Here is a 144,179-nt window from a genome sequence, read left to right as displayed (position 1 = left end):
TACAATACTCCTCACAAGTATCCAGCACTATCTCCACCTGTTACACACAAAACTAGCTCAGATCCGAACAAGTCACAGGTTCAAATCTCCTCCACTGCTTTGCCTGCCTCTATTGCACAATACCATGTGAAAATAACCCACCCTGAAAATCACGTGAGCACAAGCTATTTCACTGGGCATATACTGCGCAATCCTCATGGGCATACTCAATCCATTGATTGTGCAAGATCTCATGCACAACTATAGTCACAACTGATAACAATCTCAACCTCTAACACCTGTCTCCACTGAACTGTGCATGCACTGACATGCAACTAAGTTAACTAATGTATTCTTTAGTTGCTTTATGAATTAATAATTAATTCACACAACTCATCACTAGTCTATTTTCAGTTAGACTAATTACAACTAGTTCAACCAAGTCAAATTGAACACAACTCCATCAACTCCACATCCAACTCCACCAAACTCAACTGCTTGAGTTCTAACTGAAGTCTTGCATGCAATAGCTCAACTGACCCACAAGAAAAGTGTATTTCCTTCTTACAGCTGCATGTGCCACATCTGTAGCTCAAACTGAAGTGCTCCAAGAGGATAAGATATTGTTTATAGTCTAAATATTATTATGAGACAATAACATTTGACTTTTCTATTTTTAGCCTGGCAGTCTAAAAATAGACTCTGATCACTCTGCTATGAACCAAAAATAGAAGTCCATCTATTTTTCCCAACATGACCAATCATCCATAAACAACATCCTGCAACTCATAGACCATGATCCATATGTCTAAAAATAGACTTTGCACCAAAAATACCCTGCGGGCCCACTTAGTGAAGGCGACTCCTTTCCACTAAGCTCCATCATCTTGTTGCATTCTCAACAGCACTCGCTAGCAACTCCACATGAAGGCTCGAGGTAATGAATCATTCTCACTTTGATAGTTAGTTGTTGAATATGGACATGCATATATCTTTGTCACAGTTGCAGATAATCTTACAGTCTACCAAGGGTACCGGGAAGACCCTTGAGGGTTCCTTCATCTTCCATACACCATGAATTAATCCCTATAGTAGAATTGGAAACTCCATTGGGGACTACACTTAGTTCCCGACTTTTCCCAGAAAATTCCTAGATCTCTCTTTCTTCCAGGCCTTCCTGTACTTCGTCATTCCCTTTCCGACCACTCAGGACTAATACAACACCCTTCTTTCATTTCTCAACCCTGGATTTGATCCCCATAGCCCTTTTTTGAAGTGTTGTTCCTCACTAACACAGGTTACCAGTGTAAACAGAACTTTATAAAACACTGTGGCTTCACAACTAGAGCATTAGTGCCACCAGTAACTCTCTGTGGCCTCTAGCACAGAGCATTAGTCACCCATTTTTTGATTAAAAAACTGTCTCTGTGACCTCAAAGGGTTGGGAAACTTGCTTCTAGACTGATAAGGGATCTGTAGCTGTGTTTTTTTGACTGATCTATGCCCTGAACAAATTTTTTTATAAGAAAATAGATTTCCTTATTAAAGTTTTTATTTTCATAAAAGAAAAAATAAATTTTTTTAAATTGTTTTCTACTTAGTTTGTTAGATCTGCATTATTTGGTTTCAGTAGTTGTTAGTGAGCATTGAAAAGTTCTGTCGGTTATGCTAGTGTTTTACTGAGCAGGATGCATGGTATAAATATTGATGTATGAATGACTCTCCCTTTGTCGAAGAAGCTTATTCATCAAAATTGAAAATTTACAAGGATTTTTTTTGCATGATTTGAGTCAAAGTCCCATAAAATCTCATTTGTCAACACCCCTACTGAAGACTCTAATGGAGTACACTTAGAATCTACCTTATAAAATCAATTAGCAACACTTTCTAGAGTAAACACACATTTGTTTAGGCTAGGATCTTGGGTTAGGCAGTGTCAGTAAACTGCCCAATATCATACACCAAAACTAGTGTCATTAAAGAGAGAAATCCTTCTGCACTCATACTACTGGGACCACTCCAGCAAAACCGGAGCTCAATACAAGACAACATCAGACTGTAAGTGAATGTATCCCACCTTTTCTTACATCTCCTTTTGGTATTCTGTGTATCGGGATCCCTTCGGGGATATCGCAGCTGAGTCGGGGACTTAGGTATCCTGCCACACAGTGCAATTTCTGCGACTATGTCCCCCTCGGTATTGTCTGTGATCTGAGGTATCCTTAGTGGCCATACTTTTAGGTACTAACACAAGTTGATTGGGGTGAGCTACCCTGGTATCTAACACAGATAGACCTACTCTGTCTTTAGTTTTTGGGAGGATACTCGTCTTGACAAGAGTACTTGGCCCCTCAATATGAGGTTCAAGCGCAGCTCTAGAGTAACCGTAACTATACATTTGGCCAACTTTCTCTGTTATTCATTGTGATACTGGGTTTCATCTCCAGTGATCGGTGCTTATCAGACAGGGTCATTTCCCTCTGCTTGTTGATTGATTTACTTAGTGTATTTTTTATTTTTTTAGGTACCACAGTGTTATCATTGGCACTTTAATAAACATCACTGTAAAATTTACTCATAAAAATTATCGGCCACCGTGGCTACATCCAACCCTCGTCGTCAATCTAGATGGTTGTTAGGTCTTCCCGCACTCATTGTGGAGGATCTGACGAGCTCCAGTGAATTGGATTCCCCGTCTTCAGGAAATCAATCTCCGAGAGCTCACACATAATCAGTTTGGACATCCAAAGATTCAAGCTTACCAGAGGATTTCTTTATTGAAGGATTTCTTCCTCCATACAATCCTCCAATCATGAATCTGTTGGGCCCACTCTTGGTTCCCGTTGCATCTGTACCTCCTTTGTCTTTAGTTGGAACACTTCCACCCATCCCATTGATGACTAACAGGTCGTGGGATTTTTTGGACACTTTTGGTCCCCCTCCACTTCACTAGTCGACAATCAATACCACACCTTTGATGACAAACCCTGTTATCCCATTTGTCCCAGGTTCAAACCCTATGGTGACACCCTCCACGAGTGGAACCCAGTCAATTCTAGGTTCCACCCTTTTAGTGTCAAACCTTGTACCTTCGACAAGTGCTACATATATCTCTCTTTATAACGCTCAATATAGTATAGTTAGCGTGGATCCCTTCAACCAACAATATGGTTGGAATACATTTTATAGTTCTAACCCCCATATTCAAGTATCTAGGGGCACTCCCAATATGCATATACTGGCTAGGAGCGTAACAGTTCCCCCTCCGTTTTCAGCCATGCATGGTCAGTCATTGATTGACATGAACACTCCTTATGCTAGTCAAGGACTTACGGTTAGTTCTATGGCGAACGGGAACCCTCAAGGAGGTCCCAATTAATCCATGGTGTCACCGTACTCACAACCTCAAATGAGTAAAGGGGGCACTACTTATCCTTAGGGCACTTCTATCCCCCAGCCTAACAATCCCTATGGAAATCCATAATACAATACCATACGCCAAGGCACCTACTATACCACGCAACCTATGTGTAATATTGGGAACAACATGATGGGAGGACCGCAAGGATCCTCAAGTCATATGTCATCGCCTTTGTCTGATTCGGGGGCATCAAACACTCTGCCTTTCTTGGCAATGCTTGATATCCCTGGCTTGTACAAACTTACAAATGACCCCATCTATCGTAACTTACTCTGGCCACCAATCCCACATAAAATACCGATAGACATCCCTACATTCGAAGGGAAACAAGGGGAGGATCTAGGTACACACATCATCACCTATCATCTATGGTGTGTTTCTAACTCCATGGTGGATGATAGTATCCAGTTACGTCTTTTTTCCAACACTCTTACTGGAAACGTAGCCAAGTGGTAAATAGAGTTACCACGTGCGTCAGTCAATACCTTTGGAACTCTAGCGATGGAATTCTTAAAGCACTTCCAACTACCCATCCGCTATGAAACTGGGATGGAACTCCTCACTTCATTATGTTAGGATACTGCCACCCACATCTATGATCATATACATGAATGGAGACATAGGCGGAGGTTAGTCAAAGCTCCCCTCCCAGACTATCTCTTAGCAAATTAGTTCTGCAAATCTATACTCCCCCAAATCGATAAGGATGTCACCTTAGGTGGTGTGGTCACATAATACCAATCCATTCATCATGCCCAACACTTGGATCTAATATATTCACAGTTTGGCACTCTATACAGCATAATTCCTAATGCCCCTCGCAAATCCAATGCTCCTGCTACTCAGCGACCTCGAGCACACGACAATGGGATTATCAGTGCAACCTCCAGGACTACTGTAAAACAACTCAACGATCACATTGCCCAAATGTCAGTGGACCCCTCTACCAAATCAACTGCTCTTCCTACCACCATGATCAACTCTGTGTAGTCTACACAAAAATTCGGTGGTAAGAACAAGAAGAATAAGAAAAAGACTGCTCCTTCTGAAGAGTAGTCAACAAAGCAGCAAAACTCAAAGCAAAAGGCTATTGCACCCCCTAATGATGGAAAGGATAAGCCCACCAGATTCCGTTGAAAAATCTGTGCCGAAGACCACATGACCTATTGCTTCCCGCATCTTCAGGAGTGCATAGATCTCATTAATAAAAAGGATACTAGCAGGACCCCTGCTATCTTGAATAATCCTTTCCCTGCTCAGCAGTAGCAACACCTTATTGCAAACCAACCCCAACCCCCATAAGGGGGCAATGGCGGTTGACAACATCCTTCAGCTGGTGAAGAACCATCTATCATTTACACCTTTGAAACGATAGATCTACAAACCAGAACCAAATCTTATGGAGCTCCTATCACTGATGCAGAGGAACCCTCCTCAAGTCAAAACCCACCGCCACCTAACAATCTTCATATCGAAAGGTTGGTTGTTGACCTTGTGATTCGCCCCCTTAAAGGGGCACTTCAACACACAACACACAATACATTTTCACGTGCTTCCCAAAACTACAGCATCATAGAAGACTTGGTGCAAGCGTGGTCGGCTATGTTGGCACTCGAAGTATTACAAACATGTCCAACACAAAGAAAAGCTTTGCTTTCGGCCATTGGTGGTATCGACCCTCAGGATCCCATGCTTACAATTTTTGACATGGAAAAGTGTAAGCCTCCCCTTTCTCACCAGCTTGCATTTCAGGTGCAAATCTTTTCGGAAGGTAAAGGTATACATAGAACTATCATTGACGAAAATGCTTCTACCTACGTAATGTCGGCTTCATGTTGGCTCTCTTTGGGTTCTCCAACCCTATCCCTACCATCAAATTCCCTTAAAGCTTTTGACGGCCACAATTTCATCCCAAAAGGTTACCTAGCTAGCTACACCATCACCTTGTATGGGAAAATAGTAGTGGTGGACATCAAAGTCGTAGATAGAAATCTCTACTATAATCTCTTGTTTGGTCGTAGTTGGACTTACGCCATGACTGCCATTGTGTCTACTGTCTTTCACATTGATCTGAAAATGGGGCACTTAGGCTTCTTGTCTAACTTACAAGAACCTCTCCCACTCCCAAAGATTTAAATATTCCCAAGTCTTATTGATTAACCAATGCGGAAATGAAAATATGCGTGAAATTATAGGTGTATGCTTATATTTATTCTTGGCTTTTTATGTGCTTTAAAATCTGTTGTGTATGCTGAAATGTAAATACATACAATAAATACTAATGCAGCAATAAACAAAACACACAGAACAACAATTTAATTTGGAGTTCACCCAAAACTCTTGCGCTGTGTCTCCTTGAGCTCTGGTCAACTCAACTAGTCTCTCTGGGATTATGTTATAAGTCCTTTTTACAAGCTCTTAGCTCAACTCCTACTATTTTACACAAAAATAGTGGGTTTAGATACCATTTTTATCCCCGGCTCTTGAAGCTCTCAACTTTTTGGCTCTCGGCTCTGGCTCTGGCTCTAGCTCTGGCTCTTGGCTCTGGCTCTTGGCTCTAGTTCTTGGCTCTGGCTCTGGCTCTTTGGCTCTAGCTTTGGCTCTAGCTCTTTGGCTCTTGCTTCTTGGCCCTCTGCAACCTTCAACTCTCTCGCTTTTCAGTTGAACTTCAAGTGACCCGAAAGACTCCCTCAGCTGCTCTGCACAGTAGCTCTTTGGCTCTCCTTTCTTTATCGGTTCTGCTACTACTTTTAGCATTCAGTTGCTCTATGTTGCCCCCTTTTCCTTAGCTTCTTGCTTTGGCTTCACTATCAACAACAAATCCCAACAAAAACCTCAACAACCAACCTCCCTGTCTCTGTCGTTCTATGGCTTTTAAGCCAAATTGGCATTGTTGGTTCATTTTCCCTTTTGGGCTCTCTGCCTTCCTGTTTTGGTCCACTCAAATCCCTTCTCTGAGCGTTAGCAATCATTACTAAACGCCCTCAGGGAGGTATGCCACCTATTCTGTAATAGATGAGTGCATCGGGCTTGTGAAATCCCTGGAACGACCTCTTTCCGTTAACACAAAGAAATGCCTTCAAGCTGTGAAATCCCACCAAAACACAGTCTTTTCGGACTTCAAAAGTCTTTAAATCCAATCTATACTCCTATCGGGCCCACCCACAATTCGTTGTTCGAAAGTCGCAAATGGCCTGTTCCTTTGTATTTTAGAAATACATTAAAATATGGAAAAATCTTGAAAAAATGGCTTTATCAAACTTGAAATAATATATAGTATCAGCTATAATGTTATCGGGTCCAATCAATTGCATCGCATATATGTATTTGTATATAGTCCACTCCATTGCATAGCTCTGATGTGATATTGTGATGCGACTTATCACAATCGCATATTGCATAAGCCCAAGGCGTTTCCATATATTATGGTCTATGCCAATGCCAATTGTGATCTGCTGATATCAGCGATCGCGGTATCACATCGGTCCGATCCCATCTCATGTTATGCCTCCGATTACCTCTACCTATCATTGCCGATGTGATATTCCGATTGGATCTAGACCGTTGATCGGTCAGATCTAATGGCTCCTGTGCAGATTTGGTTTAAGCCTCTGACAGGCCTTATTTCCACCATTTCTTCATATTTTTGGGTCTCAATAGCATTATCCGATAATTCTAAAACTTCTGCTTTTGCGATGGTTTTGACCTTTTAGGATATTTTGAAGACTTGAAGATTTAGAGGGTTATCCAGGATCCACTTTTGGATCACGCCTTCCCACTAAGAGAACTTTTGGTCTCCAAAAGACTGATATACTAATCTGAATAGTAAATGAGACTGACTCACCCTCTTCCTTCAGCCTCCCTACACTTGCCATTGCATAGTTCCTCTAAACCAAAAGTTTATGACCACTTCGCTTCTTGGGTGGGCTGGTCTTCTTGGGAAGAACTGTCTTCCTCCTTGTCTTCCTACAGAACTTCTACTGAACTAGTCATAGAAGGTGGTTTGAAATTCTTTGCCTTGATCATTGATCCAAGGTGGCTCAAACAAATGTGAAGTACATCTGCTCCACAAGACTTTCATTTGTACCTATTTGACAAGCTCTAAATACAAATTATGGACTAGACAACAAGCCCAAAAAACATGCCTTTAAACAAATGACCCTTCAAGTCAAGCATGTAGGAAAAGACCATTAGTACTCTTTTTCAAAAGATGAAAACACTTCATCATTATCTCCATTTGGAGACCAAGTTAACTTCTCCCAAGTCAACATGGCATCACATACATGTCAAAGCAATCAACCTTGCAAGTTAATTACACATACCTGTTCAAAAACAAGAAAATCATCAACATCCCTGTGTTCATGCATCTCACACTCATGCATGCATTTCATCCTTCAACTTTCACTTAAGCACACTGTACTTTCAAAGATGAAATGAAATATAATGTAGATGCATCAATAGACATGCAATCTCAATTGGATAAGAACTCTAACTGTTCGTTACCAATCCATTTCAAAGGTACTAATTTTTTATGCACATCAACATCATCATGTGAATCATTATGAGACACATCATTCATGGAATCTTCACTTCCATTTCTGCCATCTTTTCTTTCCACTTTCTTCAACTTTTGTGCAAGCATTGTTGGATTCAAAGTCCAACATTTTGTAGCAAGATGTCCTTGCTGGTGGCAGTAAGTGCAGTGCATGTGCATCCTCTTGACAAAATGATTTGCCTTGTCCAATGGACCTTTGGCTTCTTTCTTCCCTTCCTTCAAAAGTTTCTTGTCGGTGGCCATTCTCTTCCAACATCTAGAAACATGATGGTTATCTAAACCACAAAAGGAACATGCAATTCTTTTCCCATACATATGTGGAAATTTACCATGCTTTGCAAAATCAAAAGGAAAATGTTTAGAAACAGATTTATACCTGCCTCTTTCACCTTTATTACCTTCATGAGGAGGTGAAGAAAATGAAGAAGTGGCTCCCTTTGGAACACCATCAATCTCTTCAAGGTTGTTAGAGTCTCCCCAACTCTCTGGTTCAAGTATGTGCCTTTGAAAACCTGCATCCTGAAATTGATGTTTCAAGCTATTGCATTCCTCCTGAATACAATCTTCATAGTCTATAATGTAACCCCTCCTTGGAGTTGTTTCAATGGCCTTCATGGTAGCCTTGGAACTTTCTCCATAATACTGTCCATAGCTAAGACCCAAATACTTAGGCCTTTCTTCAACCATTATTGGTTCAACAATACCTTGTGCATGCTTGCCCAAGCCCTTTCCTTCATATCCCATCTTGGACATTAGCTTGGAACCTATGCCTTTCGTATGTTTTTCAAAAGAACCAATATAAGCATTCTCAAAGGAATTTGAAGACAAAATTGAATGGTTTACCTCTTCTTCAAGCTGATACTTGACCAAGGCTTCTTGGGCAACAAAGAGTTGTGTCTCCAACTCATGCATCCTTTTCAAGTTCATATTTGCAATATGAAGTTGCCTCTCCATTTCCTGCAATTTTTCAAAAAGCAACTGCTTATCTTCCTCCACGGAATTCAACTGCTCTCTAAGTCTACTACTCTTCCTTCCATCCTCATACATTTCTCTCACCATATCCATCATGGTGGACAATTCTTGCTTCATGTCTTTGATCTAGAATTTATCCAGGACAAAGAATTAAAGGTATTACAGACTCATGTGCATGGATGTGCCTATGTTACTTTATGCAACGGATTGATAAAATTGCGAAATACACAGACACTGAAGTACTTAGAGAAAACACAATGGTAAAACATGTAAATACAAAATGTTTAATAAGGAGTTCACCCAATGCTCTTGGGCTACGTCTCCTGGTCCAGCCTTCAGTGGTGGCCCCTCTATTATTTTTTCAAAGCAGAGTTTTTACAACAGTGAGCTCAATTTGAGTCTCACTCAACAGATAGAAATAAGTAGGATTGGACTTGGATCCCCCAAGTCTCTAGAGTACACAGACTCTCCTTACTGAACTCTCTGCCTCTATTGGTCATAGTAGTATGAGCCCAATTTGAGACTCATACAGGACAGGAAAGTATAAAGGAGGTCACTTGAACCTCTCAAGCCCTCTCTAGAGTACACAGACTCTCTCTAACTCTCTCTGGCTCTATCTAGCTTGATGTTGCCTTGAGGTCAGCTCAGCTTCTTCTCTTTGTTCTCTGCTCTTGGCTTTCTGCCTTGACTAGCTTACCACTTGCTTTGTTTCTGTTAGTTCGTGGCTTTAAATCCAATCCACTTTCTTTTTGTTCATTTCTGCTTCCCAACACTTTGGTACTCCTGCCTCTGTCCATTTGAATTCCTCTGTTTGACATCATCACCACTGTGTAATGCCTTACAGGAAGGTGGCCACCTGTTTCATAATGAACTGAGTGTCAGTTCTCTTGGAAATGTTTGAACGGTCATTATTTCCGTTTAACTCCCAGATTGCCTGTGAACATAATTCCTCTACCAGCTCATCATTCATACTGAACTTCAAACTTTATACAAATTTGGCCTGCTTATCCCATTGAATCTGGTCATCCATCAGATTGCATGTCCCCGTCGATTTGGAGCCTCTAGATCCTATGGTATCCGTCCATATTGGGCGGGTAAGTTGCATGATATTTACCCGTTCGATGTGAGCAGTCTTCTCTCTTTTCTGCCAGACGCGTGGCACCCAGTGTGTGGCATCAGGCAAGACTCAGTTCAAAGCGCTTACTGCTTGAAACCCTTATGATATCCTACTAGTTTTCATGTGTGACCTGCCTTTGATGGAATCTACGAATTCTGTATGGTTTTTGACATTCTGGGTCAGTTCACTTGGGGCTTTTTCTTCTCTAAGGGATTTTCTCGGTGATATGTTATTAGTGACTTGTCGCTAATTGCATTTTAGAAACCTCCACCGTTTTTCAAAAAGGCTTCCCATTTTGCTGTTTTGTGGCAGCGCGCGTTACCATGGGCTAGCGATCGACGCGCTTGACCAAGGGTCCTCGTTGCTTGGCACTGCTCACAAACTACAACTGTTCAAGGATATTTCTAATAAGCTCGACCTTCGTAAGTCTTTAAAACTTTGGCATGAATTTTACAAAGTTATGAAAAATTATAGAGTTCTTTAGGATCTGATTCGGATCACGGCCTTCCCACTGAAAAATCTTTTGGACCACCAAAAGTTGGTTTTTAAGCATCAATCAAGTGAGGGTATAGATTCTTCGCTTTCCGAATTTCTATCCATTTTTGACTAATTGGTTTTGAACCTTTGAGTCCAATTATTAGGTACTCAACATTCCCCCCTACGCATAGTTCTCACCTTCCTGTCCAGAACTATATCTTCCTGCAACTCATTGAGATATTCAGGTAATAGATCATCAATAGAAGGCAATTAACTCTACTCTTCGAGATCTTCAATCAATGAAGGTTCAAATAGTCTCAAGCTATCTGCATTAACAACTGAGTAGATGTACATTTAAGCTGGTAAATCAAGGTGAAAAGCATTCTCACCAGTTTTCTCAAGTATCTTGAAAGGTCCATACCTTATTGGCTTCAGCTTCTTACCTTCACCTTGCATTCTGTCTTTGCTGATATACAGCCAGACTTGATCACCAACTTGGAAACTATGCTTAGTTCGATGCTTATCATGGCTTGCCTTGCACTGGGCTTGGCTCTTTTCCAGCTGTTCCTATACTTCCTAGTGAATCTCTTGGATTTGTTCAATGAACTTGGTTTCCTTGTCCACATCACTATGTCCATCAACCGCTATGTCTTTACCAGATACAAAATCAAAAGGAGACCTTGGTGTGAAACCAAAACAAGTCTCAAAAGGAGATCTCCATGTAGAAGAATGTTTAGCTCGATCGTAAGAATGATGCACATAACATAAATGTTCATCCCAAAGCTTGGGATTCTTGCTGCAATAACCTCTGAGCAACTAGATCATTGTCCTGTTGACCACTTCTGTTTGGCCATCTGTTTGCAGATGAAAGGCTATGCTCTTCTTCAGTCTGGTGTCCATCGATTCCCACAAACTTGACCAAAATTTCCCAACAAATCATGTATCTCGATCAGATATAATGGAAGTGGGTAATCCAAAATGAACCCATACATGCTGAAAGAACAACTTTGTAGTTTGTTCAGCTATAATCTGTTTGTTACAAGGTATTAAAATACATATTTTTCTAAACCTATCCACAACAACATATAAATAGTCACGACCTTTTCTAGATTTAGTCAATCCCCCAACAAAGTCCATAGAAACACTTTCCCAAGGATGAGAAGGAACTGGTAGTGGAGTGTACAAGCCTAGTTTTCTATTGCTGGGCTTGCTTTTAGCACACATGGTACAACCTCTTACATATCTAGAAACTGCCTCAAGCATTTTTGGCCAATAACAAAATGCAGCTGTGCAACTGTTTTACTTCCACCAAAGTGACCTGATATTAGAGAAGTGTGTGTTTCTCGAATTATATTTACTCTTTCTATTTGAGGAATGCATAACTTTCCCAAATGATACAAGATTTGGTCCTTAACATGATAATCAAATTCTTCTACTTGTTTGCCATGACTTAAAGTTGCATATACATCTTTAAAATCTATATCTTGAGCATACTGTTCAATGTAGCTTTCATGCAATATTGAATTATGCTTAAGTATAGTGGATGCATTTATGATTGGTCTGGACAACATATCTACAACTTTATTGTGTGTGCCCTTTTTATATATGATGAGAAGATGAAACTGTTGTAGAAAACCCATCCACCTATAGTGTCTTGATTGCTGCAACTTAGTTTGTGAGTGCAAATATTGAAGTGGTTAATGACCAGTGTGTATAAATGTCTCTTTGCCCATTAAATAATGTTTCCACTTTTTCACACTATGTACTAATGCATACAATTATTTATCATATGTGGGATAATTAACTATTGCAGAATTAAATGTCTCAGAATGGTAACATATGTGTTTACCATGCTGCATCAACACTGCTCCCATGGCATAGTCACTGGCATCTGTTTCAATCTCAAATGGTCTTTGAAGATCGGGTAGTGCTAGTACTGGTGTTGTACTAATATTTTCTTTTAAGGTGTCGAAGGCTTTCTACTATTTGCCTCCCCACTGACACACCTTGTTCAATCCTGTTAAAGAATGTAAGGGAGCTGCAATCAAGGAAAAGTTGGAAATAAACTTCCTCCAATATTGTGCTTCTCCTAAAAAGCTTCTAATTACTGTAGTAGATTTGGGTTTAGGCCAGTTTACAATGATTGCAACCTTAGAGGGATCTATCTTCAATTCACCACCCCCTACAATATGACCCAAATAAATCAAAGATGTTTTGCCAAATTCACATTTTGAGAGCTTAACATAGAAATTCTCTTTTTTCAAAACATCTAGAGTCTGCTTGACATGCTTTAAATGTTCTTCCCATGTCTTACTAAATATAAGAATGTCATCCAAATATACAATGACAAAATCATCAATAAAAGGTCTGAGTACATCATTCATTATTCTCATGAAAGTAGCAGGAGCATTAGTTAAGCCAAAAGGCATAACCAACCACTCATACAATCCTTGCTTTGTTTTGAAAGCAGTCTTCCATGCATCTTGCTCTGCAACTCTGACCTAATGATAGCCAATATGCAAGTCCAACTTGGAAAAATAAACAACTTCTTTCAACTAATCTAATAGATCATCTATGCAAGGAAGGGGATAATGATTTTTGATCGTTATCTTATTCAATGCTCGGTAATCAATGCACATTCTTCATGAGCCATCTTTCTTTCTCACCAAGACAATTGGAGACCCACAAGGAGATGTGCTAAGTCTTACGAACCCTTTCTCGAGTAGCTCCTATTCCCGCTTCTTGATTTCCACATTCTCTAAAGCAGACAACCTGCACATTCTAATGTTAGGAAATGGAGCATCTTGCTGCAAATTAATATCATGTACTATTTCCTTTTTGGGTGGCAGACCTTTAGGTTCTTAAAATAGTATATCATATTTTGAAACAAATTTTTCTAAATAAAACTGTTGTTTAGCATTACAACCCTCAAATACATTGGTTTTATCAGGTTTCTTTTCCTTTACAACCATCAGTAAAAATTGTTTGCATGAATTTACAATTCTCTTCATCTGCCCTAAGTTTATGAGAGTATAATTATTCTTGAGTTTATGAGCTCTTACAATATATTCGATTCCATCTTTAACAAGTTGGTACTTGTTTTCAGCTCTATAGAGAATAGCTTTTCTATCATACAAGTAAGGACTTCCTAAAATAATTCCACATATATCCAAGGGAACAATATCTAACTAAACCTCATCTACAAATGTTGACCCAAAAGAAAACCTAAGTTTGCATTATCTAGTCACTTGTAGTTGTGCTTTATCACATAACCAACCTAATGGATATGGCTTTTTGTGAGGTGTTGTTAGTAATCCAACTTATTTACAATTGCTTCAGAAATTAAATTTTCTTGTGAGCCACTATCAAATAGAGTATCAATCTTTTGGTGCTTGGAAACAACTCGAATATGAAAAAGATCATGTCTTTTCCTCTCATTTTCTTCATTATCAGTTGATTGTGCAAAATTACTAGTAGATGCTTTAGAATTTTTACCTTTTATACTTGTGGCTGCAATTGTTGTTTCATCTTCTGAGTCTAACCCTAAATCCTTTTGAATAGTTAAAGAAGTCTTCTTCTTCTTTCTGTCGTACTTCTTGGGTTTCAGCTCTAGATGTAGAATCCAGCAGTATTCATCATCATGCCCATCATTTTTACAGTGAGTGCATGAAGATTTGGTCTTTTGTACAGTATTTGTCTTCCTTTCTTTCCATTTCTATTTTCTTTTCTCCTTATTCTTACTTGCAGTGGGTTTTGATGATCCCCCAACTTTTGGGTTGAATTTCTTGCCTCTAGCCTCTAGATGTGTAGCTTGAAAAAATACCTCATCTATGCTAGTGGGATTAAACATGAGAATGGTGTGCCTTAAGTAGATGTGTAAACCACCTATATACTTTAGCAGAGTTTCAAGTGAGTCTAAATAAATTCCTAGAATCAAAGATCCTTTCCTAAATTCTTGAGTGTAACTTTGTACACTTTTCCCTTTTAATTGTCGAAGAGTTTGCCAACTCATCATGGCTTGTTGCATATAAGCTAGTGGATAGAATTGCTTTTTAATTGCAGAAACAAATTCACTCTAGACATAAATAATTTTACCATGCTTCTTCATGTCAGCTTGTGTCCTGCCTTCCCACCATACCAAGGCAGTGCCTCCAAGGCATAGGTTGGCCAGCTAAATCTTACTACTGTCTGAATTAATGCTCTGCACTTTGCAATAAACATCAATCTGTCTAATCCAATTATCCAGCTTCTCTGCATTCAACTCTCCATCATATATTAGTAAATCAAATTTAACATCTAATTTAATCAAAGATGTCTTATTTTTGTTTTTAGGGCTACTAGGAAGTGTGGGAAGTTTTTCTTCTTTCCCCTTTCCTTTAGAGTGGTCATGGAGGAGAGATTCTTCTGCTCCTTTATCTCGTTTGGAGTTTGATTCATCTTCCTCTCTAACTTTCTTAAATTCTCTATACATTTCCTCTACCATGGCTCTCATGGTCATGAAACTATCCATGAACTGAGGGTTTGATTCCAAGGGACTTTCTTCTGACATTTTCCTCTTAGGATAGACTCTTCCAATTTCAGGGTTAGTTTCAACCAACTCTCATTCTCCTAATTTAAGCTTTGATCTAGTTAGCATTCAACAATAAAATCTAGCACAAACTTTTCTAACCTTAATAACCTAGAGCTCTGATACCACTTGATCTGGAATTTATCCAGGACAAAGAATTAAAGGTATTACAGACTCACGTGCATGGATGTGCCTGTGTTAGTTTATGCAACAAATCGATAAAATTGTGAAATACACAGACACTGAGGCAGTTCGAGAAAATACAATGGTAAAACATATAAATACAACAAGTTTAATAAGGTGTTCACCCAATGCTCCTGGGCTACGTCTCCTAGTGCAGCCTTCAGTGGTGGCCTCTCTATTATATTTTCAAAGCATAGTTTTTACAATAGTGAGCTCAATTTGAGTCTCACTCATTAGATATAAATCAGTAGGACTGGACTTGGATCCCCCAAGTCTTTGGAGTACACAGACTCTCCTTACTGAACTCTTGACCTCTATTTGTCACAGTAGTATGTGTCCAATCTGAGACTCATACATGACAAGCAAGTACATAGGAGTTCGCTTGAACCTCTCAAGCCCTCTCTGGAGTACACAAACTCTCTCTAACTCTCTCTGGCTCTATCTGGCTCGATGTTACCTTCAGGTCAGCTCGACTTCTTCTCTCTATTCTCTACTCTTGGCTTTCTGCCTTAACTAACTCACTGCTTGCTTTGTTTTTGTCAGTTCGTGGCTTTAAAGCCAATCTGCTTTCTGTCTATTCATTTCCACTTCCTGGTGCTTTGATTCTCTTGCCTCTGTCCATTTGAATTCCTCTATTCGGCATCATCACCACTGTGTAATGCCTTACAGGAAGGTGGCCACCTTTATCATAACGAACTGAGTGTCAGTTCTCTTGGAAATGTTTGAATGATCGTTATTTCCATTTAACTCCCAGATTGCCCGTGAACATAATTCCTCTACCAACTCATCATTCATGTCGGACTTCAAAATTTATACAACTTCGGCCTATTTACCCCGTTGAATCCGGTCATCCATTAGATTGCATGTCCGCTATCGATCTAGAGCCTCCAAATCCTACGGTCTCCATCCATATCGGGCAAGTAAGTTGCATGACGTTTACCTATCCAATGTGAGTGGTTTTCTCTCTCTTCTGCCGGACACATGGCACCCAATGTGTGGCATCAGGTGGGAGTTGGTTGAAACCGCTTACCACTCGAAGCCCTTCCAATATCCTGCTAGTTTTCATGAGGGACCCACCTCTGACGGAATCTGCGAATTCCATACGATTTTTAACTTTCTGGGCTCGGTCGCTCGGGGATTTTTCTTCTCTAAGGGGTTTTCCTGGTGCTATGTGTTACACTAAAAAATGTCACCATGACTATTTACAGTTAGTATGGCTCAATCAACAGTCATGCTACCCTCTTAGGCAAGTCTTATGCCTCTGCTCTCCATGTCAAACTCCAAAAAGAGAGAAAGTCTTGTATAAATGTATTTATCTCTGGGGACGCAGGTTCTCTCAAACTTACCTGCGGGGACGCTCCCAATGTTCACAAAAGCTGCGTCCGAAGACGCTTTGTATGTAAAGGGACAGGTGCGTCCCCCTGTAAAAGTTAGAATGCGCAAGTTTCATCTTTAAAAAGTTACTTGTGGTCATTTCTAGAGCATTCTAGAAGGTTGTTCGACGTGTATTGGGCGCCTCCAGATGGTTCATGCACTCCTATCAAAGAGGAACTTATCCCATCAATAAGGGAGTGATCCCATCCAAAGAGGGGACTATCCCATTGATGGTGGACCTCATTAACCTCCTCTTGAGTACTATAAATACAGGCATTGGGCCAGAAGGAGGAGAGGTTGAAGCTATACATTTTCTAAGGGTAAATGCTGCAGGAATTAGGACTCCCATTTAGAAGCTTGTGAGGAGAGATTGCCATCTTTGCTTGTTCTATTTGGAAGTGGGTGAGCTTTGTCAAAGTAGAGGAAGACTCTTGTGGACCCTGGAAGGAGCTTGCACAACACCAAGGCTCAGGTTGTAATGGTTCCTTTTGATTACCTTTAATGCAAATTGGTCCATTCTTCTCAATAACTTGTTGTTTATGGGTTATTTCATGTACTCCTTGGTCTATATGTTGGATATGCTTTGTTTTATGTTATAATCAGGTGCTATTTAATTGTTTGACTGTTGGTGATTGCAGGTTTTAGAGAAAAGGAGGAGCTCATCCAGATCAACAAAGCTTGGACTTCTACAACAGCGTTTGGACAAAGGTAAGAACGAAACACTTGATTTCTCATATCATAATGCATGTTTAGAGAAGGATAGCTCCAGTTTGTTTTGTTTGTCATTAGAATGTCTTAGACTTCTAGGAAGGTCGGTTGTGTCCGCACTTTTGACTGATTCCGTGTGACAAATTGGTGACTCCGCTGGGGATTCCATTGTTGAGAAGAGTATTTTCTTTTGTGTGAACTTTGCTTTGAGAAAATTGGTTTATTTTTCTGGTTTTGGCTCTGTCATTCTGTCTCTGGGTGGGTTAGCTTAGGATTAGTTTTATTTTGCATTTTCTTGAGTTTTTCAGTAGGACGCACCCTCTGAGTGTTGCACAGTGCGTCCCTGGACGCACTTTTGCGGTGTGCACAGAGCGGGCCCGCACCTGTGCTAACGGGTTGCCTGCGTCCCCCTGCTAAAATTTGAGAAAACTCCATTTTTTGTTTTTTTTACTCTTAGATTTTGTTGTTTCTTAGTTTTTTCTGCCCAGATTCATTAGTCCCTTGCCAAGAATCTTCACCTGAACTTGTTTTTATAGCATTAAGTGTTTTAGTGGATTTCATTGAAATTTAAGCCTAGGGTTTGATTTTTGAGTAGATCCTGTAGTGACTTTAATGGTGGAAGTTGTCAAGCCTTAGATCTCTCTGGTTTGGTCAACCTTCTTAAGAGTCGGATCTGTCGTAAGTCTACCCGTGTGAGAAACCAACCTGTTGAGTTGTCTCTTTGGTCAAATTTCAAAGTGCTTGTTGATTAAGTCTTGAATTCCATTTTACAAAAAGAACAAAAAGATTTGAGTTTTGTTTTGATCAGCTCTTGATTCTGCAATAGCTGGTCCTTGATTTGATTTTGGTCAAGTAAAACAACCTAGAAACATCCTTGTAGGTTTTGGCCTCGTTAAGTTTGCTTAGAGTAAATTTACCTTTTAGTTTGCTTGTGAGTGAATTTTCGTAGATTTTAATAGTTGTTAAGATTGATTTTTATTAAATTAGATTTATTTTCTTTATTAAAAGAAAAATACAAAAACATCTTCTTTAAAAGTCTTGTTTCAAGTAGCTTTGAAAGTTTTGAAAGAAAAAGAGTTTTTCGTCCAAGTAAAGAGTGGTCATGTTTGTGTGCTTGAAAAGAAAAAGAGAATTGTTTCTTTGATTGTCTTTTCTAAGGAAGTTGTTTTTTCTAAAAATTTGCATTCTCTCAACTCTCTTAGTTAAGAATTTCATTGAAAAAGGAAAGTAGCGTAAATCATCTTAGGTACATCTTTGTAGTGGTTGGAGTCGAGTCTACACACCATTGGTTTCACTTCCACTACCTTGTGATTTTAAAGAACAACCATAAAAGTAACGCTTAAAGTAAAATTGAAATAGTAACTTTTATTTACTAGGGCTCTAAAGCACCAATTTAGATCAGGCTAGTGTCTTGGAGTAGGTGAGTAATTAACTCTCCAAGACAACAAAACCAAACAAGTAGCTTATCTTGTGATAGAATAAATCCAATTGTCTCACTTGTACTCTGGGAAAGCTCCTCTTAAAGGAGAAGCACGAGCTCGTGTCCGAACCAGTGAGGGGATCATTCCCCCCCGTTGGGAACGACGCCAGACACGCACGTATTACAAACGGTAAACCTCGGATTAACCATTGTCGAGGAGCCAGGGGTCACTTGTCGGTAAACCTTGGATTATTGTCAAGGAGCCGGTAAGGGGATTGAGCTTGCTACTCTGCCCTTGCATGCTGTCGGAGTTTAGACTGTTCCCCCAGGTGCATTTGTTGCGGTTGGTAACCTTAGTGGCCATTATCTTTAGGATTCTACCGAGGTGACGGTGGAGGGAAGGTCCCACTGTACCTGGAGCAGACGTCGGTTATACTCACATGGATTTTCTGGGGGGTTCACTTCACTCGAGACAGTTAAAGTGGAGGAACTTGGTCCAGTCTATTCATTAAGCAGGTTGCCGGGGTAACTGTTCCACCCGCCATTTCTGTACTGAATCCAGCGAGGTTGGGCTTCATCACCAACTAGCGCTTTTGGTCCGGAAGACTACTGTTTGTGTTTGGTTTGACGCCCTAGATTCTTTAGGCGTGTGATTCAAATTTGTTTGGTTCTTTAGAGACTTTAGGTGGTTTGATTTGAAATTTTATTTTGTTTTCGTGTGTAGTAGTTAAAAGTTTTTAGCTGTGGCGGAATTACCGAGACAGTCCCGTAGACTGCGGGGCCAGTCTCCTGAAGTTGTTTCTGTGGCCGAATTGTTGAGAAGATCCCATAGACTTAGGGGTGAACCTCCTCAAGACGAGTCCAGTCATTTAGAAGGTTTAAAGGTCCTTGTAACTCCTCCTAGTGGCAGTAGAGTAGGTTCACCTGAAGAAGGAGAATCTTCCTTGGTGGTCCATCCAGATTACCAAAGTTTAGAGACAGGTTATAATCCCGAAGCTGTTACAGTTTCTGAGCTTGTTGGTCGTTTTTCGTCTGCTAGTGATACAGGCGAAGAACCAGAAATATCCGAACCTGTTACTCCGACTCCTAGTGTTCCTGATTCACCGAGAATAGAAAGAATTATCACCGAAAATCTTCCTGTTGGTTTGATTGCTATTGAAGAACTTGTTCCAAAGGAAGAAATAGGCGTCTCTGATCTTGAAGATCAAATTACCCTTGATCTAAGGGAGCGTGAATCTATCTTTTACAGTCCTCCTAGAAGTACTACTTGGTACCTTTCGTTAACAAATTATCTAGACAACTTTGGGCTAGGTTTTTCTACACCTCGTACTCCTTTTCCACCTGGAGGTATTCATACTCCTGTAAATATGTCTGGTCAGTCGTCCGTGTTTACACAAAGTCCTGAATCTTTTTTACATGGCGGTCCTTCTGTTCCTACTGGGTATCAATCTCTTTCTGGTACCTTTGCGGGAGCATCTCCTCAACCCGTTGATCATGGATTATTAGTTGGAAATAGTGGTAATGTACCATTGGGTGTAGGAGACATTTACATGATGTCAGGTTCAGTTCCCGTTTCCCAACCTCAAGGTGGCCAATTACCGCCTGGGGGGCAGCCTCCGTTAATGCCTGGGGGGCAACCTCAAGGTACTTCATTCGTGTCTGGGGGGCAACCTCAAGGTCAGTACGCTCCTATAGGGCAATACATACCTCAAGGTCAACCCTAGCCTCAATATGTACCCCAAGGTCAACCTCAGTATCAATATCAACCTCAAGGATGGCAACCTCAAGGATGGCAACCCCAAGGGTATCAACCCCAAGGATATCAACCTCAAGGGTACCAACCTCAAGGTCAAGGTCAACCCCAGTATCCGTATTTACCTCAAGGTTATCAACCTCAAGGTCAATACTCAAATCAAGGTTATCAACCACCTCAAGGTCAATCGTATGGTCAAGGTATGGGAACTACACCTTACAATTATCAATCCTATCCTCAATCCGGCTATGGATCTCAGTATCCTCAACCTGTTATGGGTCAATACCCTGGAATGTTAGTGTGGGATCCTTCACAGGGTCAACAGATGTTGCAGCCAAGTATGCAGTCGGTACCTCAAGCTGGACAACCTGTAGTTTCTGGTCCACCCCAGCAACCGCAACCTGTCCAGTCAAGTGTTCAAACCTCTGTAACCTCGGTAGTTACTCAGCCGCCAATTGCACCTAGTACTCCATCTCAAACGGCTGCTGCAACTACCACCACATCTACCATACTTACTTCTGGAGTATCGACGGCTCCGGTTTCTACTGTCTCTGTAACCACTCCTCAGACATCTGTACCGTTGTCCGGATCTACGATTCAAACCACGGTCCAAATGCCTGTAGGCCAGCCTGGTATAAGTACGGTTGTCACTACTCAACCTCAATTTGTTCAACCTCCGTACCAGGGACAGTATCAACCTGGGCAAGCTGTCCAACAACCGGTTTACCAGTATCAACCGTATCCTGGGTACACTTAGCAACAACCTCAACAACCCCAGTACGGTCCGGTTAATCCTGGTTTTCCAGGAGGATATAATATCCCAAATGCGACTCCTGTTCCTAGTTATCCTGGATATCCTCCTCCTGGGGCTGGTATTGTGACCCAGAGTTTTAGAGATCCTAACCGGCAGTTACCGTTTATCGCAACTTTGGATTTACCAGACTTGACGCGCCTAACTAACGATCCAATTCAATATCTTCTGTTCTGGCCGCCAATGCCAAATAAGTTGCCCAGCGATATACCCAAGTTCAAAGGTAAGTCTGGAGAGGATCCGTCCAATCACGTGATGACTTACCACCTCTGGTGTGCTTCAAATTCTATCTCGGATGATTCGATCCGCCTACGTCTTTTCCAGCGTACACTCATTGGTCTCGCGGCCAAGTGGTACATTGAGTTACCACGGGCCTCTTTTTACAACTTTAGCCAGTTAGCTACCTCGTTCTTAACTCACTTTCAGTTACCGGTCAGATACGATAACGGTACGGAGTTATTAACTTCACTAAAACAATCAACCTCCACGTATATTTCTGATCACATTCATGAGTGGAGACGTCGAAGAAGGCTAGTGAAAGTTTTTATCCCGGACCAAATCTTAGCTGAATGGTTTGTTAAATCATTATTACCAAGGATTACTTAAGATGTAGCTAAGGCCGGAGTAGTTACTGAGGAGCAAGTCATTGCTCAGGCGCAATACCTTGACTTAGTTTACACTCAGTCGGGTACGTTACACGAGAAGATTCCGGATCTTCCAAAGTCGAATCAAATCACTGCTGCTCCTTCGGGATCTCATGCCGCTGATGGTATGATTGGTATCGTGAATACAAAGAGCAAGAAGAAGTCTTCCAAGGCTTCAACTACTCCAATTATCACTTTGCCCGATTCTCCGACAGGAGAGTCTTCTCCTGAACTTACCGCTGATATTCACGCTGTAGAGTCATCTACGGCCAAATCAAAAAACGGTGGAAAGAAGAAAGGAAAGAAGAAGGCTAAAGCAGACAAGGCCCGAAGGAGAAAACAGAAAAGTCGGAAACCAATGACGAAAAGCGCAAACCTCGATATCCTTGTCTTATTTGCGAAGAGGATCATTTTACGAGAGATTGCCCTCATCGGGCCGAGGTAGTGAAAATAGTCAAAGGTTCTCCCACTCCTGCTGTGTTAAAAAATCCATTTCCGGAGCAGGAGAATAAGATGATAGGTTCTTCCTCGAATGCCAGTGAAGAACCCATTTTGATGATGTCTCATGTGAGGATTGCGACTCGATCACAAGATTATGGTAGTAAGAATCCTGTTGATGGTAAGGAAGAAGAATCTTCTCATTCTAATCCATCAACCTCAGCTCCTGGTTCCGATCCACTACAGATCGAGAAACCTAACCCAGACTTAGTAATTAAACCGCCCGCCAAGGGTGTACTTCGAAGGTCTGCTTTCAATCCACATGCGAGAGCGGCCCAGAATTACAACATTGTTGAGGACTTAGCTGTTTCACCCTCAGCAATGTCGGCGTTAGAAGTGCTGCAATCATGTCCAGCACAATGAAAATTGCTTTTGTCGGCTATAGGAGCTGTTGACGTTCAGGATCCGAATCTAATGATCTTCGATCTAGAAAATAGTACGCCGCGTCTCCCCCATCAAATGGCTTTCCAAATTCCAGTGATAGTCAAAAACAGGCCTATTCATAGGACTGTGATTGATGAGGGAGCTTCTACGTGTATTATGTCGATTCAATGTTGGAGATCCCTTGGTTCTCCTTCGTTGAACCAATCCCCCACCATCCTTAAGGCCTTTGATGGCCGTGGGTTCCGTCCGTTTGGTATTCTACAGGAATTGCCTATAGGGGTAGAAGGTAAAACCGTTAGTCTGGATGTGGAAGTGGTTGATGCCCCTCTAGACTACAACCTTCTTTTGGGTCGAAGTTGGTCATATGCTATGACAGCGGTCGTTTCATCGGTCTTCAGAGTAATTAAATTTCCACATAACGGTAAGATCGTGACTATTGATCAGCTGACATACTTTTCATCCGACCCAGCCTCTTCAGAAAGTATCCAGCATGTCGGTAAGACGACAATCCCTTATAGGGACGTTGGTGTAGGTTTAGTTAAGGATTCCGGTTTACTGGGAACTTTTCCTCTCCCTCCACTCAGCGTAGAACCTTCGTTTGCAACAATTCATATGATTACATCAGAAAACATTATTTATGATGATCCTTGGTTTGTCCCATCTGACTCTGAGATAGACTCATTCGGTAATGCTATGCCCTTGAGTCCATATGAAATTGCTTATGAAGCTCTCATGTCTTTTACCAACTTTCATTCAACCGAGGTCGACCAAATGAATGTGGTCAGTGAAGAGTCACTTTTCTCCTCACCCTTAGAATGGATAGTGTTTCCCGAAGTCGTGTCATCTGACGAACAACTTCGCGAATCCTAAGTGTAGACGATCTACCATGGGAGGATCTCCATCACAGATCTTCGTTTTTACCTAAGGATGATGCATTTGAAAATGATTTTTCATCTATCTTTACCGCTGAATATGTCAAAGACGCTCAGGATCCAACGAAACATTCTGATTCAGAGTTGAATTTAGGGAATATTTCTCGTACTATTCCCATTGATATTTCAGTGAAGCCCGGAATTGAGGAGAACATTCATATAGGTGCCGCATGTACAGAAGATGAAATCCAAACTTACAAGGCCCTATTCCAAGAATTCCGCGATGTGTTTGCCTGGTCTTACGAGGAAATGCCGGGAATCGATCCTACCATTGTTGTTCATGAAATAAAGACCTACCCGGATGCTAAACCCATCCGGCAACGGTTGTGTCAAATTCACCCTCGAAAAGCGGCTGCGATTAAAGCAGAAGTCGAAAAGCTGTTGAAAGTAGGTTTCATTTATCCGATCCCGTTAACGGATTGGGTATCGAATATTGTTCCCGTCAATAAGAAACAAGGAACAATAAGAATCTGTATCAACTATAGGGATATAAATCGAGCTTGTCCAAAAGACAACTATCCTACGCCTTATATCGATCAAATTATTGATGATTGTGCCGGAAGTGAAATGTTTTCCTTTATGGATGGTTTTTCGGGCTATAATCAAATCAATATTCTACCTGCCGATCAACCAAAAACGGCATTCATTTGTCCATGGGGAACATTTGCTTATTGCAAATTACCTTTTGGGCTTAAGAATGCCGGGGCCACTTTTCAACGGGCGATGTCTTATGCATTTCATGACATCAAGCACATTGTGCAACCGTATCTCGATGATTTGCCTGCTCATTCTTTACGTCGAGCTGATCACCTTGTCCACCTACGAGCAATCTTTATGAGGTGTAGGCATTATCGAATTCGGTTGAATCCCCACAAGTGTGTTTTCTGTATAGAAACAGGTCGATTGCTGGGATTTGTTGTTTCAAAAGCCGGCATTCGCGTCGATCCCTCGAAAGTCATGGCTATCATCAAATTGCCTCCTCCTTCGAGTTTGCGCCAACTCCAAAGTTTGCAAGGGAAAGCGAACTTTTTACGCCGATTCATCCCAAACTACGCCGAGGTCACTAAAGGTTTTACACGGTTGTTGAAACAGAACATTCAATTCTTTTGGGACGAGATTGCCCAACAATCTTTTGATGCACTTAAACACGCGTTGACCCATGCACCATTGTTGCATCCTCCCAACTACAACCAGGACTACTTCTTATACCTCGCAGCTTCGCATTCCACCATTGGAATGGTGTTAGTTCAAGAAGATGAATTCGGAGCGGAACATGTGATATATTATCTCAGTAGGACCTTAAATCCCACTGAGTTAAAATATTCGCATGTGGAGAAATTGGCCCTGGCAGCCGTTCAAGCTGTCCAGCGTTTCCGTCACTACATTCTTCTCCGTAAAACTACAGTTATTTCGGATTGCAACCCTATGATTTACATTTTGACAAAACAATTGCTAGGGGGCAAGTACTCTAAATGGATCGTTATCCTGCAAGAGTTCGACTTGGAATTCGAGAAGTCCAAGTCTAAGAAATCCTTAGTTTTTGCGGAATTGATGTGTGATTTCCCGAGTGCTGACACAGAGACTGTGGCAGAAGAGTCCATTGCGGACGAATCTTTGTTTCTTATCAGTACTGTAGATCCATGGTACGGGGATATAATCATCTATCTCCAAACCCAAACCTTTCGGCCTGAAGCTTCAAAGGCGGAACGTCGCAAAATTCGGTTTCAATCCCAGCCATACAAAATTATTGGAGATACACTTTATCGCCGGGGGGCAGACTTAGTTTTTCGACGTTGTTTAACTTACGAAGAGGCTGAGAGAGTTTTGAATGATTGTCACTCTGGAGCATGTGGCGGTCATATGTCTGGGTATGCCACAGCTCAGAAGGTGTTGCGCGCTGGTTACTTCTGGCCATCTATGTTTAAAGATTGTATCATTGCAGTCCGGAAGTGCCACAACTGCCAAGTGTTTGATCGAAAGATGCGCGCACCGCCTGCTCCTCTCCACCCTATAATTGCCGTTGGTCCATTCGCCAAATGGGGTATCGAATTTATTACTTGTAACCCTCACTCGGCCGGGGGGCATGCGTATATCATCCTCGCGGTTGATTATTTCACTAAATGGGCCGAGGCGATGCCTACATTCGACGCAAGCGGCAAAACAGCTGCAGTTTTCATATTCAATCATATAATAACTAGGTTTGGTGTCCCACAAGCAATCATTACTGACCATGGGAGCCATTTTCGAAACACCATGATGACTGAACTTACAAGCCAGCTTGGTTTGCGCCACGACAGCTCTACTCCTTATTATCCGCAAGCCAACGGCTTGGTTGAGTCTATCAACAAAGTTCTGGTTATCATGATCCGACGAACCATTGGTATTCATCGGTCGAATTGGCACAACATGTTATTTTCGGTGCTATGGGCATACCGAACCTCAGTGAAAACCTCAACAGGGTTCACTCCTTTCCAGCTAGTTTATGGCTTGGAAGCAGTGTTACCCATTGAATGTGAAATCCCATCACTTCAAATGGCTGTCGAATTACTTCCAGCTACTTCCGAAGAGGAGAAAAGTTTATTGTACTTAGCTAAATTAGATGAGACTCGACGTGATGCTGCATTGGCAATCGAGACTCACGCGAAGCGAATGAAAGCTCAGTATGATAGAAATGTGACCCCTCGAAGTTTTTCGGAGGGAGACCTAGTGCTTTTATATGATCAAGCTAACGATAAGCTAGGTGCTGGAAAATTCGTTCCTATGTGGCATGGACCCTATATTGTAAAGCGAAAGCTAGCAAAAGGGGCTTATGAGCTGGTAGATTTTGATGGGGACTCTTTGGGTAAACCCAGAAATGGACTTTACCTAAAGAGGTATTATGCTTAAATGGTGGGTATGGAGAATTTTTAGTTAGGTTAGGTTTTCTTTCTAGCTAGTATGATTGTTAGTTAGTCAGTGTGCTTAGCTTAGTGAGTGTGTTTTTCGTCGTTATTCTGCCTTATCTTGGTTTTAATCTTGATATTACGGATGTCGACGCCTCTCCAAACATACATTGGATTTGCTGATGGTGCTTGTCGTAGTACACAGAATATCTCTTCCGCAGCTTGGGTTATCTATTCACCCTCTGACGAGTTAGTTTCTATGCATGGGGTAAGCCTCGGTCAAACAACGAATAACATTGCAGAATACAGTGCAGTGGTTGAATTATTATCCGAATCTATTTCATTTGGAATTTGACGTTTGATAGTGAGGTTAGATTCTGAACTTGTTGTATTACAGCTTAATAGAGTTTATGCCATTAGAAATCCTGTGTTATTAAGGTTGTTTTTGAGAGTGCGTCTCTTGGAACGTGAATTTGATTACATTGAATATCAGCATATTCCAAGGTCCTTTAATACATTAGCAGATGCAATTGCTTCTCGAGTGTTGGATAGACATTTACGATAATCATGCAAGTAAATTTAAAAACATTTCATCATACATGTTAAACAAGATAAGCCGGTAATAGTGATATATATATAGATAGGAGTGTGTCAAAAAATATACATCGTCCTCGATCATAGGTTGAAAAACACCTTATGATCGGCAAAAATGATAGAGTACAAAAAGTCAAAAATGTCACATGTGTCTACAAAGTGACTAGCCAATCACTGCTGGTGCTCCCTGTACGACACCACTGCACGGGCTACCTTACGCAAAAATCTCCTAAAACGGTCCAGGGACTGCGACTACAAAGCGCTGAAGCCTGATAGGAATGTCATCCATAGTAGTCTCAGGCATATCTGCCGTCAGACGCTCTAGATCATGCTCCAACTCAGCTAGTACTTCTGCAGCCGCGTCCTGTGGGGCCGGTACCGGTGCAGCTGGATGTCTCCTCTCAAAAGGCCGGAGGTTGGCTGGACGCTGTGGACCAACATCTGCATTTTGAAACTTTCACTGTCAGTTTTGAGACGATATATATAAAAACAAAAAAAAATACATAATTTGAAAACTCGTGAAAAATAAAGTACCTTTTTCATCCCATTGTTCTCCCTGTGGAAGAACCATGTCCGGATCATGTCGAAAATCTACTCCGGCGTACGGAAAGTCCTGGATCGAGAAAACCTGGTCCTCCAACCAGTGAAAGTAACTATCAGAAAATCGAACAACTGCCGCGCCCTCGTCAGGATGCCGGGCCATCACCGCAACCCATCGTACCAGCTTTGGCTCCCGAGGACCCAAGATATCAACAGTGAGTTGCTGAGGGATCAGCATCGGAACTCTCTCTAAGGCAAAGCTCACGACTAAAGGCCCATATCCAAAAGTTTTCAGTCATCCGTTCTTTGCCTTAGTTAGTTGGCTCTTCATATTAGCCGACACAACATCACACCAGTTGAAAATGGTGCCTTGGTAACAGTCAATTGCCATCCGCATTTGGGACCCAGAAGCAATGTACAAAGCGGCCGCGCCGCAAATTCTAGTAACCGTGAAAGCAATAACTTTGAGTTCACGCAGAGAGATGTGTTTGATCTCCACGCCTTTCGAATGGTGTGCCCCTGGTGTGCACCAATCTTCCCGGAGACTAACAAGGGATTGACCACCCGGCCTAGTCCCGGCTAGATTGAGTTGCTCGCCTCTGTTTGGCAAGCCAGTGAGAAAGTATACATCCGAGGGCTCTATCTCGAGCTGGTGCCCTCCTATGTAAAAGCATTGCTCTTGAACATTCCATCTCTCAACCAGCCATTCTAAGAATCTTACCTGAGCCCTCATGCCCGGTATGGCCCAGTATTTGTATAACCCGCATGCTTTTAGGGCATCCAGGGAAGGTTGGTGTTCTATTGCAGCTTCATCAACCTCTTCGTGCTCTCTTTCTCTCCAATCCAACATGATGAGTGCCCTACACACCAAGAAGTGATGATTAGAATTAATTTGGGGAAATTTGAATGGTCATTTGTGAGGATTAGGGTTTCAATTTCCGCGTTCCACGGAGGACGCAACCCGCGTTTGGAACACAGGGCGTCGGGACGCAGCTGGCCTGAAGGTGGGCTGCGTCCCCCGACCATTTTCCTGTATAGGAAAAAGTCGGGGGACGCAGGTCACCCGAAGGGCACCTGCGTCCACCGAGGAGCGCATTTTGAAACCTAAACCCTCCCAAAAAACAAAACTAAAACCTAAAAAACAATTTTAATCGGATAGAAATGAAGAGTAAGATGTTGTAAAATACCTGGAAGAAACGGCGTTCGATTCTGACGGTCGGATTTTCCGCAGCGACCACGGGAAGTTTCTTGTCAAAAGCTCCTTTTTCAACCTCAACAGTCAAATGGTAAAAATGACATGGTAAAAAGTCTTTTTATAGGTTTTTTGGATGAATTTGTTCATTTTTCACCATGGAAAGATGTTTTTCGATGTATTTTTGCCTATCTTAAACAGGTATGAGTAATGTGTCGCTTTTGTGCAGGACAAAGGGACATAGAGGGAAAATTGTTATTTTTTCACGAACAAAATATCAGAGTCGTCTTTTAAGCCCTTTTCTGACTCCTAAAATATGAAAAGATTGCCGAGCGTTTCTTTTACACTCGTTAAAACGGAATTAAAAGACGGTCCCCTTATAGCTCTTTTCTGACCGTAAAATCAGGAAAAGATTGCCGGGTTTTTGTCGTTTCAAACTCGATACGGAAATAAAACGACGTGTCCTTGATCACTTTTTACTTTTTAGGTCAGTGGCACTAATTATGAAAGTACTCCTTGGTCGCAAGATCAAGCGGTTCCCCCAGGTATTATTTTATACTTTTTCGGGCTTGAGGGACACAAATCTACGAAAAAGTTCAACTTGGAGTCTTCTTAAGTTTTTCAGACTCTCTAAAATTGAAAAACACCGAGTTTCTCCTATACTGGGCTCGTTAAACATTTCACAGTAAAGGACCTGTTCAATTACAAACAGGAACGAACCACTCCTTCCTAGGGTTCGAATCAAAACTAGGTTGGACTCATCCGAAGGATGAGCTTATAATCAAGCACATGTTATCCTCCTCAAGCTTGTTAAAAATAAAGAGGTACTTGCCAGAAATGGTGGGGGAAAAAAGAGAAGAATGAGCCTATTTGTTATCCTTTGTCTCAGAAGAAACTTTATTACCACTCTTGAACGCGACACTTTTTCATTCACTTGGGTTGGGAAATTCTTCACCTCACAGTTGATCAAACCACCTTTGAAAGTCTTTAACCGGGTTTCAGGGATTAACTTTGAGTTATTCGTCACCAAGCCATCTGTCGTGTCGTTATGTGTTCAAGAGGTCTGCAAGCAAAACTTTCATCCGCAAAATACTTGTCATCCATTTGACCATCCCTGAGTCAGTCCTTACAGCAACATTTCTTCAACTTGAACAATGATTTCGTGTTGCGGGCTTGCCTGCAACGGGTCGCTTTCTATCGACATCAGCACATTATCTAGAGAGATGACTTAGAAATCGTCAGTACCTTGAAGTCTGCATGCATCAATGGCAGGTTTCTCGCCTTTGACGTCAGTTTACATCATTGACTTTCGATCGAAGGATTCCGTGAAATGTTCGACATCAACTCATTCATTCACATCTCATGGATTGTACTGGGTACTTTGAGAACCATTGACATTACTGGTGGTCTCTCTCACGCTTGTTAACAGTTTACATCATTGACTGGTAATCAAGTGGTTTCTACCATGTTCAACATCAACTCATTTATTCGCATGGCTAGAATCGTACCAATTCGGGAAGTAGAAATGAAGACCCTGGATCTAGTTTCCACCATCCAGGCTGCGAGGAGTTTTGTATTCATTATCTAAGTAGACTAATCATAAACAGATGGTTGCGTCCGTACTGTGTCTACAAAAGTCTATGATTGTGATGTACTGCAAAATCATTCCTGTATCAGAATAGTTAGTCTGTTAGTTAAAGTTTTGATCTGAGTATGGGAATGCCTACCTCAGTGATGATATAATCTTATACATGTATTTTGTGTTGAAAATTGCAGGTTCTGACCAGGCTCTCCACGGGATAATCCTTGAAATGATAAAGCGCTTCACCCTTCCTAGATATTACAAACCCTAATCTATTCCAGGCTTCGCACTTTAGGGGGCAATCTGTTACACTAAAAAATGTCACCATGACTATTTACAGTTAGTATGGCTCAATCAACAGTCATGCTACCCTCTTAGGCAAGTCTTATGCCTCTGCTCTCCATGTCAAACTCCAAAAAGAGAGAAAGTCTTGTATAAATGTATTTATCTCTGGGGACGCAGGTTCTCTCAAACTTACCTGCGGGGACGCTCCCAATGTTCACAAAAGCTGCGTCCGAAGACGCTCTGTATGTAAAGGGACAGGTGCGTCCCCCTATAAAAGTTAGAATGCGCAAGTTTCATCTTTAAAAATTTACTTGTGGTCATTTCTAGAGCATTCTAGAAGGTTGTTCGACGTGTATTGGGTGCCTCCAGATGGTTCATGCACTCCTATCAAAGAGGAACTTATCCCATCAATAAGGGAGTGATCCCATCCAAAGAGGGGACTATCCCATTGATGGTGGACCTCATTAACCTCCTCTTGAGTACTATAAATACAGGCATTGGGCCAGAAGGAGGAGAGGTTGAAGCTATACATTTTCTAAGGGTAAATGCTGCAGGAATTAGGACTCCCATTTAGAAGCTTGTGAGGAGAGATTGCCATCTTTGCTTGTTCTATTTGGAAGTGGGTGAGCTTTGTCAAAGTAGAGGAAGACTCTTGTGGACCCTGGAAGGAGCTTGCACAACACCAAGGCTCAAGTTGTAATGGTTCCTTTTGATTACCTTTAATGCAAATTGGTCCATTCTTCTCAATAACTTGTTGTTTATGGGTTATTTCATGTACTCCTTGGTCTATATGTTGGATATGCTTTGTTTTATGTTATAATCAGGTGCTATTTAATTGTTTGACTGTTGGTGATTGCAGGTTTTGGAGAAAAGGAGGAGCTCATCCAGATCAACAAAGCTTGGACTTCTACAACAGCGTTTGGACAAAGGTAAGAACGAAACACTTGATTTCTCATATCATAATGCATGTTTAGAGAAGGATAGCTCCAGTTTGTTTTGTTTGTCATTAGAATGTCTTAGACTTCTAGGAAGGTCAGTTGTGTCCGCACTTTTGACTGATTCCGTGTGACACTATGTGATTAGCAGCTTTTTCTTTGCTAATCACATATCATAAACCTCCCCCGTTTTGTTCTTTCATGGCAGTGCGCGTTACCATTAGCCAATGGTCGGCGCGCTTGACCGAGGGTCCTCGTTTCTTGGCACTGCTCACAAACTACAATTGTTCAAGGATATTTCTGATAAGCTCGACCTTTGTAAGTCTTTGAAACTTTGGCATGAATTTTGCAAAGTTATGAAAACTTAGAGAGTTATTTAGGATCCGATTCAGATCAGTCTTCATCAAAAAATCTTGTGAAGAAAGAAAAATTCGAGGACTCACTTGTAGAAGTTGTCATTATGCCAATGACTTCTTCTTTCTTCTTTTCCTTGTTGGACTGAGCTATCTATAGATTTCTCTTCACCTCTGCAAACTCAAACAATAGTTGGTCTACAACAAGCATACAATTAATTAGATAATCAATCCTTGACTGCCCAAACACCTTTAAGACAAGCAATCTTTTCTCTGTCAATCAAGCATGCCGATATAACCTTTTTTGAAGGTGTGGTTAATCAATCATAAGCTTTGATACCACCTGATCTGAAAATGGGGCACTTAGGCTTCTTTTCTAACTTACAAGAACCTCTCCCACTCCCAAAGCTTTAAATATTCCCAAGTCTTATTGATTAACCAATGTGGAAATGATAATATTCTTGAAATTATAGGTGTATGCTTATATTTATTGTTGGTTGTTTATGTGCTTTAAAATCTACTGTGTATGCTGATATGTAAATACATACAATAAATACTAATGTAGCAAGAAACAAAACACACAGAACAACAATTTAATTTTGATTTCACCCAAAACTCTTTGGCTATGCCTCCTTGAGCTCTAGTCAACTCGACTAGGCTCTCTAGGATTATGGTATAAGTCCTTTTTACAAGCTCTTGGCTCAACTCCTACTATTTACACAAAAACAATGGGTTCAAATACCATTTTTATCCCTGGATCTTGAAGCTCTCAGTTTTCTGGCTCTCGGCTCTCACTCTGGCTCTTCGACCCTGGCTCTGGCTCTTCGGTTCTAGCTTTGGCTCTGGCTCTTTAGCTCTAGCTTCTTGGACCTCTACAACCTTTAGCTCTCTGGATTTTCAATTGAACTTCAAGTGACCCCAAAGGCTCCCTCAGTTGCTCTGCGCAGTAGCTCTGCGGCTCTCCTTGCTTTCTCAGCTCTGCTACTGCTTTTAGCACTCATCTTTTTTTGCTTCTGCAATAACTCCTTCGCCTTAGCTTCCTACTTCGGCTTCACTATCAGTAACAAAGCCCAACAAAAACCTCAACAACCAACCTCCCTATCTCTGTCGTTTTATGGCTTTTAAGTGAAATCGGCGCTATTGGTTCATTTTCCCTTTTGGGCTCTCTGTCTTCCTATTTTTGTCTACTCAAATCCCTTCTCTGAGTGTTAGCAATCATTGATAAATGCCCTTAGGGAGGGATTCCACCTATTCTGTAACAGACGAGTGCATCGGACTTGTGGAATCCCTAAAACGGCCGCTTTCTATTAACACAAAGAAATGCCTTCAAACTGTGAAAATCCACCAAAACACTGTCTTTTTGGACTTCAAAAGTCCTTAAATATGGTCTATACTCCTATTGGGTCCACCCATAAGTCATTTTTCGCAAGTCGCAAATGGCCTATCCCTTTGTATTTTAGAAATACATTATGTTAGTGCCTAAATCTACCTCAGGCTGAGAAAGGTAGGATCTAGGGTAACATCAAACCACGCTTAACCTGGTAGCTAGCCCTACTAGGTCGGGAGAGGGCTCTCTCCTTGTCAATCTCAGAAAATATAGCTAATGAAATCTTGAGATGACTGACGTGATGACTAATCTTAGGCTAGGTATGTGTACAGTGGTGTTTGATTGAGTTTAATGATGTTTTGTTGGCTCAAATGTGAAAGGCAGATTTAGGTCTGGGGAATGAGACTCAGTTTTGCAGATATCTCTATGGGCAAGGTAGGTAAGTGATTTGGTACTTCAAATTGAGTGAGATGGAGAGATTTTAGACAGGTGAGGAGTTGGAGAGGGCATGAAAAAACTCAAGGATCCTCTTCAAACAGCTGAAAACATAGATAACTAAACAAATGCTAGGTAGAGCACTGCACTTTCAATGTATTCTACCTTTTATCCTTGTTTGATTTACTTAAGATGAAACAAAGAGATATGATGACATACATAAAACCATTTAGACTTACAATTACAGAAGAAAAAACAATATCAAAGCAAGATGCCACATGAATCCCATAAAGTGCTACAAACCACTGGTCTACTCCTTAGCCAAACTGCTGAAATGAGTATACAATAAGCTCCAAGCTTTCCCAAAAGTCCAACCTTCTACCAAATTCCAACCCCTACACTATTAAATTCATACAATATATACATTTTCTCATCCTTGTACTAAGGGAATTGAGCTCAACCATTTTCTTCAAAATAGAATCAGTTACATTAAACTTGGGCCGAATTTCTGAAAATAGGTGTTGAAGATGACCTCGTATCTCCTAAACCATAGCACCTGTTACAAAATGGAAATATTTTTTTGTAGATAAGATCATTTTGGAGAGAAACCTCTATCAAATTTGGGAAATTCATTTCCTGTTGCTCAAAATCTGTTCCACAAAATCATCTCTAAAACAGAAAATCATTAAAAATTTAAATCTATGAAAATGAGTTGTAAATATCTAGTCACATATCCCAATTCGCGAGACCTGTGAATAAAATGAAAGAAATTTTTTTTATATGGCTCGTGATTAACAAAAACCTCCTTGGGTTTTTCAAAATTTCTTTCCATCTGTTGTAAACTGGCCCCGCACTAAAATGACTAAAACAATAAAAAATATGCAAAATTTGCTTTGTTTTAATGTAGGCTCCAAATATCACTATATATCTCCCACATAGTAGAACTTGTGCATAAACTGAAGGAGGTTTTTCTTATTTGGTATGTGATGAACAAAAAACTCTTTCACTTTTGAAAAATTCCTTACCATTATTTCAGAAACTGATTTTGTACTAAACTTGTCATTGTGTGCAGCAACTGACCTCAAAACATGCATAACCAAGAATCACTCATCCATTTCTATCATATCTTATAATCCGAGAGCTAGTTACAGGAGTGTGATATACTGCTAGAAATAATTTTCCAAGATTCTTCTGATGGACACACTTGTGACATGTTTTTTTTTGTTGAACATCATGTGCAAAACATCTAACAAAACTAGACATAGTAAGAGCTCATGTTGATCCCTGGTGACAGGCTGTGAAGACTAGGACTAACATCGGCTCCATTGGGGATGGAAGCTCCTTGGAGGTGTCAAGACACCATAGACCAAGTGCCTCATCCATTGGGCATGGATTCAAACAACTGCAAACCCAAAACAACTCATACCAATCCAAAATCATATACATACTGCAACATGTACATAAACAAATACCGAAAACTGAAATGTTGCATGGGCAGCTTATTTATGTACAAATCTAACCCACTTGGCTGCAAAATTGATAGATCAAGTAATGTTGTAATGCCATATCAACAAATCAAGTAACTATGACAAGGATTCTATTTGAAAGTGCTTCAATCGGGACACAAATGCAAATGCTGATAGCCACACATGCACAGAATGAGTCTGGTTATGTAAAAGACAATTTGATCTATCATTCAAACTGAAAAAAAATTCCATGTACGTTGCAATAGGATTGAAAAAACCAGACTCTATTTGTTTCCCCAACTCCTCAATACATGCTTCCAGCTGCAAACTGTCAATGCAAACATCCACAGGCAGCTCTATTGTTTCTTGTTTTGAAGGAGGGAGAGTTTCCAAGGACTTTTTTGGATCTCGGAATTCATATGATTGGATCTGATCATTTAAATATTGAATCTCCTTCTCAAATTTTTCTACAACAAACTCAAAGAAACCAGTTTTAGCTTTAGGAGGAAACTTCAGCGATCTCAAAAATTGAAGCACGGCAATGAAAAATACTTCATCAATTTCAATATCCACTAACTGATCTCTAACTTCTTTTAAAACTTCACAAAGCACAGGGTTTGCCACATACCATACCATTTTATTTTAGTGCATGAATGGATCGGTGAGCACTGGAATCTCTAGATTGAGTTGGAGTCGCCAGGTGAATGTTTCAGCCTTCATATGTGTCTGACTGCCGTCCACCATCAGCAATCATATCTGCAACTTAAATGATCTTTCCCGGAGAAGATCTGTCACCTCTTCCCCAGTCTAATTTACTGGGGAAATTTCCAAGTCAGATGTTCAGTTCATAAACTAGACCGGAGATTGACTGAAGCAGCTTTTATCTACTTATGCACTCGCAAAGAAAGTGCAGTTTGAAGGTTACCTGGCTAACTTCAGGCTCCGTCTGTAGTCTACAAAGCAAAACAATGATAAACAAACTTTTCTTCCCCAATATGGTCGCCACTATGTTAGTGCCTAAATCTACCTCAAGTTGAGAAAGGTAGGATCTAGAGTAACATCAAACCATGTTTAACCTGGTAGCTAGCCCTACCAAGTCGGGAGAGGGCTCTCTCCTTATCAATCTTAGAAAATATGGCCAATGAAAGCTTGATATGACTAATGTGATGACTAATTTTAGGCTAGGTATGTGTACAATGGTGTTTGATTGAATTTAATGATGTTTTGTTGGCTCAGATGTGAAAGGCATATTTAGGTCCAGGGAATGAGACTCAGTTTTGTAGAGATATCTATGGGGCAAGGTAGGCAAGTGATTTGATACTTCCAATTGAGTGAGATGGAGAGATTTTAGACAGGTGAGGAGTTGGAGAGGGCATGAAAAAACTCAAGGATCCTCTTCAAACAGCTGAAAACATAAATAACTAAACAAACCCTAGGTAGAGCACTGCACTTTCATTGTATTCTACCTTTTATCCTTGTTTGATTTAGTTAAGATGAAACAAAGAGATATGATGACATACATAAAACCATGTAGACTTACAATTACAGAAGAAAACACAATACCAAAGCAAGATGCCACATGAATCCCATAAAGTGTTGTAAACCATTGGTCTATTCCTTAGCCAAACTACTGAAATGAGTATACAGTAAGCTCCAAGCTTTCCCAAAAGTCCAACCTTTTGCCAAATTCCAACCCCTACACTATGAAATTGATACAATATATACATTTTCTCATCCTTGTACTAAAGGAATTGAGCTCAACCATTTTCTTCAAAATAGAATCAGTTACATTAAACTTGGGCCGAATTTCTGAAAATAGGTGTTGAAGATGACCTCGTATCTCCTAAACCATAGCACTTGTTACAACATTAAAAGAGTTTTTTGTAGATAAGGTAATTTTGGATACAAACCTCTCTCAAATTTGGGAAATTCGCTTCCAGTTGCTCGCAATCTGTTCCCAAAAAATGGCCCCTCACTGAAATGACTAAAACAGTAAAAAATATGCAAAATTTGCTTTGATTTAATGTAGGCTCCAAATATCACTATATATCTCCCACATAGTAGCACCTATGCATAAAATGAAGGAGGTTTTTTTTATTTGGTATGTGATGAACAAAAAATTCTTTCACTTTTGAAAAATTCCTTACCATTATTTCAGAAATTGATTTTGTACTAAACAATCACTCATCCATTTCGATCATATCTTCTAATCCGGGAGCCAGTTATGGGAGTGTGATATACCATTGGAAAGATTTTTCCAAGCTTCTTCTGATGGACACACCTGTGACATGTTTTGTGTTGAACATCATGTGCAAAACATCTAACAAAACCAGACATAGTAAGAGCTCATGTTGATCCCCGGTGACAGGCTGCGAAGACTGGAACTAACACATTAAAATATGGAAAATTCCCGAAAAAATGGCTTTGTCGGACTTGAAATAATATATAGTATTGGCTAGAATGTTATCGAGTCTGATCAATCGCATCACATATATGTATCTGTATATAGCCCGCTCCGTTGCATAGCTCCAATGCCATATTGCGATGCGACTTGTCACAATCGCATATCGCATAAGCCCGAGGCCTTTCCATATAGTATGGTCTATGCCAATGCCGATTGAAATCCATCGATATTGGCAATCGCGATATTGCATCAGCCTGGTCCCATCGCATGTTATGCCTGCAATTTCCTCCACCTGTCATCGCTGATGTGATATGCCGATCGGATCTGGACCGTTGATCAACTAGATCTGACGGCTCTTGTGCAAATTTGGTTTAAGCCTCCGATAGGCCTTATTTCCACCATTTCTTCATATTATTGGGTCTTGATAGTGTTATCCGATAAGTCTAAAACTTCTCTTTTTGCAATGGTTTTGACCTTTTCAGAGATTTTGAAGACTTGAAGATTTAGAGGGTTATCCGGGATACATTTTTGCATCACACATCATCCTGTTTCCATTGGATGGAAAGGTAGTCACAGTGGACCAGTTCTCCTTTTGCACCCATGATTATTCCCCATTACCAAGAAGCTCTATACCCTTAGTGGGTGGTGTACCTGACTCTTACGTCAGTATCAATACTGATCTACTGAAGGGCTCTTCCCAGATGGGTTGTTTCCCTAATCTGCCGCCAGCGATTCCACAGATGGTCAATATGGTTTCTTCCATTCCTCACGAACTAAACAATCCTTGGATCCTACCAGCCCCTTCAAACATTGACACTTACATAGAACAAATGCTGTTGTCACCAGCTGAAGTGGCCTACGAGGCCATTCAATTTGCATCAAATTCTCTGGTCACTTTGGTCACGGCCAATGGTACCACTACCCCTCCCATAACTGCTCCTTCTTTCGATCCCCTAAATCAAGTCCCACCTACGGATGAAGCTATTAGAGAGATCATGAGTTTAGAAGAGTGACCTTGGGAGGACTCACACCATCGTGTTTTGATATATGTTTCAGACATGATGCCTCTTCAAATCCTATCATCTGACGCACCTGAAATCATTTCCTTACCTTATACGACTATCCAAACTATGGACTTGGAGGGAAACATGGGAAATATTTCAAAGACATTGCTCATCGATATTTCTATCATGACAGGCATCGTGGAAAATAACTGATTGGAGCCGACTGAAATGTTGAGGAAATTGCAAGCTTCACCTACCCTCTTAAGGTTTTCCGCAATTTTTTCCCTTGGTCTTATGAGGAAATGCATGGAATAGACCCTTCTATTATAAAGCATGAGATCAAGAAGGATCGAGCATTCTTTTTATGGTATTTTTCTTGCTCGTTAATCCAAAAAATCCTCGAGTCTCTGTCTTTGGGATCATTAAACTACCACGAAGAAGAGCAAGCATTCTTTTTCTGATATTTTTCTTGCTTGTTAATCCAAAAATCCTCGAGTCTCCTTCTTTGGGCTCGTTAAACTACTACAAAGACGATATGAGCATGTTCTTTTTTGGGACCTTTTCTTGCTCTTAAACTGAAAAATCCCCAAGTTTTTCATCATCGGGCTTGTTAAACACATACGACAATGGTCTGAGCAACTCCTTTTCCCTCTTTTTCTACCTCACTAAACTGAAAAAGATCGAGCATTCTTTTTTAGGACTTTTTTCTTGCTCATAAAATTGAGAAAACCCCGAGGTCCTTCTTCAGACTCATTAAACACTTATGAAGAAGCTTTGAGCATTATTTTTTGTAGCATTTCTCACTCGCTAAACTGAAAAAACCCCAAGTTTTCATCATTGGGCACGTTAAACATTTACAACGACAATATGAGTGCTTTCTTTTTTGGGACTATTTCTTGCTCTTAAATCGAAAAATCCCTGAGTTTTTCCCTTCTTTGGGCTCGTTAAATCTACGAAGAAGGAATGAGTAGTTCTTTTACCTCTTTTTCCTTGCTCACTAAACTAAAAAAGATACTCTGAGTTTTATTCATTTGACTCATTAAAATTTGATGAAGGTATTGAGTTTGTTGTTACGTGACTCAATAAAATTTCATGATGAAAATTGAGTTTACTCTGTCTCCTCGTACTCGTAACAAAATGAGGAAAACATCTATTGATCATAGGTTTCTTTTTATTCGGACTCAGTAGATTAACTCAGGGAAAAGGAACTGTTACACTAAAAAATGTCACCATGACTATTTACAGTTAGTATGGCTCAATCAACAGTCATGCTACCCTCTTAGGCAAGTCTTATGCCTCTGCTCTCCATGTCAAACTTCAAAAAAGAGAGAAAGTATTGTATAAATGTATTTATCTCTGGGGACGCAGGTTCTCTCAACCTTACCTGCGGGGACGCTCCCAATGTTCACAAAAACTGCGTCCAAAGACGCTCTGTATGTAAAGGGACAGGTGCGTCCCCCTGTAAAGGTTAGAATGCGCAAGTTTCATCTTTAAAAAGTTACTTGTGGTCATTTCTAGAGCATTCTAGAAGGTTGTTCGACGTGTATTGGGCGCCTCCAGATGGTTCATGCACTCCTATCAAAGAGGAACTTATCCCATCAATAAGGGAGCTATCCCACCCAAAGAGGGGATTATCCCATTGATGGTGGACCTGATTAACCTCCTCTTGAGCACTATAAATACAGGCATTGGGCCAGAAGGAGGAGAGGTTGAAAGCTATACATTTCTAAGGGTAAATGCTGCAGGAATTAGGACTCCCATTTAGAAGCTTGTGAGGAGAGATTGCCATCTTTGCTTGTTCTATTTGGAAGTGGGTGAGCTTTGTCAAAGTAGAGGAAGACTCTTGTGGACCCTGGAAGGAGCTTGCACAACACCAAGGCTCAGGTTGTAATGGTTCCTTTTGATTACCTTTAATGCAAATTGGTCCATTCTTCTCAATAACTTGTTGTTTATGGGTTATTTCATGTACTCCTTGGTCTATATGTTGAATATGCTTTGTTTTATGTTATAATCAGGTGTTATTTAATTGTTTGACTGTTGGTGATTGCAGGTTTTGGAGAAAAGGAGGAACTCATCCAGATCAACAAAGCTTGGACTTCTACAACAGCGTTTGGACAAAGGTAAGAACGAAACACTTGATTTCTCATATCACAATGCATGTTTAGAGAAGGATAGTTCTAGTTTGTCTTGTTTGTCATTAGAATGTCTTAGACTTCTAGGAAGGTCGTTTGTGTCCGCACAATCGACTCTTTCCATGTGACAAATTGGCGACTCCGCTGGGGAATCCATTGATGAGAAAAATCTTTTCCTTTGTGTGAACTTTGCTTTGAGAAAATTGGTTTATTTTTCTGGTTTTGGCTCTGTGATTCTGTCTCTGGGTGGGTTAGCTTAGGATTAGTTTTATTTTGGTTTTTCTTGAGTTTTTCAGTAGGACGCACCCTCTGAGTGCTGCACAGTGCGTCCCTGGACGCACTTTTGCTGTGTGCACAGAGCGGGCCCGCACCTGTGCTAACGGGTTGCCTGCGTCCCCTGCCAAAATTTGAGAAAATTTCATTTTTTACATTTTTCCTCTTAGATTTTGCTTTTTCTTAGTTTTTACTGCCCAGATCCATTAGTCTCCTGTCAAAGATCTTCACCTGAACTTGTTTCATTAGCATTCTTGCTCTAAGCTTTCATCAATTGGGTGTTTTGAGTCTCTTTCTTGAGAAATTCTTGATTTATTTTCCTTTGGTCATTACTTGGAGGTTTCTCTCAGTCTTTTCACAATTTTGCATCTTTTTGCTTTTGTTTTTGCAAAAAAATTTCCCCCTCATTCGCCGGGGGGGGCTAAATTGTGTATGAGGACTTGCGCTTGATTAGTTCTTAGATCACATTAGAATCATCTTGTGTTTGAGGATTCTCTTGCATAGATCACATTTGCATAATTAGAATTCTCACTTTCAGAATATGAATGAAAAATGTGCATAGATTACATTTGCATACTCTTCAATTGAATTGTGCTTCGATTACCATTGCATAGTTTACATTCTGAAAAATCAATTGTAGATTTAGATCAGCTTTCTTTGATTTGAATCTACACAAAAATAAAAATAAAAAAGAGTTTGGAATTGATTTGCATTAGTTTTTCTTGATGAAATTAGTGCATTAGAGAATTTGTTATATTTTCTCTTAGTGATCAATTTTTTGCATTATTGGAAGTGAATGGAAACTCTCTCCTTACTTTAGTTAGGATTCATCGAATTGAAAAGATTACATTATCATATTCGATTGCATTCAGTTGAGTCGGGTCATAACACCATTGGTTTCGTATCCATTTACCCATTTGAGTAATAACAGCCTTAATAACACAACGCTTAATTAAAATTCATCTAGTAATTTTTACATTTCTAGGGCTCTGAAGCACCAATATAGATCAGGCTAGTGTCTTGGAGTAGGAGAGTAATTAACTCTCCAAGACAGCAAAACCAAACAAGTAGCTTATCTTGTGGTAGGATAAATCCAATTGTTTCATTTGTACTCTGGGAAAGCTCCTCTTAAAGGAGAAGCACGAGCTCATGTCCGAACCAGTGAGGGGATCAATCCTCCCTCGTTGGGAACGACGCCAGACACGCACGTATTACAAATGGTAAACCTCGGATTAACCATTGTCGAGGAGCCAGGGGTCACTTGTCGGTAAACCTTGGATTATTGTCAAGGAACCGGCAAGGGGATTGAGCTTGATACTCTGCCCTTGCGTGTTGTCGGAGTGTAGACTGTTCCCCCAGGTGCATTTGTTTCTGTTGGTAACCTTAGTGACCATTATCTTAGGATTCTACCCGAGGTGACGGTGGAGGGAAGATCCCACTGTACCTGGAGCAGACGTCGGTTATACTCACTTGGATTTTCTGGGGGTTCACTTCACTCGAGACGGTTAAAGTGGAGGAACTTGGTCCAGTCTATTCATTAAGCAGGTTGTCGGGGTAACTGTTCCACCCACTATTTCTGTACTGGATTCTGCGAGGTTGGGCTTCATCACCAACTAGTGTTTTCGGTCCGGAGAGCTTACTGTTTGTGTGTGGTTTGACTCCTAGATTTGATAGCGCGTGTTAATTTGTTTGTTTTTACTTTTAGAGACCATAGGTGTGAATTGTGAATTTTAATTGTTAGGTGTGAATTGTGAATTGTTAATTTTAGTTTTAAAAATTGTTAATAAAATTCACTGAAGTTGAATATAATGGCAAATGTTCCGGAATTTATCAACCTAGGAACCCCTCCTAATGAGAATCCTAGTACTTTTCCTTACTTTGGAAATGTTGGTCCTCCTTATATGGCTACTTTATCATTACCTGGATTTACAATAGGTTTACCAATATGGTTATTTTCAACTTCGTTGGCCCAAAGTACTCCAATTGTTCCACCTCAACCAAATGCTTCACAGAGTTCACCATCTCAACATAACCAACCTTCTGTTGACCCTTTACCTTCTTCGCCTAATTTTTCTTCCTCCATTTCTTCCTCTTCGCCTGGTAAAAGCCTTGATGCTAGTAACCAGGAGGCTAAGAAGAAGAAGAAGAAGAAGAAGAAGAAGCAAGATAAGAAAGAAGTCAACCAACCAACCATGGCTGTAAGTGTTAGTTGTGTTGAGGAAAACTCCGACATGCATCGTAAACCCAAATACCCTTGCAGGCTTTGTAAGGGCGACCACTTCCTTGTCAATTGTCCTGGTATTCCAAAGGTCTTGGAAGTATGGTCAGAAAAATCTCATCAACTTTCCGTTGATCCATCAACCAGTGATAGTCAGGTTCCTGGGAAAAAGGGTAAAGTTAGGTTTCCTTGTAAGTTATGCAATGGGAGTCATCAAACTCACGTTTTCCCTCACATGGATGAAGCCTCAACATTGTTGGAAAACCTTACTGTTCCACAGCAAGAATTTCCACCTGGTTACCGTAAACTTTCTCCCAACCTACCGTCAACTGACGGAGTGATTGATCTAAATTCAAGTACAGTCGATCACACTCTTCCATTGGAGAGTGAAACTCATGTCACTCAGGTTGATGATCCATTAGTTGATCAAGTGGTCGATTCAATTTCACATTCGGTCGATCCCACTTTCCCTTTAGAGAGTGAACTTCATACCGCTCTGGTTCTTCTTGTTACATCAGATTCTTCTATGCCGGGGGGCATTTCACCTGTTTCTACAGAACCCCCTCCAAGTGCTGAGGTCTTTTCCTTTGATTGGAATAGACTGACAGAACCTCGTCTTCCTTCCTCCATCCCTTTCCAAATCATTGTCAAGGCTGGTGGTAGGGACATACATCGTACTCAGGTAGATGAAGGTGCTTCTGTTAGTATTTTATCCTCAAATGTTTGGAAAGCTTTGGGTTCCCCTCAGCTTGCGCCTATTACGCAGAATCTGAAAGCTTTTAACAGAACCATTAGTGAACCTTTAGGGATCCTTCCTAATTTTTCCATTACCTTGGAAGGTAAAACTGTCTGTATTGATCTTATGGTAGTTCGAGGTCCCTTGGATTTCAATTTACTCCTTGGGCGAGACTATGTTTATGCAATGAAAGCTGTCATATCGACACTCTTTCGCGTGATGTCTTTCCCTCACAATGGCAGTATTGTGACTGTAGACCAGCTTTCGTTCCCTAGTCTTGTTTCAACTACCAATAATATGACACCCCTAAATGTTCCTGATTCTAAAGTGGTATCTACCCTGCCACGGGTTAATTATGTGGCAACTGGTCCCATGTTTTCAGTTATCGATGTAAGTGAGCCTCTCACTATTGATTTAGATCCGGTAATTGACATGGAAAACTCTATGGGATTACTTGAACACGATGTTCTTATCCCTTTTGAGTCCCTTGACATGTGTTCCTTCCAAGGAACTATTCTTCCTTCTGATGCAGATCTCTTGGAAGCCATGATCAAGGTGTGTCCATTGACATGTCTTTCTTCCAATTAGAAGCCATGATCAGTGTGGCGAGGATAGTTTTTTCCTGTATCAACCTCGTTAAAAAATGAAATAGGAGGTCGCGAGGACAGTTCTTTTCCTGTGCCAACCTCGTTAAAAAATGAAACAGGTGTTTGTGAGGATAGTTTCTTCTAGTCTCAACCTCATTAAAAAATGAAACTGGAAGTCATGAGCATAGTTCCTTGTCTTGTGTCAAGCTCATTAAAAAATGAAACAAGGAGTTGCGAGGACAGTTCCTTTTCCTGTGCCAACCTCCTTAAAAAATGAAACAGGTGTCCGTGAGGATAGTTTGTTCCCGTCTCAACCTCATTAAAAAATGCAACTGGATGTAGTGAGGAAAGTTCCTTTTACTGTGTCAACCTCATTAAACAATGAATCAGTGTGTGCGAGGATAGTTTTTTCCTGTATCAACCTCATTAAAAAATGAAACAGGCTAGCATGAGGAGAGTTCTTTTACTGAGTCAACCTCATTAAAAAATGAATCAGGTAGATTTTAGGATATGTAGGTAGATTGTAGAAAGTAGGGTTTTGAGGATAGTTCCTGTTACTGAGTCAACCTTGTTAAAAAATGAATCAGGTATGAGGATAGTTCTTCTCTTGTGTCAACCTCCTTAAAAATGAAACAACTCCCTTTTCAAGTTAAATATTGAAAGTAAACCTTCATTTCATCCAGCCGGTTGAATGCAATGAAGCCTGGGGGCATGTACCTCGCTTTGCATCATTATGCTGGGGGCATGCGAACTTTTTGAGCATAGTTCCTTGTCTTGTGTCAAGCTCGTTAAAAAATGAAACAAGGGTAGGTTAAGTAGGTAGATTGTAGAGAGTAGTCATGAGCATAGTTCCTTGTCTTGTGTCAAGCTCATTAAAAAATGAATCAAGGATTTTTAGAGCATAGTTCCTTGTCTTGTGTCAAGCTCGTTAAAAAAATGAATCAAGGTTTTTAGAGTAAAGTTTTTGTTAGGTAGATTATAGAAAATAGTTATGAGCATAGTTCCTTATCTTGTGTCAAGCTCGTTTAAAAAATGAAACAAGGGTTTTGAGGACAGTTCTTTTCCTGTGTCAACCTCACTAAAAAATGAAACAGCTCCCACAAGTCTTTCCAAGATCTTGAAAGTAAAGCTTCATTCCATCCACCTCATTGAATGCAATGAAGCTTGGGGGGCACGTACCTCGTTTTGCGTCATTATGCTGGGGGCATGTGAACTTATAACAAGCATAGTTTTTCGTTTCAAGCTTGCGTAAACATGAAACCGAATCCGAGCATAGTTCTTTTCCTGTGTCAAGCTCGTTAAAAAATGAAACAAATCCTCCTCTACTTGAGTCGAGAGATTGACTAGATCTCATAGATGTTAAGTTGTATATTTAGGTTAGTTTTTTCAGTTTTTTAGGTCCAGTCTTTCAAATGATCTCGTAACTCAACCTTCATTTCATCCAGCTGGTTGAATGAAATGAAGCTGGGGGGCATGCGCTCTAGCAGTTATGCTTAGGGGGCATCAAGCACAGTTTTCTCTCTGTTTCAAGCTTGTGTAAAAATGAAACTACCTTGAAGCATAGTTTTTCTCTGTTTCAAGCTTTTGTAAAAATGAAACCTATCTCGAGTCAATTTCAGTTATTTTCAAGACTCGTTAAACTCATGAAAATCTCGAGATTATTTTGTTATCTTTCATTCTCGTAAAACAAATGAAAATGCCGAGTTCTTTCCGTCTTTTCCTGCTCGTAAATTAAATTGAAAGTCGGCCATATGAGTATATTTTTATCATTTTTTCGAACTCGTTAAAACTTACAAAAAAGTGACACCTTGGAGTTCTCTTTTAAGCCCTTTTCAGACTCTCAAAATATGAAAAGATTGCCGAGCGTTTCTTTTACACTCGTTAAAACAGAATTAAAAGACGGTCCCCTTATAGCCCTTTTCTGACCGTAAAATCAGGAAAAGAAGCCCTTTTCAGACTCTCAAAATATGAAAAGATTGCCGAGCGTTTCTTTTACACTCGTTAAAACGGAATTAAAAGACGGTCCCCTTATAGCCCTTTTCTGACCGTAAAATCAGAAAAGATTGCCGGGTTTTTGTCGTTTCAAACTCGATACGGAAATAAAATGACGTGTCTTTGATCGCTTTTTACTTTTCAGGTCAGTGGCACTAATTATGAAAGTACTCCTTGGTCGCAAGATCAAGCGGTTCCCCTAGGTATTATTTTATACTTTTTCGGGCTTGAGCGACACAAATCTACGAAAAAGTTCAACTTGGAGTCTTCTTAAGTTTTTCAGACTCTCTAAAATTGAAAAACGCCGAGTTTCTCCTATACTGGGCTCGTTAAACATTTCACAGTAAAGGACCTGTTCAATTACAAACAGGAACGAACCACTCCTTCCTAGGGTTTGAATCAAAACTAGGTTGGACTCATCCGAAGGATGAGCTTATAATCAAGCATATGTTATCCTCCTCAAGCTTGCTAAAAATAAAGAGGTACTTGCCAGAAATGGTGGGGGAAAAGAGAGAAGAATGAGCCTATTTGTTACCTTTTGTCTCAAAAGAAACTTTATTACCACTCTTGAACACGACACTTTTTATTCACCTGGGTTGGGAAATCCTTTACCTCACAGTTGATCAAACCACTTTGAAAGTCTTCAGCCGGGTTCCGGGAATTAACTTTGAGTCATTTATCACCAAGCCATCTGTCGTGTCGTTATGTGTTCAAGAGATCTGCAAGAAAAACTTTCATCTGCAAAATACTTGTTATCCGTTTGACCATCCCTGAGTCAGTCCTTACAGCAACATTTCTTCAACTTGAACAATGATTTCGTGTTGCAGGCTTGCCTGCAACGAGTCGCTTTCTATCGACATCAGCACATTATCTAGAGAGATGACTTAGAAATCGTCAGTACCTTGAAGTCTGCATGCATCAATGGCAGGTTTCTCGCCTTTGACGTCAGTTTACATCATTGACTTTTGATCAAAGGATTCCGTGAAATGTTCGACATCAACTCATTCATTCACATCTCATGGATTGTACTGGGTACTTTGAGAACCATTAACATTACTGGTGGTCTCTCTCACGCTTGTTAACGGTTCACATCATCGACTGGTAATCAAGTGGTTTCTACCATGTTCGACATCGACTCATTTATTCGCATGGCTAGAATCGTACCAATTCAAGAAGTAGGAATGAAGACCCTGGATCAAATCCTTACCATCCAGGCTGCGAGGAGTTTTGTATTCATTATCTAAGTAGACTAATCACAAATAGATGGCTGCGCCCATACTGTGTCTACAAAAGTCTATGATTATGATGTACTGCAAGATCATTCCTGTATCAGAGTAGTTAGTCTGTTAGTTAAAGTTTTAAATCTGAGTATGGGAATGCCTACCTCAGTGATGATATAATCTTATACATGTATTTTGTGTTGAAAATTGCAGGTTCTGACCAGGCTCTCCACGAGATAATCCTTGAAATGATAAAGCGCTTCACCCTTCCTAGATATTACAAACCCTAATCTATTCTAGGCTTCGCACTTTAGGGGGCAATCTGTTACACTAAAAAATGTCACCATGACTATTTACAGTTAGTATGGCTCAATCAACAGTCATGCTACCCTCTTAGGCAAGTCTTATGCCTCTGCTCTCCATGTCAAACTTCAAAAAAGAGAGAAAGTCTTGTATAAATGTATTTATCTCTGGGGACGCAGGTTCTCTCAACCTTACCTGCGGGGACGCTCCCAATGTTCACAAAAGCTGCGTCCAAAGACGCTCTGTATGTAAAGGGACAGGTGTGTCCCCCTGTAAAGGTTAGAATGCGCAAGTTTCATCTTTAAAAAGTTCCTTGTGGTCATTTCTAGAGCATTCTAGAAGGTTGTTCGACGTGTATTGGGCGCCTCCAGATGGTTCATGCACTCCTATCAAAGAGGAACTTATCCCATCAATAAGGGAGCTATCCCACCCAAAGAGGGGATTATCCCATTGATGGTGGACCTGATTAACCTCCTCTTGAGCACTATAAATACAGGCATTGGGCCAGAAGGAGGAGAGGTTGAAAGCTATACATTTCTAAGGGTAAATGCTGCAGGAATTAGGACTCCCATTTAGAAGCTTGTGAGGAGAGATTGCCATCTTTGCTTGTTCTATTTGGAAGTGGGTGAGCTTTGTCAAAGTAGAGGAAGACTCTTGTGGACCCTGGAAGGAGCTTGCACAACACCAAGGCTCACGTTGTAATGGTTCCTTTTGATTACCTTTAATGCAAATTGGTCCATTCTTCTCAATAACTTGTTGTTTATGGGTTATTTCATGTACTCCTTGGTCTATATGTTGAATATGCTTTGTTTTATGTTATAATCAGGTGCTATTTAATTGTTTGACTGTTGGTGATTGCAGGTTTTGGAAAAAAGGAGGAACTCATCCAGATCAACAAAGCTTGGACTTCTACAACAGCGTTTGGACAAAGGTAAGAACGAAACACTTGATTTCTCATATCACAATGCATGTTTAGAGAAGGATAGTTCTAGTTTGTCTTGTTTTTCATTAGAATGTCTTAGACTTCTAGGAAGGTCGTTTGTGTCCGCACTCTTGACTGATTCCGTGTGACAGGAACCATTCCAAGTATACTATTCAACTTCTGTCACACCCAATTAAAAACTATGAAAAAGGGACCACCCTGGAGTTTCTCTTTACGATCTTTTGAGACTCTCTAAATATGAAAAAACCACCGAGTTATCTCATTTGGACTCATTAAATTACACAAGTGAAGGATAGAGTCGCTTTTTTTACGATCCTTTTCAGACTCTTAAAACATGAAAAGATCGACGATTTTTCATGTCTGGATTCATTAATCTAATCAGATAGGGCATAGATTCGATCTTTTTACGGTCCTTTTAAGACTCTTAAAACATGAAAATATTGATGAGTTTACCCATCCGGACTCACTAAACTAATCAGATGGGGAAAGTGGACAATACAACTACGTTATTTTCTGTATTTTGAAAGAGTTTTTTGGCAACAGTCACTCCCTTGAACATGGCATTCCATCAGATAAACCTTCCTTGTGATAGCCTCTCAATATGAATCTTACCATCCTATGAGTTTAGCCTATATACCCAAATGTTCTTGCATCTCTATATCCTAACACTCTTTGGTGTTCATCAGTCTAGTGCTGCATGGTTAAAACAATTGTCGTGCCTTCTATTGTTCAAGGGAAAACATTTATCTTATGTTTCCTCCATCAATCCATCAAGCATATCCTACCATCATGGCCTATGTCATTTTGACCCAACTTTCAAAATATTCCTCAAAAACCAATCATTCTTGTCCCATTTCGTGTCGACTGATGTAGGAAACCTTATTGCCTACCTTTTGACAGGTCTCTTCCTATCAACCTCAACACTCTATCTAGGAAAAAGACCCAGAAACACTTCAGTGCCTTGGTACTTGCAGACATCAATGGCAGGTCACCTTGTGTTGGATCAAGGATTTTCATTATTGGCTCTTGGTTAAACGATTCTATGAGTGTTCGATGAAAAAAACATTTTTCGCACTCGCTAGATTGTACTGTGCATCTTGGAGACCATCACCATTATCAGTGGCCATCCTCGTGTCTGTTAATGGTCTCCATTATTGACTGGTAATCAGATGATTTTGTGCATGTTCGACATCAACACATATATTCACATGTATCGATCTATGTTGTTTGGTGAAGCAGAAATCAAGACCTTGGGTAGAGGCTTGCATCACTCAACCTTGTTTCCTCTCCCAAGCTACTGTTATTGTTTTTTGGAGACAACTCATCAGAATGATCCTATTATGACACCGGTTCTGCATTGTGCTTATCAACACCCAGCATCGTCATATCTCTTTTCTGAGAAAATCACTCTGACATAGCTACTAAGTGTGGGAATGCCCGACTAAGGACATGATTTTAGTTGTTTTATATATATATGTGTTGTGTCAAGCTTCCCATACCGCCCAAAGCTCTGATCCTCTCTCTCTTTTTTCCAAAGAAAAATACACTTAAATATAAATTATTTCGGCCATCGTTGTAGCCTCTGATCTCACACTTTAGGGGGCATCTGTTATACAGGAAAATGACCTCCTCATCAACTCAAAAGACAAAGACATGATGACTAAAGGACTGACCAACTTCATAGGCCCAGTAGTCAAACTAAAGCTATCTAGACACTAGAAACCTGCTTTATAAAGCTTCTCTACAAGCATATGGGTGTGTTAGTGCCTAGGGTAACTCTAGTTGCTACCTTGGGAACAACGTTAGTGAACCTACATCAAGTTCTATGGGTAAAAGGAGTGAATTGATTGAGAAAATATCCCTATATTCTCTCCTATGTCAGCTCATAAAGGTAGGGAAACATCTAAACTCGACCTTTTTGGGTGAATTACTAATTCCTGATGGAGTATACAAACAAGAAAGAGCATTAAAACAAGAAACATCACTGCTTTTTCCTAATGGAACTCATGGAGGACTTGGCAACCCTAAACCTAGATGCTATATATGCAAGGCTTGGGCCATTATGAAAGAGGTTGAAACATTTGAAAGGATTGCCTATTTGACTATCAAGTAGAATCTTAGACTAAGGAATCAGAAGAGGTTAAGAAGGGAGAGAGAGAGAGAGGAGATGGAGGGGTAAGGGAAGGTTGATGCAACTAATGGTTGTAATCACTCTTTCTACATGAATATATAACTACAGTTGTTTTTTCCACTCTGTGATGTTGGTAGTATAAACTTGTTTATATGTCGATCTAATATCTTCTAGCATGAGTGGCTTAGTTATATGAAACTAGATATCTTTTATATGTTCATGGATTTTTTTTATCAAGGTTTTATGTTATGATATTATGCATGTCTTTACTATGTGCAGGTTTTGATCTAGATCCAGATCAAGGGTCTTCCACCTAGCTACGTTGCACTCTCCAACAACACCACACTAAGACTCGAGGTAATAATTACTTCTCACTTTGATATTCATTTTTTAAACATAGATATGCATGTATCTTTGTGACAACTATAGCTAATCTGACTATCTGTCAAGGATCCTGAGAAGATCCTTGATGGTTTTCTACATCACCAAACACCCTTGCATTAATCCCTATAGCATCCACCCGTTTGTTTCTTCATCTATTGATCGGCATCATGCTCCACCTAGGCCTTGTCAGTGGCCTCCTTTTTTCTCTTCTTAGCCAGCTACATCATCTTTAGCTTGGCCTCCTCCTTCTTTCTCTACGCAGTGGACTTGCTTCCTCCTACCACCAAGTCTATTATAGAGCGCCACTCTACCAACCATCGATCAAGTACTACATCAATGGAATCATCTGTTGCTAGGTAAGGCAAGTCATACCATTTCTACGGAGGGTCCTTCCGCGCCCTGATGGACACATGGTGAAAGTCTGCTTTAAACTCTGCGTAGCCCTGCAGGTTGGCGTACACCATAGGTGACAACCATGGTTTTTGGTTGATGGCCATGTGGATGTTCATCTCCATCAAGATCTAAAAGATCTTGTTGTCCTTGATGCATTGTGCATCCTTGGTTGCCCACAGCAAAGTGTACCTCACTGCTTCTAGTAGGTCTGGTGCAACCTAAGGGAATAAGTTGTCCTCTGACAACTCCCATGCTATGAGCATAATCGACAGCAAGAGCCACGCATAGTGGAACATCTTGCTAAGCTCCTATGCTTTGCGGAATTTTTCTAGGAACTCTTTGTGAAGATAGTCCGACCAGTTGAACTGGACTCCTTCAGTGCACTGGGCTGCTAGTGTGATGACAGGCGTTGGCACCTCATCGGTGTGACACTTCCTCATCACCTTCCTTGCAAGAATCTGCATAGTTACCTTTACAGCAGGGTCATAGATGCTGGATATGACATATCCACGTGGCTTCTTCACCAGCTTAAACTTTTCTTTCATTGCCTCCACAAGGGCTTGCTCACCACCTTTTCTGCCAAATATCATGGCCGGATTCTCTCCTGTGTATGGCAACCGCGTGATCCTATGGATGAACCTATCAGTGATGGGTATTGGCTCCTCTAGCCATAGACACCCATCATGCACCAATCATAGCAGCTACTTGATGACCAATACTATAAACGAGGTGTGGTTGTAGTGCGGCACCCAAAGTAGGTTGAGTAACCCTACCTTGTCTACTCCTCTGAGCCACCTCCATGGCTCCAATGCGGTCAATCCGGTGTTTGTATCAATGGGAAACACATCAGCTACTCGATTGCCAGGTGTGGGAACTTCTCATGATCAGCCAATTCCCAGTCCTCGAGTTTTAACACCGGAACCCATGTCAAGCGTGGTCCTTCGAAAACAATCTCATTCAGCACAGAGGGGTTTGCAAGGGGGTCTTTCTCTCATCGATATCCTTTGGTACCTTGGCCTTGCCCTTGTGTGGAGGGACATATTCAAGCAAATGAGTTATAGGTTCAGCACCCTAGGCTTCAACTTCCTCCACATCTATTCCCACATCCTCATCATCTATCGAGATGTCTTCGATTTCTTCCTCCTCTAGCTCTAGATTGATGGTTTTTCCCTTCTCCTATGCGGTAGACTTCGGTGGATTTCTTCTTGGAAATGCATGCACCGATATTGTAGGTTTCTTGCCCTTTTTATCCTTCACCCTCTCCTTGGTTGGGGTGAGCTTTGGTCTCGACATTGTTGGTGATTTAGGGACTTTTGCTAATGTGATTTAGGGACTTTTTCTAATACTTCGGCAACCTCTGGAGCAACTACTTCTGCCTCCATCTCAATTTCCGGCACCGAATCCTCTACTTCAGTATCTATAGCTTCTATGGGCACTGACATGATGTTATGCAAGAACTCCTATGTCTCCTTCGGCAATGTCTCAAATATTGAACTAGCTATCAAAAATTCATAGTGCTCGCGATTCATGTGCGCCTGAGATCTCAACAACTCACTTCTCAAAATGAAAAATGTTTTTTGCTGGACAACAACTTGTAATTTATAGAGCATTTTGAATTCGAATCCAACCATTCCTCCCAAATTTGGTTCATTAATGCCGGATTGGCGACATATTTTCAAAGATCTACCCCATAAATTTCATCATAAATGCCGACTGCTTGCTCCATTTGGCCACATTTCTACTGTCAAATCATGAACAGTTTCTTTAACGATCACTTTCTGGCCAACCTACACGATTTCTCCCTCGTTAGCGCAACTCCCTTCATGCTGCCACAAACCCTGTGACACTTCCTTGCTTTGCACAATCCTCCAATCGTGCAGCTCCCCAACTCGGGCAGTGTAGTTTATAGTCTCGCACCTCCTTTCAACTTCCTAGAGTGTTAAGACTGTGCTACCTTCATCTCGTCACATAGCCGGACCATTGGTGTATGGCTTCAATTGACTACCATTCACCTTTCATGGGAAGGGATCTCCATTCAATTTGACCAGTTGCACCACTCCTCTATTGGTAATCCCCTTAATGACATAGGGCCCTAACTAGTGCATTCTGAATTTCCCTAGAAATTTATCAAACTTGCTATCATATAACAAAACCAGGTAATTTACCTTAAAGGTGCACAACTTAATGTGTCGATCATGCCATGATTTTTTGCGTTTCTTTTGGAGCTGTTGGTGAAATCTAGCTAGAAATCTTTCTTCCTCAAGCTCAACCAGTTGTGTGAGCCTCTCGTCCACGGCTCTGCAGTCTATCATACCTTGTGAGTGACACTATGCACAAACTAGGCACAATGTATTCCATGGGAATCAATGCTTGAACACCATATACAATCCTAAAGGGTGTTTGTCCAGTCAAATTCTTGCATGTCGTCCGATAGGCCCATAGTACTACGCATATACGGGTATGCGTAGGTCCCAATCACTTCGCTGAGCATTGCAAACCTTGGTCAGTGCATTATCTAGCACTTTGTTGAATGCTTCCACCATCACATTAGCTTGTGGGTGATAAGGCATGCTCTTCTGGTGATATACCTAAAATTCCTTCGTTAGTGCGACAATTGTCTCATTCAGAAAGTGCATACCATAATCACTCATCAAAATCTTTGGACACCTGAATCACATCAGTACGTACTCAAAGAGGAACTTTGCAGCAGTCACACTTGTACAACCCTTTACAGGCTATGCCTCCACCCATTGAGTCAAATACTCCGTCACGGTGATAATGTACCTTGCTCCCGTCTTTCCTTGGGGCTGGATGGGTCCCACAAAATCTATCGCCCATTTCTAAAAGGGTTGTAATTTCATCTGTGGATTCAAATGCAGCTCATCCCTCCACGATCACCTGTCAATCATTTAACACACATCACATGCTCTATAGTACGCTTTCAAATCCTGATGGAAGGTTGGCCACCACAACCCTGCGTGTAGGATCTTCTACGCAGTTGCTCTCCTTGCATAATGCCCTCCTGCGGTGCCCCCATGAGAATCCGTAAGGATACTACTCCTTTCAAACTCTGGTACATACCATCACAATATCTCATCAAACCCCATTTTATACAGATGCCTGGCAATGACAGAAAATTCTGTTGCACTCAACACTAACTCCTTCTTTTGTTGGATTGTGTATCCTTTTGGGGTAGTCCCAGTCGTTACAAAGTGTATGATATCCTCAAAATGGCTATCCACGACACAAACTGCAAATAGCTACGTGTTAGGTAATCCTTCTTCCAAATTAATGGGCTCTTCCCCTGTTTCGATGTGCAACAGATGGTCTGGTCCCACATTCAGTCATCCAGGCTTCACAATAACTTCAAAATCATACTCCTGGAACAATAACAACCATCTACAAGTTCTCCTCCCCAACATAGGCTTATTGACTAGGTATTTCAGTGTGAAATGATCTATATACATCTTAAAATATCCACCCATCAAGTAGTGCCTAAACTTCTCGAGCGCATATACCATGGCTAACCCTTAATGCTTGGTGGTGCAATAGTTCCTCTCTACCTTGGATAACCTCCTGCTTGTGAACGCTATAGGATGGTCCAAGCCTCCTCCACCAACCTGTGTCAGTACTGCTCCTAGTGCTATACAAGACGCGTTGATGTGTACATGAAACTCCTTCTTCCAATCCGGGAAGACTAAAATCAGTGCAGTGACCATCTTTTCTTTCAATACATCCAATCTCCTCTTACAGTCCTTGTTACAGTAGAATGTGACATCCTTTTTCAACAATTTCTCCATAGGCATAGTGATCTAGGCATAGCCTTTGATAAAATTTCTGTAATATCCTATATGTCCTAGGGTAGCACACAGCTATTTCACACTCCTCAATGCTTCCAAGTCTAGTATCACTGCGATCATTGCAAGATCTACCATCAGTCCCTGTCTACAAACGATATGACCCAGCAGGGTCCCAAAAGGAACACAAAACATGCACCTTTTCAGACTGAGCACTATCTAGTATCTTCAATAGGTATCTAGCATCAGACACAAACTTGCCACATGGCGTTTCACTAGCCCAAACATAGTCCTGTCATCAAAGTATACTTCCAGGAACTTATAAATAAATTCCTTGAATGCAGCAATGAATATGCGCGAGAAAATCACAGGCGCATTCTTCAATCCAAACGGCATTACAGTGTACTGAAAACACCCCCACTCAGTCATGAAGGTCATCTTGCTCCTATCCTCTAGTGCGATTTTGATTTGATGGTACCCCGAGAACCCATCAGTGAAGGAATATGCTTCCTGGCCACCTACATTATCCAACACTTCATCAGTGAATGGAGTCAGGAAAGGATCATGTACGCAAGCATCATTCAACTTTTTGAGATCCACAGATATCATTATTTCATCCTTCTACGTCTTTTCCTGTACCACCATTGGGCTTACCCAATCAGATTCTTCCACAGGCTCAATGATGCCTACCACCAACATCTTGTCTAGCTTTAAGAGGACCTTCTCCTTATACTTCAGGTTGAGACAGTAAGGTATTTTCTTAACCGGCTTTGCGTTAGGCTCAATGTGATCTTCATAACACCTAGGTCCTCGATTATCCCTTTTAGGTCTGTAAACTTGGTAGGGAACAAATCCTGGTATTAGCGGAGAAATTTAGTGACCTTATCCACCGTTGCATCATCCCAGTAATCTCCAATCTTCGTGAATTTGGGCTTTGCCTCCGTACTAATGTTTACTTGTCTCGTTTTCAGTGGCACGAATATATCAGGATTCTCAATCTATAGTCCTTCAACCTTGCGGTGACCTTCTGTTTCAGGGATGTTAACCTTTCATAGATCCTCATCTTCTTCTTCAGTTGTTACGTTGTAGCATTCCAGCATGTGACTCAGCTAAGTAGCCCAATCAGGCTGAATCACGTCCAAAGGATCCTGTGGTATCCTAAATATTGCTGCTTTCACCTCTTGTAGCACCTCGTCAATACAATCAAACTTGTCTTCAAAACTAAATGTCATTATGAATCCTTCATGTAGAATATCCCATTCACCTGTACCATGGAAAAGCTTTGTTTCTAAGTACCAGTTCATCGAGATGACATCCAGGGTGTGACAAAACAAGTGCACCCATTCAGGTTGAGGCTTCTCTCCATAAGCTTAAGCCCATTTGGCCAAGTGCGCGCACGGATCATTCTACCCATCATATTTATCTGTCAGTCATAGCTTTGGCTTCCCAAAACGTGTTCTCATCATTCTCCTACATTCATGCTAATCATCAAAGCTTCCCTTATGCGTACCCCACCATCTTGCAGGAGTAGCGCGTAGTGCCCAATGCAATGCCTGGAAGCACTACTTTTCTGGTACTTCCCTCTCAAATGCATCCAAAAGTATATCTACATCATTCAGGCCATCATAAGTGGGAATATTTCTTACCTCTAACGACACAGCACAATGACCGGGTCATCATGTTACAACTCAGTGTGGTCACTTCGTGTAACCAATTCTGCCAGTGCTTTAATTCTTCATCAGAGTCCGAGGTGCAGTAACTCTCATGATCCCATGCAATTCATCCATCCACTGTTGGATTCACCGAATCTTGGTCTCATGCTATTATCTTATATATACAATCCAGATCATCATCACTCTCATAATTACATATTGGTTCAGTATAGCACGATCCTTCAGCAGGATCTAAGGGTACTATTACGCAGAGCGATTTATTCTCAAACATCATCTTTCACTTCTTTAGGTTGATTACCCCATTCATATCAGTAGCCCAATCAATGACAAGGAACGTAGGGTAGGGGTTGCTATCATCCGTAATTTGTATTACTTCAAAGTCAGCGAGTGCACTCATGCCTTCAATATTTATAGTCACCCCTTGCAGCCGCCCCATGGGGATGATCTTATATTGATTTCCCAGCCTTAACTGAATCAGAGATCACTGTAGCACGAGTCTTCCCATTTGTTCCCAAGTCTATCTCGATAGGATGTTCACGTCGGACCCCAAATCCAAAATAACTAGATCCATCTCATACTCTCATATTTGCGTGGTTAGCCTCATCTCTCATCCTATCCTTGTTTTATGCTTACCAAGTTTTTGTACCATACGTGGTTCACCCGGAGCATTTCCAGCGCATCTATTTATAAGCTCCTGTGATCCTTTCACAACATTGCTATCGTGTAGCAACTTCATGCAGGTCTCTAGGAAGGTTGTAAGCATAGAAGGGTCCATCTCCTGATCAGGCTTATCCTTGCTTCTTGAGGTGGAGGCCTCAAAGAAGCTCTTCTTTGCTTCCATGAATGTTTAACATGCGCACTCCAAATCAAATTTAGACTCCTTCGCCAGAGCTTTGCGAACCCATAGGCTATCTTCGAGTTGTTCCCCTTATCATCCCCTGTTGTAATTCCACTTTGGAGCACTATATTTACATTCAAATCCTCTTCATGAGGCTCAAACCTCATCATCTGCAGGTTCTGAGTCGACGTAGGTGGTAGCGCCCCTTTGTTGTGTATCTTCTCTATCAATGTAGGACAATCCCTCATCTCATGATCAAACAGAGTGAAATACTTGCACAACAGACATGCTGGGTTAGTTCAATCGCAGGCATAGTGTCTTGGTCCTCCGCAATTGTAGAAAATTACCTATCCTCAACCTCTTCTAGGTCCTACTCCACCTCGGCCTCATCCGTGCCCCTAAAAGCATGTTCGTGCCATCGCTGCGCTCAAGTAAGTGGGTCGTGTTTCTGCCTGTACCCTATAGGTGGGTGTTCTATATATCATTAATTCATAGCTTTTGTAGTTGCACTCATCATGCCCTACTAACCTACAAAAGTTGCAGAATAATGCTGCAATGTTTGTACAAACTTCTGCAGCAAATGACAGTTATCTGTTGCATGTTTTCCTACTACCTAACATACATCACACCACAATGTAGGCCCCGCGCTTGGTCCTGCTTGACCTTCCAGCATCAAAGGCATTGGTCCGCCTCCTGTAATATAGTTCGCAAAGACTGGGCAATGGTATTTGTCATGCCCCTGACCCTTGCATTTCAGGCACCATACCTCTTCGCGCACCTCTAGTCAAACTGTTCTGTCCTGCTTAGAACTTTGCATCTCTAGGCAAAGATTTTTCAACTGCGCATGGATCTGCTAGACCCCTAGATTTGGATCTTGCATTGGTGTTTCATGCAGTCTCTGCAATCTCCAAGTCCTCTGCCTGAGTTGTTATCTTCTGTTGTGATAGCACAACCCTTAAGTGTGCAGGAACAAAGCCAGTAACCATTCGCGGTGCTGTCCATCTATTAGGTTCATATTATCTTCAAGGATTTTACACTTCAAACTTTGATCTAGTTCCCAAGGGGTCTCACCTGGTTGCATCGCGATTTCCTTGAACCCCACAATTGACTGTGCCTCAAATTTAGGCCTACTAAATTCTTTGTTCAGTGTGGTCTGGATGTCTGCCACTCTAGCATCTGGGTTATCATTAGAATAATTAATGTACCATGTTAGCACGTGATCCTGCAACACACTAACCAATGTTTCCTTCTTCAAGTGATCATCTGTAGCGCCTTGAGCTTCCCATACAACTTTCATGATGAACCAGAACTGGTCTAGGTCCTCATTTCCCAAGCCTTTGAACAAAGGCAACTTCAATGAATTTTCCATATTGAATTGCGGTGAAGGTGGAGGTGGTACAAGTGAAGTCGTAGGCGATGGTGGTGAAGTTGGAGGTGGTGTGGGTAGAGGTGGTAGTTTCGGGAATCCTTGTCTTATTAACTGAATAGCACTTCGCGAAGAAGCTTGCATTATTCACACTTCTTCACCTCGTGGAGGTGAAATAAATGGACTAAATTCAGGACACTTTCTTCCTTCGTTCCTGTAAATTTTTCCGCTTCGCGTAGCTCTGAACATCAAGGTAGCTTCATAACCCATTTTTTGCACAATAACATCTTAATCCATGTATTCAAAGACTTCAAGTACTTACCTGGCGGACCTTTGAAAAAGTGCCACTCCACCTCACTGTAGCTGACTGAGGTATCGACCGCGAATTTAGTCACAAATCCTCCTATGATGCGATCGAGCCAATGATCGACAATGTGGTGTTAGCCTAACTCTCTTAAAAGTCAATAATAAATCCAATTATTAAATTAAATAAATAAAATCATGAGAATTCCTCAAACTAAGGATCTAGTTTGGATGAGAGATTCTCTCCAACTAGCTCTCCTAAATTAGTGTGTAAGTTGAGAAATTGTCTCAACCAAGTGAATCTAAGATAGACGCGCTATCTTAAGACCACTTTCTCATGTATTTAAATGTATTATTAAATTATTTGAATAAGAGATAATTACATGAGCATGACAGACCACATGATGGCTCTCTGCCTTTTCCGCTAGTTTAATTTTTGTGTGTTAATTTGTTGTGCATATGGTTATATGGCTTGGTGATTCTTCTTCATGTGGTATCAGAGCCAACCTCAGAATCAAGGACGCTTGCTGTAATCATAGACAGGTGCAGTTAAAACTTGTCCTTGGGTTGCTGGTTGGAATGTAGCTGCTATACTGACAAGTTGTTGCTGGTAGCCATCTCCAACAGCCACCATAGGCTTATCTTAACCTGTAGAAACATTCGTTGTTGCAGGTTGTTGGAATCCTGTGGCAGTAAGCTGCTGCTGATAAGGCTGAGCATTAGATTGCATCTGATAGCCAGAAATGGGTGCTGCGGGATTTTGTTGATAAGTTGTTACTAACATTGTATGTGAAGGAGCATGTGGAGAGAATGGATCTAGAATTTGAGTGTCTTGTGAAAAGTATTAAATGGGACATTGTGTAAAAGCAGTCTTGCCACACCGAGTTCCAGGGTAGGTTCAACTCTGGCTTCCCAGATCCCATTGTGGCAGTGGAAGAGTTGTTTGCAGCTTGGTTGCTATTAAAACTTTCTTGACAGTAGAATCAATAGTCTTCTTCAAGTGCTGGGCAATTCCAAACATATAATTGATAGGCTATCCAAGGAAGCTCTTACTCCATGAAGACCTGATGATCACATTAGAAGGGATAGAAGGAAGGACTTGTCCTAGAGAATTCAAACCTATATCAATGGCCCATAGGGTGAGCTATGACTGACTATGACTAAGAAATTTACACTAAAAAATTTGTAGTGTGTGCACTGTTGGGTGATTTCAAGTTGCATGGACATATCTATTTTTGAAGGTGCAACATTGTGTGGATGCATCCACCTATGTGAAAGTACCTGTGCACCAGAGTGTTGTTGTTGAGGAAATTACGGGGATCTGAACCTGGAGCAGGCATTTGTTGACCAAAAACGGATTTTGCAGTAGTTGTGCCATTGGATTAAAGACATGAATTTGAAGTCCACGAATGGCATATGTGCTTGCAAATTTAGCTTGAAATGGCTCCAACAATAGAATTTGACCAATTTAGCACTTATAAGAGCAATAAAACCCACGACATTTCAGGCACTGAGGGACAAATATAGAGATACCAATATGAACGCCAGAATAGATAATGAAATTCTACATCTCATCATGTTTTGCAGTCGATAAACAATGTATATTGTCTGCTCTCCCTCCTCATCAGCCTTGTTTTCCAATAGCAAAAATTGAGTCTCCATAGGAATTTTTCTTCCCGAACTTCCCATTTTTTGGGACATCCAACAAAGCTTGAAATGGAAACAAGCCAGCAATCTAACATTCTCGAGAGTGCCAAGAGGAACAAGTTTACATTGTCTACATGACCGATGCCTAAAGCAGAAGTCAACAACACACTTTCCTAAATGCCTGAGAGAACCCGCTTGTGACAGACAAATAGTTGCCCATTGACAAGTGTAACACCTGATGTGATAGTCATCTTGAAATGCAATAGATTTCGTAAAAGCAGCCATTGTGTGTGCACACACAAAAAATGCATCCCCTGGTCCTCTGAGGGAAGCTTATCACGTTAGACGCACACACAAAGAATGCATTTTTGAATTACTTCCCTTCCTATTAAGGTGTGTTTTGAATTGTGCTTTGATCTTTCAAAAAAAGATATTAGTTCACTTTTAAAGAGACTCCATTCACTTTTTAATTCATCTTTTAAATAATTTCATTAAATTATTTTAAATGGGATTTTAAAAGAAATTATAACAAATTATTAAAGTTTTGAAGAAATAAGATGTGGAGTGTAGGAATTTACAGGGTAAGTTCCTCAGAAAGAACACCAAAAGGACACCGCTCACAACCAGATCACAGATCAATACACCAGTATTTTTGACGTGGTTAAAACCCTCAAAGAGGGAAACAGTCCACGGCCTGCGCCAACGTGGCTACTACAGGCAATTTATTAATCAAAGAATGAAAATTTACATAAGCTTCTCTCATGCACGGATTACCCGAACAATGACCCTCCATGCGCTTTAAATAGAAGTCATGGACCAATCGGGTGTCAAGCCACGGATCAAGTGTCAGTAATACCGAGGAGAGAGTGAACCGTCGGATCACTACATATTGTGACCGTCGGATTGTAAGTTACAAAATGTACAACGGTAAAGAAACACACTTTACCTAACTCTATACCTAACTCTACACTAGACCAAGTTGAACTTAACTATATCCTATGTGTCGGAATATCCTAACATCCCCCCTTAAGAACAACTTGGGATAGGATTGAAGGATTTACAAATATGACACAATAGGAGAAGGAAGGAGGCACTAGAGCCTATCCCCCCTTAGTGACAACTTCCTGAACTCCAAGCATATATCGAAGTTTAGTGAACTTCGCCTCTGTGAGAGCCTTTGTGAAGATGTCTGCAACCTGATCATCTGTTGAACAATATTGCACTTCAAGAACATGGTCATGAATGAGCTTTCTGATGAAGTGCATGTGTAGTTCAATGTGTTTGCTGCGCTGATGCTGGACTGGATCTTTGCATAGCTGAATGGCACTTTGATTATCACACCAAAGTGTGGTTGGATGCTGCTGCTCAAAGCCAAACTCTGATAGGATCTGACGAAGCCACAAGGCTTCCTTACTAGCTTCCACGGCACCACGATACTCTGCTTCTGCTGACGAAAGAGAAATGGCAGCCTGTTTCTTACAAGCCCATGTAATAGGTCCTGAACCAAGAGTGAAGACATAACCGGCAGTAGACTTCCGATCATCAGGGTCACCAGCCAAATCAGAATCAGTGAAACCAACTAATAGAGGAGCTGCTTTGGCACTGTAATGAATCCCAAACTGTATTGTACCTCGAACATAACGAAGTATTCTTTTGGCTGCTTTCCAATGACTTTCACGGGGGTTTTGCATAAAACGAGAAACAAGGCCAACAACAAAGGAAAGGTCAGGACGAGTATGGGTTAAATACAAGAGTTTTCCTACAAGTTGACGGTATAAGGTAGCATCAACTTCAGGAGAAGTACAAGAGACTGAAAGTTTGACTCCAGACTGAAAGGGAGAAGGGGCTGGCTTACAGTCTTCCATGTGAAAATGACGAAGAATATCACAAGCATACTTGGACTGGGAAAGGGAAATACCCTCCTTGGATTGCAAGACTTGAAGACCGAGAAAATAGTGTAAGTGTCCTAAGTCTGTCATTTCAAATTTCTTTTTAAGGTTGGACTTCACATGGTTTATAAGGTTGGGATCACTACCAGTAAGAATAAGATCATCAACATAAAGAACAAGGATGATAAGAGAGTTGCCCATTTTCTTGGTGTAGACAGTATTGTCAGAATAACACCTAGAAAAGCCAGATTCTAAAAGAAAGATGTCCATTTTGGCATACCAAGCCCGAGGAGCTTGCTTGAGACCATAAAGAGATTTCTTAAGTCGACATACAAGGCTGGAGTCTGTTTGGATGAAGCCAATGGGTTGTTCCATATAGATTTCTTCATGCAAGTCCCCATGCAAGAAGGCAGATTTAACATCCATCTGATGGACTTCCCATTTTAAAGAGGCAGCAAGGGAAAGAACAAGGTGGATAGAGTTCATTTTGGCAACAGGGGAGAAGGTTTCAGTGTAGTCAATGCCTTCAACCTGTGAAAAGCCCTTAGCAACAAGACGAGCTTTATGTTTATCAACTTTCCCATCTGGTCCATACTTGGTTCTGTAAACCCATTTACATCTAACAAGTTTGCGTCCCTTTGGTAGAGGAACAAGATCCCATGTATCATTCGTCAACAATGAATGATATTCTTCATTCATAGCTGCTTCCCAATGTGGATGGCCTGAAGCTTCTGCAAAAGTGTCAGGATCATGATTTACTGGAGCTTGAGCCAGTAAAGAAGAGGCTCTTTCAAACTGAGAACGTGTACATCGCTGATCTGTAGGATCACCGACAAGATCACCTGCTGCATCCCGAGTAGCACGGACCCATCTTGGAAGTTGAGGATCCTGAGAAGGTGGGGGAGGATTGTCATCCTCACTTTCATCATCTGAAGAAGAAATGTTTTCAAAAGTAGAAGAGATAGAAAGAGGTGGCACATCCACCGGACTAGGCTTGCAGGCTGATTTATTTTCATCAAATTTTACATCTCTTCGAATGATAACATTTTTGGACTTAAATGGAATAAGTCTATAACCTTTTACATCTTCAGAATATCCAACAAAAGTACATTTCTCACTCTTAGGTTCTAAAGCTTTATGCTTTTCATCTGGAATATGGGCCCATGCTTCACTTCAAAAAACACGAAAGTGACTTACATCTGGTTTAATGGAACTCCAAGCTTCTTCTGGAGTGATATTCTTTAGAACCTTAGTAGGAGTGCGATTGATTATATAATTTGCACAATTAATTGCTTCGGCCCAAAAACTAAGACTGAGTCCTTTAGATTGCAGCATACAATTAGCCATTTCCTTTAAGGTGCGATTTTTCCTTTCAGCTACACCATTTTGTTGTGGAGTGTATGGAACAGTATGTTGCATTTGAATTCCATTTTCGGTGCAAAAGTTGATGAATGTGTTTTTAACATATTCTCCACCATTATCAGTTCTTAGCTTAAGAATTTGATGTCCAGATTGTTTTTCAACAAAGGCTTTGAAGGCCAAAAATGTGTTAAATACTTCGCTCTTGAGTTTTAAGAAGTATACCCAAGTGCGTCTGGAGAAATCATCAATGAAAGTTAAGAAATACTTGCAGCCAGAGAATGAAGCAACAGGAAGTGGACCACATAAATCACTATGCACAAGCTGTAAAGGGGCTGAGGCGTGCCAAGAGGCACGTTTTTCAAAACTGTCCCGATGATGTTTTCCGAGTACACATCTGGAACAAACACCATCTCTGCAAGATACCATAGGAAGACCTGTCACCATATTTTCTTTACATAGATGCTGAAGGGAGCGATAGTTTAAGTGACCAAATCGCTCATGCCAAAGTTTACTCACTTCATCATTATGAGCAACAAATACTGAGGGAAGATTTGATGACCCAAAGTTGTGAAACTTATACAACCTTGTGGAATCATCAACAATACCAGTAGCTAGAATCTGTTTAGGATCTCTCAGATCCTTGATTACAACATCATGAGGTGAAAATTCAACAATTTTACCTTCACCTGAATGAGTTATCTGATATACAGATAGAAGGTTGCAGGATAAGGTTGGAACACATAATACATCATTAAACTGACCATTGTCTAGATGAACAGTTCCAGTCCCTACAACATTAAAAGATCTATCATCACTAACATATATATTTTTGGTGTTACAATCATTTAAAGAATAAAACATGGCTTTGTTTTTGGCCATGTGATAAGAGGCTCCAGAATCAATGAGCCACTCATGAGAATGAGAAGAAGAAGATACATTTAATGCATAACCAGACTGAGATGATTGACAACGACATGCAGAAAGTTCCATTCCTGAAGATGAAGTTGAAGTTTAAGAATGCTCCACATGGATGTTATGTTTCTTCATTGCGGCTTCCAAGGCTTCCATCTTCTTAAAGCATTTAGATTCTAAGTGGCCATCTCGATTACAAAAGTTACAATTTCTATCAGTCTTCTTCCATTTGTTTTTATTGGTCTTATCATTTTGCTGAAATGATCTTTCATTTTGAGGTTGAGTTTGCTTAGGACCCTTGTTTGGTTTAGGACCATTCTTTTTAGGATATGACTTCTTAGGATTCTTTGAATTTGGTTGTTGTTGGGCGGCTAACGCTTTCTTGGAAGAGTTTCCAAGATTAAGAAGACCAAGGTGTAAGAGTTTTTCTTGTTCTCTTATTAAAGAATCACAAAAAGAGTCAAAGGAAGGGGCCTTGTAGTCTTTTCCTTGACAAATGAAAGCTTCCCTTGTAGAATGGAAGGTGGAAACAAATACAGAGTAGGCTGGTCCCAACTTAGTAAGGATGGAATAAATAAGGTTACTATCTTCTTTCTTAACCTTAACACCTTCCAAGAGATATCTAAGGGTCTTGAATTTGGACAAGAAATCTTCAATGCAAGAAAAATTATTAGGATCCAATGTAAGCAACTCATTTTCAAGTTGATGGGCTCTAATTTCATTTTTAATCCCAAAAACTTTAGTGAGTTGTTCCAATGCTTCATGAGGAGTCTCAAGTTCTGCAATATGGAATCTAAGATCAGGAGAAATAGACATCCCTATCAAACCACGTGCTTGATCTTGTCTATTTTTCCATTTTGCAGCCTTGTCTTCATCTTTTGGTTTCTTCTCTTGGTTTGTGGCTATTCTGTAGAGACCTTTACTTCTAAGTAAATCTTCGATGTAGGATATCCATTGGAAGTAGTTAGTGCTGTCAAGAATGACTTGGCATGGACTTTCCATTTAAAAAAAAAACTGAAGCTGAAGATGCTGAAAGCAAGTGTTCCAATGGATAGATCTCGAAAAATTAGGCTGTTTTAAAAAAAACGGCTCTGAAAAAGGCTTCCGGATGAAGAAGTTATGGCTTTTTGAAAAAAAATTGTTAAAGTTGCCGGCAAAGTGCGCGAATGTGCGGGAATGAAATAATCCACCCCCACAAAATGGAGACTTGAACCCAAGACCTCTACTCTCTTAAAATAGCTTTGAACCAATTGATCTATACAAAAAATTAGAGAGAGAGAGAGAGAGAGAGAGAGAGAGAGAGAGAGAGAGCGGGGGGGGGGCTTGGTTTGCGTGCTTGCCTTGAGAAAGCTCTTTTTCCCTACAAAACACAAAACACAAAACCCAACACGAACATGCAAAGAAAACGAACCTTATGGCTCGAAGTTAGCTTTAGCCAAAAAACTAGATATTTTCAAAAATGAACCTTGCGGCTCAAAGTTAGTTTTACCCGAAAAACTAAATATTTTTCTCAATGTTTCTGATTTTCCGAGATCACACTAAGGTGCAGGGAAAAGAGCATACACGTGAGAAAAATCCTTCCTTTCTGTTTCTGATTTTCCCAGATCACACAGAGTCGCAGGGCAAAGAGCATACGCAGAAATGAAAGGTATAGATCCGGTTAAAAAAAAGCTAAATAAACCGAAACCGAAATAAGCAGAGAGAAAATAACAGTAAACTGCAAATAAAGATTGTATACCTCCAGATCTTAAAAATGACGCAGCTAGGGCTACCGGAAACCTTTTCGCGTGAAACGAAAGGGGTTCCTCACTGGAACAGATGCTCCGAACACAACAGAGCAGTCCTCTCGGCCCGAAAGCAGTCAGAAACAACAGATCTAGGAAACGGCAGTCGGATGCAGTTCTACCGGCTTCAGATTTGGATCACCAACGGACGCGGCCCTCAAATAGCTCTAATACCATGTAGGAATTTACAGGGTAAGTTCCTCAGAAATAACACCAAAAGGACACTGCTCACAACCAGATCACAGATCAATACACCAGTATTTTTGACGTGGTTAAAACCCTCAAAGAGGGAAACAGTCCACGGCCTGCGCCAACGTGGCTACTACAGGCAATTTATTAATCAAAGAATGAAAATTTACATAAGCTTCTCTCGTGCACGGATTACCCGAACAATGACCCTCCATGCGCTTTAAATAGAACTCATGGACCAATCGGGTGTCAAGCCACGGATCAAGTGTCGGTAATACTGAGGAGAGAGTGAACCGTCGGATCACTACATATTGTGACCGTCAGATTGTAAGTTACAAAATGTACAACGGTAAAGAAACACACTTTACCTAACTCTACACTAGACCAAGTTGAACTTAACTATATCCTATGTGTCGGAATATCCTAACATGGAGATATATAGTGAGGAGTGATAAATGTAATTTTTTTTTTTTTGGAGTAATAAGGTGAAATGTTTTTTTTTGTATTTGGAGTGATAAGTTTTTTTTTGGAGTGAGAGGTAAAAAGTGATTTCCTATACATTTTGGAGAGATAAGGAGTATTTGTAATTTTTTATGTCATGAAGTCATAAGTGTTTTTGTGGAGTTATAAGGTGCATATTTTGTAATTTTGGAGTGATAAGTGAAGATTCTTAAAAGGGAAGCTCATTGTTGTATTTTGAAGAAAGCTTTTTGGTAGAGTGTAATTTTATTTTTGAAGACAAGGGGCTGTGTGAGCGTGGCATTCTCATTGTTTGCAAAATTTCATTCACGATGTTGTGAAGGTGAAGATTGATGTACTCCCATACTTAAATAAAAACATATCTTTTTGGTGGTGATTGTGTCCTAGATCCACCCAAAATTGAATAAGGGGATCTTAGGTACACCATGTGTAATGTATGCATGTGCATGACTTGTGTTCAAATTATCTCTTTATTATGCTTAAACAAAACAACTACATGCACATAAGAAAGTTTACATATACAAGTCATCGATCAAGCTCCTAAAATCAAAGCTCCCATAATCAATTAAGTTCATAAGCACAAAGCATCACATCATCGACTTGATAAAAGTAATATTCTGCAACAACATTTCACAACAGCTAATTCACGCCATCAAGTTAAGGACGCTACAAATCAAGCACTTCAAACCTAACGACATCAACATCATCAACAATTTTTGTATCACTTGCAGATAAACATTTTTTGAATTGTACAGGTGCATTTTCGGTTGTAGCCGACACCCTCATTTGATTTGTTACAGTGCATACATTAAGTCAAGTCAATTGTCACTTAAGCATTTATCATTTGGGTGCATTTTCAACAATGTTCGACACCCATCATTTTTTTAGCACATTCAGTGCATCACTAAGCGCAGTAATCACACAAGAGTTCAAGATAACAAGTATTTCAAGAAAGTACAATCATCAAGCAAGCATGAAAGAAAGCAAGTGTGAGTTCAAACAATCAATTGTTAAAACAAGTTCAAGTGAGTGTGCAAAAATCAATCAAAAATCAAGCGAGCAAGTTCTACAAATCCAGAAAGTATTAAAAGAAAGCGAATGTGAGTTCCAACAAGTTCACATGGTGAAAATCATTCAGTTATTATAGATTCTTAACAATTTGATCCTCTCAACTACTAAAGACATAGTGAAAATCAGAAAATCAACTCTTGCTAACATTCAAGTGCATATTCAACATACACATGAAACGATTGAGTTCCTTCAACTGGAGTCACAACTATAGAGAAATGAGTTGCAAGAGAAGCATGTTGCTTCCAAGTCTTTGATCAATCTAGAGACAGTTGATCATTTGACTTCATTCATCCAACCAGCTTCAAGTGTTGAAGTTGTTCCAGTTCAACTTTCTTCCAAACCAATCATCAAGCCATGGGAAGAAATTCAAAGTAATCAAAATCGACGTGGATTAGGATATGAAAAAGATGAAAACAACTTGCATATCCTTGATTATTCTAAGCCCATTCAGTTCGTCAGTGCCAGATTACTTGAACAAATCACCTCAACAAGTTCTCAACAACTTGCAGACTGACGTCAATTCACACTAACTGAAGTTGCAGACAAACAGAAATGCACACAAACTCAAGTTGTGGACAAACTAACATGTTCTCATTGTCAAGGAACCAATCATCTGGAAGATCAGTGTTTTGATCTCCATCCTTGTCACCATTGTGGCAAGTAGAATCATTCATGAGAGAAATGTTGCAAACAAGACCAACCTGCCAAATTAAAGATTGATTATTCATGGATTGATCCCTGGGAATGGTCATCCACAACCAGAAGATTGTACAAGTTTTACAATCGAATTCACTCACACATATTGCAGCCAATATTCAAATGAAGATAGTACCCTCGTGCAATTGAAGGGGGAGTACACCAGTGAAACACTCCTACACCTATAAGGGGGGAGTTCAGATATAATTTGGAGAAAATTGTCTCTCCTTTCAGCTAAGAAAGGGAGGAAATGCCAACGAAATTGACAAGTGGTTGTCAGATTGAAAGTCTCGACAACATCAACGAAGCAGCCAGTGGGCATCTTCATCAGCCAGTGGGTGATCATCATCAGCAAATACACAAATGGGCCTTCATCAAATTGTGTCAGTGGGCACCAGATGCTAATTTCAAGTAAAGGACAGTTGGATCCTTTTGCAGCTTGGGACATGATGGAGTTGTTAAGAAACATACAGAGATGAATTAGACATGCAACTAATTCATGTTCTCTTCAGATTTGATTTTTTTTCCAGCATCCAGCTTTGAAAATTTTTCAGGCAAATGTTTTTTGAGGATCAACTTGAGAACTTGGAAGATGGTTCCTTGTTTGTTTCGGATTTATCATTGAGGGGGGAATGTTAGCCTCACTCTCTTAAAAATCAATAATAAATCTAATTATTAAATTAAATAAATAAAATCATGAGAATTCCTCAAACTAAGGATTCTAGTGATGAGAGATTCCCTTCAACTAGCTCTCCCAAATTACTGTGTAAGTTGAGAAATTGTCTCAACCAAGTGAGTCTAAGATAGACACACTATCTTAAGACCACTTGCTCATGTATTTAAATGTATTATTAAATTATTTGAATAAGAGATAATTACATGAGCATGACAGACCACATGATGGATCTCTGCCTTTTCCACTAGTTTAATTTTTGTTTCTTAATTTGTTGTGCATATGGTTATATGGCTTGGTGATTCTTCTTCACTTGGGGGATCTTATCCTCAGAGGCTTCCAATCTCTATACTAACTCCATGGTCCAAACAATAGGACCGTCAAGTCTCCACCTTCCTTGGCTATCTTCTAGCTTCGTGATCCATTCGTATAGCTCAACCGGAAAGGAACAGAAAAAGATCTCGTGTATTTCTATATATAGGTACCTATTCAGCCAATGTTCCTTTGTTAGTCGCAGATTTCTATTCTCTTGCACCGTGAATTCATGGATCTTCCTATCTAACCAATCTCTGATCTCTTTCTTAGCTGGATTCTAGTGATACAACATCACACATCTCTTATGCAGATTCTTGTCCCGACAACAAAACTATTTGTTGGCTTGGTGGGGCTTGACCCAGGTTCAGTGTTAGTTACCCAAATAAATCCCTACATTATTGGCCCTTTTGGCATCATCCTGTGGAGTGTGGACCGAAGTCTCACCCAAAGTAGTATGGGGGGATGTTGGAACCAAGTTTCCGCACCCTAAAATGGTTGTGATGTCGGTTTATTCCTTCTATTCTTGCTTTCGCGCAGGTCATTAAGTTCTAGGGCTCTGTCTACCTAGCCCCTTATTCCTCCCTTTGATACCTCCGTGAAAGGGTATGACTGACCTTTGCGTAGCCCTAACCTTTGGTTTAGATACTTTCGTGCTGCTAAGGCAGCGTATTACATAGATTCCCAAGTTATCTTAAGAATCTTACTTATCTTATTAGATAATCATAGTTAGCACCGCGTAAACAGATATCCTTATTTGTATTCAATTATCCAACATAATTACATACATTCGCACATCACATAAGTATTATAAATGTAATTCATACAAAATATGACATGATGCATTCACAGGAAACAAAGACACAAAATTTGTAGAATAATTCTCTTTATTGATATCTTCAGATGATTACAGACTCTATCCACCCTACGCACATAGCTGCAGGGGTCCGTGCACTCAGTTGTGGAATTCCATCCTAGGCCTCTGTGCACTTAGCTGCAAAGCCTCTACCTATGCTATGACTCGAAACTTAGACTTCTTACTTCAAAGCTATGACTACCTGACTTCCAAAACTTACTTATAGCTTACTTACTTGTCTCTTTTTTATACAATCCCATGGTCCGCAAACCATAGGTAGATCTTTTACAACCGACTTTACTCTACAAAACAAGGGCGGAAAACCCTTTATGACTCATGATAGCTTCGTGCTCCACAACCACAAAATGTGGATACTTTACAACTTTATTACAAATTCGACCCAAAACATGGGCTTTTAGCCCCAAAACTGTCCTTGGGGGATCCCGTTCCCAACAAATTTTCAAGAACGTTTCTTGAATTTTTTTTGGGAAGGAAAGGAATTTAAATTAAGGGGTATAATAGGGAAACCAAGAAAGATAATTATTTCTAATGTCATCACAAAGATTCTAAATAAAGAACAACAGGGTGTAATTTCACAATTATGCTCACTAGAGGTTCAAACATCAAAATCATCTATTTCTCCAGATCTCCAAAAAATATTGGAAAATCATTCTAAGGTATTTGAGACACCCAAAGGCCTCCCACCTATTCACAATCATGATCATGCTATTCATTTGATTCTAAGAAATGTTCCTCCAAACACCAGGCGTTACAGATATCCTTATGCCCAAAAGAGTGAAATTGAATGTATCGTTGCAGAAATGCTAGAAGTAGGTATAATTCAACCTAGTCAAAGTTCTTTCTCTGCTCCAGTAGTATTGGTGCACAAGAAGGATGGATCATGGCACATGTGTCCATATTATAGGGAGCTTGATAAGCTAACTATTTCAGATAAATTTCCCATTCATGTCATTGATGAATTGTTGGATAAATTACATGGAGCAATTTACTTCACCAAGATGGAATTTCATTAGGGATATCATTAAATTAGAATTAAGACTGGAGACATTCCAAAAACAACATTTAGAGCTCATGAGGGTCATTATCAATTTTTGGTCATGCCTTTTGGCCTTATGAATGCACCTTCCACATTTCAAGGTTTGATGAATTCCATTTTCAAACACTACCTTAGAAAATTTGTGTTAGTATTTTTTGATGATATATTAATCCACAACAAGTCTTGGCAGGATCATATTCAACATGTTGACAAGGTGCTAAAACTATTGGAGGAGAAACAATTATATGAAAAAACCTCCAAATGTTTCTTTGGAGTATAAGAGGTGGAATATCTTGGTCATATTGATCGCATGAGGGTCTTAAGGTAGACCCTAAAAAAACTAAAGGCATTAAGGAATGGAAAATCCCCACAACCATAAAGCATCTTCGAGGATTTCTTGGGTTGACAAGGTATTTTCACAAGTTTGTTAAGAATTATGGGAGAATAGCAACACCTCTAACAACATTACTAAAGAAAGATGCAATTTCATGGACTCCGGAAGCAACTAAGGCCTTTGAACATCTTAAAGAGGCAATGTGCCAAGCACCAAACTTAGCTATGCCAGACTTCACAAAAACCTTTATTGTGGAATGTGATGCCAGAAGGAATAGGCATTTCTTTTGAAAGTCGTCCTATCAAAGGAAAGTATTTACACACATACTTATGAGAAGGAAATGTTGGCAATACTACATGCGCTAAAGCAATGAATACCTTACCTAATGGGAAGACACTTCAAGGTACAAATAGACATGATAGTCTTAACAACCTTTTGGAACAAATATTATCTTTAGAAGAGCAGCAAAAATGGGTTACAAAAATGTTGGGTTATGAATTTGAAATCATCTACAAAAAAGGGAAGAAAAATTTTGTTGTAGATGCACTCTCAAGAAAGGATGAGGATGTGGAAGCATGGCTTTGTGCCATTTCTATTATCCAACCAAATTAGATAACCGAAGCAAGGGATGAATGGAATAATGATGAAGAAGTGTGGACACTCATTCAAAAGTTGCAACAAGATCCTAGTACATCTTATACATTTAGTTCGAATAATGATTCATTATGGTACAAATATCACTTATATATTTGTAAGAATTCCCAACTCAAACAAAATATTCTTTTGGAATTGCACACCTATCCCTTGGGAGGGAACTTAGGAGTTTTAAAAACTTACCACAAGGTCAAGAACGAATTTTTTTGGGATGGCCTTAAATATGATATTTAAAAGTTTGTGGCAGAATTTTTTGTCTGCCAACAAAATAAAGTTGATACAATTAAGACCTTGGGTCTATTACAACCTTTATCCATTCCAAGTCAACATTGGGAGGAGGTCTCAATGGATTTTATCATAGGTTTACCCAAGTCTGAAGGAAAGAGTGTCATCATGGTAGTAGTTCATAGACTTACCATGTATGCACACTCTTGTGCATTATCTCATCCATTTAAATCTAGTACAGTTTCTATTGCATTTATGGAAACAATTCAAAAGCTACATGGAAACCCAAAGATTATTGTAAGCGATAAAGATCCCATTTTCACTAGAAATTTTTGAATAGAGATATTTTCTTGTCTAGGTACTCAATTAGCTCATAGTTCATCTTATCATCCCCAATCTCATGGGAAAACTGTGATAGTGAACAAATGTTTGGAAGGATATATTTGTTTCTTTGTATCTGATAAACAAACACAAAGAGGCAATTGGTTACCTTTGGATGAATTGTGGTATAACACTTCCATACTGCAACAAAAATGACCCCATTTATGACACTTTATGGATATCATCCACTGGCATCACATAATATTTAAGAGAAGATTCTTAGGTTCAAGTAGTGGAGGATCACATCGAGCATCAAAAATAGGTTCTCCAACTCTTAAAGGATAACCTCACTTCGGCGCAAAATCAAATGAAACAAAAGGTCAATCAACATCGTAACAAAATAAGTTTTTATGGAGGCGAATCGGTATTTTTACGACTACTACCATGCAAAAAAATATCCCTCATGCAAGCTAAGAAGGATAATAAATTATCACCAAAGTACTATGGTCCTTACAAGGTGTTGCAAAATATTGGTACTATGGCATACAAATTGGAGCTTCCCGCATCTTCCTGAGTGTACCCAGTTTTCCATGTTTCATGCTTAAATAAGGTTATAGGTGGCAAACTCCCAGTTCAGACAATATTTCTAGAACTTGATGAGGAAGGAAAAATCATATTGGAACCTAAAGTAGTCATGGAAACAAGACCCTAACAACTACGAAATCGATCAATTTCAAAGTATCTCATCAAGTGGAATAACTTACCCATTGAATATTCCACATGGGAGGATGATAATTTTATACAAAAGCATCCAAACTACTCAAGTGTTTAGGACAACACTTTTTTGAAGGAGAGGGGCATGTTAGGTCCCTATAATACTATTGTAGCCCCTTATTTTTATTGTTACTATAGCCCTTTTATTGTTATTGTTGTGCCCATGTAGTCCCCATATTGTTATTATTGTGCCCCATAGAAGCCCACTATTGTTATTGGTGTCCCCTTACATTATTATTGTTATGTAGGCTCTGATTATATTGTGACCCCTTAGACTTATATATATAGAGAGTAGGTATTTTCATTTGTATCATCCAAGAATTATTCATTTATGTAATGTAAAGGAGGTTTCCTACTCGAAGAGGATAATTTTTAATTCATTGATATATCTATTTGTGACCTGGTTTCATAACAATTTAAAAATTTACTTAGAGATGATACAATCATTTATCTGCATACATCTAAATGTATAATTTCCAAGTTCCCATTGGATCTATTGTCATTTCTTGGAAAACTTCCCTTGCCATTCTTGCCAAGTGTGACATAACCTTGCATACTCCATCGTGCTCCACCTGCATATCCGGTAGACTTATGAACATTTTTCTCAAAATTGGAAAGGCTCTTTAGTTGAGGTGAAAAAGTATTCAGTGCCATATCTCACTAGAGCTAATACTATTATGTACAAGAGCTTGTGCTAGTTTCCCCTTTAATTTATGCAATCCTCCCTCTCAGACACCAACCACATTGAATGAAGCTATACTTGAACCCTTACGCCATAGAAGGACTTGGCCATCAACAAAATCTACTCTAAAGCCTCAATATTTTAAAGTAGACATAGAAATAATATTCTTATTTAAATATTGTACAAGAAATACATCTTTTACTCAAATGGAGTCACCTAAATCAAGCTGGTATGATGTTTCTCCGACTCCTTTTACTGCATGATTTGAATCATCTCCAAGTTCCACCTAAAGGGATGAACTCCTCTTTTTCAAATTTGTAGGAGAATTTTGGAACCCTTTCATGTGCTTGGAATCACCAATATCTACTATCCAAATATTTCTTCCTTGAGTGATGGTTCCTGTGAGAGTTGAGAAAAACACATACTCTTCATATTTTGTCTCCCTTGTCTTCTTTTAAGATGTAGACTCCTCCATGTTTGATGAAAAGTGTCCCAACTTCTGAGAATTGTAACATCTAATCTTAGATACATCTTTATTGTGATCTAGAACTAATGTTCTATTTTTCTTCGGATTGTTGTTTCTTCTTTCTTTTCCTTTCTTCACATGAGCAACAAGATCTTGATTTTCTTCATCATTAGTCTTCCATACTTTAGATATAAATCTTGATTCTTCTTAAGCACAATATGTACATAACTTATTAAATCTAGTTAATTTCCTTCTTACACAAATTCCTTGAACAAATGCATCCCAAGAAAAAGGAAAACCATTAAGAGATTAAGTCACAAGCTCTTCATCATCCATTGAATCTCTAATAGCTACTAGTTGATCCTTGAATTGAGAAATCCTCATGAGGTAGGTCTAAATTGAATCTAATTTATTCATCATTACATTTATGAGTTGATGCCTTAAATTTATCTTCCTACTTTTATTCTTCTTTCATATAATCTTGATAAGGCTAAAAAATTTCCTTTGGTGTCTTCAATTCTAATACATGAGTAATTAAGTGGTCTTTGATTGAATATGACAAGATCCTCTTGGCCTTGATCACATTCTTCTTATGATTTTCCTTGGCCTCTTCTTCTCCTAGTTCTGGGAGTTCTTTCTTGGAATAATCCAATAGTTCATTCTCTTCTAGGATGAGAAGTATCATATGCTTCCATGGTTTGAAATATAAAGTACTCTATCTAGCCTATCTTCTACTCTAAGATTGAGCACCATCATGTAAATGGAAAATCAAGTTAACTTATTTATAACTATGGAGTTGCTTGTCTTAACATGCCCTTCAATTTAAGAAAACCTTTTGTTTCGTTTTATATGGTATGAGATAACATGGTCCAATGGTTGACCAAAACCAGGGACCTATAAACTACTGACCATTAAAAAAAAATTACGAAATGATACGTAAATGTTTTTTGATCCAGTAAAATAAATTTTATAGATCGATAAAAATCTCTCTCTCTCTCTCTCTCTCTTACAAATTCAGTTTGGAAAATACCATGGGCTCTTAACCAACACTCTGATACCATGTTGAATTCTTTCTTATTTTCAGATCTTGATAACTATTGTCATATGCTCAATAATTACACACTTAAAAAATTCTCAACCTTAATTTTGTTTTTATAATTGAGTAAACATTATTAGATTGATATAAGATATATGAGATATTGATTGATGTTTGATTACAATTGAGGACCCTGATATATATGCATAGTCAATGCATATTTTCATTAATACACATGTCTTTTAAATAAGACATGTCTTTTTATTTAATTATTGAATATATATATATATATATATATGTATTGGTCTTATACGCCAATTTGGCATATGGCTTCGTCGTGACCTTAAAATTGGATAATATCTATCTATATATATATATATATAAATTATAAATTGTTGTCCATAAGGGAATACCTTCCATTACTATATAAAACATTAGTAGTTATCACCAGGAAGTCAAAGGTAATTGACCCTCTAAAAAAACAATGAAAATCATGAACCATAAACAAAGCTTTTGATTTTCCTTTTTATTCAATTTATTTAGAAAAAATAATATATTTCTTAAATTTACCATTTTCATGAATCTTATTTTTTATTAAATGACACTACATAATGGGACATGATTTTCCCTCATGTAGATGGATTTTTTTCCCTTATTTGTCATGCTTAAATATTAATTTTTAAATGTGAAATCTTGAAAAATCCTAACATGTCCACATACATGTGGCAATGATTTATGTTCATTTCTACAATTGATGCTTAAAAATCTATAGTAAATACTTGAACTCTACAATCAATGCTTGAATGCTTCACTAGCTCACGGCTTGGAAAGCCTTCTTCCTTACACTTTTCTCTTTGTTCTTGTGCTTCACTACTTCACCTCTTCTACTTTACTGCCTCACAACCTTGCAAGCCTTCTTCCTCACAATGTCCTCACACTTTGTTCCAGACGTTCACAAGCCTTATTTCTCATGTTTTGTTCTTTCTCCATCTATCATCACTTATACAATGGTTGAACTTTACACAATGTGCCACGGGTGCTTGAGAATACCCTATATGAATTAGAGGCTAAGAGGATTAATTATCTAAAGCACCACTGAGAGGATTAATTATCTAAAGCACTACAATGAAACAATGTTACACATGGAATCCATTATAAGAAAGAAAACAAACAATAGTGAAACAACAAAGAGCAAACAACAGGTAAAATTCTTACTCAAATTTTAGTGTTTTGTTATACATAAAACTAAAATACAAATAATAGAATCACCTAAAGTCCCTTTAATTTCATTAATGGATCAAATTTCCATATCTTCCCTTCATTACTTTTGGAAGTTTCCATAAAGCCAAATTTAGATTCATTTTGTATAGTGTCCTAGAAAAAAGTGTCAATACCTAGTTATTTTCTTACCAATCAAGATACCTAAAACTAAAATACATAAACTAGAAGTACCCAAACTACCTCTCATTTCATTACTTGATGAAAATTGCATACTTTCCCTTTATGTTGGATATGTTTCTCCTAGTTTATTTCATCTTTGGTAGTTTCATAGAAGAATGTATGTTTTTTTTAATGCCATTTACACATCCAACACCCATCCTTCAAAGGCTCACCATGAGTATTATTACAAATTTTCTCTTAATCATTATTAGAGGCAGAAGATAATTTGAGGTTTTAATGTAGAAAAATAGTACATTTTTACCTAAATAACTAGGCTACCAAAACTTCCTTCTCCACCTATAATGAATATAGTCTGAACCCTTTGAAATTTTTCTTTATCAAAACCTTCTTACAAAGTTTGAAGAGCCAGAGGAAAGATGGATGCTTATTGAAAGAACAAGTTTTCTGGCTTCAAAGAAATCATAATTTTCTCCCACTATGATATATTATGTTAAAGTCTCATATTGTTTTTCCTTGACAATGTTGAAGCTTTTAATATTTCCATATACTTCATCGCCCTTGCAAAACAATGAGACATTATCTCTTTCATCAATTATTACTTATGCCACACCAAAACCTAGCACCACCTGGAAAACATTTCATCCAGCTCAAAAGTCTACTACCCTTAAAACCCTTGTCCCCAGGGCCATTCAAATCTCCTCTTCCCATTCCTTTCCCAAAGAAAAATCCCATCTTACCAAAGCCATTAAATCCAATGATTACTCTGCATCCCAGATTAATAAGGCCTTTCATTTCGCTCTCCACCCCAACCTAAAATCCATTCCACTAACCCTCCCTTAGTCAAGGTGACCTTACCATACATTCAAGGAGATTCCACTCATATATCCAAAATTATTTCTAAAAAGAACATCAAGAATTTTTTAAAACCTCATAAAACCCTCATCCAACTCTTGAGATTGGCTAAGGACAAGAACGACCCTATGCTAGGCCACGAAGTCTATGAAATACCTTGCTCTTGTGAAATGTCTTACATAGGGAAAACTAGTAGATACTCTAATGCTTGTCTCAAAGAATATATGGCTGACACCTACCATAACCGCATTGCTAAATCTACCATCACTAAAAACTCCCATAATAACAAGCGTCTTATTAGTTTTGATAAAACCAAAATCTTAGCCTCTACACGCTTCCATGCCAGCTGAGTCATTAGGAAAGCGCTCAAAATAGAAAAACGTCCTAACAACTTCAATTAGGATAATGGATATCATTTAAGTCAATCCTGGAAACCCACTATTCATTTCTTGTCATATAAACCTCATCCCTTTAATATCAAGTTCTAACCCCACTTAACTGTCTCTCCCACCCCCACTCCTTTTTATTCCTCTGTTCATCTTTTTTTCTCTTTCTCCTATCCTATATTTCTCCTATTTCTCCTATCCTCTTAACTAATAGTAATGTCTTTCTTACTTTCATTTCTTATTTATTTTTTAATTATTTTAATTTATTTTTAATTTAAAACCAATTTATTTTTTAATTTAAATTAATTTAGTTCTTTCCTTTTTCCTATCTAATTTTAATTAATTTATATATATATATATAGAGATTTAAAAAATATTTTTACATTTAATGATTCATGTTTAAATGTTGTACCTTTTTCTTTTTTTTTTTTTTTTTTTTTTGCCTTAAATCAATTATTTTAAATCCTAATTTTTCAACTCTTCATTAACCTAATTTGACCCATATTATTTTTTTGATGATTATATTATTCTTTAATCCAAAATTCTTATAATTCCTAAAAAAATTTCAACTCTTCATTAATCTCATTTGACCACATTTATCTTTTTAGTGATTATAATATTCTTTAATCCAAAATTCTTTTTAAGAAAATTAACATAAATAATATGTTATCCTTTAAATGGGTTTTGTGGTCATGATTAATTTTAACCAACAAATTTCTTTTGTGATTTTACCCCTTAATATAATTTAATATAATACTTATTTCTAGCAAATTCCAATATTTAATATTTTTTATATTCCTCCTTGAATTGAATTGACATTTTCAAATAATTTAAAATAAAAATAAAAAAATATCTCTTTTAATATTCAAGATAATTATTCAAATCTTTAATAACTTATCCCCTTATTTATGATAGTCTTTCATTAAAATCATCATTAATCATTGGTTTTGTTGATCTTACCTTCCCCTCCTATTATAATTTTTCTTCTTATAATAGATATTTTAACACCATCCTCCTCTAAAGGTTATAATTTAACACCATCCTTTATTTATTTGGGTCTAGCACACTTCACATTATCAATTAAGCTTCAAGTTTGTGAAGATGGGTGAAGGGTTCACCTAAAACATTGGGAAAACCTAAAATCACAACACATAACTCTCTAGAAGTCTTCATGAACAACAATTCATTGACTCTGGAAATATTGACTCTGGAAATATCCATGCTAAATTTCAAAGAAAGACATACAATTCAAAAAAGAATTACCATGGATCAAATCTGTGTGGTAAACATTAAACAATGTCAATGGATGCAATGTTCATTCAAAGTGATGTAATGTACGTAAAAAACATTTGAAAAGGAGGGTTATATAATCCCACAACAACCATATATTCTGATCAAAATTATGTGTATTGTCCAATATAAGTTATAGGTTTTTTTTAACCATAGATTGGTACTGGGTGCAATACACTCTTTCTCACTTCTCTTAATGAAATGATCCAAAAACGACACAAGAGTATACAAAATATGATTAGAATGACTAGTATATACTACTTGCATAAAAGACTCGTGTTGAGAAACCTTTTCTAAGGAGACTCGTCTATTTGATTTGGGAAGATCGTTAATATTGATTAGAGTTGTATACATAAAGCTTAACCAAAATTAGTATTTTTAAATATATATTTTTCTGAGATTAGGGTTTTCCAAATTTATTATAAATGAAGCAATGGGTGTAAAAATCACTACAAAACAAGGTCTTACAAGGTCTTACAATTAAAGGAAACAATAAACTTTGATCAATGTCGTAAGAATAGTTTAATATAGATTATAGGCCTTTGTAAACTCATTATAGATTATTCAGTGCACCTAAAAAAGTATGAGAGAATCATACAAACCATGCTTTGGTTTAAATTTGTTGAACTCTCAATATCTAGAATGGAATGATGGCCAGTGAATGAAATATTTCCTTATAATTATGACTCCAATGGAACTGAGGCTTATGAATCAATCATATGTTTATGAAAATATTAGCTGCTAATCCTAATTAGTCATATGATTTAGATTATATTTCAAGCATCCAACTATTGTTATAGATATCTCATCACATGCCCCATTATCTTCGATGCATTCCCTGTTGTTTACTAGTCCAAGCAAAGTCAAGTGTTGAGCGGACTATCAAGCTATGTGGGTTTAGGGTAAAGGTTTTGGTACAATATGTGGTCACATATAACCTATATTAGTTGAACCATTTGTTGTCTTTTCCATGAGATTTTCATCTTTGTTGTTCTTGTGATCATCAATGGTTTGAGGGAATGAAAATTCATAATTACAATTATTCATCCAATTTAATGGGATGTATTTTTCAAGGTCAACAAATAGCTTAATTACATTCTCATGCTCTATAAAGAAGTAAGAAGAAATCCCAAAAGTCTCGATTGAAGGATAATTTACTGGAAATTTCTTGAATTTTGCATGTCGACTGTAAACGCTGTCACTTTTACCAACATCATCAATTAATTTATCCTCTACCAACAAAACCATTCCATCACTACTACAAATATGGCTTTGGTTCTTCTTTTTAGTTTCATCACTATAGTAACTTTGCAGTTTTCAATGATTTAGAAAAATGGAATATTTATTTTTTGTATTCAATAAAGAAGAGGCCCCAAGAAAGCTAATGAGAGCTGAAGACCTAGTTATCTTTGAATGTTAGATTCTAAAGCTAGAAATCTTCCTATAAGCTAGTTATGTTATAACCCTATTTTCCACTGCACTTCAATAAAAGGGACCATAAATCAACTCCATGGTTGGCTTGAATACACCCTTGTTTACCCATACATGTTCATAATTATGTTTTACATCACTCCCACAACATTGTAATCATGTATACCATCACACCATGATAATGTATATCATGTCACTCATCACTAACAATACACAAAAATCCTTCTTTTATGGACCAAAGGAGCTAATATTTTCTAGAAATTTGCATTCCTAACATGATCAACTCAATCTAGGATGTCGTGAGTTGGCTTGAAGTCAATAATTACTGAATTTTCATAGCTTTGCTTGGCCATAAGTGTCAAAAGACATCCTCCCCGATCTAGGAATGGATTTTATCGTGAGACTCTATCATGGGTGGAAGGGGGGGGGGAAGTAATTAGAATACCCTATTATGCTAGAGAATTTCCACCATAAAGTCTTCTCATGCTTCATGAACGATACCAATTTGTGAGTCACCCAAGGGAGGATAAAGTTCAAGGGATCATATGAGAGCACTCTACACCAAGAGGTATAATTATTTTGTTGTACTGATACTCTATATGGAATATCAATTTGTTTTCCCTCTCTATATGATGTTTTTCATGAGATCATAATATGTTTGTTCTGATTAAATTATTTTATAGCTTAACTGGCCTTTCTTGGAGGAAAATAAATTGTCCGTGTTCTTTCTTATATGTGTGTAGTTGTTTGGATAAAAGAGATGGATTGGGATCTCTAAGTAGGAGTAGGATTTTTAGTTGTTGGAGTGGATTTACAACCTAAATTGGCATGTGAGGGTAATAAAGTACACCACCATATTTGTTATTTCCATTGAATGAAAGTAGTAGATTGCAATAGGTATAAGGAATCTTGATTTCTTGTTTTATCCATTGTATGGTAGGTCCCGAGGAAGGATATATTGGACAATAGTCCCTTTATATAGTGTAAATCTCAGGAAACTATAACTGGTGACTCCATTAGGGAGAAATCCCTATTTCTTATGTTATCCTTCTCTTTTTCGTATCCCTTGATTTTGTTTGTTTTTTTAGTGGTTGGTTGTTAATTGTGATCTCCTTTAGGTATATTTCAACCTAGATCCATATTCCATGACTTATATGTGAGTCTCACTCTTCTTAAAAACTTGATTCTAGGACCCAGTAGCTCCTTACCAGTTTCTCACAGGGAAAATATAGCTTCCCATTGCCTCCTACGAGTGTAATATAGGGAGACTAGTACATAGTATGCCTTCTTTGTAGGAGTGATGACTTATCAATTTTTTCTTTTTTTTTTCATTTCGTTGTTTGAAACTTAGATCTAAAATTATCTATTTGTGAAGGGTTACATCTAACTTAGATATAATTTGGATCTCCTCTCCTTTAATATATTTGATTTGATTTTTCACTTTGCATTGATTTGTGTGAGGTTTTTCCATCCATTGATTGCCTTGTTTGGTGATTGGCATTTTGATTATTTTTTATGACATTGTGCTTCTAATATGATCTTCCTGGGTAGTATCTGTCTCCTTTATGATCTAGACAGTTGCAAAGAAAACCAAATCTTATGGCATATTAGGTCTTGCTCCCTTTTTAGGATTTTTATTTTTTTTCACTTACAGAATATTGTAGGACTAGTTTACTAGCCTCCTGCGTTATATTATAGACCTAGACTTTCTTTGTCTTATGTGTGAGCTTGTTGTTTGTCTCATTTTGTAAGTCATAATTCATATATGATTGTTTCAAATCCATAGTTTGGTGATTTTGAGTACTTTTGTTTGGTTCCTTTGCATTGAATCTTAGATTAATTGAATTGATTTATAGTTGATTTGTGAATTGGTTTCTTGTTATCACTTTGAGTATATTGACTTATTATTGAGAAAGGTAGTGAGGTTTCATTTTTCAATTAGAAAAAGAAAAGTACTCTCTTCCCCTCCTCTACTGAGTTTTCATCGAATTGAAAATTGTATGCATCCTTCATATAAATTTCATATTGGATTGGTTTTGAGTCCCTTAAACACCATATCAATTTCACTGCATACCCTTGAGTAAACAACAACCATACAATATACTTTTTTTTATAACACAACAACAATAACTTAGGGGTGTAGATCCTTGAAATAGTTGTGGAGAGGAAACTCTTTATCGCTACAAAACTAAAATAGTTCCACTAAATAGTGTAAACCCATTATCACATCAAAGTATCACTAGAAATCTCCCCTCACATGGGATTCAAGCACCCAATCACATCAGGAACTTGTGGAGTGACATTCCAACTACCTTGGTACTAGTCCTCATTAAATTTCGTGTAAATATTTCTTTGAGAGGTGTATGACTGTAGTATGAATAATATCTCAAGAGCCTTTGGGCTTTGCTAACCTATCTATGTGTATGGTCTCAATCACACATGTATCACTATCCATTTCGTTGTGAGGTGGTAACCTTAGTGGCCTATCTTTTAATCCTCTTACCTAGGTGATTGTGGGTGGGAAGTCCCCATGGTACTTGAGACACACATCAATAACCATATTAGTTCTCTTGAGGGATGATGCTCAACTCCATTGAGGTCTCTTTTTCTACTCAACTCTAATATAGGGAGGTTGGGGTAGTTTTTTCTAAGTCATTCATAAATTAAATGTCCTTTGGGATTTCATTACCTCAAGTGTCTTTGATTGTAGGAGGTACCTTTGTACTTGGTTTTCTTGTTGCATATCTCATGACTTTTTAGAGTTCATGCTATTTGATTCGAGTCTGTTTGGTTGTAGGGTTGTATTAATTAATTAATTAAACAAACTTATATATTCATGGTGGTTTACCTAATCATCCTTCAATATAAAATATTATAAAACCTTCCTCTCAAAGAGGAGGGTCCAACACCACAAAGATGTAGGATAACCCGATCATCGAAGGGCTTAGATAAAACCAAACTCAGGTTTATTATTTTTGGTTCAGGGGGGATTACCAAGCCATCCTTAAAGTGGTAGACAAAATACCACCACCATATGTCAACCCACACTTAATGAATCCTCTTGACCCTATATCGATACAAGTGAGTGAATATTTTACTCAACATTTTTCCTTGTTCTCTCATCAAATGGCTTGTGAGAGTGGTGCTTCTACCATGGGAACGATGTGACCACCTTCACCATTTACCTATGGTATTTCATCTACGATGTCCTCATTACCTTAAATTAGTGTGATAGGTTCCACTTCTCCTACTTCGAAAACACTTGTTTCCTCACATTGGGGCACACCACTAGCTGTTTCAACAACCCTGAGTAATTTCCCTAGTCCATCTGTATCCTTCCTTCTTATGAGATTTGTGTTCAGTATGGGGCCTAGCCAAATCTAACCTATGAGAGATTGGCAGTTGCCACTTAGTTACACCATCACTATGTTCAAGAACTAGCCTAGGACACACATCTTCAAGAAATATTCCATGGGGATCAACACCTATCCCTAATCAATCTAGGGACAATAATATTTTTGAAGGATCATACAATATTTGGGTAGTTCTGCATTAGGAGGAATTCCCTTCTCTAGAGATCTGAATTCCTTTAGAGGGGCTAACTTTTATGGTAGCACTATCCTCGCTAGTATCAATTTTCCTATGATTCCTCCTACTTATGGTGGTGATTTCACACTAATAGGTCATCCTTCTAGTGCCATATATTATCCCATTAGCACCCATGCTTTCAAGAGTTCCTTTTTCCTTTTGGGAAATCCCACTAGGTGAAATAATCATTTTTCCACTACCACTGGTCTAGGGATCCAATACTCTAGGATTAATTATCTGTATGGTCACTATCCTTCTTCTAGAAACTATGATATGGGGGGATTGCAAGGTGCATTTGGGATTTCATCTTTAGCTCTAGACCCTTTCAACCAAAACCACATTATTTTTATAGCATCACTTAACTTTCAAAATTTGGATAAACTCACTAATAACCCCATGTGCCATGACCATCAGTGACCTCCAATGCCTGTCAAACTACCTTATAATATTCCAAAATTTGATAGAAGGCTAGGAGAGAACCCAACCACACACTTTACCACCTACTATTTAGGTGTTCCTCAAACTCTTTGGTGGATGATTGTATTATGTTAAATCTTTTCCAATGAACCTTTATAGGAAATGTCACCAAATAATACATTAAAATTGACAAGGCATCCTACCACCATTATGCTTATTTGGTGTGAACATTATTGAACTATTTCTAGTTACCTTCACAATAAGAGATCATAACATCTCCTATCTTCCTTCAGGCATGGCACCTATACCTACATCTCCAACCATATTCATGAGTGGAGGTGATGTAAGAAGTTCATTAGGACCAAACTTCTTGACCAATTTCTCGAATATTGTTTCACCAAATCCTTACTATCTCAAGTTGCAAAGGATGTACCTATGGTTATGGTGGCTACAAAGGAGTAGGAAATTTTACATTCCCAACATCTTGGATTTATTTATTTATATTTGTGTGTGCTATATGATATCATTCCCAATTCTCCTTGACCATCGACCAATTCCCAACACTCCAAACTTAGGACCACATTTTGATGGCATTATTGGTTCCATCTCTACTGATGTTGTGAGCTATTTGCATGCTCAACTATGGAAATTGATTCTTACAACACAAGCCCCTGCAACTTTGCTTGGTTCTGAATAAGTATATTCTGTAGGAAAACCACTTAGATTCATATGGTGTATTCCCCAAAGAATTATTAGCAACCTAGTAGTAGAAAGGAGAAATAAGAAAAAGAACACCTAAAAAAATGCATAAGAGACACAACAAACCCAACCCAGCAAGGATGAGGCACGAAGAAATGACAACATAAAGTTAAGTTTCCTTGTAGTATTTTTCAAGGTAATCACCTAACTCATGATTGCCCATGGATTGATGAGATTCATCAACTTCTTGCACAATTGGTTGTCGAGCATCAATATTTCATCTTGACACATCCATTCCCTACCTAACCACAAAAATAAATAGTTGCAACACCTCCACATCCTTCACGTGGGGGCATGGTAGGACACAAATTTCATGGAGGGTCATCACATGTTATTATGTGCAATGATCAAGTGAACTTGTCTATGAGACTAAAAAATTATGAGACTCCTAAGAATAGTTCTTTATATAAGAACCTGGTGACCTCTCATGCTAGATAAGCCTTTGGAGATAATGATTTTTCCACCTAAGGGTGTTATCCATAAGTTAACACAGAACCCCAATGTTAGGGCTTCCAAAAACTATAGTATTGTCAAGGATCTAGCCCAAGCACCATGCACCATGTCTACTTTTGAGGTTTTCTAGAGTTTTCCTATACAATGTAGATATTTGTTGGCTGCAATTAGAGGGGTTTATCCCTTAGAATCAAATTTGATTACATTTGACATTAATGCAAGTTTGTATAGGTTATTTGATCCAGGTGGATGTTGGTGCCCACCCACCTATCCCATTTGGACCCCCACAACTGTCTCTTTCAGTTTTTCAGTTTCCTAAATTGTAGTACATTTTACTATTTTTAGCAGTTTTTTGGGTCCTGAACTTTCGAAGCCATTTTGAGGCCCTAAACAATGTTTTTTGAGAAAACTGGGAGCAACATGGGTCCATAGACTGATGTTGCTCTTCCCAAAGTTGTAGTTATCGAATAGATCTTTCTAACGAGATATTGTACACGTCAAACAGAGATCGTATGCCAAAGTTACGACCCCGGGAAGTTGATATACCAATTTACCCAAACGGGGCCCACAGTTTGGCGTTTCATCTTCTAGTTTAGGTTTTTGGATGTTTAGGGTTTTCCATTGTTTCTCAATAATAAATAGGCCTTCGAGCCTCATTGTAACACAATTCAGAGGCATGTAGCCACCACATCTCTTCTCAAAGATAAGCTACCATCGCCCTAGCTATTTATTGCCATTTTCTGTTTGTAAGCATATCTCAGTATTTTACATTAATGAAATGAAGTATTATTTCTGTTGCATCTTTGTGTTTATGGTTATCTCTATAATTTGTTGCGTTCCTGTTTAAATCCGGATCAGTGGTATCGAAGCAGTCTACTTTTTCTCTGTTTTTCTTTGCATGTCCCCAACGAGGTCGGGATATAAGGAGTTAGGGCTTGAACTGGTTGAAACTTTGCAAGACCAGCCTCGCAAATCCTGACGGCCTCCCATGGAAAATGAAAAGAAAGACGAGGAGGCAGGAGATCCTATCAAAATCTTGCTCAAAGAAGCCCTCGAGCGACAACAGAATGTGATGATGGACAGCTTTGCCCAGATTCTTCAGCAGCTACCTAGAGGCGATGCATCGGCTTCTAACAACTACTCTGGAAGCACCACACCATTTAAGGTACAAGTTAATTTTGAAATCCCCATATTTGAGAGTAAAATAGATGCATATGCCGCAAATAAATGGTTAAATCTGCTAGATGGGTATTTTTCTGTTCATGAATTTTCGAGGCAGGAAAAGATTGTTTTCGCTCTTCTCAAAGCAGCCCCCCATGTCAAGGACTGGTGGGAAACCTACTGCGAGCAGAAGGATGAAAATACGGGCTCACTATTTTTAGTCACACCCACTTGGGATTCATTCCGGGATGCTGTCAAGGAGCAGTACTACCCTGTCAAAAGTGTTATAGACATTTTTGTGCCTTACAACTCTAAGCATGAAATTTCCATAAACCAAGGACTCCTAAGTCCCTAAAAGTGTTGTTCCAACCCCTAAAGGAACAAGGTCAACAAATTACAGCTTCTCCCAGAAGTTCTCCACCAGAAACTGCTCAGAATTAGTCAAATCAGGATCATTTCAGCTGCTCCACTAACCAAGTGCGTTGCATAGCACCTAAGTCCACTAGCTAGGTGCGTTGCAACACACCTAAATGCACTACCAGGGTACATTGAGCGGGAAATGACAAGTGGCAGAGTCATTCCACGAGGTGGAGAGACAATGGAAGCTTCCAGAATCTTCTCCAATGACACTTGCCTCACTGAATTCGACCAAGGATAAGTAAGAGGCTCTCAGTCTCCAAGTGGAAGCAAGAACTGACAGAGAGAAGCCACTAATCAATTCATGAGCTGACTCATCCTCCTTGCATACATCTATATATGGATCCCTCATCCCAGAGATCCGGAGGCTGGAATTTTGCACATTGTAAGGAATTGCTTTTGGTTTTGAGATACATATCAGAGAATTGGGTGATCTATGCTTTGTTGGGTTGAAGAAGGGACTTCTTTGCTGGGAGGTTGATGCTGGGTCAGGAATCATCGGTTGTAACTCCTCCTGGATCTTCTTGTATATCAATAAAACTATTTGAGTTTCTTCTCCATGCTTGTGTTTCATTGATGCTTGTTACATTTGTATGGTTAACTTAAATATGATCCTAAGTTATTTATGAATATAAACCCATGTCTTTGTATAGTTTCCTTCTTCTGTGATCTTACAGGTACTTGGTGAAGCTGGGCAAGTGAGAGAGCAGGTAGCTGGAAGCTATCAAAGAGGAGAGAGATTGGATCAAAGGACTAGTGCAAGGCACAGGTTGGTTCATCCTATTCCTCTTTGTATATAGTTCATAAAGAAGAATACAAAAGTATTTTTCTCTGTTTGTTTCTAAGGTAGCTGTCACACCTTAGTGGGATAGAGTCGTTCTAAATAAACACTTTTCCCAATAACAAAATGGCGACTCCACTGGGGATCGTGTCTAGTTAGTTTGTTTGTGTTTCTCTTGTTGTTTGTTTCATAAACTTAGAAGTAGCAATCGAACTGCATTCGCCATTAACAAATGCAAAGTAGACATCCGCTGCTTCAATCCATTCACTGGATCTGTTTATGATTTGAATAGCTGATTCATAAACTAACTGATTGCCCTTGTGATAGCTCTTAGAACCCCCCTTAGATCTACCTCTGATTGTGCATTACTGATTGCTTTTACTTGGCCAAAAACCATAGGTTAAACTGCAAACTGTGACCCAGAACCCGGATAGAATTCTCGTTTCTACCCCAGCGCAGGCTCTGTGAAGAGGTTCTGCATTTCAACGCACTTCCTGAGAGCGCTACCTGCACTGCAATGCAGTTTCTCTGTGTAACAGGTGCGCTGATCAGCCTAGCCTTATGCAGCTGAGGTTCTTTGCTTCATTTTTTCCAGTTTTGTCTCTGATTTCTGCAGCCCGTGATCAGTATTTCACTGTTTCAAACCCCTTTTCCTTACTAATATTCCGCCTCAGTTGTACAAAAGAAACTGTAGATGTTTTTATCTGTTTTTTGCGTCGTTTACAATTTTCCATTGCAAAAGTAGAATAGTCGTAATGTCGTCCTTTGATTTAGATCTGTCGCAAGTGTCGATTTTGATCATAGGAGAAAGTTTATTTGCTGTTGATAGTCGATTATGCTTTTACTTTTGCCTTTGGCTTGAATTTGTAACTTTCTAGTGTCGAAACGAGTATTTATTTCAAAATCATAAAGTGTTGTAATCATCTCTACCTTTTGATTTCGAAAAGAAGCTTGTTTGTGTTTGTCACTTGAAAGCAAATTCAGATTTGTACATCATCTTTCTTTTTAGGCATCAATATTAAGAAAGTGAAAAAAAAAACACGTGCATGTGCATTTGCATATTGATAGTCTGTTTGGCTTGATTTAGGAAAGTGCATTTACAGTGTGCTCTTTGCTCTTTGCGAAAAGATTGTGTCTTTCTTTTCCCCTAGTAGCTAGGATTTTCATTGCTGAAAAGAGATAAAAGTTTTTTTATCATCTTTAGATTGCATTTTAGGAATTACATCTACATCTCGTGGTGATCCCAAAAGGCAAACTTCATAAGAAAGATCAACTTAAAATAAATTCAATGAACTTAACAACGCTTTGGAACTTAACACACAACATTTAGAGGTCTAGGCTAGAGACGTATTCCGGCGTCGTAAAGCCTGGTAACTGTTGTCTTCATTGATGGCTGGGTGATTCCTCCACTTTGAGACGATAAGTGCTAGTACGGACTTGTGCTCCCACGTACCGTCGAGTATATATTGGGAGACCCCTATAGGCTTAAATCCTTTTATCCATAGGAAGCCGTGTCGGCCGCCCTACTGATCGCAATGCACCGAACACAGCATTCGGGAAGCTTGACTATCGTACCGTAAAAAGTATTCTGCAGTTTTGCAATCGGTTTGGTACTCCCTCTACCTAGACCTCCAGAGCAGTCCCTTTCGTTCCTTTTAAGACTCCTTAATGAAAAAGGTCCATCTGAGCACTTATCACTTTAGGCTCATTAAAAATCGAAGGAGACTAGAGTCATCTTTTGTTTTTCTCGACTCTTAAAAACTGAAAAAACAAGTTTTGTCAAAGCGTGTTAAAATTTATTTTAAACGGAATATTCATCCCCTTTTCCTACGTTGATCTTGGGTTGAGAAAATGGAGCCTACCAACCAAGGAATTCCCCGTGGTGGAAATCCTAGTCCCTTCTCCTCTTGGGGAGATGTTGGTGCACCCCATATGGCCACATTGTCACTGCCAGGACTGACAATTGGTTTGCCTGTATGGCTCTTCTCAACCTCTGTCGTTCAGAACACCACCATTCTTGAACAATCGAATCAGCAATTAGACGAGTCCAGAGTTGCCCACCAGCCTTCTGTTGGCATTATGATTCAAGTGTTGTCCTTGATGGCAACTCACTCAGAGGTTGGTACAGGTGATGGCAACTTAATCAGAGGACAGATCTGAGTACAGCAGGCCAAGACAGTTCATACACGCAGGTTCGTTAAGCCCAAGTCGCATGTACACGCAGGTTGGCTTCATTAAAAGCGCGTGTATGTGGAAAACTCATTTTGGTCCGTGGCGGTTATTCCTTGGAAGTTGTGCCTATGGTTTCGGACCATGGTGTCTCGACGAACGTGTCGATCCCTAGCATTGAGTTGATGGTATTGGATTTCTATGGTTTTGGCCCTTGGTATTGAGCAAGGCCTAAAGCTATATAAGGAGAAACATCATTAGGCCAATGTGCAAGAGTGTGTGAGTGATGAAGATCTGAGGAAGTGTGAGATCCAAGTGATGGTTATGGGTTGGTGATCTGAACCAAGGTTTCACTCATGTGGAGGATGATGAATGATGGAACGAGATCTCAAGGCTTGGAATGATTATCTTCATATGGTTTGACTGTGGATAGATCAGATCTACTGACGCATGTTTATTATTATGATCTGGGTATGTTTTGATGTATGATATAGTTGCAGAGTTATAAGTTAGAATTTGCAGATCTGTACGCGGGTTGGCTTTGGTAAAAGAGCGTATACACGCAGGTTGGGTTCATCCAAGTAGCGTATACAATGTGAAGTATGATATTTGAAGATGAAGTTGGATCTGGTTGTTGTTATGTTGTCTGGTTGTTGTTGACAGGGTTACAGTGATTCAGAATTGGGTGTTTCAGTGATTGATGATGCAGGTTGTTCTACAATGGTGATTGTTTCATGGATCCAGTATGAAAATGTATGAAACGTGGTCCCGGGAAGATCGTAGGCCGGCACCTACATACTGGTAAACATATCAGCCAGTACAAGAGCCAAGGGGGTTGTAGCTCCCTTCCAGGAGCAGCTGGAAAACGAGTGAAGGTTGTAGCCTTCTGTAGGGTTGGCACCTACGTACTAGTAAATGGATCGGCTAGTACAAGAGCTATGAGGGTTGTAGCCCTCTGCAGGTTGTAGCCTGCGTGCTGGTAAATGACTGCACCAGTGCATTGTAAAAGAAGTTTCTTATTAAAGAAGAAAGAGACAAATTGCAGCAGGTGGTTTTCACCCACATTGGGTTTCCACCTTATATCATGGTGTTCATGTGTGTGGCTCTTGTGTGATGTTCTGTTCTGTTATTCTGCACCTGTTTAGTGTTAATATGCTTAATAATGATCTGATGCATTTACTGAAGATTAAGATAACTGAATTATAAGATCTCTGGATATACGCGAGTTTCATTAGACACAGTAGCGTGTACACGCAGGTTCACTTAATTGAAGTAGCGTATATGTTTCTGAGTATGAAATTGAAAAAGTTTGATTGATCTGATAATACTGATTCACCCCCCCCCCCTCTCAGTATTATTTCCAACAATTGGTATCAGAGCAGGTCCTTCAGAGAAGCTTGATCGCTTGAAGGAGATTCGTAGAACAATGGGGAAGAAAGCACGTCAGAAGAAGAAGACAGCTCAAAGGAACAATGACAACCTGCCGTTGAGTGGAAGTAAGAATTCAGATCCTGAATCACCTCAGAATGAAGATGGACAAACAAATGAAGCATCAGATCAAACCATAGATCAGCAAGATCTACCTAGCAAAAAGGAGAATGCCCTCAAAGAAGAAATCATCAAATTAGAAGATCTGTTGGAATGTGCCTCCAGAACTCGACAAATGCTGCTAGCACTGAATAAAGAGCAAGAAATCGAGATCCTCAAACTAAGGCATCAGTTGGATGAAGGAAGGAAAGCTGAAGAGACCTTGAAGAAGCAATGTCTAGACAAAGAAGAACAACATCAAGTTGAGGTAAATATCTTGAAAAGTAAATTAGAAGAAAAGGATAAACTATTACGATTTCAAGATAGTACTAAGATCTTGGATGATATTCTTAGTAGTCAAAGGTCCCCTGCTATCAAAACTGGTCTTGGTTTTCATAAGTCTATTGAAGGTGAATCTGGTTCACAAAGTAAGACAAGAATCTCTAATGCAAAATCTGAAAGGCTCTACAAGGAAATGAAAGGTCAACCTCATCAACAATCAAGGAAAGAGACTCCTCAAAGAAAATCTTTTACTCCTCCCATGAATAATGTTGAATGTTATGTATGTCATAATCTTGGACATATTGCAGCCATATGTAGAAGAAGAAGGTTTCAAGACCATCATGCAGAAAGATCATCACATTCAAGGTACTTTAATGGGTATTGCTTTTCTTGCAATATATTTGGCCACAAAGCTGCTGATTGCTATAAGAGGAATATGAAACATGTAAGATGCTATGCATGTAGCAAGTTTGGACATAAAGCAAGAGATTGCAGGAACAAAGCTCATGATAAGAAGAAATCATCAACATGCTTGAAGATATGGAAGAAGAAGGAAGTTCAGCCAGAAAGATGTGGCACAGCACAGGGTACTCAGCACAGCACAGACATAACAGACTCAGGGGGAGCTGAAGATGTAAAACTTCAGTGTTCTAATTCTCATACGCAAGTTTCATGAAGTAAAGACGCGTATATACGCGAGTTTCACATTGCAAAGTTGCGTATATGTCAGTTTGTGAAAAAGCAGTGGGGGAAGACTCAGAAAAGGGGTCTGATATGATCCAGTCCAATATATGCTCTATTGGTTAACAGTTACAGTCTGCTGAGGATGTTTGGAAATGTTTTGATACTTGTAAGATGTTAGAAGTGTTTAATCCTAACTTGATGATGATGAGATCTTGATGCTTATTATTGGTGTATGCATGATCAGATCTAACTACAGATGGCACAGGCTCAGGGGGAGCATATACTTCAAATAATGCATTGTTGGCATTATGGTTAGAAGTTGTTGATAAAATCTATGAAGCTAAATGATACATCTTGTTGTTTGATCAAAGGAATGGCATTGCAGGCTGATGGTACAGATCATATATGATGAATGATAGTCATGGTCTTGAATGAATTGCTGGTCCTAGAACTTGCATCTACTCAGGGGGAGCATGGATGGATTGATACAACTTGGAGCCCATTCAGAAACTTCAGCATGTATCTCTGTTGTGATATCTCTTTTATGGTGTCAAGGTCATGTAACGGCCTATGTTGGTTTCCCCACTATGCCTGGGATGAATGATGTAAAGTTCATGTCTTATCATGAGTAAACTCTTAATGTATCTCCACATGGTTAGGTGGATGAGTCAATATTGGTATATCCCCACTAGTTTGGGTGATGAATGTATGTATTGAGTCTTTTGGTGATAGGAAGGTCTTCTATGGTGTATAAGTCTTTGTTCTTCTTGAAGAACATCTTTTGCAGATCTTGCCTACAGTCAAGGGGAGCATGAACAGCACAATTCAGCAAGAGCAGGATGGATAGATTGGTACACTTTGGCATACACAAAGGGGGAGCACATTTGGAGATTGCAGCAGGTACTCAGGGGGAGTATGGATAGCAGAAGGTATACCAAAGAAGAGGATATCTTGGTTCGCCCTTTGCCCTTGATGTCAAAGGGGGAGAGTGACTTGGTGTGGTGGTTGCCATCAAGTCCAAAGGGGGAGATTGTTGGCATTATGATTCAAGTGTTGTCCTTGATGGCAACTCACTCAGAGGTTGGTACAGGTGATGGAAACTTAATCAGAGGACAGATCTGAGTACAGCAGGCCAAGACAGTTCATACACGCAGGTTCGTTAAGCCCAAGTCGCGTGTACAGGCAGGTTGGCTTCATTAAAAGCGCGTGTATGTGGAAAACTCATTTTGGTCCGTGGCGGTTATTCCTTGGAAGTTGTGCCTATGGTTTCGGACCATGGTGTCTCGACGAACGTGTCGATCCCTAGCATTGAGTTGATGGTATTGGATTTCTATGGTTTTGGCCCTTGGTATTGAGCAAGGCCTAAAGCTATATAAGGAGAAACATCATTAGGCCAATGTGCAAGAGTGTGTGAGTGATGAAGATCTGAGGAAGTGTGAGATCCAAGTGCTGGTTATGGGTTGGTGATCTGAACCAAGGTTTCACTCATGTGGAGGATGATGAATGATGGAACGAGATCTCAAGGCTTGGAATGATTATCTTCATATGGTTTGACTGTGGATAGATCAGATCTACTGACGCATGTTTATTATTATGATCTGGGTATGTTTTGATGTATGATATAGTTGCAGAGTTATAAGTTAGAATTTGCATATCTGTACGCGGGTTGGCTTTGGTAAAAGAGCGTATACACGCAGGTTGGGTTCATCCAAGTAGCGTATACAATGTGAAGTATGATATTTGAAGATGAAGTTGGATCTGGTTGTTGTTATGTTGTCTGGTTGTTGTTGACAGGGTTACAGTGATTCAGAATTGGGTGTTTCAGTGATTGATGATGCAGGTTGTTCTACAATGGTGATTGTTTCATGGATCCAGTATGAAAATGTATGAAACATGGTCCCGGGAAGATCGTAGGCCGGCACCTACGTACTGGTAAACATATCAGCCAGTACAAGAGCCAAGGGGGTTGTAGCTCCCTTCCAGGAGCAGCTGGAAAACGAGTGAAGGTTGTAGCCTTCTGTAGGGTTGGCACCTACGTACTAGTAAATGGATCGGCTAGTACAAGAGCTATGAGGGTTGTAGCCCTCTACAGGTTGCAGCCTGCGTGCTGGTAAATGACTGCACCAGTGCATTGTAAAAGAAGTTTCTTATTAAAGAAGAAAGAGACAAATTGCAGCAGGTGGTTTTCACCCACATTGGGTTTCCACCTTATATCATGGTGTTCATGTGTGTGGCTCTTGTGTGATGTTCTGTTCTGTTATTCTGCACCTGTTTAGTGTTAATATGCTTAATAATGATCTGATGCATTTACTGAAGATTAAGATAACTGAATTATAAGATCTCTGGATATACGTGAGTTTCATTAGACACAGTAGCGTGTACACGCGGGTTCACTTAATTGAAGTAGCGTATATGTTTCTGAGTATGAAATTGAAAAAGTTTGATTGATCTAATAATACTGATTCACCCCCCCCCCCCCCCCCTCTCAGTATTATTTCCAACACCTTCTACTTCCTCTAATTCTTCCTCTCCTCCTTCCTCTTCGCTTGATGGAGCTGGTAAAGTTAAAAGCCAAGTTCCTAAGGAGAAGAAGGAAAAGAAGAAGAAAGAGAAGAAAAAGAAGGAGCCAAAGGCGAATGTGGGAAAACGAGTGTCGTCTAACGAAAATCCACACACTGCACCGACCAGGCCTAAATCGCCATGTGTCATTTGCAAAGGAGACCACTTTCATAGAGATTGTCCTTGCATCCCCCGGATACTAAGGGACTGGTCTCCTCGTTTGCACAACCCAGTGTCATCAACCTCTGATGATCATGTTGAAAGCACACCGTCAACTAGTGAAAGTGAAGCCCCAGGAAAAAAAGGGAAAGCTAGATTTCCCTGTAAATTGTGCGAAGGCAATCATGCCATCCACCATTGTCCCTTCTTAGACGAAGCTAAAAGAGTTTTGGATGATCGTCCAGTTTCACCGTTATGGCTTCCTCATGGATATAAAAAACTCTTGCCGAGTCCGTCACTAGTTGAGAATCTAGCTGGCCCGCTCAGGTGGTCGGCTGAAGCGCCTATCATTGAAGATAAACCAACTGAATCCATACTAGATGAAAGTCAAAATGTCGAGGCGGCAGTTGACCCGGTCTTGCCTTTAGAGGTTTCATCTTCAGATGATACAATCACTGAAGAGAACAAGGATGACACCGTCCAAATTCTCTTCATAAACACACACTCAGACGAACATGGGGGCAATTTACCCATTCCTTTACCGCAGGAAGGAAGTTCGTCAGAGCCATACCCGGCCGTCTATTCGGTCCCACCTCCAAGCAACCTAGTTGTCTCCTTCGACTGGAATCAACTAGGCAGACCCCGTTTACCAGCTAGCGTACCATTTCGAATTATCGTTCAAATATATAGAATGGTCATGGCTGGTACCATCATAGATGAGGGGGCTTCTGTGAGTATCCTTTCCTCAACTGCTTGGAAAGCGCTTGGTTCGCCATCACTTTTGCCTGAGATGAGAAATCTGACAGGCTTTGATAAAGGAACCAGTCGACCTTTAGGGATCCTTCCCGATGCGCCCATAACATTGAGAAGGAAGACAGTTCGCATGAACGTAATGGTAGTTCAAGGACCCTTGGATTATAACCTACTCCTTGGACGAGACTATACTTATTGCATGGGAGCGATTGTCTCCTCACTCTTTAGAGTAATGTGTTTTCCGCACGAAGAAAGAGTGGTCAAGCTCGTGGACCAGCTTTCATTTCCCGGATCACGCATAGCAAATAGTCATATACTGTCCCTAAATGGTCTTTTCATGCAAGAAATGTCTCAATCCCCAGTCCATCCTCCCGATGAGCACGAGTAATTCGGAGGGATATGACTAAAAACCAGGGGGCATGCATCCTGGTCTGCTTCGGCAGGAAAACTTCGGGTATAGGGTAGGTTTCCACGGGAGAATATGACTAGTCTGTACCCCGTCCGTGATTGGAAGAGGGGTTATTCTAGAATAAGATTCTCTTGTCAAAGTTATGTGAGTTGGCGGGCATCGTCGCTCACCTTTGCTTATTTCGAGCAACATCGCCGAAGAAGTGTTTTGTTTACGCCGTAAATAGAACAATATTTGGGTAACCTGTAAGAGGTAGGCCTCTCTCGGTAAAACAAATGTTTTGGCGGAAAGAAGTAGAGGTAACCTTGAAACTCTGTTTTATACCTGGGGGCATGCAAACCTTTTGGAGTGCAAGCAAAGAGCGATTATTTATCTGTTTTTTGGATTAGTCGTTTCCTAACTTGCATAAAGAAAGGATGTGAGGCAACACTTGAAAGCTTGTCGTTTTTATATGAGACATTCTTATCATATGACTGGATTAATCGAGCAGTGTTTACCGCGAGGTTCAAGCTCGTTAAAAAATAAACCCAGACCGAGCAAATGTTTCCACCCGCGTTTAAGCTCATTAAAAAATGAACTATCCCCTGGTAAATAACCACCGTGAATGTAGCATTTCAGCCATTAAAGCCTTGGTCGTGTTTGCACCATCACCTCCACTTTTCCATTGGCCGATCATTCACCTCCATTTGATTGTTTACCCATTTTGAGGAACAGCTGCGAAGAGTGATTTCACTAGCCATCCTTGTGACACTGCCGTGATTGGAAAATTCCAAACCTTACCTGGAATCAGCTGCTACCCATTTTATCACTCATTCCTCAAAAGACGAGTCTTCTTTAAGCTCTTTTCTGACTCGTAAAATATGAAAAGATTGCCGAGTTTTGGCCTTCCAGCTCGTTAAAGCGACAGGAAGTGCTATCCCTCCTCTAGATTTTAATATTTTTGGACTCGAGGGATTATTGCACAAAACGATCGAGCGTTTGTTTTGTTCGTCTCGTTAAAATGATCGAAAATTCATCCCTTCTGTATTGTTTTATACTTTTTCGAACTTAAGGGATTAGATGACGAAAAAGGAATTTCATTCACCGGTCACATCGCCATGGTCTCGCCATACCATCCACATTTGGGGTTAATGCTACCAATCCATCACATAAGTGTCGCCGACATGTTCAAGAGAAGTCATCCAGAAAGGCCACCTGTGTCCCGCCCACTACCATACATTATACTCCATTCTTTCATGACCGCCACCCTGAACCATATATCATCAGATCGTTTTCACCTCCATCAAAATCATTTTCTCCGTTCCGTGTCATTGATGCGGGATTCATTAAGGCCCTCCTATGACAGATCACTTCTTGTCGACATCAGCTCATTATCCAAGAAGTTGATCTAGGAACACCCCATTCAGTACTTTTAAGCTTGCATGCCTCAATGGCAAGTTTCTCACTTCCGGCGACAGGTTTACATCAATGACCTTCGACCGAAAGATTTTGCGTGGTGTTCGACGCCAAGTCCTTTATTCACACCACGTGAATTGTACTGCAGTTCCTTGAGGGTCATTATCATTATCGGTGATTCCTCTCGCGCTTGTTAACAGTTTACATCATTGACTGGTAATCAAGCGATGTCTTTCCATGTTTGACTTCAAAACATTTCTCACATGGATCGACTTGTACTTTGAGTGAAGATCGGATGAGATTGAAGACCCCGGATCTAGTTTCATCCATCCAAGCTGCGATATATATTCAGGAAAATAAATACATTGAAATGTACAACATTACAGCACAGATAATCATCTTACCAAAAGGATGATGGCTCTATCAAAATCATCAGTCTACCATCAGACGATTGTCTGTCCTATGTACATGAAAATGAATTTATAAAGCTGAGCATGGGAATGCCTGCCTCAGCTAAATCATGAAAACAGTATGAAGATAATGTATTGTATTGTATCTTATTACAGGTCTCCTCCCAGCATTGAAAGAACTTCGGATCCTCCTAATAAAGCATTTCACCCGACAAACGGCCTCATACTTTAGGGGGCAACTGTTATAGACATTTTTGTGCCTTACAGCTCTAAGCATGAAATGTCCATAAACCAAGGACTCCTAAGTCCCTAAAAGTGTTGTTCCAACCCCTAAAGGAACAAGGTCAACAAATTACAGCTTCTCCCAGAAGTTCTCCACCAGAAACTGCTCAGAATTAGTCAAATCAGGATCATTTCAGCTGCTCCACTAGCCAAGTGCGTTGCATAGCACCTAAGTCCACTAGCTAGGTGCGTTGCAACGCACCTAAATGCACTGCCAAGGTGCATTGAGCGGGAAATGACAAGTGGCAGAGTCATTCCACGAGGTGGAGAGACAATGGAAGCTTCCAGAATCTTCTCCAATGACACTTGCCTCACTGAATTCGACCAAGGATGAGTAAGAGGCTCTCAGTCTCCAAATGGAAGCAAGAACTGACAGAGAGAAGCCACTAATCAATTCATGAGCTGACTCATCCTCCTTGCATACATCTATATATGGATCCCTCATCCCAGAGATCCGGAGGCTGGAATTTTGCACATTGTAAGGAATTGCTGTTGATTTTGAGATACATATCAGAGAATTGGGTGATCTATGCTTTGTTGGGGTTGAAGAAGGGACTTCTTTGCTGGGAGGTTGATGCTGGGTCAGGAATCATCGGTTGTAACTCCTCCTGGATCTTCTTGTATATCAATAAAACTATTTGAGTTTCTTCTCCATGCTTGTGTTTCATTGATGCTTGTTACATTTGTATGGTTAACTTAAATCTGATCCTAAGTTATTTATGAATATAAACCCATGTCTTTGTATAGTTTCCTTCTTCTGTGATCTTATAGGTACTTGGTGAAGCTGGGCAAGTGAGAGAGCAGGTAGCTGGAAGCTGTCAAAGAGGAGAGAGATTGGATCAAAGGACTAGCGCAAGACACAGGTTGGTTCATCCTATTCCTCTTTGTTTATAGTTCATAAAGAACAATACAAAAGTAGTTTTCTTTGTTTGTTTCTAAGGTAGCTGTCACACCTTAGTGGGATAGAGTCGTTCTAAATAGACACTTTTCCCGATAACAAAAAGCTATGAGGACAAATACATCAGATGGACCACACTGCGGCAGGGGCGGGACCAAGATGTGTTGGAGTTCACAAACATTTTTCATACCCTTCACACACAATTGGGTATTAAGGACTCTGAGCTACATTTGGTACTTAAATATTGTGGCTGCCTACACAGATACATCCAGGAAGATATGGAGTTCCTGAACATCTCCTCGCTCAGCACGGCGTACTGATACGTTGTCAAAATCGAGAAAAAGCTCAAACAAAAGAAGCAAGACTTTGGATCTGCAAATCTGAAGCCCAAAGGACAAAGCCAAGGCGGGGTGACCCAAGACAACCCATCGAAGCTGCAAGAAAAGAATAACACCACGAAGCTAAAGAAGGACACAGGAAAGTGGTGTGAGTTCCATAAGAGTCCCACTCATAACACAAGTGAGTGTCGGACCAAGCAGTCACTGATGGCCGAGTTGAAGGCTTCCGAATCAGATGCATATTCCGACCTTGAGCTAGAACCGAATGAGGGGAATGGAAAAGGGAAGCAGATCATTGATGTGAAGCCTAGCACTATTGTTGCCACTGCCAAGATCCAGAAGAATGAACCCGAAGATCCAGAGGAGGGGGAACGTCTTTTCCACTCATAGATGTTGGTGAAGGGTTCACCACTGCATTTCATTGTTGACAGTGGCAGCAAAAAGAACCTTATTTCAGTAGAGGTCATGAAGCAATTGGGTCTACCGACTACACCACACCCGTAGCCGTACAGTTTCGGGTGGCTTCATGAAGGACGAGATCTCAAAGTTCGCCAGCAGTGTCGCCTTCCCTACAACATCACGCCCTTCACAGATGAGGTATTGTGTGATGTTACACCTCTGGATGTTTGTGATGTGCTATTAGGCCAGCCATACTTGTGGAGGCGACATGCTGTGTATGAGTCAAGGCCTCGCGCTGTCATCATTTCTTTGGGTGATTCATTATACAGGATACCGGAGGTAGCCCCACATACTGCCACCTCTTTGATCACTGCTAAGAAAGGCAGCAAGCTCATCTCCCAGACTAGGAAATTCATCTGTCTGGTTCGCTCCCAAAGTAAGGGGAAGATTGTTGCCACATCCATGACCCCCGCAAAGGGTTCCTCCACGCAGTAGCAGCAGCAAAGGAATACGATCATGACAGAACATAGGAACAACTTCTCCTCACCCACAGGGGTACCACACAAGCTTTAGGTGGGCAACAAAGTCTGGTTGCATTTGCAGAAAGAATGCCTTACAAGAGCCCATCAAAAGCTCCAACTACGTTGACATGATCCTTACACCATTACTAAAGCTGGGGAAATAATGCTTTGGAGCACAACATTCCTTCATCTGCACCAATTATTCAATGTGTACTGCCCTCGACCATGCTTCCCACCATTACTGGGCACATCCGAGATTGCATAACAGCTCACTAGGGACCAAGTTCAGCAGATGGAGGAACTCAATGCAATGGGGACCATTGCTTCCTAAGGGGGAGGAATGATCTAGGTGGATGTTGGTGGCCACCCACATAACCCATTTTGGACCCCCACAACTATCACTTTCAATTTTTCAGTTTCCTAAATTGTAGCACAATTTACTATTTTTAACAGTTTTTCGGGTCCTGAACTTTCGAAGCCGTTTTGAGGCCCTAAACGACGATTTTTTAGAAAACTGGGAGCAACATGGGTCCATGGACCGATGTTTCTCTTCCCAAAGTTGTAGTTCTTAGATAGATCTTTCTAATGAGGTATTGTAAGCATCAAATAGAGATCGTATGCCAAAGTTACGACCCTAGGAAGTTGATGTACCAATTTACCCAAATGGGGCCCACAGTTTGGCGTTTCACCTTCTAGGGTTAGGTTTTTGGATGTTTATGGTTTTCCATTGTTTCTCAATAATAAATAGGCCTTCAAGCCTCATTGTAACACATTTCAGAGGCATGTAGCCACCACATCTCTTCTCAGAGATAAGCTACCATTGCCCTAGCTGTTTATTGCCATTTTCTGTTTGTAAGCATATCTCAGTATTTTACATTAATGAAATGAAGTATTATTTTTGTTGCATCTTTGTGTTTATGGTTATCTCTGTAATTTTTTGCATTCTTGTTTAAATCTGGATCATTATCCCATCAAGTATTTTTCGATATCTCATTTCAAATCTTTAATGAAGTTTCTCATTACACTCTTGTGGATGAAGGATCCTCCACTTGTATCATGGCCTTGTCGTGTTGGAAAGCTCTTGGTTCTTTAGGGCTCATTCAATAGAGTACCACCCTCCAGGCCTTTTTTGGCCATACTTTATTTCCCCGAAGATTTCTCAGTGCATTTTCCATCGAGCTAGGGAGAAAACCCATTATAAATAATATATAATTTCTGAAAGCTCCTCTTGAGTATGATATGCTCCTAGGATGTAGCTCATTTTATGCTATGAGCATTGTCATGTTTTCTATATTTCACACTCTTCACTCTCTCAATGAAGTCAAGGTCATTACCATTGATCAACTTAAGTATTGTATGTCGATGACCAAACTAACCTCTATGAGCACAACAATGCCATTTGTTGGTTTTGGGAATAATATTGAGAGGGGGGGGGGGTGAATCAGTATTTACAAATCAATAACCTTTTCATTTCCCTAATCATATTTGTATACACTACTTCAATGAATGGAACAAGTATGTGCACACAACTGTTATTAAGGCAACCAACATATATCCAGTGAAATTATGATTTAGTTAATTCATCATATGTTGATATTTAATCCGTGCATCAATACTTTATTAAACATTAAATAGTAACCATTGTGTAGTAATAATAGAATAAACTATCACACATAAGCAACACACATGAACACCAATAGTTAAGGTGGAAACCTAATGCAAGAGAAAATCCACCTGCTATTGTTGTCTTTGTCTTATTTTATTATAAGAAAAACATGTTTACAATCTTGTACTCGTGCAGACCCATACCAGTACATAGGCACCCACCTGTAGAAGGCTACAACCTTCTCTCATTATCCAGCTGCTACTGGAAGGGAGCTACAACTCCCTAGCTCTTGTACTATCTGATATGTTTACTAGTACGTAGCTGTCGGCCTACATACAGCTCCAACCTTCACTCATTCTCCAGCTTCCACTGGAAGGGAGCTCCAACCCCTTGTCTCTTGTACTAGTACGTAGGTGTCGGCCTGCAAAAGGCTATGACCTTCTCTCTTATTCCAGGGACTATGTTTCATAAATTTTAAGACTGGATACTCCTAGTACACAACAACACAATATGAAGGCCACGTTTTATCCAATTTTCACACTAGACCCATCAATAACATTGAAGCTCAAAATCAATCGCCACTGCAATACAACCAATCAATGAAAAACCCATCAACACTGAAGCAAGTCACAATCAATCAATCTGAACATTCAGAACACTATCACCAAAACAAAGAGTAGAAACCAGAACTCTGCATCAACAACCAAAACCAACTGCAACTTCAAACATCATATTTCATAATGTATACACTGTTAGGTTCCTATACCAATAGGATTCATAATTTTTGAATGACTAAGATTAAAACTGTAATATGTACATACCTTTGTTTTTTGAAAATGTTTTCCATATTCAAAAACTCAAAAAAATAAAAAAAAGTAAAGAGGGTATGTCCTCAAAGAAAAATCAAAGGACAAAAAGAATAAAAAGGTCAAAAAAATGAAAGAATATGAACCCCAAAAACAAAAAGACCATGAAAGTGTGCAAGTCAAAATGCCACTACTATTTACTTTTTATGCAGAATAAAAGATTGTGTGTAGCGTGTTACCTTTGCCACAATCCATGGATAGTCAAAATGTTTAAACTTGGCTATTTCATATTTTCAATTCTATGCTTAGAGATAGAGAATAAACTCTGACCAAACTGTTTAATCTTGGCAGATAAGTAGACAGGTAGAGTGAATAAAAGGAGCTCAACTGTTTAATCTGAGCCCTTGGATGTAATAAGGTTAGACTTAGTTAGAATACCATTGTAAAAGAAAAGAAAAAGGTTTTGATAAGGGTTTTCCAGCTTAAGTGCACCCTAATAAAGAGAAGTAAAAATGGTAGGATGAGTAGGTGGGTAAGTAGAAGAATGGTTGCAAAATTGCGATGATTGTTAAATAAAAGCATGTTTATCACCTTCATCATCAAAGTTCTAAGTATGGATAATAATTGGGCATGTATCAAATCCACAAAGTCAAATTGATTAACCTCCCTCACTCATTACACTTTTCACTTAACTAATTTCCAAGAAAAGTCTTAAGTACCTAAAATCTTAAGTCAAAGGGGCTCAAAGAATTTCTCTGACTTCTAGAGGGACTGGACCCTCGACCTAATGAATTATAGACCTTAAGTACAAAAAATCCCTTTATAAACATTTACCCCTCTTCACTCCCCCTCATTCCCCTCATAAAACCCTTTTTCCTAAGGTTTAAACTCTATTTTCCTAAGGGAAAGCAATTACTCCCATGTAAACCCTTTTTCCTAAAAAACCCTCAAAAATTACCTTTTTAACCTAAGTTACAATGTGTTTATGAAAAGAAAATGAATTAGATACATTACACTTAGCGCTAAAACCCATTCTCCACCATCTTCATATTAATTTCTAACACTTATATACGTATTAAATCCAAAAAAGAAATACGAACCATTCCCATATATATATCAATAAAACCCTTTATTAATATCCCACCTCAAAAGTTTGAAATATAAACTTTATAAATAAAACCCGACATAATTAATAAATCTGTGGTTAATTACAAGTCAAACCATCTGCCAAATAAAAGAGATTAATTAACCGATCTGCGGTTAATTAATAATTGACCTCCGCTAATGAAATCACCCCCGATGCCCTTAATCCACCATAATCTGTGATTAATTAAAACCCACCACTTTTAAACCCTCACCAGGCCCCCTCACTACTGTTTGTGCATCTTCATGAACCGACCACCGCCCGATCTTCCCCCGTCAAATCTAACGATCCTCATTGATTTTGCAAGGCCTCTGAAGACTAACCTTTACCTGCCCGATATGGGTGGTTTTATGTTGGGCCTCCATGCTACGTGGTGCCTGATGAATGGCATCGGGCGGCCTCCCCCCAATACCGCTAAGCACCCAAAAGTTGTGCGAAACAAACCTCTTACCGCCCGTCTTCTACGTGACAAACTGTCTACTGTTCAGTTTCACCATATTTTAAAAATTTTCCGTTAAAGTTCAAACCCCAAGAACCCAGGTTTTCTCGCCCTTCGCCCATTCGACTTTGTAAACTTATGAAACCCTTTTGCTCCACCTGAAGCCTCTCCTAACAAATTCAAGCATGGTTTACCTCTCAAAATCTCTTTGGACTCACTCCCTAGACCTATAAAGCTTGATAATTCCATTAATGAGCCTCCCTGTCAACCCAATGTTTTCCTAATAGTTTGTTTTATTTTACAGGAAATAAGAAGACCGCAGCCTTGGATAACTAGTCTTAATACTAATCATAAGACTTGTTTACTTTGAGATTTTTATCAAATCTATTCAAACAGAGATGGAAAATAAAAGATACAGTTAAAAGACAAGCAGAGGAAACATAAAATTAAATGATTTACTGTTGAAATAGACAATAAAAAACCTAAAATATACAGTGAAGGTAAAAGGACACAATAAAGAATAATCAAAGTGTATCAAGGTTAAAGAGTGTTAGATTGAAGACCAAGTCAAGTAAATCAGCTAGCATGAAGATAAACAGTAGGGAAGACAGTTACAGAGCATACAAATTCATGTCAAAGTGAAGACAAATGAAAAAACATAATAGTAAAAGTAAACATGGAGGTAGTAAGGGTTAAATAGATATGAAAACACCTTCACCAGTCACAATGAAGTTTATCCAAAGTAAAAGTGAAAAACAATTAAAATAAATTTAAGGTTAAAAGATGAAATCAGAGTAGGAATGGTACACTCTTCAGAAATTTCCTGTTTAAGCCATAGTTTTGCAGAAAACATTGTGTCCAATACAATATGCATTGGGAGAAACTAAGGGAGGTTTGTGTTCCTAACAAGCCAATCTACAAAAATCTATCTCACGTTTTAAACAGGTGTTACCAAAAGTGAGATAAGTACATGTATTCACAGCCTCTTTTTCGAACTGTGTAAAGTCTTGTTTTTGACATCTTTTTGCAGAGAATATTGTGAACAGCTGGAGCTGAATTTTTGGAAACTAAGAGAGGTTTATCTCAAAAAAATACTTATCTACAATAACCTCTTTCACTTTTTACATATCTAGCACGGATTGAGATATACAAAGGTACCAATGGATCTTAATCTTGCAGAATTGCTAGAGCAGAATGCACAAAGAAAGGATGTAGTTAGTGACAGGGATGCCTCATCATCAATTAAGAGTTGCTATCAAATTTGAATTTCTCTTCTTTGTCACCATAAATCCATAAATATAGTGCCAAATAGATTCATTAGTTTTGAGTGTCCTTTATTTAAGTTTTATTAATGTAAAACAATTTGAGATATTTGTAAACCAATCTTGATATTTTTTCAAGATATTCCAGTTTAGAATTTGTATAAATACTTCTTCATTTGAAGTATTATGGGTGGATTCAAAGACATTTCTGTAGACAATTCATATCAAGTTAAGGAGCTATTGTAATTAAGACCGGATTGGCTTGCTAGATCATGGAATGAAATTAAAGACATTTCACAGGATTCTTGTGCATAGTGGAAATCAAATAAGTATTATCTCTTCATGTTTATTACCATTTTCTCTTCATTTTTATAAATATTCACATGTTCCTCTATGAAATATGAATGTTAAACAAGGAATGATTTCAAAATTAGCTTTAATTCTCTCTTTCTTGACTGTTTACTTTCTCACTATTTTTTGCTAAACTATCTTAGTCTGGGAATTCTTAATTGCTCCCTTACTTCCATAGTTTCCCCCCCTTAGGTCCATAGTAAAGGATTCTTAGTTGCCCTTTTCTACTAATCTCCTTCTGTTCTTCATCTTGATCCCAGTTTAAGGATTCTTCATTTCCCATTTACCCTGGTTAGACTACCTCATCCATTTGAACTTGCAGATTTTCTTTTTGCTATGCTAGCCTGCCCTGTGAACTTCTCCTTTAGTAATTGATCTGATCCAGTTAAGCCACTCTTTGATTAACTCCATAGCCCAATGGCCTGAAGGCTTTCTCTGCCCATCTATTCCCAGAATTCCACCACCCAACTTCAATTTCAAAATCAAAATCCCATGAGCACGAAGAACTAGCCTAAAATCCCATAAAAAACTAAGTTAAATTATAAAAAGAGAGCCATCTCTGGACTTAGGCTGGCTAGAACCTAAGCCTAAAATATTGGCTTTTGGTTACCTCAGAAATTTTTCTTTAACCTTGAGAAAATTCTAAGTGATAACATAGTGGCGACCATACTGGGGAGAACTAACATTTTCTTCTAAATTGTTTTACAGGTTTAGATCTGATCTATGATGGTGGACAGTGATCAAACACACAAAGGTTAAAATCATCCACCTGGCGACTCCAAATCAATTCTACAATGAAGACTCCATTAGAGGAATGAACCTAAAAGAACTATGTGAAAAGATCAAGCTTTTAACTTGCATTGTTATCCAAGACATTATGTTCTTTCTCATCAAGAAAGTTTTTCAATGTATATAGTATTTTAGAGAAGATCTTAGATTAGTTTTTAATTATTTTCCTTTGGAAATTGTAAATATAAAATCTCCTTACACATTTGAGCATCATTCTTCTGACTCTTATGATGATCATTTTCCAATCAAGAAGCCTCAAATAATCAAAAATCCACTGGTAAAAGAATCCAAAGTTGTTGAGAACCTATGGTGACTCCATTCTATCATTAAAGTGTTTTCAAGATGTATTCAGGAATACAACGCAGGTATGCTCCTTTGGATAGGTCAAAGGTTCTAGGTTTTCCAAATCCTATGCCCAACGTTGATTGGTCAAAGAATCTTCGATTGTTTAAAGATGAAACATGAGATGATGCTGCTTTACATTTATTAAGATTTCATATGCACATCCAAAAGTTTAAAGTTAAATTCCATGAAGATTATCTTATGAAAATATTTATGGAAACTTTAGAGGAAAAGGCTAGATCTTGGTATGAAAATTTACCAGCCTCTAGCATATGTTCTTTAAAGCATTTTCATACTGTATTTCATGACAAATACAAGGAAAGTTATTCATCTCTATTGTTGATTCAAGACTGTTGTGACAATTTTGAAAGTTTTATTTGATACCTTGAATATTACTATGATGATGATCAGTTCATGGATTATGAAATATTAGAGGCTTTAGAAGAAAATCCTTTTCAAAAAGTAGAAGCCTTGCTTGAGTTATCTTCTCCTCAAGAAGAAAAAGATGATGTATGTTGTTTAGAGGTCCATGAAGTTTCCCCATAAGAAACAATTCTTGTAGCACAACAAAATGATCAGTGTAAAGAAGAAATTCAACTCCCTGAACTGGCTCAAGCAAAAGACAACAATGAAAATGAAAAACAGACCAGTGATCTGGAGATAGAGGTGGTTGAGCTTAAAAGTATTGATCCACAAGAGCATCTTCAGCAAGTAGTGGTTTCTTCATAAATTAAAGACTAGTCAAATTTATTTGATGAAAACCATCTCTCAAATTTTCTCTCCTTGGATATAAATAAAATAAGACAGCATAATTTAATAGATCATGATCTTTCATCTGAAATTAATGAGAGTTTGCAACTCCCTTGCAAGCTTCTACATGACAAAGATAATGATAAAGACTTCCCTATTTTATATGATATGGTTGATGAAGATCAAGAGCAATCAGAAGCTAGTTTGGGGAATAAGGAAATTCAGTTTCAGCAGCTTGAAAATAGTGATCATTTTATCCATATCAGCTATGAAAGTGAAGAATAAAGTGCATAAAATTTGGAAATAAGTGAAGCTTCTTTGCCTCTATGTTTTGAATCATTTCAGTTTTTAAAGGAAATGTGGTATAACATCTCTAAAGAAAAGGATGAGCAGCTTGTAGAAATCTATGAAGTTCCATTCAAACCTATGAGTAATAATTTGCAGCAATCCTTCCAAGTTTTTCATGATCCCATAACTAATGTGTTGGATAGTGAATGAAATCAAAAAATTTCTCCATTAACATACTATGAGAGTCAAAATCAAGATGATAAAGGTTTCACCAGATAGACATTACAATCAATAGAAGTATCATCACAAAGCTCATCTGAATGTCTGCAGGGTGTTAAAGATAAAAGTGATAATTTAGTTTCATGGCATGGAAGCCATCTAGAACAAGTGTGCAATTACTTAAATTAGTTGAACAATATTGTGTATATTTTGGAAGATCCTTTTGTACATTTTTTAGAGCCTACAGAGGAAAGAAAGTATTTCCTTATCTTCTCATTGGTTGACAAGGTTATATTTGGCTTTAGAAACTCATTTTTAATCAAAAACAAGCCCAAGCAGCAAAATTCATCAATGTATATAATGCTTGAGTGGTTGCATTGGTTGTTTCATTTTATCTAACCAGTAGTTGGACAATTGATTATACAACAAAGCATACACATGTGTGGGATTGGCCCAATGGATCAGGCTACTAGTCGACGGTGTTCTTGAAATTTCACAAGGAAATGCCATCCTTAAGTGGAGCCACTGTTAGGTTCCTATACCAATAGGAGTCATAATTTATGAATGATTGAGATTAAAACTATAATATGTTCATACCTTTGCTTTTTGCAAATGTTTTCCATATTCAAAAACTCAAAAAAATAAAAAAATGTAACGAGGGTATGTCCTAAAAGAAAAATCAAAGGACAAAAAGAATAAAAAGGTCAAAAAAATGAAAGAATATGAACCCCAAAAACAAAAAGACCATGAAAGTGTGCAAGTCAAAATGCCACTACTATTTACTTTTTATGCAGAATAAAAGATTGTGTGCAGCTTGTTACCTTTGCCACAATCCATGGATAGTCAAAATGTTTAAACTTGGCTCTTTCATATTTTCACTTTTATGCTTAGAGATAGAGAATAAAATCTGACCAAACTGTTTAATCTTGGCAGATAAGTAGGTAGGTAGAGTGAATAAAATGAGTTCAACTATTTAATCTAAGCCCTTGGATGTAATAAGGTTAGAATTAGTTAGAATACCATTGTAAAAGAAAATAAAAAGGTTTTGATAAGGGTTTTTTAGCTTAAGTGCACCCTAATAAAGAGAAGTAAAAATAGTAGGATGAATAGGTGGGTAAGTAGAAGAATGGTTGTAGAATTGTGATGATTGTTAGATAAAGCATGTTGATCACCTTCATCATCAAAGTTCCAAGTATGGATAATAATTGGGCATGTATCAAATCCACAAAGTCAAATTGATTAACCTCCCTCACTCATTACACTTTTCAATTAACTAATTTCCAAGAGAAGTCTTAAGTACTTAAACTCTTAAGTCAAATGGGCTCAGAGCATTTCTCTAACTTCTGGAAGGACCAGACCCTTGGCCTAATGACTTATAGACCTTAAGTACAAAAAATCCCCTCATAAACATTTACCCCTCTTCACTCCCCCTCATTCCCCTCATAAAAACCCTTTTCCTAAGGTTTAAACTCTATTTTCCTAAGGGAAAGAAATTACTACTATGTAAACCCTTTTTCCTAAAAAACCCTCAAAATTACCTTTTTAGCCTAAGCTACAATGTGTTTATGAAAAGAAAACGAATTAGATACATTAGACTTAGTGCTAAAACCCATTCTCCACCATCTTCATATTAATTTCTAACACTTATATATGTATTAAATCCCAAAAAGAAATATAAATCCTTCCCGTATATATATCAATAAAACCCTTATATTAATACCCTGCCCCGAAAGTTTGAAATATAAACTTTATGAATAAAACCCGACATAATTAATCAATTCGTGGTTAATTACAAGTCAAACCATCTACCAAATAAAAGAGATTAATTAACTGATCTGCTGTTAATTAATAATCGACCTCCGCTAATGAAATCACCCCTGATGCCCTTAGTCCACCATAATCCGTGATTAATTAAAACTTGCCGCTTTTAAACCCTCACCGAGCCCCCCCACTACCGTTCGTGCATCTTCATGAATCAACCAACGCCCAATCTTCCCCCGTCAAATCTAACAATCCTCGTTGATTTCGTAAGGCCTCCGAAGACTAACCTTTACCTGCCCGATATGTGTGGTTTCCTATTGGTCCCCAATGCTACGTGGTGCCCAATGAATGGCATCGGGTGGCCTCCCCTCAATACCAACAAATGCCCAAAAGCTGTGTGAAACAAACTGCTTAACGCCCACCCGCTACGCGACAAACTATCTATTGTTTAGTTCTGCCATATTTTAAAAGTTTGCCCGTTAAAGTTCAAACCCCAAGAACCCAGGTTTTCTCGCCCTGCGCCCATCCTACTGTGTAAACTTATGAAACCCTTCTTCTCCACCTGAAGCCTCTACTAACCAATTCAAATATGGTTTACCTCTCAAAATCACTTTGGACCCACTCCATAGACCTATAAAGCTCGATAAATCCATTAATGACCCTCCCTGTCAACCCAACGTTTTCCTAATAGTTTTTTTATTTTACAGGCAATCAGAAGACTGTAGCCTTTCATAAATAGTCTTAATACTAGTCATAAGACCTATTTACTCTGAGATTGTTATCAAATATGTTCAAACAGAGATGGAAAATAAAACATGCAATTAAAAGACAAGCAAAGGAAACATGAAATTAAATTATTTACTGTTGAAATACACAGCAAAAAAAAAAAAATATACAGTGAAGGTAAAATGACACAGTAAAGAACAGTCAAAGTGTATCAGGGTTAAATAGTATCATATTGAAGACCAATTCAAGTAAATCAGCTAGCATGAAGATAAACAGTAGGGAAGACAGTTACAGAGCATACAGATTCATGTTAAAGTGAAGACAGATGAAAAAACATAACAGTAAAAGTAAACATGGAGGTAGTAAGGGTTAAACAGAGATGAAAACACCTTCACCAGCAACAATGAAGTTTATCCAAAGTAAAAGTGAAAAACAGTTAAAAGAAATTTAATGTTAAAAGATGAAATCAGAGCAGGAATCGTACATTCTTTAGAAATTTCATCTTTAAGTCATAGTTTTGTAGAAACTATTGTGGCCAATACAAGATGCATTTGGAGAAACTAAAGGAGTCTTGTGTTCCTAACAGGCCAATCTATGAAAACCTATCTCAATTTTTAGACAGGTATTACCAAAAGTGACACAAGTACATGTATTCACAGCCTATTTTTCGAAATGTGTAAAGTCCTATTTTTGACATCTTTTTCAGAGCATATTGTGAATAGCTGGAGCTGAATTTTTGGAAACTGAGAGAGGTTTATCTCAAAAACATACTTATCTACAATAAACTCTTTCACTTTTACATATATATCACAGACTGAGATATACAAAGGTATCAATGAACCCTAATCTTGCAGAATTGCTGGAGTAGACTGCACAAAGAAAGGATATTTAGTGACAAGGATGCCTCATCATCAATTAAGAGTTGCTATAAAATTTGAATTTCTCTTCTTTGTCACCATAAATCCATAAATATAGTTGCCAAATAGATTCATTAGTTTTGAGTGTCCTTTATTTAAGTTCTATTAATGTAAAAAAAATTGAGATATTTGTAAACCAATCTTGATATTTTTTCAAGATATTTCAGTTTAGAATTTGTATAAATACTTCTTCATTTCAAGTATTTTTGGTGGATTCAAATAAATTTCTGTAAACAGTTCATATAAAGTTAAGGATCTATTGTAATCAAGACTGGATTGGCTTACTGGATCATGGAATAAATTTAAAGACATTTCACAGGATTCTTGTGCAAAGTGTAAATCAAATAAGTATTATCTCTTCATGTTTATCACTGTTTTCTCTTCATGTTTATAAATATTCACATGTTTCTCTATGAAATATGAATGTTAAAAAAGGAATTATATTTCAGAATTAGCTTTAATTCTTTCTGTCTTGATTGTTTACTGTCTCACTGTTTTCTACTAAACTATCTTAGTCTGAGAATTCTTAATTGCTCCCTTACTTCCGTAGTTTCCCCACTTAGGTCCATAGTAAAGGATTCTTAGTTTCCCTTTGCTACTGATCTCCTTTTGTTCTTCATCTTGATCCTAGTTTAAGGATTCTTCATTGCCCTTTTACCCTGGTTAGGACTACCTCATCCATTTGAACCTACAGATTTTCTTTTTGTTGTGCTAGCCTACCTTGTGAACTCCGCCTTTAGTAATTGATCTAATCCAATTAAGCCACTATTTCACTGACTCCATAGCCCAATGGCCTGAAGGCCTGCTCTGTCCATCTATTCCCAGAATTCCACCACCCAACTTCAATTTCAAAATCAAAATCCCATGAGCACGAAGAACTAACCTAAAATCCCATAAAAAACTAAGTTAAATTATAAATAGAGATCCCTCTCTAGACTTAGGTTGGCTAGAGCGTAAGCCTAAAATATTGGTTTGCGGTTACCTCGGAAATTTCTTTCTTTAACCTTGAGAAAATTCTAAGTGATAACATATGCTACTTCAAAGTGCTTAACCAACATGTATATGCGCCTTCATCAAGGCGAACCAGCGCATAGATCTGCAAATACTAACTTAAAACTTCATAGCTATTCCAAACTTTACTCATACCTAGATCATAACATTTATATAATAAAACATGCGTTAGATCTAGACTATCCATGATTAGACCACATAACGATAATTCATTTCAGGTCTTATGATCCTGATCCATCATTAGATCTCATCCATCATCAACCACTTAGGTGCATCCTTAGTTCAGATCAAGCAAAGCATCAGAAATGCATACCATGCATATTTTCTTTTGATCTAACTCTTCATAAGATATTCATTACTTACACACTTTTCCCTTGATCTTCTCCTCCTTATATACTTAGATCCTTTGTCAATACCTCGAACAAAAACCATAGTTACGCTACTGGTATTCTTTGATGAAATCAATATTCTTTTCTGCGTTCATTACCATGGGTCAATACCATGGTAGGAACCGCTGGTATTCATTGTACTTAAGTTTCCATCCCATATGCACTTTTCCTTCTGTGAAAGTGTGTGCATACATATACACTCCTTTTGTTTTGTTGACCCACATGTATAAGTTACTTGGACAAAGTAAACCAACATATACTTCTTAAACCATTCTCTTTCTTCAATCTCTGGAGTCTGATCTATAATCCTTTGTTGTTAACCTGTTGCACTGTGAACTAACATCATTCATCATATATGGTAGTTTCCATCAAGGACAACACCTATATCATAATGCCAACAATCTCCCCCTTTGGACTTGATGGAAACCATATTGGTGTTTATTACATCAAGTTTTAGAACTTGTTAGATATATCAAACAACACCAAGATACTCTCCCCCTTTGACATCAAGGACAAAGGGAAGACCAAGATATTCTCCCCCTAGTGATGCACTATGCTTTCCATTCTCACCCTAAGCACAAGAAGAGTCTACAAAGATATTTTTCAATAGAATAACATGACTCTATAACTAAACTATGTGAGTATGACTTACCAATGAATCATAAATACATCAATCACCCAACCAAGTGAGGATATACCAAATATTCATACATGATTGGAAAATTATTACATCATCCTTCCCATGCATAGTGGTGTTACAAATTACATCATAGTTCTTTACATGACCTTTACATCAAATGATATACATGTCCTTTATAACAAGGACAATACCATGATAGTCATCAACAACTACACCATATAAGTTATGCACCATAATCATCTATCAGCAACATCTAGATCAACAACCTGTATATGCCCTTCAACAAAAGAGTCAACTGAATCAAAACAACTATGTGGATCAAGCAATATAAGTATTATCTAACATTTCACTATAGGCCACCTCTGTATTCAACAACATATGCATCATTATGTACCAAGGTCTTCTAATATAATGCAAATAATGCATTATTAGAAGCATATGCTCCCCTTGAACCTGTACCAACTTTTCACTGTCAAATATGATCATTGCATTTGTTAGTAAGAATCATCAAGGCATCATCATCAAGTTATCATTGGCAGACTGTAATCATCATTAAATAGAACAGAAAAGATAATTGATAATTGATTGAACCATAGCAAACCCCTTTTCTTGAGTATGTCCCACTGCTTCTTCAACAAAATAGCATATATGCGACTGTGCAGCTTCTAAATCATGTATATATTCAACTTGTCTTCATGAGAACTTTGTATGAGAATTGGAACTCTGAAGTTTCACACTTTCAGCTACCCCTGAGTCTATTATGTCTATATACTAAGTTATGCTGCATCTTTCTGACTGTACTTCCTTCTTCTTCCATACCTTGGAGTGTGATGATGTTTTCTCCTTTTGGTATGTTGGCCGAAATTTTCTCCTGCATTCTTTTTCTATATGCCCAAACTTGTTCCAAGCATAACATCTTATATGTTTCATCTTCCCTCTATACCAGTCAATGGCTTTGTAACCAAACATATTGTAAGAAAAACAATATCCCTTAAAGTACCTTGAAGCTGATGATCTTTTTGTGTGATGGTTATTTTCTTGAACCATTGTACTTTTGCATCTGCCTGCAACATGTCCAAAATTATGGCATCTGAAATATTCGACATTATTCATTTTATTGACACTTCCATAGTTAGGAGTAAATGATTTTCTTTGAATACTTTCTTTCCTTAGTTCTTGATGGGGTTGACCTCTTATCTCCTTGTTGATCATTTTAGATGTTGCATTAGAGTTCCTTGCCTCATCTTGTAAGCTAGATTCACCTTTTGCAATTTCATGAAAACCAAGACTAGATTTGATGGTAGGGGACCTTTGACTACTAAGAATATTATCCTTAATCTTAGTACTATCTTAAAATCGTAACAATTTATCCTTTTCTTCTAATTTACCTTTCAAGATATTTACCTCAACCTAATATTGCTCTTCGTTTTCTAGATATTGCTTCTTTGTCATTTCTTTAGCCTTTCTTCCTTCTTCCACTTGTTGTCTTAATTTGAGAATCTCATTTTCTTGTTCTTCATCTGCTTGAGGTAGTTCTTCATTCTTCTTATTTGAATTTTCAAGATCTTCTTTTAGGGAGACAATCTCAGCTTCAAGACTTTCATAGTAACTAGATCTATCTTTAAGTCTCTTGATTGTTGTACTATTTTCATTTACTTTATTTCATAATGATGTCACTTCTTCCTGCAGCTTTTGAAATTGATCTTCCTTTTACTTGTACTTGTTTTCTTACTTTGCTTCCTTCCTCCAACTGAGCTTTTAATATGGTAACTTCTTCTTTGAAGGCACACTCTCTTTTGTTAAATAAATCTTGTTGATCTCTAATTTTATCTGTGATTCTTTTAACTTCTACCTCTATCTTTTTTTCACTATCACTTTCAATATCTTCAAGATTGCATCAATAAAGAAAAGTATCACCAGAAGACCAAAAATTTGTACCTAATACTTCTTTTGCTTGTTTATCTTCAGTCTGAGGTGATTCTAAATCTGAATACTTGCTTCCACCTAATGGCCAATTGTCTCTCCTGTTGTCACTGTTCCTTTGAGATGTCTTCTTCTTCTAAGGCGCTTTCTTCTTTAGCTTCATTCCCATTGTTTCTACAGATCTCCTTCAACCGATCAAGCTTGTACCAAAGGACCTGCTCTGATACCAATTGTTGGGAATAATACTGAGAGGGGCGAGTGAATCAGTATTTACAAATCAATAACTTTTTCATTTCCCTAATCATATTTGTATACGCTGCTTAAATGAATGTAACTAGCATGTGCACACAATTGTTATTAAGGCAACCAACATATATCCAGTGAAATTATGATTCAGTTAATTCATCATATGTTAATCTTTAATCAATGCATCAGTACTTTATTAAACATTAAAGAGTAACCATGTGTAGTAATAACAGAATAAACCATCACACATAAGCAACACACATGAACACCAAGATTTAACTTGGAAACCTAATGCGGGAGAAAAACCACTTACTCTTGTCATCTCTATCTTCTTTTATTATAGGAAAAACTTGTTGACAGTCTTGTACTAGTGTAGACCCATACCAGTATGCAGGCACCCACTTGTATAAGGCTACAACCTTCTCTCATTGTCTAGCTGCTACTGGAAGGGAGCTACAACCCCCTAGCACTTGTACTAGCCGATATGTTTACTAGTACGTAGGTGTCGGCCTACACATGGCTCCAACCTTCACTCATTCTCCATATGCTACTGGAAGGGAGCTCCAACCCCTTGGCTCTGGTACTGGCTGATATGTTTACCAGTATGTAGGCATCAACCTGGAGAAGGCTACGACCTTCTCTCTTCCTCCAGGGACTATGTTTCATAAATTTTTAGATTGGATACTCCTAGTATACAACAACACAATATGAAGGCCATGTTTCATCCAATTTTCATACTGGACCCATCAGTAACATTGAATTTCAAAATCAATCACCACTGCAATACATCCAATCACTGAAAAACCCATCAACACTGAAGCAAGTCACAATCAATCAATCTGAACATTCAGAACACAGTCACTAGAACACAGTCACCAAAATAGAGATTAGAACCCAAAACTCTACAACAGCAACCAAAACCAACTGCAACATCAAACATCATATTTCATATTGTGTATGCTACTTCGAAGTGTTGAACCAATGTGTATATGCGCCTTCATCAAGACGAACCAGCGTATAGATCTGCAAATACTAACTTAAAACTTCATAGCTATTCCAGACTTTAGTCATACCCAGATCATAACATTTACAGAATAAAACATGTGTTAGATCTAGACTATTCATGATCAGACCACATAATGATAATTCATTTCAAGTCTTATGATCCCGATCCATCATTAGATCTCCTCCATCATCAACCACTTAGGTGCATCCTTAGTTCAGATCAAGAAAAGCATCAGAAACCCATAACATGCATATTTTCTTTTGATCTAACTCTTCATAAGATATTCATTACTTACACACTTTTCCCTTTGATCTTCTCCTCCTTATATACTTAGATCCTTTGTCAATACCTCATACCAAAACCATAGTTATGTTGCTGGTATTCTTTGATGGTATCAATATTCTTTGCCATGTTCATTACCATGGGTCAATACCATGGTAGGAACCCCTGGTATTCATTCTACTTAATTTTCCATCCCATATGCACTTTTCCTTCTGTGAAAGTGCGTACATACATATACACTCCTTTTGTTTTGTTAACCCGCATGTATACGCTACTTGGACAAAGTGAACCAACGTATACTTCTTAAACCATTCTCTTTCTTCAATCTCTGGAGTCTAATCTGTAATCCTTTGTTGTTAACCTATTGCACTGTGAACAAACATCATTCATCATATATGAGAGCTGCCATCAAGGACAACACCTATATCATAATGCCAACAATCTCCCCTTTTGGACTTGATGGAAACCATATTGGTGTTTATTACATCAAGTTGTAGAACTTGTTAGATATATCAAACAACACCAAGATACTCCCCCCCTTTGACATCAAGGGCAAAGGGTGGACCAAGATATTCTCCCCCTAGGAATGCACTATGTTGTCCATGCTCCTCCTAAGCACAAGATGATTCTACAAAGATATTTTTCAATAGAATAACATGACTCTATAACTCAACAATGTGAGTATGACTTACCAATGACTCATACATACATCAATCACCCAACCAAGTGAGGATATAACAAATGTTCATACATGACTGGAAAATTATTACATCATCCTTCCCATGCATAGTGGGGTTACAAATTACATCATAGGTCTTTACATGACCTTTACATCAAATGATATACATGTCCTTTATAACAAGGACAATACCATGATAGTCATCAATAGTTACACCATAATCATCTGTCAGAAGCATCCAGATCAACAACCTGTATATCCCTTCATCAAAAGAGTCAACTGAATCAAAAGAACTATGTGGATCAAGCAATATAAGTATTATCTGATATTTCACTATAGGCCACCTCTATCTTCAACAACATATGCATCATTATGTACCAAGGTCTTCTAATATAATGCCAACAATGCATTATTAGAAGCATATGCTCCCCCTGAACCTGTACCAACTTTTCACTGTCAGATCTGATCATTTCATTTGCTAGTAAGAATATCCAAGGCATCATCATCAACCAGTTTATTTATCAATTAATTGATAACTTATGAGAGTCAAAAGCACTTCAAGTTATTAGCAATAGATTGTAATCATCATTAACTAGAATAGAAAAGATAATTGATAATTGATTGAACCATATCAAACCCCTTTTCTTGAGTTTGTCCCATTGCTTCTTCAACAAAATAGCATATATGCGACTATGCAGCTTCTAACTCGTGTATATATGAAACTTGTCTCCATGATAACTATGTATGAGAATTGGAATTCTGAAGTTTCACACTTTCAGCTCCCCCTGATTCCTTTATGTATGTATACTAAGTTATGTCGCATCTTTCTAACTATACTTCCTTCTTCTTCCATACCTTGGAGTGTGATGATGTTTTCTCCTTTTGGTATGTTGGCTGAAATTTTCTCTTGCATTCTTTTTCTATATCCTCAAACTTGTTCCAAGCATAACATCTTATATGTTTCATCTTCCCTCTATACCAATCAATGGCTTTGTGACCAAACATATTGCAAGAAAAGCAATATCCCTTAAATTACCTGGAAGCTGATGATCTTTCTATGTGATGGTTATTTTCTTGAACCATTCTACTTCTGCATCTGCCTGCAACATGTCCAAAATTATCGCATCTAAAACATTCAACATTATTCATTTTATTAACACTTCCATAGTTAGGAGTAAATGATTTTCTTTGAATACTTTATTTCCTTGGTTCTTGATGGGGTTGACCTTTTATCTCCTTGTTGAGCATTTTAGATGTTGCATTAGAGTTCCTTGCCTCATCTTGTGAGAAAGATTCACCTTCTGCAGTTTCATGAAAACCAAGACCAGATTTGATGGTAGGGGACCTTTGACTACTAAGAATATTATCCATAATCTTAGTACTATCTTAAAATCGTAACAATTTATCCTTTTCTTCTAATTTACCTTTTAAGATATTTACCTCAACCTAATATTACTCTTCATTTTCCAAATATTGCTTCTTCATTATTTCTTCAGCCTTTCTTCCTTCTTCCACTTGTTGTCTTAATTTGAGAATCTCATTTTCTTGTTCTCCATCTGCTTGAGGTAGTTCTTCATTCTTATTATTTGAATTTTCAAGATCCTCTTTTAGAGAGACGATCTCAGCTTCAAGACTTTCATAGTAACTAGATCTATCTTTAAGTCTCTTGATTGTTGTACTCTTTTCATTTACTTTATTTCTTAATGATGTCACTTCATCCTGCAGCTTTTGGAATTGATCTTCCTTTCCCTTATACTATTTTCTTACTTTTCTTTCTTCCTCCAATTGAGATTTTAATTTGGTAACTTCTTCTTTGAAGGCACACTCTCTTTTGTTAAATAAATCTTGTTGATCTCTAATTTTATCTATGAGTCTTTTAACTTGTACCTCTATATTTCTTTCATTATCACTTTCAATATCTTCAAGATTGCATGAACAGAGAAAAGTATCACTAGAAGAGCAAAAATTTGTACCTGATACCTCTTTTGCTTGTTTATCTTCAATCTGAGGTGATTTTGAATCTGCATACTTGCTTCCACCTAATGGCCAATTGTCTCTTCTATAGTCATTGTTCCTTTGAGATGTCTTCTTATTCTAAGGTGCTTTCTTCTTTAGCTTCTTTCCCATTGTTTCTATAGATCTCCTTCAAGCGATCAAGCTTCTACCAAAGGACCTGCTCTGATACCAATTGTTGGGAATAATACTAAGAAGGGGGAGTTAATCAGTATTTACAAATCAATAAATTTTTCATTTCCCTAATCATATTTGTATATGCTACTTCAATTAATGGAACTAGCATGTACACACAATTGTTATTAAGGCAACCAGCGTATATCCAGTGAAATTATGATTCAGTTAATTCATCATATGTTGATCTTTAATCAGTGCATCAATACTTTACTAAACATTAAATAGTAACCATGTGCAGTAATAACAGAACAAACCATCACACGTAAGAAACAAACATGAACACCAATATTTAAGGTGGAAACCTAATCCAGGAGAAAAACCACTTGTTGTTGTCGTCTCTATCTTCTTTTATTATAAGAAAAACTTGTTTACAATATTGTACTGGTGCAGATTCATACCAGTATGCAGGCACCCACCTATAGAAGGCTACAACCTTCTCTCATTATCCAGCTGCTACTAGAAGGGAGCTACAACCCCCTAGCTCTTGTATTAGCCGATATGTTTACTAGTACATAGGTGTCGGCCTACATACGGCTCCAACCTTCACTCATTCTCCAGCTGCTACTGGAAAGGAGCTCCAACCCCCTGGCTCTTGTACTCACTAATATGTTTACCAGTATGTAGGCATCGGCCTATAGAATGCTACGACCTTCTCTCTTCCTCCAGGGACCACATTTTATAAATTTTCATACTGGATACTCCTGGTACACAACATCACAATATGAAGGCCATGTTTCATCCAATTTTCATAATGGACACATTAGTAACATTGAAGCTCAACATCAATCACCACTGCAATACAACCAATCACTGAAAAACCCATCAATACTGAAACAAATCACAATCAATCAATCTGAACATTCAGAACACTATCACTAGAACACAGTCACCAGAATAGAGAGCAGAACCCAAAAATCTACATCAACAACCAAAACCAACTGCAACTTCAAACATCATATTTCACAATGTATATGCTACTTTGAAGTGCCAAACCAGTGTGTATATGCGCCTTCATCAAGGTGAACTAGCGTATAGATCTGCATATACTAGCTTAAAACTTCATAGCTATTCCAAACTTTACTCATACCCAGATCATAACATTTACAGAATAAAACATGTGTTATATCTAGAATATCCATGATCAGACCACATAATGTTAATTCATTTTAGGTCTTATGATCTTGATCCATCATTAGATCTCATCCATCATCAACCACTTAGGTGCATCCTTAGTTCATATGAAGAAAAGCATCACAACCCCATAACATGCATATTTTATTTTGATCTAACTCTTCATAAGATATTCATTACTTACACACTTTTCCCTTTGATCTTCTCCTCCTTATATACTTAGATCCTTTGTCAATACCTCAGACCAAAACCATAGTTATGCTACTCATATTCTTTGATGGTATCAAGATTCTTTGTCGCATTCATTACCATGGGTCAATACCATGGTACGAACCCCTAGTATTCATTCTCCTTAATTTTCCATCACATACACACTTTTCCTTCTGTAAAAGTGCGTGCATACGTATACGCTCATTTTGTTCTGTTAACCTACTTGTATATGCTACTTGGACAAAGTGAACCGACCTATACTTCTTAAACCATTCTCTTTCTTCAATCTCTAGAGTCTGATCTGTAATCCTTTGTTGTTAAACTATTGCACTGTGAACTGCCATCATTCATCATATATGAGAGTTTCCATCAAGGACAACACCTGTATCATAATGCCAATAGTCAAGGTTACTTCTCTGGGAGATAAGAATGTCAGTGTAACCACCCCTCCCACATTTACCCAATTTTACTTACATAAAAGGGTAAACATGAGATGAGGAGTTACTATGACATGACCCAACCTCCTAGATCTAGTTAAGGAAGTGAGGCCTACAAACTGACCATTGACTTAAAACTCACAACATCCATGAGGAATAAAAGACATTGAGGAGCCAAAGAACCACCCTAGGTGACCAAACACTGAGTTGGGGCTCTTTTCAATGACCTAGACCCCCAACTGCATGCATGACAAGGCCTAGGTGTAGTTATAGGCTTCCAACCACACGCACAACACTATCTCCATGTGGTTATGACCCAACTTGCCCAGTTCAGAGGGTGTGGTTCCAAGATATGAGCCACCTTTCTAGGCCCACCTCTAGGCCACTACATAGAACTGCCTCAGACATTCAAGAATAATAATTGACATGAAGGCAAAGCTAAACATTCAAAATTGGAGGAAAAACTTGACCTAAACTTCGAGGAATACACTAGACATTTCTCCAAACACATGTCAAACATGTAAGCTACATGTCATGTTGGAAATACTGAGAGGGGGCGTGAATCAATATTTATTTTCAATTGTCATTTTTACCTCTTAATATCACTTATAATTATAACAAAAAATAAAAAATGATAGAATAATAATTTTATTAATCAATGACAGGGACTCTAATCCTCTTTACAATCAATCAGGTAAAATAATAATTAGGGCTCCAACCCTAGATAAAGACACCAATCCCTGATCCAATAGGCTCCAACCTATATTTTTCCAAGCACCAGCTTGGACTTCATGAGGCTCCAACCTTGTCACTTTGAGGTACCAACCTCTAGGGCTCCAACCCTATCTTTGGTACAGGCTACAACCTCATCTTCTCGAGGACTCTTATCCTCTAGGGCTCCAACCCTATGCTTCAATTCTTCAAGATAATATCAGTAGTTGTTCACGGCTCCCAATATATTCTGCACCAAACCCTAAAAATATCTTCACCTTCAAGAGTTCCCTCAATTGATCTCCAAAGTACTTAGTTCATTAATGACAACCTTGTCTTTTCAGAACGTGTCTCCACAGCTCTTCACGATACCCAAAAAAAATCTTCAAGGTCACATCACGAGGCATTCAATAATGCATCATGATCTCCAAGATAATATTCTACAAATCTTCCAAGAACTCTTCTAAAATCCCTCAAGGTGTCTTCAATAGGATTCCCCAAGAATTCTCTACAGGTGTCTTCAATAACTGTTCTAGAGAGACAATGTTCCAATTCTCAAAGGTTCATTTTCAGACATGCACAATAGTTCTTCAAAACTCCAAGTGTGGCCAATAAGAATGCCTTTAAAGCTTCAAAGGTCAGCAACAATTTCTTTCAACAAATCACCACTAAAATTCAAGTATAGGTCTCAAACTATCTACAAGGAAGGGATACTTCAGATCATCAGGTCATCATAAGTCTTCAAGGAACGCAAGCTCCCACAAGTGATACAGGAAAATCTCCAACGTAACTTAGATCCAATTTCCTACACAAATGACTTACCATAGATCTGAGATTAGATGAAAAAAAGTTTCAATGAGCCTCCATGAAATTGTTGTCCAAGTGACTGTCCTTAAGTCTGAGTTTCAAGCTTTCATCGAGCCTTTATAGGACTGCTATAGGTTCAAGATCTTTAACCAAAGGTTTGAGCCTCTGTAAGAGACTATTCTCTGGCATAGGTCCAACCTTCAAAAATATAATTTTCCCACAGTAAACACTTCAGGCCTATCCGTGCTCCATATGCCACTAATCCAAGTTATTTAGGTAGACAGTTTGAGCTCTTTAACTATTCAATAAACTAAATTCTTCACAAGCTTGTTTGAACTCCAAGTGTCACTGCCCGCAAGTACTTTGCCTCTTCACAAGACCAGATATGAGTATAGTTCAAGCTCTCTAACTTATTTGAGCCCTTCACAAAAGAATGTCCCAAGTCTAAGGTATAGTTAAGTAGTTACAAGTTTGAGTTTAGGAAGTTGTCCAATCTTTTAAGTTGTTATAAGGTATTGTCACTGGTCTGAGGACTTTATTACCACATATGGTTGTCAATTGTTGGTCTAAGGTCCTCCAGGTTATTTCTCCCTAGTCTAACCTATCTACAAGTTAATCACAGTCTGTAATCCAGGCTACCACAAATCTGTGTTATAAGGATTCTTCTTGTCCGAGTTGTAGTGGTGACCCAACACCAAATTAACCCAAACAGTGTCCTCTCAATCTCCTTAATACTTTTGTTCTTCTTCTACGAATAGATCATTGAGCTGGATGATTTGAATGAGGAGTTTAAATGCAAATATATACTAATTTTTTACCTTTAATGAATAAACACGTCCCTTGGCAAAGGAACATGAACCTACACAAGTCATCTTAGGTTGGATATGATAAAATATATTTTATTTCATCTAAAAAAATCATTTTCTCTTGGTCTATGTGGAACTAGAGGGTGAGTAAGGGCTCGTTGGAAAGATCTTGACCTCCTCTACAATCCTATGTTTATTCCACCCTTAGATAAGGTCATTTTGTCATCAATAAATTAATATTTGTGAAACTATCATCATTATTTCATTTAAGGCATCCTTTAGGATTTTATGTCTATGGCTCCTTCTTCATAGATTTTAGGCCTTCAAGATTTTAGGATTAGGGAATATAAGGCTTCTTCACTAGATCTCCAAATGTGACCTTCAAAAATCATCCATGCCATTGTTATCTTCATCGAGGACAAGGGCTAGGGGTTCTTCATATGCCTTCTTCATTTATAATGATAAGGGAATCTTCAAAGGATAAGGCTTAGGGCATCCTATTTTAGAATCATTTATCCATGCATCATTAGATCATTCAAGATCATCCATTAGAATCTAGGTCTTTAGCTATGGTTTTTTATTATGATTCAATCTTCATGCTTAGGGAACCCTCTTAGGGTTTTCATAATGAGGTTAGGGTTATTCATGTATCACAAGAATGTTTTCCATCTCAACAATGCTTTATTGACATCAATGACAACTTTGACCAACAATCTCCCCATTTTTCATTGTTGGAAATATTATTGCCCTTTCAACAATTTCTCCCCATTTGACATCAATGGAAAATGGGGTTCCCAAGTACTCCCCTTATCAAGTTTATTCTTTATATGCTTCTCCATCGTATTTTCTTCATTAATTATAGTTCTCCATGATAGATATGTCCCTCCCCCTATCATGGTTCTCTTCTTTAATGAACTTGCTCCCCCTAAGCCTTTACATGATTTCATGGAAATCGCTGAGGTAGATGATCACCCAACTCCCCCTACTTGCATAAACTCCTCTACCTCTTCTTTTTGCCCAAGTCAAGAAATATTGTTGCCTTGTGATGAAGTGGAAGACATCTCAAACAATGGATGTGTAGTGGAGACACAACATCATGATTTTATTCAATGGAATTATTTCCAAGATATGATCATCCATGTGTGACTCATCAAGGGTTTCATAGGACTCTTCACAGATAGCTTCTGCAAGAATCACAAGCTCCCCCTAATAGTATGCATGGTCTCCTTTTTGGTAGAATTTCATCATCAAAACTTGGAATATCATATCTACCAAAGATGTACTCATTATGTCAACAACATGGGTTGATATCTTAAGTGTCCAAGAGGCTTTCTAATACAATTTTCTTTCTTCTCCAAACTTGTGTGACTTTCTTCTCTTGCTTGGTAGTAATGTTTTTAGCTTGGTTAGGATCCCAAGTCAAGTTTCAATCATGAGCCATATGTCCAATTTTTTTACATTTGAAGCATTTCATTTTGTACATAGATGATGATGCATGACTTCTTCTTTCAGGTTGCTTCTAGAAGACTAATGGGGACCATTATATTTGTCCTTGTGGAATGCCCTAAAATCCTTTTCCATATTCCCAAAGTTTGTACAAGAATAGCAATAAAAAAAATACTTTGGTACCTAGAGGATGGAGATTTCCTTGATGTACTTCTAAAATCATTCTTCCTTGGGATCCTTTGATGATATCCATTCCCTCTTGCATCCTTGACACAATCTGCATATCTTCATGGAGTAGGGTTTCTTCGAACATCATCTTGACTCTTCTCCTTGATTTTACTAGAACTAGGGGCATCAACATTTCTTCCAAGCTTCTCCACATCCTTGTTGTTTGAAGCATTATGGCTTGCATCATCTATGTTTGAGGGTTCACCTACATAACCAATACCTGATTTATCAAGAGGAGATCTTTGATGACTTAGGATGTCATCTAGGGTTTCAAATCTCTTAATACTCTTGTTCAGATGATCAACTTCTTTCTTAGGAGATTAATTTCTTCTTCCATCATCTTGCATTCTTCATCCTTCTTTGCTACATGGTTCTCCATTTCTTCCTCCATTGTTGTTGCTTCACATTATTGGGCCTTAAGTGAGGTGATACCTGATTTTAATTTAAATATCTATTCTTCTCTTTCTTCAAGTTGGCATGTCATGGAAGTTCTTACCTTTTCTGCTTCATCAACTTGTCCTTCCAGGAGAGTCAAAACTTCCATCACCCTTTAAGCTCCTTGTACTTATTTTTTTGCTTCTTCTAATTGATATTTAAGGGAGGAGACCTCTTCCTTGTATTGACCAATTTTCGCTTCAAGTTTGTTCAAGTCCTTGTGTATTTTTTCAAGATGGCTTGAAAAAATTTCTTCCATTTTCTTTGCTTTGTCCAATTGATTTTTCATGGATATGAATTCTTCATGATGTCTTTTCTTGTTTTGATGAAATTCCTCCTTTAGCTTAGTGAGCTCCTCATCTCTTTATTATACATGAAGCTTGAATAGGTCAACTTCCTTCCTTGTCTTCTCAAGGTTATGGTCACCATATTGTGATTTCTCATTGAGTTCCTCATTTTCCTTTTTCAAACTACTTATCTCTTCTAGGGAAGATACAAGTTTTGCCTTGAGATCTTCTCTAAGATATTCTTCATTTTCTCCATCTTCTAGGTCCTCCTTAGTCTTGATGTCTTCACTCTTGTTTTCAACTTCCTTTATGGGTTCTATATTTCCTTCTTGTTTTCCATCATTTTCTTGATAAGAGATCATAGTCAATGCTCCTTTTGAGTGAAGATCTTGAAGTTTGTCCCACATACCTTTTGTCAATGAACATTTTTCCACTTTGACCTTTATAGGATTTGGTAGCCCACTCAAGATTTCATTCATCACTCTTGCATTATATTCCTTGGATTATTCTTTCATCATGCTTTCAGTAATCACTGATTCCCATATGTAAAAACCTTGAGCCATTAAAATATTCTTCATTCTTGCCTTCCATATATCAAATTTTCCATTGAAAAATGGAGCTTTCCCAATTTTATTATCTTCTCCTTTCATGGTTGAAGAAGAAAAATATTTAGAAATATTGGAGGCTTTCTTCCTTGGGTTTTCCATTTGTGTTCTAAGGATCTACCTACAAGCTATTAGGCTCTAAGTGAAGGTATTAGATCTAATACCAATTGTTGGAAATACTAAGGGGGGTGAATCAATATTTCTTTTCAATTTTTATTTTTACTAGTTAAGATCACCTATAATTAGAACAAAAATGAACAATGATAGAATAACAATTTTATTAATCAATGACGAGGACTCAAATCCTCTTTACAATCAATCAAGTAGAATAATAATTACGGCTCCAAGCCTAGATGAAGACACCAAACCCCAATCCACCACGCTCCAACCTATATTTTTCCAAGCATCGACTTGGATTTCATGAGGCTCCCACATCTAAGGCTCCAACCATATCTTCCCAAGGCTCCAAACCTTTCACTTAGAGGCACCAACCTCTAGGGCTCCAACCCTATCTCTAGTACAGGCTCCAACCTAGTCTTCTTGAGGACTCATATCGTCTAAGACTCCAAACCTATGCTTCAATTATTCAATATAAGATCAATAGTTCTTCATGACTTTGAATATATTTTGCACCAACCCCTAATAATATCTTCACCTTCAACAGTGCCCTCAATCGATCTCCAAATCACTTAGTTCATTAATGACAACTTTGTCTTTTCAGAATGTGTCTCCATAGCTCTTCATGATACCCCAACGAAATCTTCAAGGTCACATCATGAGGTCTTCGTCAATGCATCATGGTCTCCAAGATCAACTTCTACAAGTTTTCTAATAAGTCTTCTAAAATCCCTCAATGTTTCTTCAATAGTCTACCCCAAGAATTCTCTAAGGGTGTCTTCAATAATTGTTCGAGAGAGATAATGTTCTAATTCTCAAATGTTTCTTTTTAGACTTTCACAAAAATTATTCAAAACTCTAAGTGTGGTTAATAAGAATGCCTTTAAACCTTCAAAGGTCAACACCAATTTATTTCAACAAATTACCACTAAACTTCAAGTATAGGTTTCAAACTATCTAAAAGGAAGGCATACTCCAGATCTATAGGTCATCATAAGTCTTCAAGGAATGTAGGATCCCATAAGTGATACAAGAAAATCTCCAGTGTAACTTAGATCCAAGTTCCTTCACAAATGGCTTACCACAGATCCGAGATTAGGTGACAAATCCAAGTTTCAATGAGCCTCAACAAAATTTCTATCCAAGTGATTGTCCTTAAGTTTGAGTTTCAAGCATTCACCAAGCCTCTACAAGACTGCTACATGTTCAAGATCTTTGACCAAAGGTTCAAGCCTCTGTAAGAGACTATTCTCTATCATAGGTCTAGCCTCCAAAAATCTGAGCTTCGCACAGTAGACACTTTAGGTATGTACGTGCTCCATATGCCACTAATCCAAGTCATTTAGGCAGACTGTCTGAGCTCTTTAATTGTTCAATAAACTGAATTCTTCACAAGCTTGTATGAACTCCAAGTGTCATTTTCCATGAGTACACTGCCTCTTCACATGATTGGATATGAGCATAGTCTGAGCTCTCTAACTGATTTGAGCCCTCCACAAAAGGTTGCCCCCGGTTAGAGGTCTAGTTAAGTAGCTACAAGTTTTAGTTTAGGTAGTTGTCTGAGATTTTAAGTTGTCATAATGTTTTATCACTTGTTCGAGGACCTTATTACCACATATGGCTGTCAAATGTTGGTTTGAGGTCCTATAGGGGATTTCTCCCTAGTCCGACCTATCCACAAGTTAACCACAGATTGCAATCTGAGCTACAACAGGTCTGTGGTATAAGAATTCTTATTTTCCAAGGTATAGTGATGACCCAACACCAAATTAACACAAACAATGTCCTCTCAACCTCATTAGTACATGTGTGCTTCTTCTACGAATAGATCACTGAGTTGGATGATTTGAATGAGTTTAAATGCCAATATATACTAGTTTTTTATCTTTAATGAATAGACACAACCCTTGGCAAAGGAACATGAGTCGGCTAGGATAAAATATATTATATTTCATCTTAAAAAATCATTTTCTCTCGATCTATGTGGAGTTATAGGGTGAGTAAGGGCTCGTTGGAAACCTCTTGATTTCCTATAGAATCTTATGTTGATTCCACCCTTAGATAAGGTCATCTTTCATCAAGAAAATAATATTTGTGAAACTGTCATCATTATTTCATTTAAGGGAACCTTTAGGATTTTATGTCTAGGGTGCCTCCTTCATAGATTTTATGCCTTCAAGATTTTAGGATTAGTGCATATAAGGCTTCATTAGAGCTACAAATGTGATATTCAGCAATAATCCTTGCTATTATTATCTTCTTCAAGGACAAGGGCTAGGGTTCTTCACATGTGTTCTTCATTTATAAGGAGAAGGGCATCTTCAAAAGCTAAGGCTTAAGACATCCTATTTGCCAATTATTTATCCATGCATCATTAGATCATTCAATATCATGCATTAGAATTTAGGTCTTTAGCTATGGTTTGTCATTATGATTCAATGTTCATGCTTAGGGGACCCTCTTAGGGTTTTCATAATGAGGTTAGGGTTATTCATGATTCACAAGAATATTTTCCATCTCAACAATGCCATATTGACATCAATGACAACTTTAACCAATGGGTCATGAGCGCATATTTGATCATAATAGTCTGGGATTCATCTAAGAATCACCAAGAAGGCCCTATTCCCTCTCTAGATACTTGCAGAAACACTTATTAGTCCATACATTCATCAACCAATCAGTAACTGAATAATTCATGACAAGAGCCATAGATAATACACATCATATAACCAACATATAAGCAGAAAATAACCAGCATATAAGCCATGGCAACTCAGCCATAATGTCACCAACATAATCACTACAAATTCTCATAGATCACAATAGGAAAATGTCTCATATTAACATATGAATATACCAACCAAGTCAAGGACTTCCATGTACCACCCGTCCATATGTTAGGCTAAACCAAATCTTTCTTTCAACCAATCACCCCCATGCCATATTCCAGGCATGAATGTGGGATCTCATGGAATTAAACCAAACACAACCAAACCAGGGTTGCCAAAGGCCAAACCACCTCAACCCTCAACCACAATGATTCCACCTCCATAGTCAGACATCACTAACACCAACTAGATCGGTCTCTACCCAAGTTTTATATGGCTCCAAGAAATATTAACTCAACCCATAACCTTCCAGGGCTCTAGAGATTTTGTCCAACCTAGCTCTAGGGACTAGTAACTCAACTCGCTAAGGGCTCTAGAGCGTTTTTCCAAACCTAGGCTCGAGGACTAGTAACTCAACCCAAGTTGTTCTAGGGCCTCCAGAGTGTTTGTTCTAATCCACAACAATAAGGAACATGAGCACCAATAAAAAAAACAATAAAGTGGAAAAACCACAACACCATGGCTATCTAAGAAATGGAAAGTCAAGGCTAAAACCACTGTCAGTCCAGGAAAATATCCATGCCAATGACAATACATAACCAAAAAATTAGATGCATATACCATGCATCCATAAATCAATAAGGAAATCACACATGCAAGCTAATACCTAAAAAGCAATCTAGTTGTAGTTGTTGGTTCAACTGTTCCTTTGCAATTTCCTACTTCCTTTGCCTTCTTTCTCCAATCCAAGTGAAATCCAAATGCTCAAGAACGCTCCAAGATTTATCTAAGTGTGTAATAGTGTGAGAGAATGAGAGAATGAAATGAGAGCTCCAAAACTAGACTGGCAAAATCTATGAATTGATCCTCATAAGCCTTTTTATTATTGATGCCTTTGTTTTCTTCATTTTCCTTCATTTTTCCTTCAATTTCCCTCTCATGAAAATATGTGTCTCTTCACCTTCCTTTTCTCCGATTTTCCTTTATTTCATAAAATAAAATGCCAATAATTGCCACTTTTCCTTTGCCAATTTCCATGGCCATTAATTAATCACCAGTGATACACATCACTATGTTTTTCCCAACATTTAGCTTGGAATGTGTGTCCCATGAACTTGGTTTTTATTTTATTTACATGGAAAATAAATGAGGGATTGTTACAAACCCATCCGCCTTGGGGGAATGCCGTCCTTAGTGTTCAATGACATCTATGGCCTAAAAATTGCTAAAAACAAAACATATTGCCCATGGAGCTTTATAACATAGCATGTTACGATGTCTACAACAACATCCATATACACACACACAGATAGATGGATATAGATATATAGTTATATACAAAAAACTCATTTTCTTGAACCAGCTACTAATGAAGGATACATATCCTGCATCTGATCATCCATCTCCCATGTAGCTTCATCGGGCCCAAATTGCTTCCACTGCAATTTAACCTGCTCGATTTATCTTTTCTAGAGCATGAGCTACTTCCGCTGCAATATTCATTGTGGTTCTAGCTGGAATTCTCCCTCTGGTTCCACCTACAATACAGACTAGTCAATCACATGATCAACATCCCACACATAATTATTAAGCAATGAAACATGGAAAACATCATGTACTTTCACTGTCGGAGGAAGTGAAAGTCTGTAGGCCACCAGTTTGATCCTCTCAAGGATCTTTAAAGGCCCGTAATCTTGAGGTTCCAACTTGGCACATGACCTAATCCTCAAGGAGCTCCTCTTGGGCTTGATGTGTTGAAAATGCAACAAGATGATGGAGCTTAGTGGAAAGGAGTCGCCTTCACTAAGTGGGCCCGCAGACTATTTTTGGCGCAAAGTCTATTATTAGACTATGTCTATTTTTAGACATATGGATCATGATCTATGAGTTGCAGGATGATGTTTATGGATGATTGGTCAGGTTGGGAAAAATAGATGGACTTCTATTTTTGGTTCACAGCAGAGTGATCAGAGTCTATTTTTAGACTACCAGGCTAAAAATAGAAACAATCAAATATTATTAGCCCTTAGTAATATTTGGACTCTAAACATTATCTTATTCTCTTGGAGCACTTCAGTTTGAGCTACAGATGTGGCACATGCAGCTAAAAAAAGGAATCACGTGGTTTCTTATGTGTTAGTTGAGCTATTGCATGGAGGACTTTAGTTAGAACTCATGCATGTGAGTTCTGTGGAGTTGATGGAGTTGTGTTCAGTTTGACTTAGTTGAACTAGCTGTATTTTACTCTAACTAAAGAATACACTAGTGATGAGTTGTGTGAATTAAATATTAATTAATTCACTAATTATTAACTCATAAAGAAACTAAAGAATACATCAGTTAACTCAGTGCATGGACAGTTCAACAGAGACAGGTGTTAGAGGTAAGTGAAAGGGTGAGTTGTGACTATCAGTTGTGCATGAGATTTGCACATGCATGGGATTGAGTAATGCCAATGAGGATTGTGCAGTGTGGGCCAATATCAAGGAAATTGTAGCATGAGCTCACGTCATTTCTCTTGAAGATTTTGCAATGGAGGCAGGCAAAGCAGCGGAGGAGATTTGGACCTGTGACTTGTTCGAATATGAGCTAGTTTTGTGTGTAACAGGTGGAGATAGTATTGAGTACTTGTGAGGAGTATTGTACTATGTATTGTTACATGTTCTCAATCATTATAATATACAGATAGTGTGGGGCTTTCAACTGTATGCTTTCCCCGGGTTACATACTTTGTTAATGTGCGCATGTGATTGAGTTTCATTGATTTTAATGTTGCTAAATTGATGATCAACGTAGAGGAGGTTATGTATTATGCATGTATTCTGCAATAGTGTATAATTGGGATAATATCTGTGAATAAGTGTTTATTATTCAAAATTTCTACATGATGTGTAGGTACACATGTTCCCAAACCTGAAACTATTGGGTAGCAGATCCCCCGCGTTACGAGTTTGGGACTTAAAGCCCACAATTTTGGGTAATTGTATTGTAAAGGCTCCACGAAGTGCGCGGAGCGTGAATTGTAATAATTCAAGTCAAAGGGTTGTCTGCTCGAAAATAATGTAAGATAATAGAAAGTGAGTCGGCCTACCCATGGTCCGCGGTCCATGGGAATGTATAAATAAAGCAAGGTTCTAGGTGTAGAAGGCAGTTTTTGGGGAAGCTATGTTGGGATCTTAAGTGTATTTCACTCTGAGTCTATAAGTCCGAGTCGAGGGTCGTAGTAGTAGAATAGGCTCTACAATTGTGTGCGCAAAGGCTTGGTAGAGTCCGCAGCTATGTTCACGGACCCCTATAGTAGAGTGTGCAAGGAGGAATTGGATTGTACTAGAACAGAAGATTAATAAAAGATAAGAGTTTCTGAAATATTGTGCATCTACTCATAGATCTGTGTGGTTATTCTTTTGTTATGGTTTTATGCATCTCTTTAAGGTTGATGTTTACGCGCACCAGTTACAAATATTGAATGATAGATAAAAACTATTGAATTAAGTCAGATCTATATTAACAACATACTAACGATAAGTGATCTAGACAGTGCCTCTTCGTGCTCGGTACTAGGGCTACGTGAAGGTAGGATAGCTATGCAAATCAATCCAAGAACGAAAGATCAGTTCGCAACCTTCCAGACCTCATCAAGACATCCCTAGGGTGTGGAAACCTGGTTCCAGCACCCTCCCATACTACCTTGGGTGAGACCTCAATCCGCGGTCCACAAACTGTTGTCGAAAGGGCCGGTAGTTTTGGAATTTGTTTCGCTAAAACACTTCTGAACCTGGGTCAGGCTCTAATAAGCTAACAAATGGTTCCAATGATGGGACCAGGATCTGCCTAAGGGATGTATGATGTCAGAACACTAGAACCCTATGAAGAAGGAAATTGAAGATTGGTTGGATCAAAAGCTTCACGAGTTCGTAATACAAGAAAACAAAACCCCGCAAATATCCGAGAAGAAGTGGCTGGATCGCTACATATATACGAAAACCCACAAGATCTTCTTCATGACCTTCTCTTCAGAGCTGTATTATTGGATCGCGAGGCTAGCTTATAGCCAGGGAAGGTGCAAGCTCGATCAAATGATAGTGTGGACTCTAGAGTCAGTGCGTAGACTAGAGGCATTTAAAGATAAGATCGTGCGGGCCATAGACCATTGGCTTGATCAGATAATAGGAGCATTTATCACTGAATTTACGATAGACATGACTGTAAGCTACAGTGAAGCAGAAACATGTTTTCTCAAGGGATCACGAGGTAAGTACATCAAATCTTTGAATACCTAGATTAAGATGTTGTTATGTGAAAAACAGGTGATGCAAATACATTAATGAGTGGAACGACGTGGAGCGGAAAGGTCTACAAAGGTATTGAATGGTTAGGAAACAGTCCTTTAATTTCACCTCCATGAGCGAGCAAGGAAGAGCACGCTTGGGTTTCTCCGAAGAGTGCGGTCAATTTGATAAGGCAATGGATTCAGCAATTATCATCCCCTCTAACGCCACCACACATGTCACCTCCTTCACCTTCATCTTCACCCACACCACCTCCACCAAACCAGAAGTTTAGCATGGCAAGCGCGATCAAGCTGCCTGTATTCAGAGGAGTAGGGAATGAAGATCCAGATCATTTTTGGTTCGTAGTAAGAGCAGTGTGGGAAGTACATCGGATTATGAATGACAACATTAAGAAGGCCACATTGGTAAGTGTGTTGCAGGATCGCACGCTAACATGGTATATCAAACACTCGAATGATCACCCGAATGCCGGAATAACAGAGATCTAGATTGTGTTGAACAGAGAATTTAGCTGACAGAAATCAGAGACACAGTCGATCATCGGATTTAAGGAGATCATGACGCTTCCAGGTGAGACCTCCTGGGATCTAGATCAGAGACTGAGAGTACAATCCGTGAGGCTAATATGACACTAATGGATGCACAACACTGCGCGTGGTTTGTGGCATCTTTGACATTGCACCTGAGAACTACGCTATCACAGCAAAAGCTTTTGACCCAGGCAGAAGCATTGGAAATTGCGATGAGGTTGCATGAAACACCAATACAGGATCTCAGATTGGGAGTCCAACAAATCCACATGCAACTGCAGAACCTATGCTTGGAGATGCAGAGTTTGAAGCAGGATAGGGTGCCATGGCTAGAGGTGCGCGAAGAAGTGTGGTGTATAAAATGTAAAGGCCAGGGCCACGATAAGGATCACTATCCAGTATTCACAAACTATTTGGCAGGAGGGGAACCAATGCCATTGAGACCAGAGGCATAAGCAGGGCCGAGTGTGACATCCGTGCTTTGGTGTGTGATCTGCCAGGTGAGAGGAAAGAACACAACGGACAACTGTCACCTGTTGCAGAAGTATACACAGGCTCAGTAGCAACTATATTGTAATTTTTGTAGATCAGTGGGCCACAATGTGCGGACATGTCAAAGATATGAACTAATGATGGATAGAACCCTAGCTTATCTAATGCAGATAGAAATGTGAGGCCTCGATCCAACTGCAACAATAGCACAGGGTGGATTTCAAGGGCAAGGTCAAGGATGAGGAGGAATGGGGCCCAGAAGGGGCCACGGACAGCTAATCTATTACAATTGTAGAGGACCAGGGCACTATGCTCGCAATTGTACCAACCCAACGAGAATATCTTGTTCGTACTATGAGAAGTTTGATCATGAAATGGTAGATTGTCTGACGTTGATCACACAAATGTCCAAAAAAGGGGTACTATAGCCTACTCCAATTCAAAATATCCAAATGATGAGGTCTGAACCACGCGAAGAAGCTCCAACATGAACATGATGCTCAAAAGTGGTGCGACCACAGGGGAAGATAAGGGGAAGCAACCTGAGGAAGATACCTAGGTTCACAAGGCTCCTACAAAGGAACCTGAGTTTGACTTGGAACGCACAAAGGAAATGTTTATGGAAGCTAAGAAGAGCTTCACGAAGGCCTCTACTTCAAGTAGTAAGGATCAACCAGAGGTAGGACTATATCCTTCTATGCTAACTACCTTTTTAGAGACATGCATGAAACTGTTGCGTGACAATAAGGCAGTTAAAGGACTACAAGAGCTTATCACTAGGTGCGCAGGGTCAAGGGAACTGCATGTAGTTTGAAAGATGGGGAAGCATGCTTTGCACAGTGGGAGGGAAATGAGATTGGCAGCATAGATTAGGGAGTATGAAATGGATCAAGTAATCTTAGACTTGGGCTTGCACGTGAATGTGTTACCAAAACAGACATGGGAATGCATGGGCAGGCCCGCGTTTCAATGGTCTCCTATTCAATTATAGATGGCAAATCAACAAAAGATCTTGCCCATGGGGAGATTGTAAGGGGTAACAATGGATATTGAAGGTGCGAGCATGCAGATGGACTTCGAGGTAATAGAGATTGTGGATGATAGTAACCCTTACCACACGTTTCTAGGAATAGACTGGGCCATGCATATGAATGGAATCATCAACCTAAAAAAGTGGAAGATGATATTCAAGAAAAATTCCCTATGCGTAGTAGTTCCGTTGGATCCAACTGAAGGAGAGTGCTACACTAAACCTGTGCATGACGATGGAAGTGAAGAGGAGCTTGATTGTATCTACAAGATAACCGCACGAGACCGGGATTGGCTAAATCCAACTGCATATGGAAGGGTCTCGTGGGAGCACGTAGGTTCTTGCCCTTCAGATTCAGATGAAGAAGATGAATGATGGCACAATCGGTTGAGTGAAGTGACGACGCTAAATTGTAATATGATGACTAAATCACTGCATTGTGTAACAACCCAGGCTCGAGATCTACCAACATATGATGGATTGACAGCAGTGAATGAATTCTTGAACAAGTTTGAGAGTGCAGTACCAGAGCACCAGAGGTTCAATGCATTAAAGTGGGCACTACGCATGACACCTAGACGTTGGTGGGGAACACATCAAGGAAACTTTTTGAACTAGTGCAGCTGCAGGAGGATGATGTTGCTACGGTTTGGGAAGTTGGAACTACGAATAACTGAGAAATAGGATGGACGTGATGACCTGCGCACACACCTCACAAAATGGACCAAGGCCTATGGAGAAGAATCCCAGCCTAAATGGGTACACTTATTCTATCATACCCTGGATGTCATCGCAAGAAACTGGTATACCAAGACAGAACTCTGACATGGTACAGGCGAATGGAATGTCTTGTGCGAGGGATTTTTGTTAACAATCTCATTTGAAGACCCATGGGCGGATACTATTGATGATGCGTTGCAAGTCATGAAAGCTACCATTTTTAAAATACCACAGGAACCACGAGAAGTAGTTCAACTAGTATGGTCACCTTAATTAAGCCATGCCCTAGAATGTTACAACGCACAAGTGGAGGATGATGATGATGACCCCAGAAATATTAATATTCCAGAAACTAAAGGGCTTTGTGAAGTTTGAGGACCATCAATCGAGGACCCTGACATCACTGCGCCATTGAAAAAAAAAGCAGGTAAACATTGGTACAGATGCGGAGCCAAATTACACAACACTTGGGGACTATTGGGATGATGCCATGGTGGATAAGGTCATTGAGTTACTTCGCAAATATCAAGACTTGTTCCCGACCAAAATCACGAAGTTAAAAGGGATCCTTAGCGACTTAGGGATGATGAATATTACTCTAAAACCAAACGTGAAGCCAGTTAAGCAGCGTCCTTACCATTTGAATCCAAAGTATAAGGAAAAGGTCCGCGAAGAGTTGGAAAAAATTCTTGCAGCAAGGATTATTGAGCCAATGGAAGAATCTGACTTGGTGAGTCCTATGATAGAGCAGGAGAAAAAACAGAAGGGAAAAATTTGAATCTGCATGGACCTCAGGAAGCTTAATGACGCCTATGTTCACGATCCATTCCTGACACCATTTACAGATGAAGTCTTGGAGAATGTTGGCGGATAGGAAGCTTACTCATTCACGGATGGGTTCTTAAGGTAACATCAGATCAAGATCGCGTCGGAAGATAGGAGCAAGAAAACCTTCACGACCGAATGGGGTTGTTTTTAGTACATTGTTATGCCCTTTGGGCTAAAGAACGCACCAGCGATATTTTCGCGCGTAGTGGTGGCCGCGTTCAAGGAATTCGTCCACAAGTTTTTGGAGGTTTATTTTGATGATTGGACTGTATTTGGGCTAGTTAAAAAAAATATAGCGAGCTTACAGTTGATGTTGGATACTTGCCGACGACACCAGATTGCGCTGAATCTTAAGAAGTGCACCTTCCTCATCCCCTTTGTAAATTTGCTCAGCCATTTGGTCTACAAACAAGGCTTGATGGTGGACCCTGCGAAGATTGTTGTCATTCTCAATCTTTAAGCACCGCGAAGTGTCAAACAACTCCGCACCATGTTGGGGCACACTAGCTAGTATCGAAAGTTTATTAAGAGCTATGCACAAATCACGGCACCAATGCAACAGTTGTTGAAAAAGGACGCTACATATTGTTGGAATGATGATTGTAAGAAAAGTCTAGAGGTTCTCAAGGAAAAAATGGCATCCGCTCCCATTTTGGTTTTCCTAAAATGGGACATCGAATTTCATGTACATGTTGATGCATCGTGCATCAGGTTGGGTGCTGTAGTCATGTAGGAAGGAGCAGAAGGCATTGATCACCTGATCGCGTTTGCAAGTCGATGGTTTTCCAAAGCCGAAAAGAACTACTCTACTACTGAGTGTGAGGGATTGGCGATGGTATACGTGCTCCAAAAATACCGCCACTATTTACTTGGTGGGCACTTCAAGATGTATACAGATCATTCGACGTTGAAATACTTGGTGAACAAGCTTGTGTTGGGGGGGTGCATATGTAGATGGTTGTTACTATTTCAAGATTATGACTTCGAGGTCATCGTAAAGTCGGGACGCCTAAATGTAGGACCAGATCACCTATCACGAATTGAGAACGGTGAGCAGCCAACAAATTTGGAGGAAGGACTACTTGATGCACAGATCTATGCAGTGCACATCGCGGATGGCCACTTCAAAGATATAATCCATTTCTTAACCACATGGACCACACCGCAGGGATATTTAGTCCAACAGAAGAAAGAATTGGTGGTACGCGCGGCGAATTTTTCTGTTATCACGGGGTACCTCTACAAAATGGGAAACGATGAGATATTACAAAGATATGTACCTGAATTTGAACGTGGACGGATCCTCACATAAGCACATGGGGGGGTGGCAGGAGGACATTATGCGGGACAGGCGACAACACAGAAGATTCTTCGTGCTAGACTATGGTGGCCAACCCTACATCAAGATTCGAAAGTGTATTGTCGAGCCTGTGACGTATGTCAACGGATTGGGAAACCATCGTGAAGGGATGAGATGCCACTCAATCCACAGATGACACTACAACCATTCGAAAAATGGGTGATAGACTTTATGGGGCCCATAAAACCTCAAGGGAAGACAAGTGCATGCTATATCATCACCGTGACAAAGTACTTGAATCGATGGGTGGAAGCACAGCCAGTTAAGGACTGCACAACCACTATAGCTACGAAATTTTTGTTCGACAACATGTTGACATGGTTTGGATGCCCGAAAATTATAATGAGTGACCGCAGAATGCACTTCCTAAATGAAACTATTAGTGCACTCACTGAGGAATTCCAAGTGTATCATCAACAAAGTACATTGTACCATCTGCAAGCGAATGGGATAGTAGAAGCATTCAATAAGATTCTGGAGACTGCATTGACGAAAGTATGTAATGCACAGTGAAACGATTGGGATTTGTGCATACCTGTCATGCTATGGGCATACCGAACCACATGCAAGAAATTGACGGTTCAGACACCTTTCAGGTTAGTCTATGGCACAGAAGCCATCATGCCAATGGAATACATTGTACCCAGTCTGAAGATAGCAGCGATGACAAGCATGGTAGACTGCGAAGCCTTGGAAGAGAGGCTCACGCAACTGGAAGAACTTGAGGAAGAACGGTTTCTAGTGGGATTCCATCAGCAGAAACAAAACACTGTGAGAAATCTTAGCACGATCGCCATATCAAGTTGTGCACATTCAATGTAAATGATTTAGTATTGCTGCATGACAGAAAGTTCGAAAAATTCCCTAGAAAACTCCGAATGCATTGGTTGGGACCATATGTGGTCAAAGAAGTCACAGATGGAGGCGCGGTCTAGCTCGACAAGCTTAATGGAGAGCCCTTCCTAGGAAGAGTAAATGGAAGTCTCTTGAATCCCTACCCGAGTGGGCCGGTTATCTAAGTAACTGACCAAAGCATAGTCTCAGCACTACAAGAAGTTGAAAGAAGGCGCGGGACTATAAATGAGTCTGCAGGAAAGCTACAGGGAAACAGGGTTCTATGTAGGGTGAGTCTATTGCAGGAATCACGGTCATGCATAAGGGGCTGCGTTGCTATGCAGACAGGCTGGAAAGTGACTATTGAGATCATTGTTCATGACAAGATGGTCAATTTAAGACAACGAGGAGCAGACAGCGGGCAATTAAGACACGGAATCAGAATTGGATTTTAAATGAACTACCACCAGTATCGCATTAATGAGCTAGAAAAGGAGGGAACAATCGAATTTGAATATTAATAGGCCTATAAATCACAACTGGTCATCCACCGAACAAACCGTGGCATCTTGAGACTTAAGGTATTGCGCTATCTGATAGATATGGACCCGTCTAACTTCGATGCTTTGAGAGTAAGCCCAGTGGTTGCGACATTGCCAAAAGAGACATAGGACCTTTGGGATAGTGTAATGTCGACATCCAAGGCCACCACACTGAGCCCAATGCTAGTGGTGGGAGATGTACAGTAAATTCCTAGATAGTTAGAAGGACCGGTCCGGATGTCTCCACAAAACCTATGGTCTGGTAAGCGAGCTATGAAAGATAAGGGAAAGATGGTGAATATTGGGATAAAATATGGAATTCCATTGAAAAGTGCATCCCTGGGCCATGTGCCCTCGATGAAACGTGAAGATTAGGACCTCATGGATGGCAACATCTCTCTTGCAAAAATGCAACACAAGCTTTAGCAGACATTGAGTATACTGGACCAGAGATCGCAATCTTGCTGCTCTTGCACAAAAAATTCACGCCTTTGACATCTTAGCTAGAGC

This window comes from Pinus tabuliformis, chromosome J (assembly GCF_031772625.1).
Source record: "Pinus tabuliformis cultivar Carrire ecotype Pingquan chromosome J, CPIR1, whole genome shotgun sequence".
In the NCBI taxonomy this organism is placed as follows: Eukaryota; Viridiplantae; Streptophyta; class Pinopsida; order Pinales; family Pinaceae; genus Pinus; species Pinus tabuliformis.
Note: the sequence above shows the minus strand (reverse complement) of the source record.